Below are 117,605 nucleotides of genomic sequence, written 5' to 3' on the forward strand. Positions count from 1 at the left end.
GATTGCGTGAGCTACTTGCATCACAGCAGCCCCCACAGTAGATTTGCCCACTCCAAATTGATTCCCAACTGACCGGTAGCTGTCTGGCGTTGCAAGCTTCCACAGGGCTATCGCCACTCGCTTCTCAACTGTGAGGGCTGCTTTCCCTCAGGGCAGGGGAAAGCAAGTCACAAAGTTCCATGAAAGTGCCCCTACGCATGCGAAAGTTTCGCAGCCACTGGGAATCGTCCCAGACCTGCAACACTATGCGGTCCCACCAGTCTGTGCTTCTTTCCCGAGCCCAGAATCGGCGTTCCACAGCATGAACCTGCCCCATTAGCACCATGATGCATGCATTGGCAGGGCCCATGCTTTCAGAGAAATCTGTGTCCATGTCCTGATCACTCACGGGACCGCGCTGACGTCGCCTCCTCGCCCGGTATCGCGTTGCCATGTTCTGGTGCTGCATATACTGCTGGATAATGCGTGTGGTGGTTGATGTGCTCCTAATTGCCAAAATGAGCTCAGCGGCCTCCATGCTTGCCTTGGTATGGCGTCCGCACAGAAAAAAGGCGCGGAACGATTGTCTGCCGTTGCTCTGACGGAGGGAGGGGCGACTGATGACACGGCTTACAGGGTTGGCTTCAGGGAGCTAAAATCAACAAAGGGTGTGCCTGTACATCAAGGAGTATTTCAGGCAGGACTGCACGGAGGGTTCCAGTAAGAAATGGTGCACCAAAGTTATCGTTGTTATTGGAACAAGGAGGTTAGCCTGGCCTCTGATTGATACATGGCTAGATTAACCTCACTGCGCCTTCTCTGTGACTGACTGCAGTGTGATCTAGACAGGGGAGGAGGAAAATGAGTACAAAACAAATCTGGTCTATTTCTTGTTCTGACCCACTCCATCTATCCTTTACATCTTTGGCTGGCAGCAGACGGTGCAGAAGGACTGCATGCCATCCACATCTCATGGCTGCTTGGCAGAAGATGGTACAGTACGACTGCTAGCCATCTTCATCTCTTGCCTGCCTGGCATAAGATGGTACAATACGACTGCTAGCAATCCTCATCTCTTGCCTGCCTGGCAGAAGATGGTACAGTACAACTGCTAGCAGTCCGTATCGCCTGCCCGCTCACCATAAGACGGTTCAATAGGACTGCAGGACTAAAGAGAATGACCTGGTCAAGTCACTCCAAATTTAGTCCCTGCGCCCATGTCTGCCCAGGCGCTCCCAGCCGACGTGGCCAGGAGCACCTCGGACACGACGAGGACGACTACCAATCGTATTGCACCGTCTGCTGCCAGAAGGCAATGGGTTGCTGCTACTGTGCAGCAAAGCCGTACCGCGTCTGCCAGCATCCAGGAGACATAGGGTGACGGTTACCTGAGCGGGCTCCATGCTTGCCGTGGTATGGCGTCTGCACAGGTAACTCAGGAAAAAAGGCGCGAAATGATTGTCTGCCCTTGCTTTCACGGGGGGAGGGAGGGTGGGAACGGGGGCCTGACGATATGTACCCAGAACCACCCGCGACAATGTTTTAGCCCCATCAGGCATTGGGATATCAACCCAGAATTCCAATGGGCAGCGGAGACTGCGGGAACTGTGGGATAGCTACCCACAGTGCAACGCTCCGGAAGTCGACGCTTGCCTCGGTACTGTGGAAGCGCTCCGCCGAGTTAATGCACTTAATGCACTTAGAGCATTTTCTGTGGGGACACACACACTCGAATATATAAAACCGATTTCAAAAAAACCGACTTCTATAAATTCGACCTAATTTCGTAGTGTAGACATACCCAGGGCCCTACCAAATTCATGGTCCTTTATGGTCAATTTCATGGTCATAGTATTTTTATAATCATGAATTTCATGATTTCAGCTATTTAAATCTGAAATTTCACAGTGTTGTAATTGTAGGGGCCCTGACTCAAAAAGGGGTGGGGGGTGTTGCTGGGCAGCTGGAGAGCAGCAGTTGCTGGCCAAGAGCCCAGCTCTGAAGGCAGAGCCGCCGCCAGCAGCAGCGCAGAAGTAAGGAGGGCACGGTATGCTATTGCCACCCTTACTTCTGTGCTGCTGCCTGCAGAGCTAGGCCCTCAGTCAGCAGCTGCCACTCTCTGGCCACCCAGCTCTGAAGGCAGCAGTGCAGAAGTAAGGGTGACTTGGTCTGGCATTGCCACCCTTACTTCTGTGCTACTGCTGGAGGGGTCCTGCCTTCAGAGCTGGGTGCCCGGCTAACAGCCGCTGCTCTTCAGCCACCCAATTCTGAAGGCAGCACAGAAGTAAGGGTGGCAATACCATGACCACCCCTAAAATAACCTTGTGATCCCCCTGCAACTTCCTTTTGGGTCAGGAATTCTAATTTGTGAAATGTTGAAATCTGTCCCGTGAAATCTGTATAGTATAGGGTAAAAGCAGACAAAAGACCAGATTTCACAGTCCTTGGCGTGTTTTTCATGGCCCTACAGATAAGTCATGTGTTATAGTTTGTGTTCTGATTCAATGAACATGCCATCACTTCTATGTCACAAATACTTTTGAGTGCGGAAATAAAATTCAATTTCTGTGAATATTCATGCAGATGACTGGAATTTATTTTTTGAACATCTGTGCAAGAACAACTTTAATGGATATGTTCCTGGAAAACAAACACAAAAGGGGCATGAACAAGGATGAATAAACTTTGTTAAGAATCTTAATTAATATTAATAGGTTTTCTTTAATTGTTGTAGGTGGCGTTGCGTGTTTGTTTTATTTTTGTTCCCATATTCACCTACCTCTGATCTGACTTAAATTAAGTTACCTGCCTTATTAAAGATAGACTTTTGAAATATTAGATTTCCAACCTGATCCCTGGCTCCACTGACTAGATGAGCACAGGACATCCCACTGATATGTGTTTTATATGGAGAACAGTCATAGATTTACCTCTAGAGTTGTGCAAAAAATCATAGCAAGCAGAGCATTTTGGGGGGTACTGTGCCTCAGACCCTTTGGCCAAATGACCCAAAATTTGCATTGCTAATTATAGCCCAGGCTCTCAACCATCATGGCAATTTTCAGTCCAATCTGACTGTGTATATGGGTTTCAAAGCACTTTGAAAAATAAGAAACAAAAACATCCACTCAACTTTAGGTAAGGAGACCACTCTATAATAATAAGCAAGAGTGAAGCAAGAAGAGAGGAGAGCGAGGAGCTTCCTCACAAATGAAGGAAATATCAAGTCTCAGACTCCCATCTCCCCTATTACCAGATATTACAACCATTTGGAGAGCACATCTTCAGTCAAAATGGAAAAACCAGCTAATTGCCTCCCGGCTGCTAACCTAAAGTAAAGCCCAGTCTACATCAGAGAACTCAACTGTACCATTACAGTTTGTACCAGTGTGCCCACAGTAGCAATCCTCTTTTGGGTTCACATATTATACCATATCCACACCGCAACACTCCTTACAGATATTACAACTCCCTGAAGTAGTTGCCATCATGTCGAAGGTATATAAAATCTTATTAGCGCCTCTTCAGATACAGTATTTGATTTGTTCCATTGCCTCCCTTGAACGGTCCTGTCATGCATGAGGATTCACGCATTGTGAGGGGCAAGTGCTATGGTCTTCTTCACTCTGTAGTGCACATTCACTATCCATACGCTTCGCAAGGTGGAGCGTCACCAGCCTACCCCTGAGCTATAATCAGACCACCTGGAGCTTGTAGGCTTGTGGGGTAGTACAGTGAGTACCACCGCCTTTGGGAGATGGCAGTCAAGGAGGTATGGATATTGTACATTATCTGACCTAACGTACCCAGGAGTATTAACATCACTTCTCACACCAGACATCTATACCTCTGCTTACCCTGTTTCTGCCCTCTGCTTGTCTTCTTCCATTATTCTATCTCCTCTCGCATCTCTTACTTAAATTTTAGTTACTTTAAGTAATACATCAAGTCACAACAATGAACATACAGAGATAATAGTGTGCAAATGACAATAAGCTATTTTATTGCCTGTGGACATGATGTTCTTAGTCATTCTAGATTAATTAAAATTTTGTTTGCTTGCAATTACCTTTGTAACTCCATCTGTATTTTTTTTACCTAAAATATAGTTTGAGAAGAAGTTCCTATGCAATTTCTTATTTTAATTAAAAGTTCACATAGCAGGATCACATTTGGAGGGGGAAAGAAGGGGAGCAAGTAAGTTGTTTTTTTACAGAAATCTCAGTATATAATTTTGAAGGTATCTTCCACAATTATGGACCAACAATATATCACACTCTACCAAAGGCTGCATAAAATTAAGAACAGCATTGCACAAGGCAATATTATACATTAAGGATGGCAGCATTTTTGAGCATGCGTACCGTTGAAGTAGAAGCATGTCACACACAACATTGAGGCTATAGTCACCCTGCCATCTAGACCAGTGGCTCTCAACCTTTCCAGACTACTGAACCCCTTTCAGGGTCTGATTTGTCTTGCATACTCCCAGGTTTCACCTCACTTAAAAATTACTTGCTTACAAAATCAGACATAAAAATACAGAAGTGTGACAGCACGCGATTACTGATAAATTGCTTGCTTTCTCATTTTTACCACATAATTATTAAATAAATCCGTTAGAATATAAATATTGTACTTACATTTCAGTGTATAGTATATAGAGCAGAATAAACAAGTCATTGTCTGTATGAAATTTTAGTTTGTACTGACTTCACTGGTGCTTTTTATGTAGCCTGTTGTAAAACTAGGCAAATAGCTAGATAAGTTGATGTACCCCCTGGAAGACCTCTTCCCCGCCCCCAGGGGTACATGTGCCCCTGGTTGAGAACCACTGATCTAGACTATACCATGACACATGCTAACTTGTGGCAATGCACATCTTAAGTGCAGACAAAACCAAATGTGACATATCTCTCACTTCACTGACATGCATGCCACATGCTACAAAATGTTTACACTCCTGTTGCATAACCTTAACATGCATGCTTGTCAAGAATAGCGTATTGCTAGGCTATAAAATTCAGTGTGTGGAAGCAACCTATCCATCTGATGTTGAAAATGATGAAGAGTCACTAGACTGCTGTATAAGCAACATCTGGAAAAGTCTCTTATAACCCCTTTGCAATCTGTTCCCTTTCCATTGTGTTTGCTTGCACATGGTGTTGTAAGGCAATTAAAACAAAAGTTTACTCATTTTGCTCATCCCATAAGTATGAAGTTTCAAAAATGTGTGCCAAACTTATTGTCTCATATACGCTGTAGCTCTGTTTACCCATGTTTTGGATTTTCAGGGAGCTGACCAAAGGAAAATGGATATCATTTTCCATTACATTCTGTGACATGCAGAGTTTTGGAGCAATATTACAACTATCATAGAATATTATATTGTGTTTTGCTGTAATCTGTTAAAGATTCTACGTCCTTCAGGGAGTGTCACAAATCCACACAATGTCCCTGAGTGCTAGATTTTTGCAGTAAATTGTATCTCTGATTGAGCTGACAGATGTGAAAAAGCACATGGAGCCAGAGAACTCCCTACTAACTACACAGCTGCAGACACTGAAGAGAGCAAGTTACCCTGGCTAAGGTCAGCATTAATTTATGCTCAGACCTTTCCTTCCAGACCTGCATTTTCTGATGATAGAATACATCTTAGTGTTATTTTGGGCTGATTCCATGCACTTTGATCAAACTTCATCCCCATTTGTGGCCTCTTCCACCACAAAGACATAAGGCATTCAGATTTCAAGCGCAGCCTTTCCTGCAGGAGCGGCACATGCTAGCAGATCTCCATGTAGGTGCAGAAGCAACAGCGAATCACTAAATGTATTAATAAAGCCAAACTTTAGGGATCCACAAAGCACATGGCTGGAAGGCAACTTTTATCTTCTGTCCCATCCTCTTAATGCCTTTCTAGGAAGAAATAACACAGTGCTCTGCTGTTCATTTGAAAAATATTCCATTTAGCTCCTGTTGTTGGCCAGATTCTGTTTTCACAAAAGCCCCAAGACCTTTCCTCTTCTTCTCCACACCATCTGTCCCTGTTCTGCTTGAAACTCTGACCAGATTTTTCTTGTCCTATGACCACAGGTTTTGCAGAGCCCAAAGACCAGCTCTGTGTAACATAAACAGATAGTGTAAAATGCACACACAGTAGTGTTGCTTGGTAGTTCCCTGGGTATGGTGTGTGCTCATTCACTATGGGGTTCCATGTCCTTGCATAATGTTTTCAACTTTTTGCAGATGCTTGAGGATCCCAGGTACAGCTGGAAGTTTAAAAAGCCATTTTTTTCCACTATACATTGACCTGATTTCATCTGAACCACTGCCTTCCTCACATCCTCCCCACTTTATAATGAAAGTCTGTATGTAACTTTAACTACTGAACAGTGTTTGTTATCCAAAAAATGCCACAAGCCCTGATCCAAAGCTCATAGTAGTCAATAAAAAGACTCATTGACTTCCATGAGCTTTGGATCAGGCCCATAAGGAAAAGCCTAATTTAGCAACAATGTAAATATCCCCCCCTCCCCTCAACACTTTTTGATGTATTGAACAGATAATAGATTCAGGTTATTTAAGCAAAGTGGTGACCTTTAGATTCAGTAGACTTCCAAGTTAATTGAGTTGTATTTAATGTTCTTGTGCCATTATTTGAGACTTCATTGTTCAAATTTTTGGAAGTTTGCTTTTAAAAATGCTTTTAAGATATTCCCTAGCTCCTGTTGAGTTTTTATAATGTGGCTTTGTTCTTTACACTAGGGTTGGAATTCCATTTTTAGAGATGTCACTGGGTACATTTTCATGGTCCCCTAAAAATCACTCTTGTTTTTTACCTACAGTATAGATATAATACCAGTCTGAAGTAATGTGCAGATCATCTCTCAGAAATGGTGAGAAAATTCCAGTAAAGTTTCAGAATGATCCATTAAATGTTTTATTCTGTGTTTAATAGTGAGTCCACTTAATAAATACTTGCCATATTTTTCCAGTTGTGGAGTCATATACCTGCTTCAAAAAAAAGAAAGCTAAAGTGGAGTCTACTGTTTCCTTGTCTAGATACAGAGTCATAACTTCAGGAATGGTACAACAAAATACTAGTACAGGGTCAGGAATAGACAATCTTGCAGCAGTGCTTTCTAGGTGCTAGAACACCATGCTTTGGTTATCTTGTATGCGGTATATAAATGTCCTGTACCTTGGATCTAATGGGCAGTATCAGGGCAAGGGCAATATCCCTGAACAAAACAATTTTCAAATCTACCCAACCACCTCTTTTTTGGGTCAGATTTTGCTTATTAGGACCCAGTGAAGTCAATGGGCCTGGACATATGACTAAAGTGAATAAAATTTGACCTTGGTTATCCTTACGGGATTAAGGGCTAGATTAGCACACAGGTAGCGGGAAGCAGTGTGGGCCGAGGGATGTGCTGGCCACTGCTGTTACCTGAATTTCCCTAGAAACCAACCCAGGGTTACACTTAGATTGTTTTATTACAATGCCACTGTTGGAGGTGGGGTCACACTCACACTCGCATACTCACGCTCCCAGGACAGGCACGGCACTGGAGATGTCAGGATTCTTCAAGGTAAGTGTTCCACAGCGCAGCGATGGATGGTGTGATGAAGGGAAGTCTTCCCGATGCACGATGGAATGCAACGCGGCGAACCACTGGCCAGGCAGTCTGGGCGAAGTGCCTTCACGGGAGGTACAAGCTTGTGAGTGCACTCCTGAGCACATGGCCCCTTCCCCTTTTAAGGACCTGCTCCTCATGGCCTAGAGATGACCTGCTCCTCATGGCCTAGAGATGACTTGGCTGCATCTGGTTGGTCACACTCCACCTCAGACAGTGTCCATGCAGTGCCCATGCACTGGGGGGCGTGAGCACTGCCTAATCAGAGAGTCATGATCTGCGACTACAGATGACTTGGCCGCATCTGGTTGGTCACACTCCACCTCGGCCAGTGTCCATGCAGGGTCCATGCATTGGGTGTCTGACTCCTGCCTAATTAGAGTCCTAGATACCTTGTCTACCTGGGAGCTCTTCTGATCTTCCAGCTGTTCAACCAGCCCATTCATCCCACAAGCATTCCAGGAGGGAGGGGGAGAGGGAAAGCCACTTCACAGGTATTCAAAGAGGGAGAGGAGACAAAAAAGAGGGGAGGAGTGTAACTGAAAATGTTACAAAACTTAAAAGGCTATGCTAACAATAACTGAAATTACAAAGTCTCCAAAAAGGTTGCAGAACTTAATGATACAAATTACAGATCTTACAATTGCATTTGAGCGCAGGCTTTACATAACAGCTGCTTCCCGCAGCCCCCATTGGCCTGGAACAGCGAACCACAGCCAGTGGGAGCTGCAATCGGCCGAACCTGCGGACGCTGCAGGTAAACAATCCGTCCCGACCTGCCAGCGGATTTCCCTGATGGGCCACGTGCCAAAGGTTGCCGATCCCTGGTCTAGATGTAAAGAGTATTGTCTAATAATCAATGGAGACAAGAAAAAAACAGGAGGAGGGGGGAATTCCTAAATTATTCATAAAGTTATTGAAGAGAGATTTTAATTCTTCTATTTCCACTTTGTTGAAAGTGTTCCAGGTTGCTCACGAGACCAACCAGGAACTGTGTTTTACCTGAGAGGACGAGAAGGCTCCCCTCTCTCTGGGTACAGCAAAGAGGAAGCAGTTCCTACTGTCAAGCTATTGACTATGGAGACCATGCATGATGTGGTGTCCGCCCCACACAGGGTTGAAAGGAGCTAAGCTGGCCTGGCAGGCCAATCAACTCCACTGGGTGCACCTGGAGGAGGAACCAGGGAGCATGGCACTAATTAGAAGTAGGCTCAGCTGGGCAGGAACCACAGGTGGGGCCTGTATAAAGCTCAGGAGCAGTGAGTAGCAAGAGGGCTGCAGGAAGGTAGGGAAGTAGGCTGCCCTGAGTAGAGGGAGTTGGGAAGGTAGATGAGTAGAAAGAAGCTCAGGGAAACTATGGCAAGGGGCCAGACTGTAAAGAGACCTTGGCTGCTTGTTATAGGGTGCCTGGATTGGAACCCAGTTTAGAGGGTGGGCCTGGGTTCCCTGCTGGGAAGTGGTAAAGGCATTGGAGATGCCAGACAGACAGTGGGTCTGGAAGGACTTTGAATTCCCCAGAAGGGGAGGATCTTAGTGACCTGGCTGGAGGGCCAAGCCACAAAAAGGAGACTGCAGATCTGAGAGTGAGCCTGGCCACAGAGCAAGACAGGATGGTGGGAGACACCACTGGAGGGAGTGTGCAAGCCTGGTGGAGCTAATTCCCAGGATGGCCAGCATGAGGCACGGCTAGCAGTGAGTGGACTCTGTGGCACCACATTCCAAAAAATTAAGCTGTATTTCTTTTGTTTTAGCCCATCCTAGAACTACAATTATAGTACTTATTGTGAAAGAAATACAGAATGGTCGTGTGAACTCAGAAAGATCCTGCAGCATACCTATTGATGACCAACCTAGTCACAAATATAATGGGAAACCCCCAAATTATTGTGTAAAAACTGTTTTTGCTTCTTTATTTAGAAGAGTATGGTTCCACGAAAAGCTTTGAAGTCCCTTCTAAATATTATTGTGGGGCTGTGCCCTACCTTTGGATAAACACCACCTGTGAACCTGGCAGGTATGATTGTTTTGAGCACTTGCATAAATTAATAATTGCTGGTGAGGATATTGCTTATAATGTGTGTTTGCAGAGTGGAAGAGATGAGGGGGGAGGATGCCAGAGCCCAGGCTCCAGCTAGAGCTACAATTTTACAACCTCCCAGCCCAAGCCCTGAGAGCCTGAGTCAGCTGACAAGGGCCAGGCACGGGTGTCTAATTACAGTGCAGACATACCCTTAGACAAATTAGATGACTTCAAGTTGGTAGGGGCTGAAAAAATTTACTTAAGGAACTGGCTGATGAGATCACTGAGCCAACAGCAATTATCTTTGAGAACTCGTGGAGAGAACTCAGAGGACTAGAAAAGGAGCAAACATAGTACCTATGTATAAAAAGGGAATAAGAACAACCCAGGGAATTATAAACCAGTCACGTTAGCTTTAGTATTCTAAAGATAACGGAGCAAATAATCAATCAGTTTGTAAGTACCTAAAAGATAAAGTGATAAGTAACAGTCATCATGGATCTGTCAAGAACAAATTGTGTTAAACCAATATAATATCCTTCTTTGACAAGCCTTGTGGATAAGGGTAGATGTGATATATCTTGACTTTAGTAAGGCTTTTGAAACTGTCTCACATAACCTTTTTATAAGCAAACTAGGGAAATCTAGCCTACGTGAACCTACTATAAGGTAAGTGCACAACTGGTTGGAAAAGTGTACTCCTAGAGTAGTTATCCATGGTTCACAGTCAAGCTGCAAGGGCATATTGAGTGGGGTCCTGAAGGGATCTGTCCTAGCTATCTTCATAAATGATTGGGATAATAGCAGAGAGAGTATACTTATAAAGTTTGCAGACAATACCAAGCTGGGAGGGGCTGCAAGCGCTTTGGAGGACAGAGTTAGAATTCAAAATTATCTTGAAAACTGGAAAAATGGTCTGAAATAAATAAGATGGAAATTAACCAGAAGTGAGGCATCATGAGTTATCCAATATGTGAACATCCAAGAAGTCTTTCAGTTGTTCCAAAATTATTTTTAAGTAGATCTCTAGTGGCATAAAACTTAGAGCCCAATTATTTAATAATAATATATTTGAGGTTCTTTTTCTTTACCTTCTGTTTTTTGAGTCTTTAGGGTATGCCTAGGTCATGTTTTCAAGCTTTGTCTTGCAACCATGAGGGCTAGAACCTTACTTTTGTAATGAAAGTTGAAGTTCTCATGTAATCCCAGGACTCCAGGAGATGGGGCTTTGAGAAAAACACTAGATATCACAAAACTCATGATAAAAATCACAAGAGCTGGCAACATCATCTAGACTGGAAGTTCAACTATTTTCAGCTTTGGTTCAGCACACCAATTACTGACATTGATAGTCATGAACAGATAAATGTCCTAGTATAGACCAGACTTATAGCGCTGGAAGGATAACAAGAAACAAACAGCTGTGGAACTCCACAAGCTTCTAAAAGGCAAGTGAAAGCTGTCAAACATTTTTGTGTCCTGTTTCTCTTGAGCATTTAAATTATTTAGATAATAAAACTGAATTTTTAACTACAATTGATTGATTTGTCAGGAAAAAATCCTTCTAAAGGAGTTTAGGGTGAATATGAACTTTTTAAAATAAAATCTAATGTTTTATCAAAATACTGTCATTTGGATTGTGGTTGTTTTTGGTATTTTCATAAATGAAAAACAGCCACAATTTTTTGTAGGTTTCTTCCAGAACATATGGGGTGAAACCCTGGCCCTTTTGAATTCAATGGGAGTTTTGCTATTGACTTGAAAGAGGCCAGTATTTCACCCATGAATTATTCCTGTTGCTTGTGCAGCAAAAGTGAACAAACATGGTGACCAGAACAATGTCAAACCATTTGCTGATGCCAATATGCGAACAAGGAAACAATGTCATTAGCTTTATTGGTAATATAAGGGAATAAACAATGTGTCAGATGAAAATAAGCAAAATTAGAAATTATTTTCAAGCTTCTTGAAGGATATTTATAGTAAAGCCCATTCATAAGAATTAGTGATAAAACACTCAATTTATAACGAATGTTGTTAAAAATATATTTAAGCGCCAATGATGTTACTGGTGCTGTACAATTCACTAACAAAAGGTCCAAACCTGCATTGAGTCTATTCATGTTAGCCAGTGCTATGTGTGGTAACGATTGGAGGATTGGACCAGAAACGGTCAATTGAAGGGTCCAGTCTTGTAATGAGATCCCTGCTGCACTGACATCAGTGGGCCCATACACTGCCTGCTCAAATCTCAGGGCCTTAGTCCTCTATGCTAGGAAAATGACCTGTCGCTGACAGTGTATTTGTATAGATGGGACAAAATTGTTTTAATAGGGCCATTTCTGATGTTAAGAGCAGGAGCGTAGACAGCCTGCCAGCTGCCAGCATTGTCTTCAGCACTGAGTCAATTACTTACCCCCAGCAGTTAGATGAAGTAGTGCTGAAAACGGTCTGAACATCTGGTGGGCTGTCTATACTAGGGTTCTAAACATTGCTAGTATCTGTTCAACTAACTGTTTTTATTTTATTCAGGAAGTTTAACTAAATCAATTATAAGAGCAGCTTTTGCTCCTGGAGCCTTGTATTCTCTGCAGCTCCAACTCATTTTAAAACCAATTTGAACGTTTTGGCTATCTTGCCCTGTGTAGACCAGGCCACAGTGTGAAAAACACATTTGCTATGTCTACTCTAGCCTCTAGCCATTGCTGCCTCAAGTGGAGCTGCATCTGCGGTAGTGCAATAGTGGAAGATTTCCTGAAGTATGCTAGTGTTGACACAGGCATGTTGCTCTGCTTGTTCTCTGTACAATACTGTCTAGTCCCTGCCCACAGAAGAGTGGAACAGTAAGCCATGTACTTACTCTGAAACTGGCCCAGATAGATCACATCCAAAAGCTAGCACTGAGCATGACTACACTGAAAACTGATATCCAGACTCTAGGGAAAACTCTGAGGATGATGGACAGCACCAGAGGATCAAATCAGCTTTAAAGAGAAACATGTAGCATTTAGCTAGCTTTCCTTTGATAACAGACACTTACAATCACTAGATCAGGAGAGTTGCTCCAAGCGGGGATAATTGTCTGTTATAAATGGCACTGCAGTACCTAGGAGACCGATGAGCTATCTTTAATGTGATTATACCCCACAAATCAAAGTTATTCCTCTGACAGAACAAACAGGTACTGCCTCTCTGATTTGCTTTTGCCAAAGATAAAAGGACACACAGCTGAAATAACATGTATTTGAGTGCTTTTCATCCTGAAGAATCCAGAAATGTATGCATGTACGTATGTATAGACTAGATAGACCAATGTATATTCAAATCCTATGGAGATATGCATAGTGTTATCCGTTTGTGAATTATTTTATTCTTTAATGAGCTGAAGATGCTATGTTTTTTGAAAGAGATCTGAAACCAATGTTTTCACCACTTTCAGTTGCCAAAGATTCCACAAGCACTTTTCATGTGAGCTTAGTGGTGTTAACCTAGCGTCTTGACCAAATTCTAGTTAGGGTAATTACATTCTACCTACTTAAATTTTCCCAGAAGTGTAGATGTCACTTTCTTTAATATTTTTATGTAATGCTCATTTTTTTTAAACATGACAATTGCATATGATGCAATGGGTGTGTATAATGCCTTGAAGTCAAATATAAAGATATGGTATTTATCAAAATTAAATGTAAAACGTATCTTATGTGACAAAAGATATTGATGAACATGACTTATGGGATGTGGTTGGGATGAAAAGAAAGGGAATACTTCTCTCTAAGGGCATTGTTTTTCCCCCTACAAAGAATAGATAGCTATTAAATACATTTTATGATTATTACAGTTTTTAAACAATTTCAGTTTCTTCTTTGTGATGCATTACAGTAGAAAGGTTACACGGAAAACTGTGTTGTGGAGGAATTTGAACAAAAGAAGGGAAGGATCAAACAACCTTCCTTACTTCATTGAAATTCCCTCTGAAACCATACTTGTTTTACAAAGCCTGTCAGGTGAATATCTTGAAGTAAGTGTACAACATCCATTTAAAAATAAAATGTGGCATCTATGCTGGGGGGACAGGGGGAGAGGAATGCAGAGAGGCTAAATGTATTGCCTACATTGGAATTTTCCTATGACTCCTGTACTCCAGCATAAAAACCATTGAGACCGTTAGTTAATCACAAGCCAGGATTTTTATTTCATTTTCCATCTAAAAGATCGCTCCTCCCTCCGACACATTGGGTCGGATTCTCTGCTCATGTAATTTGGACACCAAAGGATCTGATCGGTGGCAGGGCAAAGTTTCAAAAGTGACTCAGCAGGAAGAATCAGCAGCTGAATCATCACCATTTCCTGCAATAGCTGTGTTTTTCTTTAAGCATATCCCAGCCAAGCACTGACCAGGCCTGACCTGCTTAACTTGAGATTTGATGAGATCACAGTGTAAGATGGTATAAGCGCAGGTCATAAATCTGAGTTATGCCCCTTCAGCTGGTTGCTCTCTGACAACGGTATAGTGTATTTCATGAGTGCTGAGGTACTCTATTGCTATACTTTATCACATGTTGTCCTTTGTTTCCATACAGAATGATTAATATATGTTCATTTAGGCAATATTCTAGCTATCACAAGTGTCCTTCATGCATTACATAGTAAACTACTTCAGTCCAAACTGCTTAAGGAGGCAAATGTTTTATGTTTTTGTATTTGACGTTTTGCCATATTCAGGGATTCTTGATAGAGGTATGAAGGAAAGAAGATTTCGTAGGTGTTGATCAGCTGCGCAGCACATTCTTTCCTTCACTTCCACCAAAAGCATGATCTGCACATGTGTTTATCGTGCTCTGACCCTTCAAACTATTACAGGCAGGGCTGGTAGTGCCACCTATTATTAAGGTTGCATAACACTTCCCATTATAAGACCATTTTTCAGTTGGTTGTAACTTTGCCAGACATAAACCATTCGAGCTGAAATTTTCTAGGCAAGTTGTTTGCCTAAATCTGAACTGACTGACTTTAAATTTCAACCAGAATAGTTCAGTCATTTCTAAGGAACAAGGTTAGAAAAAAATGTTTTGCTCATGTTGAATTCTGGCAACCTTTTCTTTGATAAGCTCTTGCACCTTGCATACTTTGGCGGAGGGACTTGAAATTTGGCATGAATTGAAGAGTTGGACTGGCTGGGTGAGGAGAACAGGACTGGGCGGAGAAGATGGGGTGGGAAAAGACAGGTATGGGGCAAGAACAGGATGCAGTGAACAGGGTCAAGCTTGGGGAGAATAGGAAGAAGGGTCTATGACCACTAGAGAACAAAGCCTGGGATGGAATTCCAAGTTCCTGTGTTTCACCATTCCTTAGCTGTCAGAAAATAGCTGACAAACCCACTGGCACAATATCTCATCGCCCTCTACTGCTGGCCCACAGAGGGATGACAAACAACTGCTGTCAGTTACTCCATTAGCTCAAGTGCAGAGGTATGTTGTGATAGATCTAAAGATTCCAACCCAGCTGATGTCCCAGGGGGTATCATTGTGATGCCACATAATAGAATTTCTGTTTTTTCAGTTTGCTTTTTTAAAAAAAAAAACCTAGGAAACTATGCGGAGAAGAATTACGTTAAAAGAACATTATTAAGATTGCAAAGTCTAGCACCCAAAGTTAGGAGACAGCAGAAGTAAGATTGTCTCTGCAACCTTAATTTGGCCCTCTTATGTTTATGCAATATGATACAGCCCTTAATTATATGACCACATGCTATTTTTCCCATCTCACCCAGTGCATGGCATGGATCTGCTTTGTGGAAGAATCAGGGATAAGTAGTGAATGAGACTGTCTATAGGATCCTGCTTCATTTGTTGTGGAAGTTGGAAGGTGTGTATCTATTGTGGTTGCTGGGAGATGGTGAGCCTAAGCCTGCCCAAAGCTATAAGCCCTCCCCCTCATAAATACTGGGGACAACAAGTGAAGAAAGAGGTTAAAAATCAGGAAACTAGAAGGGAAAATCAAGCAGAGAACCCCTGATAGTGCCCACTGCTCCTCAAAGGCAAATAGAAGGAACAAAGCTACAAAAAGAAAAAGGAGTACTTGTGGCACCTTAGAGACTAACCAATTTATTTGAGCATAAGCTTTTGTGAGCTACAGCTCACTTCATCAGATGTTTTATGCATCCGATGAAGTGAGCTGTAGCTCACGAAAGCTTATGCTCAAATAAATTGGTTAGTCTCTAAGGTGCCACAAGTACTCCTTTTTCTTTTTGCAAATAGATTAAAACGGCTGCTACTCTGAAAGCTACAAAAGTTGCATCAACATGCCACTCTTCAATTCCCCAGAGAGCTTCAGCATGGACAGACTGAAAACAATATTTTGCAAGATTGTGCATTGCTACCAAGTTGCACAAAGAAATTGGAGATACTGCTATCATCTTTAATTTATGCTATGGGGAAGCAGGCAGAGCATATCTTTAAATCCTTTGACTTTCCTTAAGACGCTCACAAAGCTGACTATGAAAGGGTTCTGGCTATGTTTGATACATACTTTATACCTCAGTGAAATATGATTTATGAGAATATGTTTCCACCAGACAATTCAAGAACTAGGGGGAAATGTTGAATGTTTTATAAGAGCTCTACAAACATTGCCTGAAAACTGATTTTGGGAATGTAAAACATAAAAATATCAGACAGGCTAGTTATTGGATTAACAGATAAAAACCTTTCACAGCAGCTACAATTGAAGAGAGATTGAACCCCTGCCACAGGTATATAGATAGCAAAATAGTCAGAATTAATCAAAAAGAATAAAAGGCAGGAGCAACTTGAAAAACCTGAAATTAGCTTTGAAGCTATGAACAGACACTTGAGTAAGACTTCATTATCATAAAACCCCTGAGGCAAGGAGAGTGAACTACCAGGCTGAGAGGGACAAATTCCAGCCTGCATGCACAATATGTGGGAAAAGTGATATTCCAGGAGATTGTGTCCAGCTAGAAGTACCCAGTGTAATAAATGCATGAAATATGGACATTTTGCAACTGTTTTCTGCTCCAAAGCAGTCAGGGTGTTGACTCATATGACAGATAATCAAGATAGATTGCTTCTGGGATCTATTACATGTGATGACATAGAGCCTGTCTAGCGAATGAAATTGAATATTCATGGAGTGACTATTGACTTTACAATTGACTCAGGAGCTGATGTCACAGTCCATCTCAGAAGGAACTGACAATCACCTTCAACACTTCCCAGAGCTGAAGTCACCCGGCAAAGCTCTAATTAGCCCCAGAAGTGCTCTGAACTGCATGGGCCAGTTCACCACAAAAACAACTTACAGAGAAAGAGACAAAAGCTATGTATCCAGAGTGTTTGTGGTCAAAGGACCACAGACCAACAACCTTCTCAAATGCAGCATAGCAGCCATGATGGGCCAAGTGAGAAAGGTGGAAGAATTTGATGGACCATTTGGTGATAGTGGAATTGTGAAGGGAGATGCAGTACAAATAACCGTAAGAGATCATGCTGACCCATATAGTGTACCTGTACCTTGCAGGATTCCTATCCCATTACTTCATAAAGTGGAAACTGAGTTAAAGAGAATGGAATAGATTGGCATAATGCAGAAAAATCTCTGAGCCATCAGCACGGTGTGCCCCCTTGGTACCAGTTAAAAAGAAAACATGGAAAAATAAAAATCTGTGTGGATCTTAAAAGACTTAATGCAGCAGTTGTGAGATAAAAATATATCCTCTCATCACTGGATAACTTCCTCCCCAAAGTGAAAGAAGCTTCAACATTCACAAAGCAGGATGCCTCAAGCAGATTCTGGCAAATTCCTTTACCCACAGAAAGTGCTAAACTGACTACATTTATCACATCTTTTGGGAGACTTTGCTTTTGAAGATTAATTTTTGGAATTACCAGTGCACCTGAAATTTTCCAAAGAAAGATGTCAGAACTCTTAAAAGAAAAGGAGTACTTGTGGCACCTTACAGACTAGGTTAGTCTCTAAGGTGCCACAAGTCCTCCTTTTCTTTTTGCGAATACAGACTAACATGGCTGTTACTCTGAGAACTGTTAAACCAACACAAATGGAGTTGTCATTTTCCTGGGCAGTATTCTGATACATGGCTCTTTGATGGACAAACACAACAAAACGCTAAACCTAATCAGTCAGTTCAGAAAAAAGCTAAACAAGGAAAAATGTGTGGGTTTTTTTTTTTCACCACCTCACATCAAGTTTTTGGGACAGACAATAAACAAAGATGGAATTAGTCCTAGTCCTGAGAAGGTAAAAGCAATTTGAGAATTGAATGCACCAACTAATGTACCAGAACTGAGACACATACTGGGGATGGTAAATTACTTTGGTTGATACCCACAAGACCTTTCTATAATAACTGAACCTCTGAAGGAACTATCAATGTCCAACACATCTTGGCTACGGAGGCCAAATCAAAAAAGTGCCTTCAAAAAATGGTAAAAGACATTATCTCAACAGTTCCAGTTTTCAAGTACTAGGATGTGAACAAACCCATAATGGTCAGTGTGGATACAAGCAGATATGGCATAGGTAGTATACTGTTGCAACAACATGGCTCTGAGTGGAAGCCAGTTGAATTTTGCTCTCTCACCCTCACAGAAACAGAACCTATATGGATAAATTGAAAAGGAGTATCTGGCAAGTATATGGGAATGTGAGGACTTTTACAAATATCTGTATGGAGTGGATTCACTTACACGGATAACAGACCATAAATCGCTTGTAACTCTCATCAACAGAAAAGACCTGGATCAAGTACTGCTGAGATGCCAATATCTATTGCTAAGGTTAATTTGATTTAATCCAATTGCTAAATATGTTCTGGGAAAAATCTGGTAGCAGCAAACACTGTCACAGAGCCCAGCATTGCACTCAACTACCCATGAGCATGAAGATGTAAAGGCAGTGGTGAGCTGGAGCCAGTTCGCACCGGTTCACTGGAACCGGTTGTTAAATTTAGAAGACCTTTTTAGAACCGGTTGTCCCATGAGGGACAACCGGTTCTAAAAGGGCTTCTAAACTTAACTGGCCAAAAGTAGCACCTTAGGCGCCGACTCCATGGGTGCTCCAGGGCTGGAGCACCCACAGGGAAAATTTGGTGGGTGCAGAGCACTTACAGGCAGCTCCTCACCCAGCCCCAGCTCACCTCACCTCCACCCCACCTCCGCCCCTGAACACACTGCCCTGCTCTGCTTTTCCACCCCCTGGCTTCCTGCGAATCAGCTGTTCACACAGGAAGCCTGGGAGGGTTGAAGCAGGTGGCGGCTTCACGCTCAAGTCCTTGGAGGCAGAGCAGAGGTGAGCTGGGGTGGTGGGTGCGCTAGGAGGGCTGCCCCCGCCATAGCAGGTAACCCGGGTGGGGGGAGGGGCGCGCAGGGGAACCACTCCCCACCCCAGCTCACCTCCACCTCCCAGGGCCTGAGCGTGAAGCTGCCGCCTGCTTCTCAGCCCTCCCAGGCTTCCTGTGTGAACAGCTGATTCGCGGGAAGCCAGGGTGGGGGGCGGAGAAGCAGAGTGGGGCAGCACATTCAGGGGAGGAGGCAGAGGCTGAGCAGAGGTGAGCTGGGGCTGGGTGTGGGGCGGGGAGCTGCCAGTGGGGGCTTTGCAGCCACCAAATTTTCCCTGTGGGTGCTCCATTCCCGGAGCACCCAGGGAGTTGGTGCCTAAGGCGTCACTTTTGATGGGATCGGTGTGGGGAGCAGGCGCTCCCCCTGCTCCCCCCCCAGCTATGCTACCCCACCTCTAGGAGCCAGAGGGACTGGCCGGATGCTTCCTGGGAGCTGTCCCAAGTAAGCACTGCCAGGACTCCTCACCTCGCCCCCCCAGCAGGGCCCTCTGGCTCTTAGGGGCGGGGCATGGTGGGCACCCAGTACGGTGGCCCACGAGACCCTCCTGCCCGGTTCTGGGGGCAGTCAGGGGACAGGGGTGGATGGGGCAGGGGTCCCGGGGGGGTGTCAAGGCACACGGGGGGGTTGGATGGGGCAGGGGTCCTGGGTGGCGGGAGCAGTCCATGACACCCTCGTGGGGTGAGGAGGGAACCGGTTGTTACAATTTTGGCAGCTCATCACTGTGTAAAGGCATATGTGGATGCTGTGGACACATACAGATCAGTGTCCGAAAAGAGACTACACAAGCTAGAAAAAGCAACCTCAACAGACTCAACTTCAGGAAGTTCTAAATTACATTAGGGCTGGCTGGCCTAAATGCCTAAAGGATCCTAAGGAAGTGACAAGAGACTACTTTGTGATGTGTGGATGATAACTAAGCAAGTCCAGTGGACTCATGAATAAAGGTGACTGAATTGCCATTCCAAACTAAATGAAAGGATTCAGAGGAACAGCCGTGTTAGTCTGTATTCGCAAAAAGAAAAGGAGTACTTGTGGCACCTTAGAGACTAACCAATTTATTTGAGCATGAGCTTTCGTGAGCTACAGCTCAGCTCATGCTCAAATAAATTGGTTAGTCTCTAAGGTGCCACAAGTACTCCTTTTCTTTAAATGAAAGGAGAAATCCTAAACCTCATCCATGAAGGACATCAAGGATTAACTAAATGCCATGAATGGGCCAACAAGCCGGTGGGGTGGCCAGCCGTCAGCAAAAACATAAAGAATAAAGTATCGGCGTGTGAACATTGCAGAACTAACAGACCAACATAACACAAAGAACCTTCAATAACACCTCTACCAGACAGACCTTGGAAGAGACCAGCTGCAGATTTATGTGAATTCATAGAACATCATTACCTGATCATTGTGGACTATTTTTCCAGGTATTTAGAAATAATGTAGTTGAAAGCCATAACATGTCAGTGGTGTTGAGAAAATGAAGTGCACTTTTGCTCACTTCAGTATTCCAGAACAACTAGTGAAGGACAACGGACCATAATTCACTGCAGCAGAATTCAAAACCTTTCAAACAAAATATGATTTTGATCCTATTGCTAGCAGCCCACATTCAATGACCGTTGCAGAAGCAAATTGAGCGGCTAAGAGCTGTACAGACAGCCAAGAAAATCCTACAGCAGGAAAATCCATTCCTTGCTTTCCTGAGTTACAGATCAACACCAATAGCAACTACTGGATGTAATCCAGGACAACTCCTGATGGGAAGACAAATCAAACTACTGTTCCAGCTTTGGAAAAGAATCTATCTCTAAAGTGGCCAGAAATGAAGAGTAGCCAACTCAGATAAAAAGGCTAAAAGAGCCTATGAACCCTTTTACAACAGACATCACTCAGAGAACTGCCAGGTATAGAAAGTGGTGTCCGTGTTCACGTCAAATTGGATGGAGAAAAAAGATGGACAACTCCAGCAATTATAAGGAAAAATAATTCAGCTCTCAGATCACATGTGATTGAGACCAACAGTGGAGAGTTCAAGAGAAACGGTCTTCATCTATAGCTTGTTCTTTCTGAGGAACAAGCTATCAACAGAACAAACGCGACAGATGGCAGATGCAGAATAAGAAGACTCAAGGATTCCAAACAAACTACAGCCAAGCATTGCAACTAATGGACAGCCAGATGACCAAGTTGTAACAAATTGGGGTTGTGTAATTAGAAAACCAGTACAATTCAGAGATGCATAACGGACTGATCCATACTGAACTTCAAAGATAGCGTGATAGTTAGGGTGACCAGATAGCAACTGTGGGGAAAAAACAGGGCAGGGGGTGGGGAGTAATAGGCACCTATATAAGGAAAAAGTCCCCAAAAATGGAACTGTCCCTTTAAAAATGGGACATCTGGTCACCTTAGTGATGGTCTTAGGAATGTAGAAGGTAAAGGGGGAGATGTAGTAGAATGCTAAACTGTATTGTTCAGCCACTAGGTGGCACCATGTATAAAATACCTTTTTTAAATCAACTTTTACCAGACCTGGCAGAGCATTAAAGTATCTTATGATGGACACATCTGGTTTCTAAGCAAGCTCTGTAGGCCCCTGGGCGGGACAGGGAAATATACAGTAAGGGGATAGGGAAGGGGCCTAGAGAGGAACAAAGAGTGAAGGTGGGACTGGGTTGGGAAGTCAAGTACCAGTGAGGTGGGGAGGGGCTCTGGGGTGGAGCAGGTACCAAACAGCAATAGGAGCAGGGAGCTCTGGGCAGGACAGATAACAAGAGATGAGGTGGGCTGGGCAGGGCAGGGAAGGCAGGTAACAAAGGGAAGGAGGTGGGGAGGGAGCAATGAACTACAAGGAGAGAGAGAGAGCATACACGGGCGGGGAGCAAACTGCAAGCAGAAGAGGACCACACAAGATGTGGGGAGCAGTGAACTACAAGGGAGGAGGACCACGGGAGACAGTGGGGAGGGTGGGATACTGTGAGGGGGAGGAGCTGATGGGCAGGCATGGGGAAGAGAAGGCCCACCAGCCCAATGCAAACTGTGGGGAAGGGAAATTTCAAGGGGGGCATGTGATCATAGTCTCTGCTGCACAAGTCCCAGGGTGGGTAAGTGGAGGCAGGCAGGTCAGCAGATGGTCGTCAGCAGCAGGAGTGACAAGGGAAGGCTCCATGCTATTCCCCCCTCCCCAGCAGGCAGCAAAGCAGGGGTAGTGCAGCAGCAGCCACTTCTTCCAGCAGCAGCGACAGCAATAGCAAGTCCTGCCCACAGAGCCACAGATGCACTGGGAATGAGGCCGCGGATTATAGGATGAGGAAGGATGGTCTCACAGTTAAGCAGCTGAATGCTGCCTTGGGGAATTGAATTCTATCCCTGCCTCTGCCACAGAGTTCCTGTGTGATGCTAGATAAGTCGCTTCCCCCATACTTTCTGTAGGTGGTCACTAATTGTGTGTTCCCTCATTTTCTGGGTACCTGACTTGAGACCCTGGAGTCTGATTTGCAGAAGTGCTACATTCTCAGCTGCAACTGAAATGAATGGGAGCTGACCTCTGAACACTTAAGAACAGCATTATGTATCTCTTTTAAGTGTCTCAGATTGGGCTCCCAAAATTTGTGGAAACTTTGGACCATAATCTATCTGTGCCCCAGCTCCCCAACTGTAAAATGGGGATAATAGCATCTCGCCCCCTCACTGGGGTTTTGCAAAGATAAATTAATCAATGTTTATGAAACCACTCAGATACTACAGTGATGAGTGCCATAGAAAACCTATGAAGAAATTAATAATTCTGTTTTCAGAGCAGGGTTTGAATAGCATGTAATAAATAAGGATGAGGGCCACACATTGAACAAGAAGAAAGCAAAATATTGAATAGCTGCTCATTATTTGAGTTCTATCCGTCCTGTGCACTGCCTGAGGCAAGGGTCCTGTGGAAAATATAGTATGTAATCATGTCATTAAAGATTGTATTATAGTGCATATATGCAAGGGCTCCCCAATTAAGGCTACTCTAGCATTTTTTTAACTGTTGAGTGGTTGACCTTGTAACCTTAATAAAGTTATTTAATCATAGTTGCGTTTTTGTGTGTGTGTATAATAGTACATAATGTATAGATGAGATTTTGTATTTAGTATTACTCTACTTGCCTGGCAACAGTTTGGCTATTTTATCTCAGAGGGGAAAAAAAACTTGAGTGGAAGAGGCATGGAGTTTGAAATTAGTTTTATTCTTTTAGGGCTTTCCTTCTACAACAGGTTAGACAAATATGTGTGAGGGACAGTTTAGATAATACTTAGGCTATGTCTACACTACCACTTATATCAGCAAAACTTATGTCTCTCAGTGATGTGAATATTCCACCCCCCTGAAAGACATAAATTATGCCGGCATAAGCACTAGTGTGCATAGCACTATGTTGGCGGAGAGCACGGGTGTTTTTTTTTTATATGCCATTAGGAGCTCTCTCTCGCAGCGCTGTAAGTGTGGACATACCCTTAGTCCTGCCTCAGTGCAGGGGACTGGACTAGATGACCTACTGAGGTTCCTTTCAGTCCTACATTTCTATGATTCCTGTTATATGTACATGTTTTCAACAACTTGTATAATCATGTGTTACAGCCAGGATGTTTGAGACCTGCAACATAATTTGTGCCAGGAAGTGCAAATGGAAAATGATATATATACATTTGTTTCAAGACCATCTCTTGTCAAGTACTAGACAAGAACACATTGCCCCAGGCCATCAAGGTAGGCAGCCCAACTTTTTACACTCCTGTGTGGATACAAAACTTGTATCTGCATCCAATCCGCAAAAATTGTTTTGCATGGCTCTGCAGATTTTACCTGCTGTTTAAGGTTTGGCTGCCTACATGTTTTAAGTACAGAGCCAAGAAGCCTTCTATAATTGGTGAACACAGTATAGAGTTTCAGAGTAGCAGCCGTGTTAGTCTGTATCCGCAAAAAGAAAAGGAGGACTTGTGGCACCTTAGAGACTAACAAATTTACAGATCACTTCATCACAATAATGAGTGGACATGCTATTTGCATTGGCATAAAGCTGTTCTATGTCCATTAGGCACAATTTATCTTTGAAAAACTTAGGATTCCTGGCAAAGCACTCATAATTATGTACATCCAGTTGGGCCATGAACAACAGAAGCACAATGTCTTTCCTGGTCTCTTGCCCTACAAGAGAGAAATGTCCCATTTGTTGCTTTTTTTCTATGTAGTACCCTATGCCTGGAGCAGCCTCCTTTATCCAATGCTCAGAATAATTTTACTAATCTCCACATTCCACTTTAGAACTCTTTCAGTTAGCCTTCCACTACTAAACATGTAATTCTGCTCTTATGCCTGATGTGTAAATATAATTCATACATACATTCCAAAATGAAAAAATCTTTTGCTTAGAAAACCAATAACCACTGCATGGTGAGTAATATTAATAGTAATAAATACTAACACCTAGCTCTTACACAGTGCTCTTCATCAGTTGACAAATAGGTTAATTATATTAGTGAAGATATAAATAAACTGTATAAGGAAAGAGATATATTAATATGGGATATATTGGGAGCCATTTCTATACCTGTCAGCTGGTGGACTTAACTGTGTTGCCAAACAGTAAAGAGCTAGGTTTGAAAATGTCAAATCACTGTTGATTTTTTTTCTGATAAAGAAAATAAGCTCTAATTTTGTATTTGACACCTGTGTACATACATTTTAATATACTGCTCTGTAGTTTTTTAATGAGATTTAAATTGGCCAGGGACTGTAAAAACTTGAAAATGGTAATTAAGATGGAGTGAAGTTTAATCCTAGTGGTGTCTTCTAAGAAACCAATAATAGGCTGAGGTTATTCCAGTTATGTAAATCTTTTAAGTTAAGTGGCTAAAGGGAGATCATTTAATTTAAAAAGGTCCAAAGAATTTTTGGCTACATGGACTCCAATATCCCTAATTAAAGTGGTGCACAAGACAAAGTTAAATTATCTTCAAAGGCCTCTCAATGGCTCTGGGCAAAGTCTAGAGGGAGAGGCTCTGATTTATTGTAATTCATTTTGAATCTAGAAAGTTCTCCAAAAATGTTACATTGCTTCAATATATTGTCTAGGGGCACTATAGGGTTACTGGCAAAAATTATTGTATCCTCAACATATGTAATGCAATCTGCTGTTCAATATTGCTTATTCCTACTCCAAAAATATCGTTGCTGGAATGAATTCTTTGTATTAGAGATTCCATAATAAATGTAAACAGTAAGAGAGATAAGGCTGAGCTCTGTGTAGTACTATGTTTCAGCTGCAGGCTTTTGGAATCATAACCATTAATAAGGATCTTGGCTGCTGTAATTGGGTACATTAATCTTATCCAAGTAATGAATTTTGGTCCAAATCCCATCAGTAGAAAAGAAGAATGATTATGCAACCTGATCAAAGACCTCTTCGTCATCTTCAGATAGATTTGATACAGAAGTATTATTTAATATAACAGAGAAATGTGTTTAATAATCTTATAAAGTTATCAGTTCAATGTTTATTCTGTATAAATCTTAATCATGGTGGGCTAATTCAAGAAGAAATTGTATGTTAAGAAATTAAATGGACTTCTTTAGGGTCCTTGTCTTTTTTTGTGTATGGTAGCAAATATGGCAACAAAGATAGGTCCCTATTATGCAATCGGATCCGTGCAGATAGACTTCCATACTATGATCAAAAGTTTTCTGGTGGAAGTTGGTCAGTCTTAGGACCATATATGGTCCTTACTTTCAAGGCTCTTCATAGTTTAGCTCCACCTTTCTTAACCAGTCTCTTCTGGCCTTTAGCTCTCCCAGTTATGGTAGCATCTTACAAGCTGTCAAGGTTCCTTCCCCACTCTGAACTCTAGGGTACAGATGTGGGAACCTGTATGAAAACCCCCCTAAGTTTATTTTTACCAGCTTAGGTTAAAATTTCCCCAAGGTACAAACTATTTTACCTTTTTGTCCCTGGACTTTATTGCTGCCACCACCAAGCATCTAACAAATATAACAGTGAAAGAGCCCACTTGGAAATGTCTTTTCCCCCTAGAATCCCCCCAAGCCCTACACCCTCTTTCCTGGGGAAGTCTTGATAAAAATCCTCACCAATTTGCATAGGTGAACACAGACCCAAACTCTTGGATCTTAAGAACAATGAAAAAGCAATCAGGTTCTTAAAAGAAGAATTTTAATTGAAGAAAAAGTAAAAGAATCACCTCTGTAAAATCAGCATGGTAAATACCTTACAAGGTAATTAGATTCAAAACACAGAGAATCCCTCTAGGCAAAACTTTAAGTTATAAAAAGACACAAAAACAGGAATATACATCTCATTCAGCACAACTTATTTTATCAGCCATTTAAACAAAACAGAAGCTAACGCATCTCTAACTAGATTGCTAACTGACTTTTTACAGGAGTTCTGACCTGCATTCCTGCTCTGGTCCTGGCAAAAGCAACACACACACAGATAGAGAGAACCCTTTGTTGCCTGCCCCCCCCCCCAGCTTTGAAAGGTAAAAAGTTGCACTTTGATCAATATTGAACAACACTTCATGAAAATACTGGCTTTATTGGATTATTGGCTGAATCCGCCTGGCAAAAATTTGGTGAACATAACATGAAGCAAAACTAGGGAGTTCAGCACAGCATTGTCACCAACAGAAGCCATTATCTGTAACAGAAGCCCAGGGAACAAGCCAAATGAAACTTCTGCTGCCAGGCTGATTTTAACTAGAAATCATCTGTCATAATCTGCATGTAAATTCTGATCTCACATCTCAGAGTAAGAATCCCACAGACTGAGAGCAATTACCCTGTTCAGAGAGTGGCATTTCTTTAGGTATTTGTTACATTCGTTATTTTGTGTATTAAATAAGACAAGATAACACTGAATCATAATACTGGTGTGGATGTTTTTAATTTGAATGGTAAAGAAGAAACAATTAAGTAAATTCTGCCTACATAAATTCTCATTTTGCATCTGTCTCCCACCCTCATTCTCTGCCTTCTTGCATGCAGCCTCTTTGGGCTAGATTTTCAAAGTTATTTAGGTGCCTAAAGATGCAGATGGGCACCTAGTGGGATTTTCAAAAGCACCAAAGAAATTAAAATCACTTTTGAAAATCCCACTGGATACCTATCTGTCTTTACCTTTAAAAATCTGGCCCTATGCCATATGACTGACTTTTCCCATGCCTCTACACACTCCTCCTCCAATTAATTACCTCTTTACAACACACTTTTTAGGGATAGGTAGCCTATAAAACCTAGACCACGGGTGGCCAACCTGTGGCTCCAGAGCCACATGCGGCTCTTCAGAAGTTAATATGCGGCTCCTTGTATAGGCACCGACTTCGGGGCTGGAGCTACAGGTGCCAACTTTCCAATCATAGAATCATAGAATATCAGGGTTGGAAGGGACCTCAGGAGGTCATCTAGTCCAACCCCCTGCTCAAAAGCAGGACCAATCCCCAATTAAATCATCCCAGCCAGGGCTTTGTCAAGCCTGACCTTAAAAACTTCTAAGGAAGGAGATTCCACCACCTCCCTAGGCAACGCATTCCAGTGTTTCACCATCCTCCTAGTGAAAAAGTTTTTCCTAATATCCAACCTAAACCTCCCCCACTGCAACTTGAGACCATTACTCCTTGTCCTGTCCTCTTCTACCACTGAGAATAGTCTAGAACCATCCTCTCTGGAACCACCTCTCAGGTAGTTGAAAGCAGCTATCAAATCCCCCCTCATTCTTCTCTTCCGCAGACTAAACAATCCCAGTTCCCTCAGCCTCTCCTCATAAGTCATGTGTTCCAGACCCCTTATCATTTTTGTTGCCCTTCACTGGACTCTTTCCAATTTATTCACATCCTTCTTGCAGTGTGGGGCCCAAAACTGGACACAGTACTCCAGATGAGGCCTCACCAATGTCGAATAGAGGGGGACGATCATGTCCCTCAATCTGCTCGCTATGCCCCTACTTATCCATCCCAAAATGCCATTGGCCTTCTTGGCAACAAGGGCACACTGCTGACTCATATCCAGCTTCTCGTCCACTGTCACCCCTAGGTCCTTTTCCGCAGAACTGCTGCCTGGCCATTTGGTCCCTAGTCTGTAGCTGTGCATTGGGTTCTTCCGTCCTAAGTGCAGGACTCTGCACTTATCCTTATTGAACCTCATCAGATTTCTTTTGGCCCAATCCTCCAATTTGTCTAGGTCCCTCTGTATCCTATCCCTGCCCTCCAGCGTATCTACCGTATCAATGTGCCGGGGGTGCTCACTTCTCAACCTCTTGCTCTGCCCCAGGCCCTGCCCCCACTCCACCCGTTCCCGCCCCCTCCCCTGAGCCTGCCATGCCCTCGCTCCTCCCCCCCCCCCCCAAGCCTCCTGCATGCCACAAAACAGCTGATCGAGGTGCAGGGAGGGATGGAGAGGCGCTGATTGGCGGGGCTGCTGGTGAGCAGAAGGCACTGGGAGCTGGGGCGATGGGAGGGGGGCCGAGCTAGGGGGAGGAGGGGCTGCTGACGTATTACTGTGGCTCTTTGGCAATGTACATTGGTAAATTCTGGCTCCTTCTGAGGATCAGGTTGGCCACCCCGACCTAGACCTTCCCTATCCCTCAAAGAAGTGTTAACTAAATAATAGAAAGCACTATAACGCCTTTGCATCACACCACACGCCTCCCCCTCACAAAAAACAAACAAACCCCAAGCTTCCCCCTCACAAAATAGCAAAAATTGTGGTTTTAACAAGACACCTGACAAACTGCGCTGCTTAGTCCCTAATTAGCTTCTTGTCACATCTCCTTTGGGTCCAGTCCTACAGTGAGGACTGTATGGGCAGATTCTTCTGCCCATTGGGGCCCACTGAAATCAGTGGGACAACACCTGGGTTCAAGGATCTGGTCATGGTGTTCTTAGATTGTTAAACCTTTGAGGTAGGGACTATCTTATCACTGTGCGTATATGCCTAGCACAATAGGGTCCTGACCCCTGTCTGGTTCTATAGGTTTTACCACAATGCAAATAATATAGAGTAATTAGCTTATCCTTTTTCTGCACTTCTCTATTCATAAATGTTTTCATTACACTGAAAAATAATTTGAAACATTTTATTTTGTTTGGATGTAAGCATTTCACAGTAGTATTTTCAACTCATACATTGCAGCATTCTGCTGATGCATGAAGACCAGAAAGGGAAACCTGAGGGGTTTAATTTAATTGTCCAAATTGAATAAAGTATAAAAAGTAAACACAGCATAAATGGGTCAGAGTAAACTGGATTATTAGAATCCATTCATCTTTAATAATAGAAGGTGCAAGTGGTAACAGGTGTAGGGACTTGTTTATTTAAAATACAAAATTTAATCCAAGATGATCCCTTTTTTTAAAAGGAAGGTCCTGGCCGCTTTGTGTGGACCTTAAAGAACCCATGATACTTTTCTTGCATTGCGGGGAGGGGCACCCCAATGTCCTTTACCAAAGTTCCCACGTCTGCCAATGTTGTGTTTATTACACTGGTTGTATGTCTGTTTACCAGACAGGTAACTGAATTTCCATTATTAATCTGTATGGGAGTAAAGGTGATCTTGTGGCAGAGGCCTGAGAGCCAGACAATTTAGGTTCTACTCCCACAGGTTTCTTTTGTCATCTTGGGCAAGTCATTTAGGTGAGGTTCCTGCAGATACTGAAGCTTGGTCTCAAAATTTAGGTTGACATAGCTACAGCACTCAGAGGTGTGAAAAATCTACATACACCTGACCATTGGTAGCAATGCTGACATAATTCCTGGTGTAGAAGGATGTAAGAATGTTTCTGTCAACCTAACTACTCTTGCTCAGGGAGGTGGTGTTCCTACAGTGAAGGAAAAATCCCTTCCCTTGCTGTAGGCTGTGTCTATACTGTGGGCTTACAGTAGTGTAGCTATGGCACTTTAGCGCCCAAAATGTAGACATGGCCTGACGCCCATGAGTAACTTTATATGTGTGAGTAATCCAGGACTACTACTCACATGTGTAAAATTACTCCTGTGCAAAAGTGTTAGCAGCATCAGGGCCTTGTAACCTCTCTGTGTTTCAATTTCTTTGTCTTTTAAAATTAGGTTAATATAATACTTAGATCATAGAATATCAGGGTTGAAAGGGACCTCAGGAGGTCATCTAGTCCAACCCCCTGCTCAAAGAGGACCAATCCCCAACTAAATCATCCCAGACAGGGCTTTGTCAAGCCTGACCTTAAAAACTTCTAAGGAAGGAGATTCCACCACCTCCCTAGGTAATGCATTCCAGTGTTTCACCACCCTCCTAGTGAAAAAGTTTTTCTTAATATCCAACCTAAACCTCCCCCACTGCAACTTGAGACCATTACTCCTTGTTCTGTCATCTACTACCACTGAAAACAGTCTAGATCCATCCTCTTTGGAACCTCCTTTCAGGTAGTTGAAAGCAGCTATCAAATCCCCCCTCATTCTTCTCTTCTGCAGACTAAATAATCCCAGTTCCCTCAGCCTCTCCTCATAAGTCATGTGTTCCAGTCCCCTAATCATTTTTGTTGCCCTCCGCTGGACGTTTTCCAATTTTTCCACGTCCTTCTTGTAGTGTGGTTCCCAAAACTGGACACAGTACGCCAGATGAGGCCTCACCAATGTCGAATAGAGGGGAACAATCACGTCCCTCGATCTGCTGGCAATGCCCCTACTTATACATCCCAAAATGCCATTGGCCTTCTTGGCAACAACAGCACACTGTTGACTCATATCTAGCTTCTCGTCCACTGTAACCCCTAGGTCCTTTTCTGCAGAACTGCTGCCGAGCCATTCGGTCCTTAGTCTGTAGCGGTGCATGGGATTCTTCCATCCTAAGTGCAGGACTCTGCACTTGTCCTTGTTGAACCTCATCAGATTTCTTTTGGCCCAATCTTCTAATTTGTCTAGGGCCCTCTGTATCCTATCCCTACCCTCCAGCGTATCTACCTCTCCTCCCTGTTTAGTGTCATCTGCAAACTTGCTGAGGGTGCAATCCCACACTAACCTCCAGATCATTAATGAAGATATTGAACAAAACCGGCCCAGGACCGACCCTTTGGGCACTCCACTTGATACCGGCTGCCAACTAGACATGGAGCCATTGATCACTATCCATTGAGCCCAACAATCTAGCCAACTTTCTATCCACCTTATCATCCATTCATCCAGCCCATACTTCTTAAACTTGCTGGCAAGAATACTGTGGGAGACCGTGTCAAAAGCTTTGCTAACGTCAAGGAACACCACGTCCACTGCTTTCCCCTCATCCACAGAGCCAGTTATCGCCTCATAGAAGGCAATTAGATTAGTCAGGCATGACTTGCCCTTGGTGAATCCATGCTGACTGTTCCTGATCACTTTCCTCTCCTCTAAGTGCTTCAGAATTGATTCCTTGAGGACCCGCTCCATAATTTTTCCAGGGACTGAGGTGAGGCTGACTGGCCTGTAGTTCCCAGGATCCTCCTCCTTCCCTTTTTTAAAGATGGGCACTACATTAGCCTTTTTCCAGTTGTCCGGGACTTCCCCCGATCGCCATGAGTTTTCAAAGATAATGGCCAATGGCTCTGCAATCACACCCACCAACTCCTTTAGCACTCTCGGATGCAGCGCATCCAGCCCCATGGACTTGTGCTCGTCCAGCTTTTCTAAATAGTCCCGAACCACTTCTTTCTTCACAGAGGGCTGGTCACCTCCTCCCCATGCTGTGCTGCCCATGGAGAAATTTACTGGCTTTACCGTAGCAATATAATTATACAGGTTAAGTTATGCCAGGCAATTTCACTGTATAGACAAGCTCTCAGTCTCCTTCCTCGCCAACTTTGTTCTGCGCCCAGCACGAGCTCCGTGGTGGTGAATCTCTGCCCAGGCATGGACTACACTGCAGAATCAGGGCCACAACTCCTGGAAACACGAGATTGTTGTGAGAATATCAGATGCAATAATAATTAATTTTATTAAAGCTATACATTTTTACTAGCCCTCATGTTTGCAGGGACACATTTGAAAACGTGAGGCAAGTGTACCCTATAGACTGCGAAACCAGATGGAAAATAAAAAGTAGCCCAAATATATTCCTGGGTTTTTTTTTAAACCGTGCTTTTTAAGTCACTTTCGTGATTTTTGAACGCTGGAGGCTGGCGCTAACAAACCAAACCAAGCCGGCAATGCAAGGGGAGCACGACCCAGTACTTTGTAGAGGGGCCCCAAGGCAGCTGCAGCTGCTGGCGGGGGTGGGAATTTGGAGAGGATCCCTCGCCGGCCTGGTGTGTGTGTTATATTGGCAGTGGGGTAAGTGGAGGCTGGGCGGCTCCGACTGCCTGACGCCAGTGAGACCAGATCAATCCAGGCGCAGAGGCAGAGCGAGTGCGGGGCTGCCTGGCGGCTGGAGCCGCAACAGCAGCAGCCAGGGGAGGACGGAGGCAGCCAGCGAGCGGCCGCGGCGTTCGGTGCCTCCTCTGCCCGCTTCGCCGCCCAGCAGCCGGTAACAACTTTGCGCTTCTTTGCCCTCTCCCCAGCCGCCTCCTGTGCCTGGCCCGGGGCCCTCCAAGCTCCCACCCCCCGCGTGCTGGGGCTTGCTGGCTGGCCGGGGCCGGGCAGGGCTTGCTGCCGCCGGGGAAGTGGTTTGAATGGTGGCTGCGCTTTGCCTTGTTGCTCCCCCTTCCCCCGGTTATTTCCAACCTCGGGCTCGGGTCCGGGCTTCTTCTTTTCACCACCGTTTGGGGTAGGGAGGGACGGATTTTTTTTATTTTTTTGGAGGGGGACAGGGTTTTTCTCCAGCATGATGGCGTCTCTGCGGGTGCCCGGAGAGAAACCTGTGACTTCTGTGCTTTCAGCGTTGCTGCCTTCTTTGGTTTAAAGTTTCTGGGCAGATTTCTTTGTTGGGCTGGAGGAATTAAAAATAGAGCCGCCAAGAGCGCTCTCCTTCCCTCTTCCTTTCTCCCTTTCCCCCTTTCTCAGGAGAAAACCCTATTCCTGGGGCTTCTGCTGCCTCAGACTCTTGTCCTGGCCCCATTGTGTTCACAGCCAAGTGGGAGAAACTTGCAACGGTTCCTGTAAAGCTCTGGCTAGCACAAGGCAAATGCCCTTTTGTTTTTATTTGGGAAAAGCATTTCTCTAATGACTTGGCTACTCCAAATCTTTGTCCCTCCGAATGGATTTGCTTTTTGCAACAAGATTTGTTTAGAGGTCAAGGAAAGTTCACTTAAAATCTTCTGATTATTAGGAGGTTTGGATGCACGTGATTTTCCTTCTCTCAATGTGATTTTCAATTTACTTCTGCTGTACAGAATGAGATTATCCAGCTTGAGATGTACCTTTAAATTTTATTAAGATATGTCCATGCGCAAGTGTTCAATCATGCTTTCTAAAGTAGCTGGGCCAGACCCTATCATTTTTAATGAAGCCAGTGGGAGCTTTGATGGAGTAAGAAGCAAAATATTTATCCCTTTGTTAGCAGTTTATAAAATTACAGAAGATGTACAGGCCGGTTTTGCAGTTTGCTTGTAGAGCATATGCTTATTTGTAGTTTAGTTTTTGGAAGATATATTTAGGGAAAAAGAACTGATGTTCATTGCATCTAAGAATGGGCACAACCCTTCTCTTGGGTGGAATATTGGATTGTCAGAAACATCAAATTCTTTTTTTTCATTGGTGTACATTTCATATAGAAGCAAATATATGCCCATCCTTAGTTTATGGCAGACATAGTAGGATATTGTGTTTCTAGAAATTAGCATTTTAGGTAAAAGGTTATGTTTCAGACCGCTCTATACATAAAAACCGGTTTCAGAGCAGCAACCATGTTACTCTGGATCTGCAAAAAGAAAATGAGTACTTGTGGCACCTTAGAGACTAAGTGAAGTGAGCTGTAGCTCATGAAAGCTTGTGCTCAAATAAATTCGTTAGTCTCCAAGGTGCCACAAGTACTCGTTTTCTTTTTACATAAAAACTGTCAACTCTTGCCTCTTCTGACTTCTCCTTCCCTGTAAGACTTAGCTTGTTTGTGATTTTGTACATTACACAACATGAAGCTCAAAACTGAGGCTAAGAACCCACAGAGATTATTTTTCTTTATAAGCAGACACCTAAAATTCTGCTAGTCTTCATGTGGTCACGTGCCCACACCTCAGTGTGTCAAACAGTGAATGAATCCTGTAAAGGAACTTGCTGTGTTAAAACTGATTTTAATCTTGTCTCTAAGTACTACATTAAATTTATTGGCGACTTGCTTCCAGTTGCAACTCACAAGGTAAAATATATCAGTCTGGACAGGAGTTCTGTGCAGGGCAGTTGGTAGAAGATTCTCATTGCTCCTTGTTTAAATATTAAATACTTCATTTTTGTGACTCCTTTACAGTGGCTGTCTTTAGGGTTTTTTAATGTTAAGATGAATAACACTTAACCCATATATTTGATAATTCTGTGCTGTTGTTCAGACTCTCCTCTTGTAATTCATTTCACACTGTAACTTGGAGCTTGACAAAGAATTTGCTGGAGTTGGGTGATCCAGGACCCTTACACGGTCTCCAGAAAGGATCAGTTCAAGGCAAGATCAGGTTACCCTAAAGGTAGGGATTTGTCCTTGCTTTAGTTTTGACCCTTCCATTCCCTTGGTATGTAATCAAATACACTTTTTTCCTTATGCTATCCTGTCTACTTTTCATTTTGTGTACTCTTTGATCCAGTACAGTGTAGGAAAAAGACTAGATAAACAGCTTGAGATCCTTCAGTTTCTGTATAAGCAGTGTCTACCAATTCAAGTGTTTGGAAGTTGATAAATATAGTTTTGAGTTCAAACTAGTACCTAAAGGGATGAAATGTAAAGAAAAGTGATACAGTGGTTAATAACATTGCTATGCCTTTTTTGTGTATACTGGAGTGATTTTTACAGACCCTCCTTAAATTCTGAACCACTTTATGGGTGCAAGTTAGACTGAAGCCATGTTTGTTTTTGTTTTTTGTTTTTTTTTTAAAAAAAATAGGAAATAATAAGTTTGAATGTTACCATATTTAAAATACAATAGTGTGCACTACCCAGTCCAAGTTGTGTGTATACAAAAGCCTTCATTTCTGTAGTCTTATAAGGCTAATGGAGGCATCTCCTCAGCTTTATAAATAATGTAAGTTGTGTATAATGTGGAGTCCCCAGAGACTGCAGAGAAAGCATCATTACCAGCCTTTTCAGCCTGCTGGAGATCTTAAATTGATTTACAGCACTGAACTGGTGCAAAATGATACATCAGAATGACATGGGGTCAACCTGTAAAAGTCTGTGATATGAGCCTATTAGTTCAGTCATCATAATTAAACCACATTATGGGGGCACCAAAGCAAGCATGTGTGGCATGGCCTGTTATGCTTCAAAAATGGGGATGCAGAGAGCACCATGTGTATAACTTAAAACATTTTATATAAAGAGAATTTGAAATTATGAAGAGCAATATGTGAGCAGAGGTACCCTGACTATTAACTTCCTTCTCCCAGTCATTAACAATTGAAATAGAGAATGACCATATCTCTCTTATTGGGTGGGGGAAAAGCTGAATTTTATACAGTTCCCGAGGTTCAAAAATGATCAGGCTTTACTAGCTGACTACTCAATCCAACAGCGAAGTGGTGAAAGCGGGCAAATGGTTTAACACTCTGTCCAGTCTACTAGTGATCTTTATCCTACTAGAAGTAGGTTTCAGAGTAGCAGCCATATTAGTCTGTATTCGCAGAAAGAAAAAGAGTACTAGTGGCATCTTAGAGACTAACCAATTTATTTGAGCCTAAGCTTTCGTGAGCTACAGTTCACTTCATCGGATGCATCCAATGAAGTGAGTTGTAGCTCACGAAAGCTTAGGCTCAAATAAATTGGTTAGTCTCTAAGATGCCACTAGTACTCCTTTTCTTTCTACAGTGACTCTGAATGTATCTCTGTTGAAATGCTTCTGTAGAACTGAGTGGTATATGTTGAATTATATGACCAAACCTATTTTAAAACTAATTGATTTTAAATCCTGCTTGTCAATAGCTCACTACTTTCCTTAGTTAAGGCAACTGTGATTTTTAAACTATTTACAGGAAAAAAATCTGTTTTATCTGTGGCATACTAGTTTCTAATGGCATAAACTAACTGTTTTGTATGTTAAGCATCTTAAATCTTCTTGCTATTTGTACTGATAGTAAAAGCTTCACAATGCACACATGGCAAATCCTGCTTGTGGCTCTTATCTGTGTCCTTTGGTTTGGTATTTTCGTGGTGGTAGACTTAAATGCTGTCTGGTTTGACTTGTGTGAACATCATTGAATCATATATGATCTCTAATTGGGAGAAACTAGGTATTTTTGCATCTATCTATATTTATCTGTGATAACTACAGATTAAAATGGATTCGTGAGAGGCTACAGAAAGCACTAGAAAATCAATAGAATATTACGGGAAGATTGAAGAGACTAGACTACAGGTTCAGTCCGATCAAAACAAGATGCCCTTTTAGGTGAGCTACTTTCTGAGCTGGAAGTAAAGCATTGAAGCCCATTTTTCAGAGAAATATTTGTAAAATGTGGATAAGGAGCTCTCTTGTGCTGTGGTGAAACAGACTAATGAAATAACCTTATTGAAAGGAGAACTGTAAAACCTGTGAAAATGGACATGAGGTCACAAAGACTGCCTTGTGGTTAATGAAGTGACTCTTCTAATGTTCTTTTTATTTGTGGTTTATTTTTTTATGACTAACTTGCCCAGTTATACTGTCTTTTTCCATTCCAGTTCCTGAAGAACTATTCTTAATATTAATATTCAGATAGCCCTTTTACTTTCTGTGTGTGTGTGTGTGTAAGGATATCTGAAATAATTGGAACCACCCAGTTCTTTGTAAAGATTTTCTGATTCCTGTTCTTGAGTTTCTAAATGTGTTGGGCTTTTTTTTTTAAAGCCAAACAAAAGTACATTTTAAAACAAAAACTTTGTTGATTTGTTAAGATGTCCGTGTCTTAGAGCTCATCTACACACAAGTTGCAACCACTCTAGTTAAAGCAGTGTAACCTCCCTGGTGTGGACACAGTTATGACAGTATATGGGAAGGGGCATAAGCTACATGGGTATAAGGCCCCTTTGTATTGATATAACTTACCTACATAAAGGGTTGTATTGTTATAAATACCTTGGTAAAAAAAATTACATCCCAAACTGAAATAGTTATACCAGCACAAGAACAGTGTGTAGAACAGGCCTCTGGTTTTAAAGATAATACTCCCATGGAGGGGGAAGAGGGACAGAATTTTACTGGTTTAGTCTCTAAGGTGCCACAAGTATTCCTTTTCTTTTTGAGAATTTTACTGGTAATGGCTGACTACAGAGAGATACAATCTCAGTGACAGGTTTCAGAGTAAGAGCCGTGTTAGTCTGTATTCGCAAAAAGAAAAGGAGTACTTGTGGCACCTTAGAGACTAACCCATTTGTTTGAGCATGAGCTTTCGTGAGCTACAGCTCCGATGAAGTGAGTCTCAAGGAGTACTTGTGGCACCTTATTCTTTTTACAATCTCAATGGAGAACAAATGTTCATTTGCATAAAGGAAGCTGTCTTTTAGGGAAGAAAAGCCAAACACTTCATAAAATAAACAGTCCAATTCCAAGGAATGCAAAAGAGCCCAGATTAACAGATTTTAAGGGTACGTCTACACAGCATCTGGGAATGAGCCTCACAGACTGGATCCACAGACATGTGGTACTGGGGCTTGTGCTAGCACGCTAACAATAGCTGTGTAGACAGATGTTGCTTTGATGTAGTCGCTCAGGCAGTGGTCCCAACTCCAGGCTTGAGAACCTGAGCTCCAGCCCCAGCTGCAATTTTTAATTTGCTAGTGTGAGCCTTACTAGCACAAGTCTGTGGAGCTGGGCTGGGAGATGCACTCCCAGATGCAGTGTAGACTTCAGGTTTTTGCACATTTCTGTTTGCTCTAAAATGTGCCGCGTAGTTGAATTGGATCGAAGGCAGATGATGAAGTGTGGTTCTCATAACTAGTCTTTGGGGGGAACAAAGGATTAGAAGGGACTGCAATGGTCGTCTAGTCCCAGGGTTCTCGACCTTTTTCTTTCTGAGGTCTCCCAGACATGCTCTAAAAACGTCACAGCCCAGCTGTGCCACCATAACTGGTTTTCTGCATATAAAAGCCATGGCTTGCATTAAGGGGTAGCAAGCAGGACAATTGCCAGGGGCTCCACGCCACGGGGCACCGCAAACCGAAGTTGCTCAGGCTTCTGTTTCCACCTCAGGTGTTGCAGCTCAAGGCCCTGGGCTTCAGCCCCCTGCAGTGGGGCTGTGGCTTTCTGCCCTGGGTTCCAGCGAGTCTAAAGCTGGTCCTGCTTGGCGGACCCCGTAAAACCTGCTTGGAGTGCCCCAGTTGAGAACCACTGGTCTAGTCTAACCCCCTGCCAAGATGTAGGATTTGTTTTGTCTAAACCATCCAAGACAGATCCAGTCTCCTTTTGAAAACCTCCAGTGAAGAAGCTTCCACAATCTCCCTAGGCAGTCTGCTCCATTGTCCTACTGTTCTTACAGTTAGGAAGTTTCTTCTGAGATTTAATCTAAATCTGCTATGCTGTAGTTTGAACCCATTGCCTCTTGTCCTGTCCTTTGTGGCAAAAGAGAACGACTTTTCTCCATTTTTTTTTTAATGGCAGCCTTTCAAGATGGATATCATCCCCCCCCATCTCCTCTTTTCCAAACTAAACATTACCACTTCCTTTAGCCTTTGCTCATAGTACAGAGCATTGAACTACATACTTAGTTGCACAGCCATGCCTTTTGTGCCTGGGATCTTTTAATATTAACAATGTGGCCACTGGTGCACCACCTCTGTACTTGTCTTCCATTGAAATGACAGTTTAACATTGTGGTGATATGACTCCCGGGCTGCCTAGTGTAGCAATATTGTGCATGAAATAACTAACATGGTAAACAGTTGCAAGATAATTAAGATTCTAGATCAGTGGTAGGAAAGTGTTTATTTGTTCAGTTAAATTTCTTTTGTAGATTTATGGGAAAATTGACTGGCATTTATTCTAGAATAGCTATTCTTATTTAAAGGAGTACTTGTGGCACAAATTTGTTAGTCTCTAAGGTGCCACGAGTACTCCTTTTCTTTTTGCGAATACAGACTAACACGGCTGCTACTCTGAAACCTATTCTTATTTAGCTATTCCAGAATGATCCCTGTCCGCCATGTGGATGCTCTGTTCTGAAATAAAAGTGACTTTATTGTGGAATAACTTCTCCATCTTGGAAGTGAAGTTACTATTACAGAATAAAATTGCTTTTATTCAGGAATCGAGTGTCCACATGGGGAGTTATTCCAGAACCCCTAAATTATACTGGAGCTGTTCTGGTCCATTTCCTCATGTAGACATGGCCTTGTCTGGCATACAAGGAGAAAAGAAAATTATTTTTAAACATGCCTTTATAAAATTATATTTAGGTACTGTTCAGAGCAGTATTATCCAAAGGCAAGTGTTACTGCTGACTTGGCATATGAGTAAATCATTAATGTGGTTCACCAGTAATTTCTAAAGCATTATTTCATATTTTTATGCTTAGAAGAGGGACTTTTTTCGTACATGGCAACAGATGTGATTATCTAAATATGTTAATGCAGACAGTCTTAATTAGAACTGTCTAACACAGTCTAAAGTATAAATTAAAATATTTATTTAACTTGCAAGTTTTGTCATTGAAATTATTAAAAATGTTACACCAAAGTGATCAGAATAGTATTGCATAATTTAGAAATGGGTATGCGTTTAAAAACATTTATCTTGATAATTTGATAGTGCCTCATTTGTTTTCCCGCTCCTCACTCAATAATGTGGTTGAATAGGGGAGTGATTGTGAACAGCTTCAAGCTGACAGACCTTACCTCTGGGTACAAAACGTTTGTGATAAGGAAAGTCCAAATGCAGTATTTGATGTGTTTTATTTTTTTAACAGATAAAAGTATAAATTGAGTTTCAGAATTTATAGCCAACTTTTGTAATGCATTGTCTAATCCTATAAATTGAACCAATTTAACTAAAATCTGTTTAGAAACTTATTTAGTTAAACCAGTGCAAGCCCTGCATAGGCATACTTTTCAACTGGGTTATATCAGGTTAGCTTACACTAATATATGGGCTTTGCACTGATTTAGCTGAATTGGGTTTTTTTAACTCATTAAAGCAATGCAATTTCTGTGTGTGGATGAGGCCACAGTGTATTGTTAGGACTACTGTGGCCATTTTAATTATAGGAAAAAATATAGATAAATTGGGGAGGGACAAATAGAGCTGGTACTAGCTACCGTTATGTGATTATAGTCTTATTTATGGACACAAAATTAGGCACATTGAAGAATCAAATACTAATGTCATTTCAAACTTGTATAATATGAATATTTTAAACATTTTATATAAGACATTAAATAAGCAGTATTTGCAGTACATTGCATATGTAGCATATTCTACAGAAGAGGCTTATTTTAAATTCACTACGTTAGGTTATAGTAAATCTTTGAGTTTCTTGTCCTTCTTAAATATGCCATCTTAGTGTGCATGTACATGAATTGTCTGCTTAAAATCTGCAGTGTTCAATGTTAAACCTGCTGCAATTAATTGGGTCAAATAGAAAGGTGACTCAATGAAATTATTTAGGTAGAGAGTCATTCTAGATAAATGAATCAAAGTAAACTAACTGTAGTACCTAGCCATTTTTTTTTTTTAAGCAGAAAAGTTCGCTTAGATGTGAAATGTCTGAAGAATCCTGTTGTGGTTTCCACATGTAAACGTGTTTGGGGGAGGAGGAGAAACATTTGCTGTTTGTTCACATTCATGTGTTAATGAACTGCATATTTATCTTTATTCTACCAATACATTGCACTCTTTATGTAATTAGGTTTCAATGTGGCTTGAGGTGGAAAGTAGTTAAAATTGAAAGCTTCCTACCTTGCATGCACCCATGGCTAAAGACTCTCATGTAAAGCAGCTTTGATTAATGGATAAAAAAATATACAGGTCACAACTTGCTTATTTCCTAGATACAGTGGAAAGGAGGCTCTCATATTTGTTTCCAAAGCATAGGTGAGCAAGAAGTGAATCTAGGACTGGCTGAAACTGTTAAATCTCTTGCTGTTCTTTTTTTTTTTAATAATTTTCTCTAAACTTGGGGGCAAGACTGAGTTCCTATCAGTCTCTCTAGGTATGACACACAAAGATAGTGAAGAGTTAAAGGCTTTTTCTCACTCCCCTTTCCACTGGCCATCCCCAGCCAGCGGCATATTAATGCCTAGGCCGACAAATTTATAATAGCAGCCAGAGGCTGCTTCCCCTGGTGCTGGTTCATGGCTCCCGGCCCCGCCCCAACTCCACCCCTTCCCCAAATCCCTGCCCTGGCCCCGCCTCCTCTCCTGAGCATGCCGCGTTACCCCTTCTTCCCCCATCCGTCACGAAGCTGTTTCGCACACAAGCACTGGCAGGGAGTGGGGAGAAGCAGGACCTGGCGGCGTGCTCAGGGGAGGAGGCGGAGCAGAGGTGAGTTGGGGTGGGAGGATGCAATTATTTCAGGGCCTAGGGGCGGCAAAACCTTTAATCCGCCACTGTCCCCCGCATACCAGAGAATCACAAAACACATTTGCATTCATGTTTCTTTACAAAGAAAAATGGCTTGCAAAACAATTTTTTTGCTTATTCTTTGCTCAATTGTGCTTTTAAAGATGCTGAGCAGTTTTGTGAGAGACAAGAAAGGTGTTAGCTAGTCTTCTGCTAGACCATTATCTTAAATTAAGGAAGATTCTGGTCCCATTCCTACTATTATGGGGTGTGTGGAGTTGTACACCAAAGCAGATAAGACAAATGCATAAACAGTGTTTTTTTTTTCTCTTTTGAGACTAAAGACTTCATTTTTTGTTGCAAAGTTTGTATACATTGTTTGTCACTTCTGTAGCTTTTTTTTTTTTTTTTGAATGGGAATGTAGTCTTGTGTGGAGAGCTGGTAGATTTTTTTTTTAATACTTTCTCTTTCTAAGATAGTACAATTACAGGTACGGTGTAATAGTCTCTCTCTTCTTATCTGTCCTTCAGTCACTCACCAAAGCGGTAGGACAGTTAGAAAATGAGGGTTTCCTCACAGGGATGTATATGATGCAAGGAGGGAAAATGATGGCAAATGACAGCTTTGTTCCCTTAAGCACGGACATCTCAGAGAAACGTCAAGAACATAAGGAGTGGAGAGATGGGATGAGCAAGCCCATTCAACTTTTACAGCCTTAAGAAGTTTTGGTTATTTTTTGTGCTCCTCCTCATTTTTGGCAAGAAGCCGAGTAAGGTGAAGGGCCATTTTAATGATATTTTTTGACTTGATCAAAACTAGGAAACAGAGAGAACCTGTTCTTGTAAAGCAGTTTGAATTCTTAAATGATTAACAGTACAAAATCTCTGTGAACTATGGGGTTTGTCTCACTTGTGAAAACACCATATTCTTCTAAGGTCTTTGGGTCTTACTGTTTTTGATATACAATGAGCCTGAAGTCCTTGTATTTCTTTGGTTTTCTGTATTGTGCTTCTGTTGTCCTAGATGGAAAGACAGGCCCTAGGCATTGTCTATGCTGGAGAAACTTTCTCACTGGATTCAAGACCAACAGTTTAGCTAAATTAACTTTAAAATCAGAGTTGTATAACCAGCTCTTCAGCTTGCATAGATGAATGCCATTGAAGTTGATGTCGATTTACATTGGATGAGGGTTTCCTGATTTGCGGTCTCCTTCTCTGATCTCTAGACATCTAACTCCATTAGCTTTGTGCTAGTGAGGATGGGACCTACGTTGGTTCATAGAGGATATTACTATATCAGTGACCTGTTTAGTAGAACTACGTAGAATGAAGACTTGGTGAATACAATGAAGAACTGTACTTTTTTCTAAAAGATGTAAATTTTGACTTTATTGAATACCTCAGGAAATCCTAGTTATATGTAGATTACTGTATCCGTGATTACAGCTTGTTGTTTTGAATTTTGCCCATTGCTGGTTTTGCAGCATAGCATCCTTAATAGGCCCTTTATTATTCCTGTTGGTGTTGGTGTGTTCAGTGCTTCCATATGGGATGCAGGAGGCAGAGGAAAAGTCTTTTGTCTGTATTACCTGAAACATGTAAGTTATAGTTTGTGTAACTTCTAGCATTAGACTTAATCTAGAGAAGTCTCTTTTGAAACATTTAAAACCGATATTAGTTTCAAGCCTTGAAGCATGCTTTCTGGACAGATAGGTGAGAGATTACTTACAAAAACAAAAGTTTAACCTTTAGTAACCCAGAGCAAAAAACAATAGTAGCTTAGGAGGGCTGAAGTGTTTGCTAAACTGTTTGCTAAACATGCATCCCATGAAGTGAGCTGTAGCTCACGAAAGCTTATATTCAAATAAATTTGTTAGTCTCTAAGGTGCCACAAGTACTCCTTTTCGTTTTGCGAATACAGACTAACACGGCTGCTACTCTGAAACCAAACATAACACAAGCATCTTGGAGGAAGAGCTTTTTTCCATGCAGCCTCCCTCTTCAGTACAGCTCACTTTCTGAGGCCTGGCCTACACGGGGAGGGGAATCAATCAATCGTACTTAGATCTATTTACTGTGGTGTCTTCACTGCGGTAAGTTGACAGCTGACGCTCCCCCGTGTACTCCACCTGTGCCTCTCGCTTCGGTGGAGTTCCGGAGTCGACGGGAGAGTGCGTAGCAGTCGATTTATCACGATAAATTGACCCCCGCTGGATTGATCACTGCCTGTGATCCGGCTGGTAATGTAGACAAGCCCTAAGCTTCCTGTCTGAGCTGCTACTTTTGTTTTATGGAGTAGCAGACTTCGTTCTCGATCCCCGAATGCACTGTACTTTTATATCTTTTTCATGACTTAGTTCTCATGCCTTTCCTGGTGTTCTTAAAGAATTGCAGAAAAGCTTTTACTATTGAGCCCCAGTTTCCTTGTATTTTTCGTAAATGTTGCAAGAAAAATGTTGTTACTTTAAGGCTTCTTATTTTTTTTATATAAACACCTCCTATCATTGGTGTGGTCTTTACAGTCCAAAAGGATCTATTGTTTCCTGGACCTTTACATGTCATACATAATTTATTTTTGTGCATGTTAATTAGAAATAAATTACTACAATGCCCTGATATAATTCTAAATAGAACCACTTTGTTCTTCCTCTCAGGGCCTTTGATTATGTCAACATTGTCAAATGTAGGACATACTTCTCGGAATTTATCCCTTTTTGTTTAATTTGCCCACAGTTTTTGCCATTCCTTCCTTAGCTCATTTTTGATTAGATGTTTAAATTCTAGTTTGCTAAGGGGATTACTAGGTCAACTTGTTCATGATTAATGTTACTTTTTGCCTTTGTCCGCCAATTTGTTGCCTGCTATCTATATGCAGCAGCATCCCTACTATTACAGTAGCTATAGCCAATTGCACAAGTTCTGTGGCTAGCCGTAATATTTTTGTTAAGAATATCATTTCTGCGGACAGATTTAACGCTGTAGAAAGCTCCCCCTTGCTGCCTCTTCCTTCTACCTATATCCTCCTGATTTCATCATGAGCCCAGTAATTACCACCCAGGTGCTCTCATTCCTGCAGTAGAAAGTATTTAATTGTTCATAGCTGAGCCTGCAGCCTACTTCATGCTGCAGCACCATCAGGGTGATCAGGGTGCTGCTGCTATCACTCTGTCATATTTGGATATCACTTAAGTTACTGACCCAAGACAGCTACGGGAATTATCTAGTCAGAGATGAATATTTCAGTCAGGAGTACTGCAGCTCCTTAAAACATCTACTGAGGCCAGGTCAATACTGCAGACTTCTGCTGGCATAGCTACGTCGATCCGAGATATGACAAGGTATAGGGCTATATCTATACTACGCACCTTACAATGGTGCAGCTGTGCTCTCCCGGCGACAAAATAAGACCACCCTGAATGAGAGGCGGTAGCTTCGTCACCGGGAGAGTGTCTCCCGCCCACAAAGCGCTGTCCACACCGGTGCTTTTTGTGTCAACTTTTGTTGTTCGGGGGTGGTGGGTGGTTTTTTCAAACCCTTGAGCAACAAAACGTATAGTGATGAAAGCGCAGTGTAGACATAGCCTAAATGGAACTGATATAACTGTACTGGTAAAAGTGTGGTTTTGCTACAAGAAGCTTCCATGTGTGGACCTAGACTAAAGTAGAACATATTTACTCTTTTCAAAATAATACTGTTACATTTATTTGATGACTTGTGATTGGTAGAAAAGCTTTTCTCTTGCTACTTAAAAGAAAGGGCAAATTAATTTTAAAGTTGCTGGCAGAACTTTTAAGAATCCATTTCAGAGTCCTCTTAGAAACAAAGGCTGGCTTTACTACAAACATCTGCTAATGAAGGAAAGAGGGAGGAATAAGACGTTTGATGATGATATACCACTGTAAGCTAATGACTATCAAGTACTGCAGAGTCCAGGGAATTGATAAATCACCTCCTGCCTTTTTCAAGGCCTTTTAGATTTTTCTCATAAGGAAATTTAGGAAGCAATCACTCTTGCTTTTTAGGCCACCTTTAAAGTAACACTTTTATGCCACTTGTTATATGTGAAAATGGCCTCAAATTTATTTAAATATATTTTCTGCTTCCTTGAAATTTTTGTCTAATAATTTGCAATTGTAAACTCTTTAGGCCAGGTGTAGTGTCATCCCGTGTATTTGCACCTCTCCTAACACAGGATCCTGATCCTGATTGGGGCATTTGAATGAACCACCGGTTTAAAAAGAATACTTTTTATACCTCTATTTGCTGGAAGGGAGATCTTTGTTACAGTCCCGAATATGCCAGAGTTTCTAGCTAAGAGAGAGAGAAGGGAGAACCTGAGATTAGATATTAAAATAAATAAAAACACAAAACAAACAAAAAAAACCCCCAGAAAGGTGTGAAAAACCCCCCATTTTTCTGTATACACAGTGAAGCCATCTTTATATGTCAGAGGGACTAGTAGTGGCAAACCCTGTATCATTTCAGAGAAATCATGTTCGCCTATAATTATTATTAAAATATGGATGTGGACCATGTATTTTGATGGCTGAAACATTTTTGTATATAAATACACAATTGTATTGCAGTGCTGTCTTATTGTAATAGTCATTCTACAAGTGCTTGCCATTTAAGTGTTGCAAAAGGTAATTGTGTCAGTGATTAGGAAAAACGTCTACTTGTATTTTAAACTGGCTATGTGTGTTTTGTTTGGATGTAGTTTTAGGGTAACCAGTACAGTTACTATCCTGATAAATTGAATTGTTGGACTAGACAGTCTTAGAAGCATCACAGAACTTCTCTAGTCCCCTATCAGTTCGGTTTCAGACCTATTGACTTGTTTGTTTGAGGGGAATAACTTGTTCAAGATAGTTTTGAGAAAAACAGTTGAATTAACTGCTTTTGTTCACAAGTAGCTGTAAAATGGCTGAACCACTTTTTTTCATATTGAATTCTTTGTAAGAAGGTAATAATATGGCTGAATCCACACACAGCTATTTTCCATGTAACAGTCAGTTGAGCTGACTGGAAAATATGTCCTTTATTTCCAATGGAAAAAGTATTGACTTTTGAAAATTTTCAGTTTTTTTTCCTTCCAATCCGTTCTTATTGTTAACAGATGGTTCATAAGTATGTCCCTGGCTTATATATCCTGCTGTGTATATAGAACTGCATAAAGCCCTGTCAGATGTAATTGGGTACGTGACATAGTTGGACACACCATCATTAACATTTGTAGCGCACCTAGAACCTAGCCTTGATGTAACTGTCCTAAAGCCTCAGACAAATCTGCCAGTGTATTTCCCATAGCTTACTGGCTGAGAGTCCCTTCCTGACCATTCACCTACTTCCACTTCTTCCCATTCTCCCAACCAGAAATGCTACCGATTTGTGTCCTCATCTGGCAGATGACCTGTGGCATGTGGACTGAGAGCAGAGTAGTGGGGGAAGGTGAAGGGAGGAGCACCTAAGCCCCTCATAATGTTCTCCACCAGCATTCCCCCTTCTCAATCTCCTGGCTAACTGTCAGGTGGGAATACTGGGGTCTCTGCCTTTTTTTGGGTGGCAGGATGTAGTTCAATTAGTGCTTGCCCTCTTTAATAGAACAGAGCTGTAGCAGGGAGAGTGGGCACCTTCCTGAGGCTGGGAGTCAGTAATGGGGCAAGAGACAGTGGAGCCATCTTGGACTGAGATCTCCTAGAATTGACCTTTATCATCATGCTAGTGCTCTCACCAGCTGGCAAACCAGTAGTAGTCAATAGGCAGACTGGGGGCCAAATCCAGACTGCCACTTGTTTTTGAATGGACCCCAAAATCTTTTTATTTACTTATTTATTATTTTTGTTGTTGTTTTATTGTTTTTCTCTGGAGTCTGGACCTTGACTATACCTTGATCAAGAGATCTTGGACATTGACAAAAAAAATAGACTACCCCGGCTTAGTAACTACAGGTCACAATTTGATCAACCCCAAGTGAACCGTCAGAATGGGGCTTGCAGTCACCAAACCACAGGTGGCTGAACAGCTGTGAACACGAGTTTGGGGGTTGGAGGAAAAGGTGAAGAGACCTATGTTTATCCCTAAAAATCAAGGCCTGTTTGGAACATCCCTTAGAGCCAGTGGTGAGCTGGAGCCAGTTCACTGGAACTGATTGTTAAATTTAGACGCCCCTTTAGAACCAGCCAAAAGTGGTGCCTTAGGCACTGACTCTGTGGGTGCTCTGGGGTTGGAGCACCAACGGGGAAAATTTGGAGGGTGCAGAGCACCCATCGGCAGCTCCCTGCCCTGGCCCCAGCTCACCTTTGCCCCTGAGTTACGCTCTGCCCCACTCTGCTTCTCCATGCCCGCCCTCCCCCGGCCCCCCCAGCTTCCTGCGAATCAGGTGTTCGCGTGGGAAGCCGGGGAGGGCTGAGAAGCAGGCAGCGGCTTTGCGCTCAGGCCCAGGAGGCGGAGGTGAGCTGGGGCGGGGGGGGGGGGGGGCACGAGGAGGGCCACCTACACCACAGCAGGTGGGTGGGGGGGAGGGCGGAAGGCGCGCAGGGGAACCGCTCCCTGCCCCAGCTCACCTCTGCCTCCCTGGGCCTGAGTGTGAAGCCACCACCACCAGCTTCTCAGCCCTCCCAGGCTTCCCTCACAAACAAATGATTCGTGGGAAGCTGGGGGTGGGGGGCAGAGAAGCAGAGTGGGGAGGAGGTGGAGGCGGAGGCAGAGTGGAGGTGAGCTGGGGCCGGGCATGGGGCGGGGAGCTGCCGGTGGGTGCTCTGCAACCACCAAACTTTTCCCGTGGGTGTTCCAGTCCCCGAGCCCGCACGGAGTCTGCGCCTAAGGCTCCGCTTTTGATGTGATCAGTGGGGGGAGTGGCCGCTACGCTATCCCACCCCTAGAAGCCAAAGGGACCTGCCAGATGCTTCCCAGGAGCCCCAGGAAAGCACCACCGGGACTCCCCACCTCTCTTGGGGCGGGGTAACATAGGGGCCCATGAGACCCTCCTGCCCGGTTCCAGGAGCAGTCAGGGAACAGGGGAGGGGGTTGGATGAGGCGGGCTGGGGGCGGGCCACGACCCCCTTGTGGGGTGAGGAGGGAACCGGTTGTTAAGATTTTGGCAGCTCATCACTGCTTAGAGCCCCGATTATTGCAGGAAGAAGCACTTTGTATGAATGTGAAGTGCATTTATTTCAAGTGATTGAGGGGGAACAAACTAGTTATCTAATGTAGACCAAACCTTTGATTTATTATCTAAAGCCATCTTTGTGCATATGAGGACTGAACTGTTGGGTGAGGGAGTTATTTGTTTTGTGTAAATGAAAGCTTAGGTGGCTCTTCGAGTATTTAGGTGCCCAAAGATTGTTTTTTTTACTAGATGTTACTGTCAGCACCATGAATGTGACCTGTGCCGCCTCATGCTCCTGTACAAGGGGATAAAGGGTAGAGCAGCCTCGACCCTATGGCAGTTCCCCCTTACTGCCCATGGCAGCAAGATGGAACCTGGTGACTGTTTGACCTGCTACCCTTCTTTTACTTCAGACTCCTCTTGTATGCATAGTTTGAAGAAATACTTATTCACCCTTATCTCTGATTAACTGTATTGTTTGGAAATGTCTGACAAAAAACAAAGAACAAAACAAACAAAAACCACCCAAAAAACAGGAGGATTTTTCCCATTCCCTCCAGTACAACTGGGTGACGTGTTTTGAGCCAACTGCCATGTTGGACTCTCAGCTTTCAAAGATTGAAGCCCTTTCTTACCGGCTATGGACTCATATCCCATGTCAATGGGCATAGCCTATGCCAGTGGTTCTCTACCAACTGCTGCTATCTCAACCCCAAAACTGTTACTATTCTGACATCAGTGCCAATAACTCAGCACTGGCCTTGGCCTCTGCACTGGCTCCTCAGTCAACAGCACGGTTACTGTTGGACCTTGCACTGGTGCCTCAACACAAAGGTAAGGCTGAAAAGAAGGGCCAAGTGGAGCCAGACACAGCTCCCAGCATAGAGAGGCACTGCCCAGAGAAAGGAGAAAATAAATCACTCTTCCAAGGACAGGATGCCTAAATCTGTGCTTGGAGGGTGGCACCGATGAAATATTTACTGTGGTGATAATTATGGGACCAAGGTCCACCCCCCCCAAGAGTCCTCAAGATCCCGTATGGGGGCATCATTGGCACCTTAACAGCACTGGGCTCTGAAGCAGAGAAATTGCCCCTCAGCCCCAGTGTTTAAAGAATACTCCTCCCCACCACCACCACCACACTATACCTTCCTCCCAGCATCAAGCAGGGATACTTCCTCGCTATCCTTTGAGTTACCCTAGAGCTTGCCAGAGATCCCTCTCTTCTTGGAGCAAGTGCCGCAGGATGCTGGGGAGGAGTTTAAAGGAGATCATTAGAGAAAGCCAGATGCTTGCCAGAACAGCCTTACAGGCAGCCATCGATGCTGCTGATGTGGTGGTCAGACTGATGGCACTGGCTATACCCATGAGGCGGGTCTCCTGGCTTTTAGCATCAGGAATATTAGAAAAGATCCAGGACACCATACAAGACCTCCCATTTGAGGGAGGTGGAGATCTTTAATAAAAGAACTGATGATTGCTCCACTCCTTAAAGGATGCTAGGACCACTCTGAGATTGTGGGGGAACCAAACTCATTACCTGTACAAGATACTGTCATTCAAGCTCTCCACAGCACCAAGAATCTTCACAAAATGCCTACTGGTGATAGTGGCCCACCTGAGAAGGCCCACTTTTACCCCTATCCGAATGACCAGCTGCTCAGAGGGGGATCACAGCAGGAGACTACAGCGAGTTTGGAATGCACTATATGTCTGTTCACTCAGTTGGGCCTACTAGTGAATAACGAAAATCATCTCTTACTCCCTCATAGGAGCCATGATGAACTCCAGATCTGAAAATGCATATCTGCCTTAGGAGGACAGGTTCCAGACATTACAGCCATTCAATCTTCAGCTGACATTAAAACAGACTACAACAGCATGGACTTGTCTCGCAATGTTAGCCACATGTCAGCATGCACGTACATGACACCACGGCTTACTGGACTTCATCTGTGGCCCCTCCAGGTCAGTCTGTTCCCCAGCAAGATATTAGACAGGATGGTTTCAGTGCTCCCAGCATGTCATTGCAGAGCTGGCTTGGCGGGTGGACCCAACAAACATACTAAGAGAAGTATCCTTTTCAGTCGCCTCCCTGACAAAGATCCTGATCACAGAGGTGTTGGGGCAGGCTGGGGAGCTCATTGGACCATCTACAAATTCAAAGGACCTGATCCGTAGACTTTTCTGGAGACAGATGACTGTCCTGGAGCACAGAGCTATCAGGCTGGCCTGTGTGGAGCTCCAGCATGTCTTCTGGAATTTGGTAGTGCAGATCTTCATGGACAACACAGATATGCACTGCATACAAAAAAAGGGCACCTTCTTCTCACCCCTGTGGTCTGGGAGGCCATCTAGTTTCGGACTTGATGTCACCAGAACAAGGTGATACCAATGGCCCTTCACCTCCTGAGAGTCAACAACAACCTAGTGGATGTCCTGAGCAGTTAATCTGTGACCAAACATGAATGGTCCTTGCACAGATTGATAGTGGAGCTGATATTCTGTCTTTGAGGATTTTCCTGATAGACTTGTTTGCCAGCAAGTACGATGTCATATATTAGAAATTTTGTTCCATAGGTGGAATAAGCCCATTCCTACAGTGGGATGGAGGTTTGCTCCACGCCTTTCTACCTGTTCACCTAATTCCCAGGGTGATCTCCAACATCAGCAGAGATAAGGTCATAGTCATTCTGATTGCCTCTCTACTGGCCAAGACAATTTTGGCTGACAGATCTCTTAAAATATCCATTCAGTCACCAAGCCAGCTTCTGGGCCATCTGGACCTGATCTCACAGCACCACTGCCTGATACTGTATCCAGACCCGGGGTCACTGCATCTGACAGTACAGCTGTTGGTTGTCTGAGTACCACAGGTACTGTCTGCTCCCTCCAGGTCCAGAAAATTGTTGTTCAGAATAGGGAAATATTTATCAGATGGACGTAGTCATGGAAGAGATTCTCCATACAGGTGGCCAAGCATGGTCTGGACCCTGCTCAGAACTTAGTACCTAAGACCCATGACTACCTCTTATGCTTGAAACAGGCTGCGCTTCCACTCAGCTCTATTTGGGCTACCTCACGGCAATTTCACCTTGCCACTGGTCTGTATAGTTGTTTGGTTGTGTCTCACTCCATGGTATTAAAGTTTATCAAGGAACTTTTACATCACCAGTCAGAGAACCTGGGACTTCAGTGTGGTCCTTCTCAGAATGTTCCACACACGACCTCACTCTGAAGCTTGGTTTTATTGGTGGGCTCTGACTTCAGCCGAGTGAGTGAGTGAGCGAGCTTCAAATGCTTATGGCTAAATCTCAATTACAACTCTCCACAGGAACAAGGTAGTGCCGAGACCTCACCTGAAGTTCTTTCTTAAAGTGTTCTCAGTTTTTATCTAAACTGTCGATCAAGCTTCCTGTTCTCTTGCTGAAACCACCACCAGAAGAAGAAACTACTACACGTGCTTCAGGAGGTTGCTTTCTTGTGTAGATAGGACCAGACTATCGCCACACTTGTTTATTTTGCAGTTCTTAACTACCCTGAGAGATTGTTGCAACTGCCCCGTCCTTTATGCCCTTGTATGATAGAGGAGAATGAGGGGGCATTGCATGGCCTCAACAGAGACTGCTGGTCACAAGTCTGTGATCTTGCGCACGCGGGGTGTATGTACACCTACAGTGGGACGCGCACAGAGTACATCCTATTGAACACCACCTGTTACTATAAAAGTGTTTTTGTTTTGTTCATTTATTTATTTTTAAGCACAAGTTGTCAGCATGTGTGGTGGTGGTGGCGCAGAAAAGATATTGGCATGACCAATTACCAAAAACTCATGCAGTTCAGTTCTTGTCCTTAGCTTTATATGGTCTATCTGCAAAGGAGAGAGGACCTGATTTGGCATGTGACTATTCCTAGCTAATTTAGAAAATGTCAGTAACTAATTACATGTTAGTGGAGCTCACTGAAGTTCTGCAGTTACCCTGAGAGCAGATAATCAGTTCTCCAGGATATGTCTACACTACGAAATTAGGTCGAATTTATAGAAGTCGGTTTTTTTGAAATCAGTTTTATATATTCGAGTGTGTGTGTCCCCACAGAAAATGCTCTAAGTGCATTAAGTGCATTAACTCGGCGGAGCGCTTCCACAGTACCGAGGCAAGCGTCGACTTCCGGAGCGTTGCACTGTGGGTAGCTATCCCACAGTTCCCGCAGTCTCCGCTGCCCATTGGAATTCTGGGTTGATATCCCAATGCCTGATGGGGCTAAAACATTGTCGCGGGTGGTTCTGGGTACATATCGTCAGGCCCCCGTTCCCACCCTCCCTCCCCCCGTGAAAGCAAGGGCAGACAATCATTTCGCGCCTTTTTTGTCTGCTGCCAGCCAAAGATGTAACGGATAGATGGAGTGGGTCAGAACAAGAAATAGACCAGATTTGTTTTGTACTCATTTTCCTCCTCCCCTGTCTAGATCACACTGCAGTCCGTCACAGAGAAGGCGCAGCGAGGTTAATCTAGCCATGTATCAATCAGAGGCCAGGCTAACCTCCTTGTTCCAATAACAACGATAACTTTGGTGCACCATTTCTTATTGGAACCCTCCGTGCAGTCCTGCCTGAAATACTCCTTGATGTACAGGCACACCCTTTGTTGATTTTAGCTCCCTGAAGCCAACCCTGTAAGCCGTGTCGTCAGTCGCCCCTCCCTCCGTCAGAGCAACGGCAGACAATCGTTCCGCGCCTTTTTTCTGTGCGGATGCCATACCAAGGCAAGCATGGAGGCCGCTGAGCTCATTTTGGCAATTAGGAGCACATCAACCACCACACGCATTATCCAGCAGTATATGCAGCACCAGAACATGGCAACGCGATACCGGGCGAGGAGGCGACGTCAGCGCGGTCCCGTGAGTGATCAGGACATGGACACAGATTTCTCTGAAAGCATGGGCCCTGCCAATGCATGCATCATGGTGCTAATGGGGCAGGTTCATGCTGTGGAACGCCGATTCTGGGCTCGGGAAAGAAGCACAGACTGGTGGGACCGCATAGTGTTGCAGGTCTGGGACGATTCCCAGTGGCTGCGAAACTTTCGCATGCGTAGGGGCACTTTCATGGAACTTTGTGACTTGCTTTCCCCTGCCCTGAGGGAAAGCAGCCCTCACAGTTGAGAAGCGAGTGGCGATAGCCCTGTGGAAGCTTGCAACGCCAGACAGCTACCGGTCAGTTGGGAATCAATTTGGAGTGGGCAAATCTACTGTGGGGGCTGCTGTGATGCAAGTAGCTCACGCAATCAAAGATCTGCTGATATCAAGGGTAGTGACCCTGGGAAATGTGCAGGTCATAGTGGATGGCTTTGCTGCAATGGGATTCCCTAACTGTGGTGGGGCTATAGACAGAACCCATATCCCTATCTTGGCACCGGAGCACCAAGCCGCCGAGTACATAAACCGCAAGGGGTACTTTTCGATAATGCTGCAAGCTCTGGTGGATCACAAGGGACGTTTCACCAACATCAACGTGGGATGGCCGGGAAAGGTACATGACGCTCACATCTTCAGGAACTCTGGTCTGTTTCAAAAGCTGCAGGAAGGGACTTTCTTCCCAGACCAGAAAATAACTGTTGGGGATGTTGAAATGCCTATATGTATCCTTGGGGACCCAGCCTACCCCTTAATGCCATGGCTCATGAAGCCGTACACAGGCAGCCTGGACAGTGGTCAGGAGCTGTTCAACTACAGGCTGAGCAAGTGCAGAATGGTGGTAGAATGTGCATTTGGACGTTTAAAGGCGCGCTGGCGCAGTTTACTGACTCGCTTAGACCTCAGCGAAACCAATATTCCCACTGTTATTACTGCTTGCTGTGTGCTCCACAATATCTGTGAGAGTAAGGGGGAGACGTTTATGGCGGGGTGGGAGGCTGAGGCAAATCGCCTAGCTGCTGGTTACGCGCAGCCAGACACCAGGGCGGTTAGAAGAGCTCAGGAGGGCGCGGTACGCATCAGAGAAGCTTTGAAAACCAGTTTCATGACTGGCCAGGCTACGCTGTGAAAGTTCTGTTTGTTTCTCCTTGATGAAACCCCCCGCCCCTTGGTTCACTCTACTTCCCTGTAAGCTAACCACCCTCCCCTCCTCCCTTTAATCACCGCTTGCAGAGGCAATAAAGTCATTGCTGCTTCACAGTCATGCATTCGTTATTCATTCATCACACAAATAGGGAGATGACTACCAAGGTATCCCAGGAGGGGTGGTGGAGGAGGGAAGGAAAATGCCGCACAGCACTTTAAAAGTTTACAACTTTAAAATTTATTGAATGACAGCCTTCTTTTTTTTGGGCAATCCTCTGTTGTGGAGTGGCTGGTTGGCCGGAGGCCCCCCCACCGCGTTCTTGGGCGTCTGGGTGTGGAGGCTATGGAACTTGGGGAGGAAGGCGGTTGGTTACAGAGGGGCAGCAGTGGCAGTCTGTGCTCCAGCTGCCTTTGCTGCAGCTCAACCAAGCACTGGAGCATTCTGGTTTGGTCCTGCAGCAGCCTCAGCATTGAATCCTGCCTCCTCTCATCACGCTGCCGCCACATTTGAGCTTCAGCCCTCTCTTCAGCCCGCCACTTACTCTCTTCAGCCCGCCACTTACTCTCTTCAGCCCGCCACCTCTCCTCCCGGTCATTTTGTGCTTTCCTGCACTCTGACATTATTTGCCTCCACGCATTCGTCTGTGCTCTGTCAGGGTGGGAGGACAGCATGAGCTCGGAGAACATTTCATCGCGAGTGCGTTTTTTTTTCTTTCTAAGCTTCACTAGCCTCTGGGAAGGAGAAGATCCTGTGATCATTGAAACACATGCAGCTGGTGGAGAAAAAAAAAGGGACAGCGGTATTTAAAAAGACACATTTTATAAAACAGTCGCTACACTCTTTCAGGGTAAACCTTGCTGTTAACATTACATACATAGCACATGTGCTTTCGTTACAAGGTCGCATTTTGCCTCCTCCCACCACGTGACTACCCCCTCAACCTTCCCCCCTCCCTGTGGCTAACAGCGGGGAACATTTCTGTTCAGCCACAGGCAAACAGCCCAGCAGGAATGGGCTATACTGAGTGTCCCTGAAGAAAAGCACCCTATTTCAACCAGGTGACCATGAATTATATCTCACTCTCCTGAGGATAACACAGAGAGAGAGAGAACGGATTTTGGTTGAATGCCAGCAAACATACACTGCAATGCTTTGTTCTACAGTGATTCCCGAGTATGTGTTACTGGCCTGGAGTGGTAAAGTGTCCTACCATGAAGGACGAAATAAGGCTGCCCTCCCCAGAAACCTTTTGCAAAGGCTTTAGGACTACATCTAGGAGAACCGCAAATGCCAGGGCAAAGTAATCCTTTCACATGCTTGCTTTTAAACCATGTATAGCATTTTCAAAGGTACACTCACCAGAGGTCCCTTCTCCGCCTGCTGGGTCCAGGAGGCAGCCTTGGGTGGGTTCGGGGGGTACTGGCTCCAGGTCTAGGGTGAGAAACAGTTCCTGGCTGTCGGGAAAACCGGTTTCTCCGCTTGCTTGCTGTGAGCTATCTACAACCTCCTCCTCATCATCATCTTCTTCGTCCCCAAAACCTGCTTCCGTATTGCCTCCATCTCCATTGAAGGAGTCAAACAACACGGCTGGGGTAGTGGTGGCTGAACCCCCTAAAATGGCATGCAGCTCATCATAGAAGCGGCATGTTTGGGGCTCTGACCCAGAGCGGCTGTTCGCCTCTCTGGTTTTCTGGTAGGCTTGCCTCAGCTCCTTCAGTTTCACGCGGCACTGCTTCGGGTCCCTGTTATGGCCTCTGTCCTTCATGCCCTGGGAGATTTTGACAAAGGTTTTGGCATTTCAAAAACTGGAACGGAGTTCTGATAGCACGGATTCCTCTCCCCATACAGCAATCAGATCCCGTACCTCCCGTTCGGTCCATGCTGGAGCTCTTTTGCGATTCTGGGACTCCATCATGGTCCCCTCTGCTGATGAGCTCTGCATGGTCACCTGCAGCTTGCCACGCTGGCCAAACAGGAAATGAGATTCAAAAGTTCGCGGTTCTTTTCCTGTCTACCTGGCCAGTGCATCTGAGTTGAGAGCGCTGTCCAGAGCGGTCAGAATGGAGCACTCTGGGATAGCTCCCGGAGGCCAATACCATCGAATTGTGTCCACAGTACCCCAAATTCGAGCTGGGAACGTCGATTTAAGCGCTAATCCACTTGTCAGGGGTGGAGTAAGGAAATCGATTTTAAGAGCCCTTTAAGTCGAAATAAAGGGCTTCACTGTGTGGACGGGTGCAGGTTTAAATCGATTTAACGTTGCTAAATTCGACCTAAAGTCCTAGTGTAGACCAGGGCTCAGTCAATTAATGTGAAAAAGGTGCAAATGCACCCAGCACCCCAAGTAATATTTCTTGGTTTAGAATAATGTAGGGCACATTAATAATGGAGAAGCTCAGATAAGAAAATGATACCTAGTGACTTTTACTTGTCTTGATTTCTGTTCCTAGGGCATAAACAAAATAACCCACAGAAGCAACAAGAAGACGAGGAGAATATACTGTAACAGTTTCCTCTTATTGTAAAACTTCTGTATTTCCTGTAAACATAGTAGGGTCATGTTTTTTCACTTCCTTTAAAATTATCCTGTTGTAGTGTGCTGTGTGATCTGTTCGCTACTGTCTGTATTTCAGTGCCTCCAACCCTTGGAGCAAAATCCTCCAAGGCCTTAATGTTCGGGACAGAAGAAAACAGTAGGCATGCAATTGTGTATAAATACCTTGATTTCAAGGTGTGCTAGCTATTTTTGCTTCATTCATCAATTTTCTAGCTTTATTTTATTCCTCAAATTTAGGCCCATGTCTTTCTTTTTGTGATTTTTAAAAAGGAGGCGCACATCCAAGGTTCCTGGATCCTTGCTGTATCATTCCTTGGAGGCAGTGATTACGAAGTCTCCATTTGTCGTAGGACTCGTTGAGATCAGTGAGAGTAGTATGGGCTTGTGCTGCAGGTTTCAGCCTGAGAGTGCTTGCCCTTGGGCCCTGCAGCAAGAGCAGCATGAGTCTTGTCCATGCCAAATTGCCTATAGCTGTGTTGCCACTCCCCTGCATGGTGTGGGACAGTTGGTTGGGGCAATAGTAAGGGTTTTGCTGGTGTAATTTTACTTGTATAGCTCTACTGATAGAAGCCTCTAGTGTGGATGCAATTATAGCAGTATGCAAGTGTTTATGCAGGGATAGCTTATGCCATTTCAGGGCACCAGCATAAGGTATAATAATATCTAGCTTTTGTATATAACGTGCTATGAGATCTACTGATGAAAAACGCTAAAGTATCACTATCGCTATTTTAAAGGTGGGTAAACTGAGGCACGGGTGAAATAATTTGCCGAAGGTCACCCAGCAGGTCTGTGGCAGAGCTGGGAATAGAACCCAGGTCTTCCAAGTTCTTAGCCACTGGGTAACACTGCCTCTATCACTGCATCTAGTCTAGGGCTTTTACTGGCATAACTATGTAAATGTAAAAAAATTGTTTTCCTAACCTGCATAACTATGCTAGTAAAACAGTTAAGTATAGACCAGACCTGAGAGTTAAGGCATTAAACTTATGTGGAGGGACCACCTCAAGGAATGAGACTGTCTTGATTTTTCCCACCTATTCAGTCTTTGTCCTTGCTATCAACAAGGGTACCAGTCTCAAATGGTGTCTTTGTGTCCAGGGGTCATTTGCCAGTTTGGGGATAAACTGATAACAGTGGTCTATACTTCAGTTTAACCAGTATAACTGTTTTGGTTCAGGTTGTGTGTGTGTGAAACCAGTATTTATACTGGTAAAAGCCCTAGTGTTTCTGCATTTATACTGGTATAAAGGTGGCTTATATTGAGTATAATTATTTCCCCTTCCACATGGTGTAAGGCACTTTTATACTGACAAACAACATCTATATTAGGGGGATTATGCTGGTAGAGTTAAAACGATATAACTTTCTAGTATAGACAAGCCCAACGTGTTTGTTCTCACATCACACAACATGAGTTTTGGTCACTACCACCTGGGATCGAGTAGGCTGGTTTGTTTGGTTTTGTGATTATTAGTTTTTTTTTTTGTTTTTTTGAGATTTTGTTTGTTTATAAACAATCTGAATATGAATAGCTAAGCTTTCTGATCTGGTCTTCCCTGAGTCTACCAACCACTGTAGGATGCATGGATATGCTCTTTCTCCTGTAAATCTCCAATTAAAAAAAAAATCTTCAGTTTATGAGCTATAAAGAAATTTCAGACTTTCCCATCTTTGCCTCTTTTGCTTGTTAAGAGTATGGCATACTCAGGTGGGTTGACAAATATTGAATAAAAGAGAGCGCCAAAGAGCACTTCCTGCAATTTGAAAGTGTAGCTGCTGGTCACTGATTATTCTGTAAGCCCAGACTGAGCTGGTCTAATGTAATGTGGAGGTCCAGTCCTGGTTTTCAAGAGACCACTAATGGCATGCAGTGGTTAAACAGACTTTTCATTGGAGGGTGGAAATCTGGCAGATCTTGATGTTTATTTCAGTGATTGTATAAACTTGGCTTTTGAAGCTATATTGTCTTTAAACACTTTCTTTGTTCAGAATGCTACATTTGTGGGTCAGATGGGTTCTTATTACAACACTTAAAGGGACTGCTGGACAATTTTAACCGAAGAATTTAATAAAACTCAGATCTTTCTTTAAAATGAAGTAGCTGAGGAGATAGAGTAATGATTGGTCTATATTGTATTTAATATAAAGGTGATTTAAAGTTTTATAAAATTGATTCTATAAATTGAAAAAAAAATTAGAGAATTTTCTTGCCAAGAAATGCTTTGGAGGTAAATGTTATGCATGTAGCTGTGGAAAGTTGTGGGTTTTTTTTGTTTTTTTTTAGTAGTAAAATGAAAGGGAAGGAGCTATTTCAAGAGTTTGTAAAGATAATTATTAAAAGCAGATATTTTAAATGATTATTTAAAATAATATTGGCTTGGTTTTGAGGAGCCAGTTTCTGTGTTGCTGAGCTTTGATTAAAACATATCTTACTGTATAAATTTTATTTTTTTCCTTCAGATTTTGTCTTGTGTACTTTGGTAAAGCATTGTCTATCCACATTTTAGAGATGAGGAGGCTGAGATGCAGAGATAAATGACTTAATCTCAGATGCATGAGATCAGGATCAGACTTTAGTTCTAGGGCTTTTCTACACTCTCTCTTTGTTTTTGCTACCTGCATAGAGGATTGAGTGCAAACCCTTCGTGAAGATACTTGTGTCATTGTAGCTTCACTGGGTTTGCATTTGATATAGCTATTCTGATGCAAAATACCTCATTGTAGGCAAATCCTAAAATAGACCAGCAGACTATGGTTCTATTCTATCTCCCAGTCCCATGTCATATGCACTGGACTGTGCTGCCTTCCGGAATAAAAGACAAAATAAATTGTGTGTCTTACAAACTTGATTTTAACATATGATCTAGCTTCTCAAATTTTCCTTTGCATTTTAAATGTGCATTTTAACCATTAAAAAATAAAAATTCCTGAAAGAGACAAATCAACAGCTCACCTGTGAAGGAAACCCCTCCTGCCCTACTGTGCAGAATTAGAGGGAAGTGATTTTTTTCAACTGATCAAAAGAAATAAAATTCCATGCTCTTCCCAAAGGAGGAATTCAACAATTGGGAGAATGGCGTGGGACCATGCGTTGGTTTGTAAAAGGATATAGTTGTAAAGATGTTTCCTTTGATGCCTGTGATGAATATGGATGTATTTCCGCAGTAGAGGGTCCTGATTAAATTATGCAATTACAGCTGACCAGACAGATCTAAATATAGGAAGAGGTTTCAGCTATCCTGCCTTTGTGTCTATTAACACACCCCACACAGGTGTGTGTGTGTGTGGTGGTGGTGTTTGTTGTAAACAACACCTGTTTTTTAAAGACAGTTCATACTGTCAGGAAAGGGAATTCTCTGTGTTTACTTAAAAAAATCACATCGGGGCTTTATGATAAAAAGGAAAGACACATTTCCCCCTTTTTACCTCTTGATTTTTTTTATTTTTTTAGTACTGAATTTGGCATCTAAAATGCTTATCTTGTGATTTACAAGCTTGTTACAAGCTGACTTTTTTTTTTAAATTATAAAATGGTCATAAATGGAGTTTATCTGAACTATGTAAAAATGGTAGGCTGTAGTCCAAATTATTTGGTTTAGAGGCTTTTCTGTTCTTTCAGGACTTAGCTTGTGTTTGCTATTAATTTGAGCCCATTGGATGGTACTTCACTCCCTGAGTAATCTCAGTGACTTCACCAGGAGCACTTGTGAAGTTGCTCTTTAGTGTAAGTAAAGTTATCAGAATCTGTAGCTCAGAAGGGTAAGCTGGTGTTACCAACAATAAAATCTCTTGTTGCCCACTTTGAGGACTTCTCTCAGCTCCCACTGAAAGAAGATTGGATATGCATAGTTGGTCACACTTAAAGGTGTGAAAATTGGTCTGTTTTCTATAAGGTTCCAAACAAAAATTAATATACAAATTGGTAAAACTTATTGAGAGAAATTCTGTGGTCCATTGCAGTGCAATACTCTGATCCGTGGTACTTGTAATAATAGTTCATACCCCATCTATACTACAGTTATAATTGAATCAGTGACATTCAATTCGCCCATGACCTAGTTCCAGCATGAAAAAACAAATCTTTTCACTGGTTGCTGCAAGAATGGGGGGCAAAAGAAAAATTCTTTTGTTGATCTAGCCAGGTCTACATTACCTGGGGTTTGGTCTACTTAACTACAGCACTTAGCATGGTGTATGAATTTTTCACCCCCTTGAGTGCTGTGACTAGGTCGCTCTAAATTTTAAAAGTAGACCAGGGCATAGTCTTGTGTGGGAAAATATTTTTGCAGGGAGCAAAGTGGGAACCAAAAGCAGGGAGGAGCCACTCTGATTTCTGTTGTAAGCGCTAAATATTGTATTGAAAGAAATGAATTGCTGTGAAGATGTGAGCTTCTTTCAGAGAAGTGAATCAAATGACTATTTTCTAAGAAGCAAATTAAAATCCCTTGTCCTATTATTTCTTTATGCCATTAATAACTAATGAAGATTGAGAAAAGAACCATGGAACTAAGTGTGGAAAAATGAATGGGAAAAAAACCTCTCTTAGGAGTTGTATGGATTCTCTTGATTTCCATTCCCCCTTGGCACTCTCACAATTTTTATGCCTGAATATTTTTTTATTTTTTTTATTGAGTTGTACACATTTTGAAACCTTTTTACTGGAATTCTTTATTTTGTCTGCCCCACTGAGCATTAAAGTAAACACTAAAGTCAGTACAAGAGTCAAAGCTACCTCCTTGTTTGTTTGAACCTGGGGCTAGGAGTTGGTTCCCTTCCTCCATCAGTGGTGGTAATTTGATTGTCCTGACCCCTCTTCCCACCTGCCAAAAAACAACTTCTTATCCAAATGAGGATAGATTCCTACAGACTGTCTTGTGGGCATTTGAAGGCAGTAAAATATTCACCATCAGACTAGCCACTCAGTGTTGCTGACAGATTCTTAGTTATAACTGTCTCTTCATTGGAGGCTAGAAAGAAAAATAATCTCACTGTTCGGGAAGCTGCCTAGCTGAGTTTTGTTTAAATACAAAGCAAGTAACACAGCTTTTTGTGGCAGTTTTGTTTTAAACTGTTTGTTTAAGTATTTCTGTAAGGTCCAAAGACTGAACACTAAAGCTAGCTAAAGTGAAGAAAAAAAATACAAAGAGGTAGTTGCATTTGAAATAAGTTTGATTTCAGCTTCAGAATACACAATAAAGGTATGTGTGGTTTGACATAAGGAGTGGTTGCTAACTGGCCAGCAACTAGATTTCCTTTAAACCAGGGTCAAGATCACATGGAGATCATCTTATTTTTCTGATTGTACAATACCTTGTGGATAAACATATTTATCTTCAAGGACTAGTAGTGACTTAGCTATTAGGAGCGCATACCTTTTTTTTTTTTCCCCCCAGAAGGGCATGTGTATTTTCTGCGGAAGAGAGGAGAAAATCTGTCATCTGCTGACTCATGTGTTAATCTTTATTTTGCACTTTAAACTGATAAGACCACTTTGTGTAAAAGCAATACAGGAAATGATGCATTGCAAAAACCAAAAGTGGCAGAAAGGAAAACGGAATGTACTGGCAAAAGCTCAGAACTATGGATACACTTTATAATTCTTGGAAATGAAAAAACTCCACCTACGCTATCTTTTTTTTAGTTTAATACTGTCTTGACATTGGAATTCTGCGTTAGAGCAGTTCATAGCAGACTTTGGTGTATAGCAGTTTCAACACAATTAATTTAGAAATGTGTGTTCTTTGTCCCATTTATTTTGAATAGATTATCCAGCATAGCAAAATGTAAGTAACTTAAAAAAAGCAATACTAAAGCCAACTATGGTGCATGTCCATAGAGAGCTGGCTAGTCATATGATGCTGGCATTTCCAGCTGCTAAATTTCATGCACTTCAATGATGGCTAAAAATACAGGCTTTTCTAATATTTTTCTGTGCAGTTGCCACAGGGACGTAAAGGAATTTTGAAGGGGTAGAAATGTGGTTCATAAAACCCTGCCCTAGACTGTGCTGTTATGCAATGTAGCATAGATGGGTGAAATATAAATGTGGGATTTTCAAGAGTTCTTAGCACTAACCTATTTCTGCGCATGGTGCTGGGCTAGGCCACATCTGGATGTTTTTGAAAGTCCTGTTGAGTCTTGTAGAACTAGTGTATAAGTCCTTGTTTCTATAGAGTATTTGTCTTTAGCCACAACTAAATGTACAGAATACCTTGATATGACACTTACCTTTTAAAACCATGATGGAGTTATTTTTGAAAACAGGAAAAAATTGCAAATCTTGTTCACCTTCCACATTAAAGGTGGCTAGATTGTGGCTAGATTGTCGGGCTCAACGGGTAGTGATCAATGGCTCCATGTCTAGTTGGCAGCCGGTATCAAGTGGAGTGCCCCAAGGGTCGGTCCTGGGGCCGGTTTTATTCAATATCTTCATAAATGATCTGGAGGATGGTGTGGATTGCACTCTCAGCAAATTTGCGGATGATACTAAACTGGGAGGAGTGGTAGATACGCTGGAGGGGAGGGATAGGATACAGAAGGACCTAGACCAATTGGAAGATCGGGCCAAAAGGAATCTGATGAGGTTCAATAAGGATAAGTGCAGGGTCCTGCACTTAGGACGGAAGAACCCAATGCACAGCTACAGACTAGGGACCGAATGGCTAGGCAGCAGTTCTGCGGAAAAGGACCTAGGGGTGACAGTGGACGAGAAGCTGGATATGAGTCAGCAGTGTGCCCTTGTTGCCAAGAAGGCCAATGGCATTTTGGGATGGATAAGTAGGGGCATAGCGAGCAGATCGAGGGACGTGATCGTTCCCCTCTATTCGACATTGGTGAGGCCTCATCTGGAGTACTGTGTCCAGTTTTGGGCCCCACACTTCAAGAAGGATGTGGATAAATTGGAGAGAGTCCAGCGAAGGGCAACAAAAATGATTAGGGGACTGGAACACATGAGTTGTGAGGAGAGGCTGAGGGAGCTGGGATTGTTTAGCCTGCAGAAGAGAAGAATGAGGGGGGATTTGATAGCGGCTTTCAACTACCTGAAAGGGGGTTCCAAAGAGGATGGCTCTAGACTGTTCTCAATGGTAGCAGATGACAGAACGAGGAGTAATGGTCTCAAGTTGCAGTGGGGGAGGTTTCGATTGGATATTAGGAAAAACTTTTTCACTAAGAGGGTGGTGAAACACTGGAATGAGTTACCTAGGGAGGTGGTAGAATCTCCTTCCTTAGAGGTTTTTAAGGTCAGGCTTGACAAAGCCCTGGCTGGGATGATTTAACTGGGAATTGGTCCTGCGTTGAGCAGGGGGTTGGACTAGATGACCTTCTGGGGTCCCTTCCAACCCTGATATTCTATGATTCTATGATTAGTCCCATTAGAATCAATGAGACTACTAGTTTGTGAAAGGCAAGCAGGATTTGACCTATTGTGTTAAAGCAGTTCAATAACAATAAATGAAGCCCAAATGAAAAGATACCCACAGCTAGTTAATGTTCAGCAACTGACATTAAAAGGACACCATTATGTATGTAAGGGTACTATTGTCCCCTTACTAACATTCAGTGGGGGTGTTTTAGTTGCTAGCTCCCAGTACTAAAAAGGGGGAAGGGTCGATGGGGAATCAGGATGCTGAGACTGACAGTCCCCAGGAACAATGGGGAGAGGCCAATGCTCCAGGTCAGCCTGAATGACAGGGCGGGCAGGTTAATCAGGGAGTCAGGAGGCCAGGGAGGTCCCGTCCTCCGTGTGGGCTGGATTTGCCTGGGTCAGACAGAGTGGGGCTTAACTAAGGAGAAAGCAGGGGCCCAGGCTAAGCTGGGGAGCAGAGCTGTGCCAGATCCAGAGAGAGCAGACCCTGTCCTGGGAGCAGAGCTGCAGCCCCAAAGCCAGAGGCACAGCCCAGAGAGAGCAGACTTGCCCTGGGAGCAGATCTGCAGCAACCAGAGCCAGAGGGGCCGAAGAAGCAGCCCAGGGAGCTGAAGGCAGAGCAGCAGCAGCAGTGCTGAGACAGAGTGGTGGAGCTGGGCCTGGAGCAGTCCGGAGATGGGTGCAGTGAGCAGCTGGGGAGAACAAGGGGGACCCTGGGCAGCAGGCCCAGCACAGGGAGACACCTCAGCCAAGAGGCTCTGCAGGTCAGGCTTGGATCATAACCCTGACAGGGTGGGGGTGACACTGGGAAGAAGAGTCCTACCACTTAGAGCCTGAGAGCGTGTGGCCACCATCAGAGCACAACAGCATCCCTACAGCACAGCCAGGGCCTGAGAAGGCGGCCTGGGACTTACAAGGAACAGACTGTGAACTGCCCTGACATTCCAGAGACACTATTTGTGATGTTCCCTGCCACAGAGCGGGTTGATGTGTTTCCTTTAACCTTTCCCATTTTTCCTTATTCTTTTTAAAATTAATTGTTGATTAAATAACTTGCATTTGCTTTAACTTGTATGTAATGGTCAGTGGGTCAGAGAATTGCCCAGTGCAGAGAGAGTACCCCGGAGCGGGGACACCCTAGTCCCTGTCCTAGGTGACCCCAGCAGAGTTGGGGGTTGAGCCCTCCAGGAATCCTGGACCCAGCCTTGTTGGGGTTATGAGGACTCTGCCAGACAGGAGAGTGGACGGGGAGTCCTCAATGGCAGGGAGGCCACTGGGTAAACAAAGGATCTGAGTCCTCGCTCCCAATTCCACTAGCCCACTTCACCGGGGTAGTGCAGAAGACAGGATAGTGCAGAAGCCCACAATAGCAGACTATTCCCCCGCTTACATGTAGGCCCAAGATTTAGGGCTTGTAAAAATAAAATTGTATAGCTTAAAATCTTTCCATTCTAATGGAAACAGTTACCTAAATAAAAACAATTTCTTTTATTTTTATTTATTTAGCCATTTGAAACTTGTAGTATTGTGCTAGTGGATGTGACTCTGAAAGCAGACTATAAATAAAAGTGAAACTATGTGTTTTCATTGTCCAATCTGGAAGGATTGACACAAAGAGTGGAATATTAACTTTTAAAATTATTTCATGAGGAATAAACTAAGCTTGTAGTAACATGGAGAAGGCTTTTTTTAAATTGAAACTTTTAACCTGTTACGTTTCTTTTTTTAAGGAAAGCTTTAGTCTGTGGAGTTTTGGAAATCTGATCAGAGCAATATAACACTTATTTTTACATATTGGAGAGTATTCTGAGAGTCAAGACTGACTTCCATGACTTGCCCATTATACTCTAACCACACGTGGCGCTCTACTGATAAGGTTCTTAACTCACCACAGCACTTGATGGAGCACTTCACAGTACACATAAGGATAAATCATATCCAGAGCGCATTCAGTGGTGGTAATTGAGTTTGAGTTCATGAAATAATACAGCAAATGTCCAGGTAACTGAATATCTTCTTAAATTTGCTCCAGGCTCATGAAAATCTTCTATTTCATTGACAATATTGTACAAAATTTGATTACTTGAATTCTTAAAGTTTTCTTAAGAGTGGGATAAACTAGCACCAAGTATAAACAGACATGGATTAGTTATAAACGGTGTTGACATTTATTTTTCCATTTTTTTGTATTTCAGATAACTTCAAGAGCAACATTGTTATCTGATAACATTTTCATGACAAAATACTTTACGGTGTTTCATTTTAATTGAAAGTACTCCAGGTATGTTGGTTGATATGGCAAAGCCACTGAATAAACTGGTGACAAATCCTCATTCTGGCAGAGTCCAGAAAATAAATGTAAAAATATATCTTGTAACACATCGCTTCTGTCACTTTAAAGATATCTCTTGTTAGATAATACAAATTAATGTTGAAGACTCGGTGTATGATTCTGTTCCAAACTGCATGTGATTACATCTTGTTGCTTTTAATTTTTTTTTTTTCTGGATCACAACAGTTTACCCTAGTTATCTAAAATTGTCTTTTCATCATAACTTTTCTGCTGAACTTCATGATTTAAAATAAGAACCTGAAACTGTCCTGTGGCCCCTGGGAGGGGGTCCATATGAAGTCATGATGGCTACTTCCTATAGCCTGCGTGTGTGGCTTGAATTTTTTTTTTTTAATGTGACATGGGTATTGACAAAGAGATCCTTGGTTTTAAATCTTTTGTTAAGTTTTTAGTCAGTTTTTTAAACGAAAAATAACTTATTGAGATGAACAAGCTGACCTAATTTATTTCAGGTCACAGTATTCACAAACTCTAGTTGCAATGGTTTTCAAACTGGTCCCTGTATTGCTGGTGGTCTGCAGAATGCTGGATGGTCATGTGCTACTGACTCTCCTTGTTATCAGCTGCTAAACTGAAGACCGCTAAAAATACTTTTTCCACCTAACCATTTGCTATAAATTCCATAGGGCTGTTAAATTTGTGAATGGAAGGCAGGCTGGGTTGATTTAAATCATTTTAATCATGATGTAAATCAGCAAGAAGGAAACCTTGATTTAAATAATGTATTGTAGTTGTGTTTTGCATTTTCACTTTTTTTGTTTTATAAAGAAAGGTTGATTCTCATTGGCTGGTAACATTAAAACATTGATTTGCAACTAAACATAGCCTTTACACTAAATTTGGTACTTTTTTGCTAACCAGGAAGAGATACTGTATCTATACACATTTATTTAAGCAGTTATATAGTTTAACAGATTTATTCAGGTTCTTATCGTTTATATTTTTACTATGTTAGAAAATGGTGAATGATTAATTTACTAGATTAATTTTTTACTTGTGATTTGATTTGCAACAAGCTGTTTGGGTGGAAATAGGAATTCTTTTAAAATGCACTAAAATGCAACATTTTTTATTTTTTGTATTCAGTAAAATCACTTTAAATATGCTGGATACACAAAAGGGGGCAAAAGCTAATCAAAACGTTTTTTTATTTAAAACTGATTTTAATAAACGGAGGAGATATTATCTGGAGGTAGTGAATTGAACTGATTGTTTCTGGTTACTATGTCCTTCAAGATTTTTTAGAACTAGTAAATCTCATCAGTGCACACCAGGTTGTTTTTTTTTTTCCTTCGACATAAGAAGAAGAAAAACTTTCCTGCTTTCTCCAACTCCCATGTGATTTTCTTAATTTTTGAATGAAGTAGTCATTGAACTGAACTAGTTGAATAAACTAAAATGAAGAAAATAATCTTTTGGACCTGCAAAACAGGTGGCTGCTGCTATTATTAATAATAATGATTTTTAAGCTGGTTTAGAACTTCAACAAACTCTGGGTCCTAGTGCTTATCCAGTGACTCCTACTGGTTCAGTGATTTGACTTTCTAAAAAACGTCAGCAGCACACATGTACAGTGCAGTATCAAATTTAATGTAACTGATAATCATAGTGAGTTTAGGCCTTAACACAAGTTGTCATAATTTCAGATTTAATTTTATTTAGATTTATTTTAAAAAGGGAAACGTGTGCAATTGTAAATGGTAAGAGAAGTGGTCTGTGAAACTCACTCCTTGTCAAGATGTGGTTCACGCTGAAGTATTTGAGAACCCCTCTTCCAGCATCATGTGCACAAATCGATGGATCTATGTTCTGTAATAATTTGGATGCTGCCAGTTTAGTCAGATTCTGAAGGCTGTCAGCACTTAGATATGTGGGGTTTTTTGTTTGTTTTATCATTCCACTTTCACATCTAGACATGTTTATTTGTTGTCACTTACTAAAAACAAATTGTTTCTCTTCTCTTCCCCTCCTTCCCCCTCTTCCCCTCCCTCTAGGTGCTGGACTTCAGTTTGGAACACAAAGATCACTTCTGTCGAGCTGGAATGTTAGTTTCAGTTTCTCAAGACTTCAGAATCAGAAAGCCAAAGGGAACAGTATAAATTAGGCAAACCTTTGGTGTCCATTTACATACAGGATCTGCTGTGTCCATTTTTTAGGGGGCAATCTTTTCTGTTTCTTCAGTATCCAGTGTGACTGAGTTGATCACCATGAATGTGACAAGCTTATTCTCCTTCACAAGCCCAGCAGTTAAGAGGCTGCTGGGATGGAAGCAGGGAGATGAAGAAGAAAAATGGGCAGAGAAAGCTGTTGATGCATTAGTCAAAAAATTAAAGAAGAAAAAAGGTGCTATGGAGGAACTGGAAAAAGCATTAAGCTGTCCAGGTCAGCCCAGCAACTGTGTTACAATTCCTCGTTCCCTGGATGGCAGGCTTCAGGTTTCGCACCGGAAAGGGCTACCACATGTAATTTACTGTAGAGTGTGGCGCTGGCCAGACCTCCAAAGCCATCATGAACTGAAACCACTGGAATGCTGTGAGTTTCCCTTTGGTTCAAAACAGAAGGAGGTTTGCATCAATCCCTACCACTACAAACGAGTGGAGAGTCCTGGTAAGTTCCCTCTCTCAAACCTTATCTAGACAGTAACATACAAGTCTAGTAATTAAAGTGATCAGATGGCTGGTATCCTCTTAAACTTAAGCAAATATGAATGTCACATCTCAGACTCCTCATAATTTCAAAGAGAAGTGATGATACAGTAGCTTGCTCTTTCACATGCTGGGGACTAAAATGTGTGTAAATGTGTTCTATGGCTATAGGGAAGGGTGGTCTGAATACAGGACCAGGAGTCAGGAGGTCTGGCTTCTCCTAGCTTGGCCACTGAGTGTAATATTAGGTAAGTCATTCACCCTCTCCATACAAGTTTTATACAGACTTGCAGATTAATGAATCATAAAGTGCTCTGAAAGTCAAAATTATAGTCAGGTAACTCTTTTTTGTAAATATGGTTGGATGTGCAGACTTGTAATTCTCACAAAAAAATTAAAATATAGGCAACCATTTGGCCAAGTCAGAATTTTCATTCTCAAAGAGATCCTTTCATCTTTATATCCTTGAGGTTTAGAAGTGGGATAACCAATTAGGAGGATGGTATGTGGCTATTACTATGTGATTCCACAAAATAATCATATTTATCAGTGGAATAGCACTTTAGGGCAGCAAAGTGTCTTTTTGTACAGTGTAGTGCTGTGGGAAGATGTGGCATATACGTGTACAAACTTCACAGCAGTGATTTGGACCTTCCGGATCAGAGTTGAATTCTAGGTACTGGCACAGACTTTACTATAGTTCTGTAGTTGCATTTCTGTATTCTTTCTAGAAGGGTTCACAATTTGGTTTATAATGCTTTAGTGACCAATAGTCTGTTACTTTCTAAATACACATACAGAATTTTAAAATCCATTTCATGTACTTTACAGATGTTGGTTTTTTCCCTCGTTTTTCCACTCTTAAAATGTAAAATCCTTGTTTGGCACCACCTCCTTCTCTTCTTGCCTTCTTGAGGCACTAATCCTGCGAACACTTCTTATGCACAGGCTTTATTTGCTTGTGTGAGTAGTTCAATTCAGTTCACTGGAAATATTCACATGAATTCAGTTATGCATATACTTCATTATTTGGGGCTTGTCTACACAGGAGGCTTTAGTCACCACCGGTGTAGCTGTACAGATGTAGTTGCACCAGTGACAATCCCTAGTGTGGCTGCCATGCACTAGTTCATCATGGCTTATATTTGTGCAGTGCATCTATACTAGGGATTTGTAACGGAGCAATTATACTTGCATAGCTACATAGATAGCTAAAAACTACACTGTAGACAAGGCCTTATAGTTCACGGTTTTTTGCAGCTCTGTTTTGTAATGTGCAATGCATATTTATGGTGCTATATAATATTTCCTTTCATCTTTTAAGTATTAATTTGGAAACAATCCAAACAGCTAAACTAATACCACAACATGCACATTTTATGCAGCAGAAGCTTAAAGGAATGTCCTCTTAACAGTTTTCTGTTCTTTAGATGTGAGACATTAAAATGAGCACTTGTCTCTATGTCCTTTATGCATAGACAGCTGGATCAGGTGTATCCCAATGTGCTGAAGGCTTGGATTCCTTTAAAAACAAAAAAAAACAAACCTTAAGTCATTGAGCAACAATAAGACATTTGCTATTAGAACATGCTACTCAATGTTATGCTAACTCTCTTCTTGATTTAATCTTGGCAGCAGCTTACTGGTTTGGTGTTTGAGAATGTTCTCATCTTGTTGCACGGTATTTAAAAAAAAAAAACTACAAAAACTTCATGATGCTGCAGCAAGATAGGCAAATACATTGGATGGCTTACTGTATATTTTAACATCTAAAATATGTCATCATGCTTGTATCTGGTAGCTCGCAAACCATCCATTTACTTATCTTCCTGGATTTAGTGTCATTGTCACTTTTATTCAGTTTTGTTGTTTTAAATAGTGTCTTAAGGAAATAAAGCTAATATTACACATTCTGACTCCTGGATACTCATTTAAAGAAAAGCTATCCAGGTACAATTAAATATTTGAATGCAAAGATTTTAGTTGAGCAGTTAAAAGGAGAAAGAAAGGAAAAAGCCCCATTTTACTTTTCTAGAGTTCTCATCCTGAGGAAAAACTACACTCTTAGTGAATCCCCTGGTAGGCTCCAGTTTTTTAGGACATTTTCACAGCTAAAGGGAGGACAGAATATATCCAAATACTGAGGAGGCCTTGGAAATGTTCAAAAGTTCACAGAAGTCTAGTGCAGTCCTCTCAATCAAAATATTCTGGAAATAACTGCTGAACAGAGTGTAGTTTTGACTTGAACTTGTGCTTAAATGTTTTGCTGAGTCGGGGCTTTAGGGCCTGATCTAAAGGCCACCGAAGTCAACTAGGGCAGTGGTTCTCAAACAAGGGTATACGTACCCCTGGGGGTACATCAATGCATCTAGATATTTTTGCCTAGTTTTACAACACGCTACATAAAAAGCACTAGCCAAGTCAGTACAAACTAAAATTTCATACAGACAATGACTTGTTTATACTGCTCTGTATACTATACACTGAAATGTAAGTACAATATTTATATTCCAGTCTATTTATTTTATAATTGATATGGTAAAAATAAGAAAGTTAAGCAATTTTTCAGTAATAGTTTGCTGACACACTTGTATTTTAAATGTCTGGTTTTTGTAAGCAGTTAGTTTTTAAGTGAGGTGATACTTGCATGTACACAAGACAAATCAGACTCCTGAAAAGTGTATAGTACTCTGGAAAGGTTGAGAGCCACTGAATTAGCATATGTCTACGTAGCAATTACACACCCGTGGCAGGCCTGGGTCAGCTGACTTTGGTTTGCGGGGCTTGGGCTGAAGTCTGAGCCCAAACATCTACCCTTCAATTTTACAGACCTACAGCCCGAGCCCCGCAAGCCCGAGTCAGCTGACCTGGGCCAGCTGCGGCTGTTTAATCATTGTGTAGATATATCCTTAGTCTTTGGTGGAATTTGGATCAGGCCCTTCTTTTCCCTGAGCTTCAGTTTCCCATCTGTAAAATGGGCAGATGTCCCTTCCACTCTTCCCCAGTTATAAAAGGAAATAAAATTATGATGGAGACAAGGAAACTAAGCGTTTTATTATCATTGTCGTCAGTAGTAGTCATATTACAGTAGCACCGAGGACTCCTACTTATGGACCAAGACCCCTTTGAGCTCAGCTCTGTACCAACACAGTAGAACAAAAATACAGTCCTTGCCCCAAAGAGCTTACAATCCAAGTAAAAGACAAGAGACAACAGATGGATACAGAGAGATGGGAGAGTACAATGAAACAACGAGACAATGTTGTCTAAACATTCAAGACGGCCATGGGGTGGGGGAAGGTGTAAAACACACTAGCTGAGTGAGCAATGTAATGGTGATAAATGGTATGTTAGTTCCACTGTTTTTGGGGGTGGAGTACTTAGGAGGGGATCAGTTAAATGGAAAGCCAAGGGAAGTGGGAGTGAGGGGAGCAGTGCAGGGGAGGAGAGGGTAAGGACAGACAGGAATGGAGTTAAGCAGAGGTGAAGAGAATGGGAGTGGGAGAACTGGCAGTTTATAATTAAAATAGAGCACTGTTCTGAGACCTGTGCAATGTCTAGACATGCTAGTATAAAAACTCTAGCACTGGGGTGTCAGGAGGCAGAGGGACAGATTTCATGTTTTATTACAGTTGGTGGGCTGGGATATAAACTCAGGACTTTGCACTCTCCTCAATCCACAGTCGATGTCCCACTAATGTTTGTGGGATGTTTGCACAGAGATCTAAGGGAGAATGCAGCTTTTCTGTATCAATTGAAGTTGTATTTTATTCAGTATCTTATTGGCACATTCAGTACCCTCAGTGGTTTGGTTGTTTTTTGTCTGATCCTTTGTTTCCTTTCCTCTTTCTATTTCTGTCCTCTTCTGTCTGTAAGGTTTCCTCAGTTGTTCCCTCTTCATTTTCTTCCCTGTAGCTATCTTCAGTTCCTACTCCTTTAAAGTTTTCACTCTCATTTTCCCTGTTTCATCTGCTAAAATTCTCAGGAATTAATATGATGAAATGTAAGCTGGACCAAAATTTCACTACCTCTTTTGAGCTGATCTGGCCCAGGGGTCATATGTTTTGCTACCCTTCCTCTAAAATGACTGTGGAGGCTTTTACTCATATGGACAAGATGCAAAGTGGGTATATATGTTTTGTTACATTTTCCATTTCGCTATTCTGTTTGGGGTTTTTTGAAAAGCTGGTTCATAATAAAAAAAAAAATCTACCCTTGATATTCTAAAATCACACAGCACTCTACACTGGGGAATGAAGGCCACGCTTTTTTTTTTTCTTTTTGGACACGTCTGCTTTTTAAAACTTGTGGTGCTAAAGTGATACTCATCTCTTGTACACAAGATGAACGCAGAGATTTTAGAAAATCTCAATAGTAATTCCAGATCTAATTTTTTTACTTTTTAAAATTAAATCACATTCAAATTTTATTTATTAGCAATACACAGGAGGCTGAAAACATACATTAGCTGTAATGAGATGCTGGGGGAAGGGCAGGAGAGGAGGCTCCTGGGAATTTCAAGCCTGGAGAATCTAGACTTTGTTGAAAGCATGCTGCTTCATAAACTGCTGAATACATATGGTGGTATATAGAAGAAAATGCTGAGGGAAGCTTTGTCATCTGGCAAACAGATATAGTCGGAAAGAAGTACCTTCTACAAGCATGTTGGAATAGCTCAACTGTTTTATGCAGAGTCATTTGTATGCTGCACATTTGCTAGTGAAGACAATGGTCTAGTTAATGGCTGTATCAAATCTGACTGGCTGCTTTTGGCAGGGCAAGGCAAAGCTTTTAAAACTTGCACAGAACTTTTAAGAACTTTTTGAAAAAATCTGACTGGCATATTTAGTATGACTCAGTCTGTTTGCCTCTTTTAACTTAATCAAGGAGTGAAATTTAAAGGTGATCCAAAGGCTGTTCTAAATACTGGGATTATGCATGGTTTTTTGTGTGGCAGGAAGGGGAGAGAGAAGGTCATGGGTTTATTTTTTCCTTCCCTTGGAAATATCAGGAATGACATCTAAAGTTTTGCTTGGGGAACTTGTTTGTGGGATCTTGGAGCCTGTTGTCAACTCTCTTGCCTTAACTGAAGGAAGAGGGGTGTAATGAATCTTTAACCAAAGCTTCATTTTTCCCAATTGTTACTTAGTCTTCTGAGTTATATGGGGTTTTAAAACTTTTTGGTTTTTTAAACTGGAAACAGTTGGACCGAAAATCACTTTTACTATCTTGTCTCTTGCATTTTCATTTCACTAGTTTTCTGGTCATTATAGTCATCCAAGCTAGACAGGACCTGAATTTCTAATGTATTTTAAAAACAAGCAGAAAGAATGGTTTAAAAAAACAAACTTTAGGTTGTCTTTATACATCATTCTGAAATTTTTAAAAACTGTAGTCATGTCTCATGGTTATTCTATACCATGAGTATAACTAGAATGTCTAATTACGTGAATGGGAACAGGAATGGAAAGTAAAACAGATAAATGAGTTTGAGAATCCAAGCTAATTAATTTGCTAACAGAAATTTCTAATCCATAATTTTACATTTTAACTTTTTTCTGATATTTACTCATGTGAAGTAGGGTGGTAATTTACAATACATGGTTTTCCTTTTTGGCAATCCCTTGCACATCAGGCTTTCTCCAAACCTGAGGTGACCATCAAATTCTAAGGACTGTTGAGAATTTAGCATGCAGTCAGGCTAGGAAAAAACGTATTGTCCAGTAATCCAAGTAAACTCAGTTCCTGCTCTGAATGATGTGGTAGTTGGTGGCGGTGATATTTTATTGCAGTAGTTTGCAAAAGCCGTAGATGCCCTGTTGAATTAGGCACTGTTGATGCACACATAGTGAAAGGGTGGTATAAAATATAATTACTCGCAATTAGTTGCACAAATTGCTGATCTGAACTTCAAAAATCCTATAGGCATTGACTGGCTCACTGTTGCATCCAATCTGAGGCTGAAAATAACTGGTCTGCTCCTGCTCCAGTTTCCTTGTAATTACCAATAACAAGTGGACGGAGTTGTGCAGCCAGTTGTGGCCTATGCCTTACGCTGAGGAGAGCTGATATGACTAGTCGTGCACGTACTGTGCCCAAATTGCCATATGAAGCACAGCTGCCATTCAGTGGCATTTACTGGGAGACTGAAGTAAGAGGCCAGTTTTTATTTTCAGTCTGAAGACTGATGTTCCAGTCAGTTAGCACGCCTGGGATTCAAAGTGCAGGTCAGTTGAGAGTAGGAAGTAACACACTAAATGTATAGGAGGCTTCTTGCTGCCTAAGCAGCAGAGGTCTGACTCTGAGAAACAGTAGCCATGTCATGCTGTCTTCATCCCCAGCATGGACTCCTCTCATGCCCTCAGCATGGTTTTTCAGATTTGGCTTGATCACTTCCTTGAGTAACTTGCTGTCTAAATCGAGCCTGTATAATCAGACACAGATGCGGGGTGTGTTGTTTTAGAGTGAAAAAGTATATTTTTCTGATCACAAAGGCAACCCTGCGATTCACCAGAGGAGAAAACCCTTAAGTGATAACAGTCTTGGCCAAGCTACTTTGAGATCCATGCTGTCCTAAGATAAATCCCCTTTAAAATGTGTCCCTAGCTTGCATTTCGTATCATGTTTCATTAAAAACTTGTTTATGTATGTGTTAAAAAGAATGAAAGAAACTTGTGTTGTGCCTCTGAAATTTGTACCCAAACTGGATTACGTTTTTTTCCCCATCCACCTTATGGGGATTTGAAATGTTTTCTTTCTGGTCCTTTGGACCAGTATTTAGAAAACTTTACTGGTCCTGAAACTGTTTCTGGCCCTTTAAATATCATTCCATTCTTACCTATCATCTTGCTTTTTTCACAGCACTTCAATTCTGATACAGTTTTAGCCAAACTTAAATTAGATCACTAAAATTAGTGCTTTATCATTTGAACCTTGGGTTCCATACTTGATAGGCAGTTTTTGTTAGTGTGGTTTTTCTAGTGGTTCTCAAGGTAACAGCTGCTAAATCGTTTCAGAATTGAATTTGGGACTAAGACAGGAGTTATAATAATTGGCAAACTTATTCTTAAACACTACTATCTTGTGACCTATCTGGCTAGTGTAAGGATTCCAGGACTGATCAGTAACTCCCTCCTCCATCCAACACCTGGGAGAACTCTGATCAGCGCTCAGTTCTCTGGTCTGTTTCCGGCCAGATGGGAAAGCTTTGATCAGGAAGACTAGAGGGAGCAGAGTGGAACAGCTGTGTGCAATACTCCCATACTGCCAGCACTTTTTGAGGGGAACATTAGACAGTAATAGAATTAGAGGAGGGGGAGGAAAGCAATGGGGAGAGACTATAAAAGAACAAGGGCAAAGGAGAAGCTGTTGCTGCTCCAGTCTTGAGAATGGAGAGGAAAAAAAATGAAGTGTCCTTTTCAAAGACAGCGAAGATAAATTGAGTGGAAATCATCCAAGAGGAGACAAGAAAATGGAGACTGGATGAATTAGAGGTGGAAGAAGAAAGGGATGGGAAGGGGGGTTGGAGACAGGGAGTTAGTCACTCGCTGACTTAAACAAGGAAAGGAAAAAACTGTCTGAATTGTGTAAGTGAAATTCTTGTTTCTAGACTGTTTTTCTATTAGGCATCCTATAGCTCTGCAAGTTCAGGGATGGGAGACTGCAGAGTGTCACTGGTGAGAGGATTTGTCATATTGCTTCATAATGTTACTGTTGGGCGTAGCTTTAAAAATAGCATGCTACAACAGGTGTGTACAATTCTAGGATGTTTCCCCAAAATAGCAGACAACTGTCAGTTTGTTTGGCAAGTGATATTGAACTTTCTTCATCTAATTTTTGCCAATTTCAGTGCACCACTAAAATGCACCACTGAAAACAATTGGAAGGGAGCACAATTTGGGGGAATATTTTTGCCCTTTTCCAATGTGAACCGGAGAAGGGGATCCCATTATTGATGGATTTGTCAATGAGACTAAATCCTTTTAAAAATTAACCAAATTCCTGTCAAATGTCACTCCAGACTTGAAGTTGCAAATCTTTTCTCCTATATGGCAACATGGTAGTGCTGCTTACAAGTGTAATGAGAAGTTTGATCACTTCAAATGTCCTCAAGTTAAAATGCACTGTCAAACTATTAGCTATCCTCTGCAGAACTGTCAATTACTTTTGCCATAAACTAGTAAGTGTTGCTTTAATTGTAGGCATGTAATTAGTGCTGAATTCTGGAGGCACTTGGAACAAATGTCAATTTCATGAATCAGTGGGCATCCAAGTAAAGCTTCTAATGTTAGCTGAGCATTATAATGCAGGAAACTTACTAATATTACTTGCCAAATGTGTTATGCCAGATGTCTGATTTTAAAATTACAGTAAATGAAGCAACAAATGTTTTAAAATAAAGTCTTCAGTAGCAAATATGCAAAATACAAATCAAGCTGTGAGGTCTACTGAAATTGAGAAATAAAGTTAAGAAAACCACACTCTCAGCTGTCTCTTGAATGAATAGCCTGGAATGTTTGCCTGTCTGATCATAGTCACCCAAAACAGACTGCTGGATGGCTATTATTGAGCCTTTCCATTTACAGTTACTGTAACTTAAGTCCTATTGAAGCAAACAGCTAAAATCTTGGCACTTCTGCTTCTGAGAAACAGTAAAGCAAAGTTTCACCACCACATGGCATAGAAAAACCTTGTTTGAACCAAGTGGTGGTAGAACAGCATAATGTAGCTAGGTCCTCTGAGACCAGCTTTGGACATAACAATATTAGTTATTGTTAAGAGCAACTTAATCCACGGTGTAGAAATGTAAGTGTCTTTGTATTTGGGAACATGTCCTGTGGTTAAAGACTACTTATGCTTGCCAAGGAGAGTCTTGTTCTCTTGCACTATCTGAAACATAAGTGCATCAGAACTTTCTTTCCACTCAGTGTTTAACCTTTGCAAGGAGAAGAGGGTTCCTGGCAAAGGTTCCAACCAGTACACTCACATCAACTGTTTAACACTACAGTTGCCAAAGAGAGTCAAGCAAATTCAACTTGAGTCCTCAACTTAAAATGCACTAAACCCGTCTCTATTTAAACTGGGGGGCTGCTAGCCAGTATATCACAGCTGATTTCAACTGCTGAGGAATCAAATAGGAGGGAGATGGGGGGGGGGGTTAATCTAAGACCTAAACCCTTTTAGAGTTTTATAGGCTAAAACTGTTACCATATGGATTTCCTTCTCATTCCAAATCATTCTTTTGCCACTTCATCCATATAAGATTTTCCATCTTGAATTCTGAACGCAAGCCCCACATTTCTGTTTTCCCTTATCTATTGGTATTTCTCTTTGTTTGGAACAAAACCTACAGTTTAATTTTTAATTGAACCTTTCAAATATAACAGCAAGTGACTGTGGGTAAATGCTCTTGAAAGCGTGTATGTATGTTTTTATATATATATAAAAAATATGGTACTACCCAGAGACCCTGATTTGGGATGGGGGCCCCAATGTGGCAGGAATTGCACAAATGCTCCTTTGTAGTATGCGTCTGTCAAATCCTGGTACAGTCAATCTTAATAGTTACTCCTGGGGAAATTCTGTGCCACTGTGAGTGTGCATAATTAATGAGCTGTGCATATTTTTAATTTCTTGAGCAGAAAAAGCTTCTGTTGAAGAAAAGGCACTGCAATTCTACCTCTTGCCCACCAGAGGACACTGTGGCAATAGAACAAAGCAGCCACTCCCAGCCAGCTAGGGAAGAGAGAGCCTGCAGAGCTGCCTTCACAGCACCTTTAGGGCCAGGTCAGGAGACAGGGGCTATGGGGAGACGGACAGTGTGGGGCTGCTGGCTGGTCAGACAGGCTTATAAGGGCTAGTGGGCAAGGACAGAATGGGAGTGGAGACACAGAGCCACGTAGAGATGGGGGAGTGGCCGAGTGGGGGCACAGAGACACATGGACAGGGAGAGGTGCAGGGCCACATGGGGATGGGGGGGAGTGTGTGTCTGAGTAGGGATGGAGAAACATATGTGCCTGACTGAATGGGAGAGGCTGGGGTCAGCCAGGGTCTGCATGGGGGAAGCTCCCTTACAGTCCCTCCCCACCCCCCAAAAAACCTGTTCCATACTTTTCCCATCCATACCCAACAACCTTCCAAGTTCACACCCAGGCTCCTTCCCAGCAATTATTTCCCTCTCCCTCAGCTCCTCCATTACCTGACTTCCCCCCAGCCTTTGCACTGTTTCTGGGGGATGAGTGAAATATGGTTCTCTGTTGTAGTTTAAATGAATTATTACTCAGAGCTCTGTATTAACATGCCTGGTAAGGAATCTTTGTCTAAAAATATTTACTGAATCTTTTTTATTTGTCTGTATTGTTACAGACATACTTGCTGACAGGTATTTTGAAATAAATTACCCAAAACAATTGAAACGGGTGTGATTATATTGTGTTGTTTTGACAAAAGTATACAGATTTTGCAGAATTTGAAAGTGTAGTGCGCAGAATTTAATTTTTTGGCACAGAATTCCACCCGGAGTCAATAGTGAAAATGCAACAGCAGTTCATCTTATTCATAATTTTTATGGAAAAATTAGAATTTGCATATGTACCCGGATTTCAAGAAGTAGTTTAACATCCTGCAGGATGGATGATGGAAGTATCTCTCCTTCCTCTTCCACTTCTCCCTTTCTCCCGTCTCCTCCACTCAGTTCTTCCTGGCTTCTGAGATTCTGTCTCAAACAGAAGAGAAGTTTACTAAACTTTAGTTTCTAGCAGGTGGAGATAAATACAAAACTACGGGTGGCAAGGGAACTAAACCCTTTAATCTGTGCTCATGTAGGATGATGGCGAAACCAAATGAGGGAGAAAACATGCCCTAACTTGAAAATGTTACAAGTCCTTCAATTGGATTAATTTTTACACTTCTAAACATGAAGATTTTAAAAGGAGAATTCAGATTTTTTGCTTACTCCACCCATTTTGTTCTGCTTTGTGTTTCAGAAATAAAGTTGAAACTGATTAGAATTGCATACATATATCACTCTCCTCTGGGTGTTAGTAGCATGCGCTGCTTCCAGATTATTCCACTGCTATTGGTTGGACAACAGAATCAAGTAATGGGGAGACTTAACATACAGAAAAACAGAGCACAAAGAATAGGGACTGATAGGTTTCCCCTAAACTACTTCCACAAAGATTACCATTACTAATGAAGTAAAAAATACTACTGTAATTAGAAATTTCATCTGGCCATTTATGGCATCTTGTTTGTTAGATTTTGTGTGTTGGTGCTGTAGGCTCTTTGATGAAATGGCCCTGTCGCTGTACTTTGTACAGCACCAAGCTCACGCTTGCAACTGAATGTGGTCATAACACTTATTTACTATGAATACCGTCTCTGTAAATCTATATGTAAATATCAGTGTCTGACTCCAGATGCAAATTTACCATTTACGAATAAGATGTTTTTCTAGCTGCAGCTCTGCAAACTTTAACTGAAATCTGAAAGTCAAGTCAGTCCCCCTTCTAACTCCTTTTTTTATGCATTGAGTGGTAATAATTTGGCCTGTAGAACCTTTATTTTATGCCCTTAATTAGACATGTACAATCCCCAGACTCCAGAAACTGTCCGCAGTCTTCAGTGGGGTTGCGTAGATTAACTAAGGACCAAATTTTAGACCTGGAGTTAAAAAAAAAAAAAATCTGGTGTTTGAGAAGGTATAGAATCTAGCTTTTGTTTTGTTGCTTTGTTGAGCTATTGCTCTAATTGATAGTTAAAACCCTTACTTTAATGAAGCAGATAGATGTGACTCTCAGATCTGTTGAATTTAGATGGTACCTTTTTTTAGTCATTTTTCTGAAAAGCACTTAATGAATACATATTTCCCTCATTAAATAGTGATATTTGTATTAAAAAGAGACAAGTTAAAATTGTCTCAGGTAAAATTAATATTATTGCTTCTCACCGTATCTGTTCTTCACTGAGAAAGGAAAAGGGAGACATTTCTTCCACAAGCTATCACCTAGAGCAGTGTCCTTCAGGATTCTCCACAGCAAAGATGTGCCCTACTTGATTATTTTATAGCAACATTTGTGCTGGCTTAACACTGAATAACACTCTCTCACATGCTTTCTCCCCTTCAATTACTTCTTTCGGGGGGCTAGCCGCTGCTACAGAGATCAACCTCCTCTTCTGCTGCACTGAGCCTCGGTAATTTGTTGTTCCGTATGGTTCAGGTCTTCAGCGTGACCAGAAGCTCACAGACTTAAACTGGGGAGTAAGAATAGTTTGTGTTCACAGTAACATTTTGAACTGTTACCCATTCCTCCATACTTCTGAACAATCTCTGGCCATGTCTTCCCTGCACAGTTAACTTGAGTGCAGATAACTGGAGTTAACTCCTCTCTTGAGTTGGCAGCTCTCACTGTGAAATAACACTCCAACTGTATAGTGTGTGTTAGGAGCTGCTAGGTTGTGCTAACTCAAGCTGTAGCCTGATGGGCCAGCCAACTCCCATTAAAAGCACCACTTGACTTAAGGGATTTTGGGGTGAAGGGTATGGGGCGGGGGGACTGGAATTAGGGATAACACTGAGTTATAACTCTAACTTTGCAGTTAGATGGGCCTGCTTTGCTTTTGTCTACCCTTTAGACTGAATTTTTAAAACATTCTGAAGAAATAATTGGCCTTTATGTTGTTGTAATGGAGCCTTTGGTAGACAGGCGGCCTAGTGGCTAGATCATTGGTTGGAGGGGGAGCTGGATGCTCCCCAGAGCCCTGTATAGTTTGATCCCTAAACTGGGGTTGATGGGTCTGCCTCTCTGCCAGGGTGGCTTTCAAGACCTGTTTCCCTGGGTAACTTCTTATTTAAGTCTCTTTAATCTGGGGAAGGGCCCTTCTAGTTCAATTACCCCACAGTTTGGGGCTTAGCTGCAGGCTCCCCTTGGCAGGGGAAGGCTTGCCAAACAGAGAGCTCCAGCCTCTTCGCCAGTCAGCCCCTAACTGAACCAGGCTCCCTTCTTTTCTTCCCCCTTCAGGCCTGGCATTGGCTGCAGGTATAGAGGGGCAGGGCTAGCTGAGCCCACAGGTTTTCTTTAACCCTTGCTGTGCCGGGCGGCACATACTCTGCTCCTTCACACATCCCTTCCCCCTTAGGACACCATTTGGGCTCTGCCTCCCCTCCCTCAACTACTCCTCACTATCCTATGAGAAGAAGTTGGTATTCAGATGGGCTCTTCCAGCTTGGTGCTGAATGCAGAAGGAGAAGGGCTGGAGGGAGAGGTACCAGCTCATAATTTGGGGGTTTGTATCCTTCATGGCATGTGACCAGCGGAGAGGGATATGGTCAGTGACTAGTCTGAAGGGTGCACCCCGAAGGTAATAAGAGTGAATCCACAGCCCACTTTACTGCTAAGACTTCTTTCTCAATTAGAGAGTGGGGCTCCTCCTTCGGGACCAACTTCCGGCTAATGTATAAGATGCGGATAAAACAGCCCCATGGCTCCTGTAACAAAACTCCTTGGTGAAGTTGGGGCTATAAAAGACTGGTTCTCAACAAAGCTGGGCTTTCAGGGTTTGAAAAGTCTCTTCACAGAACTCTGGTCCACTGGATCCTTTTTGGGGCTCTCATTCTTGAGTAGATCAGAAAGAGGGGCTGTGGTGGATGAGAACCCTGGAATAAAGCGGTGGTAGTATCGGGTCAGACCTAGAAACTGGCGTACTTGCTTCTTCTAGGAAAGTGGGGAGTATATCTGGAGGGCCTGGACCTTGCTAATCAAGGGTCAGTTTGTGCCCTTTCCCAAGGTGTACCCGAGATAAGTGGTCTCATCCTTACCGAGGTGACATTTAGTGGGGCTTGCTGTCAGGCTGGCCTCGAGAGACTGTCTACCAGTAGTGACTATAGATCACCACATCATCTAGGTATGCAGCTGCATACCGGCTATGGGGGCGAAGGACTGGGTCCATGAGTTGCTGAAATGTGCCTGGGACCCCGTGCAATCTCAAGGGCATGGTCTGGAATTGAAAGAGCCGGAAGGGGATGGAGAAAGCTGTCTTTTCCCTGGACTCAGGTGTGAGGGGGATCTGCCAATATTCCTGTAAGTCCAGAGTGGCTCGTCCATGTGGCATCAGGTATGTGTAGAATTTTGATACTGCGTTGACCTTGCAGAAGTCGATGCAAAATTGAGTGGTCCCATTGGATTTAGGTACCAGTACCACAGGGCTTCTCCAGTCACTGAAAGACTCTTCGATCACCCCCAGCGCTAGCATCGAGTGGAATTCCTGTTTCACGATCGCCCTTAACTTCTTGGGCTGGGACCGAGGGTTTTCCCTGACCTTAGCTCCCGGTTCCATCTGAACCTGATGAGTTATCAGGTGAGTCCGCCCTGGTCAAGTAGAGAACACGGAAGAGAAGGCAGTGATCAGTTGTTATGCCTGGTCTCTCTGCTCAGGGGTAAGGTTGTCCCCAATCTTGACCACACTTGACATTGAGACTTCTGCAGCCCAAGGGCCTAGTTCAGGCTCTGGTGGGTAGGGAGTTTATTAATAAGCTTTCTTGGGCTTTCCACGTTTTAAAAGTTCACATGGTAGATTTGTTGTACCTTATGCTTGTCAGGTTGTCTGATTTCTTAGTTCACCTGTCCCACGTATCGGATCACCTCATAGAGCTCCCTGCCAGCAGGCTAGGAGCTTCGACTCCAAGCTGGGCAATAACAACAGTACCCAATCAACAGGCTGAAACTCCCGGAGGCATGCTAGTTTATTGTACGCAGCTTCCTGGGTGTCTTGGGCATGTAAGGGCAGGTCTACACTACAGCCAGGATTGACACTCTGAGATCGCTCCAGCGAGTCTAATAAAGACCTGCCAGATCGACTGCAGATCAGTCTGCAGTCGACCCCTGTGATCTACCCTGCAAAAACAGTGGCTACAGAGCTTATGAGTATTTTTGCTTGAGTCAGGGTGTCCTGGCAGATCTTGACAGACCAAGAAACAAATTTTATGTCTCATACGACGGAACAACGCTGCCATTTACTAAAAATCAAGAAGAGTAAGTAAGTCAACAGGAGATTTTTCTCTCGTCGACCCCTGCAGTAACTCGACCTAAGGTACGTCAACTCCAGCTACATTATTCATGTAATGTAGACATAACCTAAGAGGTTCTCTCTGGCAAATGAACCTAAAGCCTCAAGTTTCTCTCACAGGCTTAAGACATACCAAACTATGTTGTTGGCTCAAGATGGCTGCTTTTCCCACATTTCCCGAACTAGGTCTAAAATTCCTTGGGGATGCTTTCCATAGAAAAGCTTGAATAGCAAGAAGCCAGTGGAAGACTGGGGAACTTCTCGGACCGTGAATAGAAGAGGAGGGTGTAGTTGGTCCCAATGTCAGACATCCACCAGGACAAATCTTTGGGACATTGTTTTTAGGGTTCTGTGACAGCACTCCACCAGGCCGTCTGTTTCTGGGTGGTATATGGATGTTTGTAGAGTCTTGATTTTTAGTAAATGGCAGCGTTGTTCCGTCGTTTGAGACATAAAATTTGTTTCTTGCATTCATGGAGCGTAATGGCACAGCTTCCAGGTACCGGGTTGCATAGTTTACTACAACAAGAATAAACCGGTGTCCAGAGGGCTGACTATGTTGACTCCAGTTCAGTCAAAAGGCACACTTATGAGTGGGAGGGAGATGAGTGATGCTTTCTCAGCTGGCTGAGGTGTAGTAAGCTGGCACTCTGGGCAGGAGACACAGAAATCCACCATGTTTCTGTAGACCCCTGCCAAAAGAACCGGGCCAGAACCTGGGTTAGCATCTTTTCCCTTCCCAGGTGCCCAGCAGCAGATATGGCATGGGTGAGTCGCATAACCTCCTTCAGCTAAGGGCAGGGCACCGAGAGCTGATGTCAAACCTCTTTGGTCTGCTGATCTTTCTCTAAGCAGCGTAGACAGTTACCCTGAATCTCAAAGTGGGGAAACTGTCCTGCTTGATGGGGCTTAACGGTTTCCCCATTTATTGCTACCACCTGGGCATATGCTTGGCTCAGTGTGTCGTCAGCCCGTTGCCTTTCCACAAAGTCAGAGAGGTGCGTCAGAATCTCAGACTTGGGTAGTGGGGACAGTTCCTTAGCTGGCTGGGAGTGGGGCTAGTCTGGTTTAGGGGTATAAAATGTTGACTGTTAACTGGTAAGCATTAGTCTTACTGGTTAACCCGCCTTAACTATTAGCCTCCAGGCCGGCCTGCCCTGCCCTGCACCAGCTGACCCTTTAATTGGTTAACCGCTTAAACAAAATTTTTTTATTGTTTAAATGGTTAACTGTTTAAATGGTATTTACATCCCTAGTCTGGCTAGGTTGGTACTGAAGACTGAGATATCCCCTCACCAGGGTCTGCAGCCTCCTCCGTGCCCACAAGGGTTGCGGCTTCAGGCCAGCCTGTGGTCAGAGGAAGGGCGTTCTGTCCATCAGAAGTGGGTCTTATCAGCTCTGTTAACAACTCCCCAGAATAGCTCCGATCTCTGCCTAGAATCAGTGGGTAGGTGAGTGTCGGGGCCAGACCGACCATCATGGACTTCTCCTGTCTCCCCACTGTCAATGTTACTTCCGTGTGGGGGGCCCTCCTGTCCCCATGAACACACTGTAGCATGATGGTGCCCTGAGTTAGTAACCACCGTGCTTCGGTACAAGGGTCTGGGCACACCCCGAATCCACCAGCCCCACTACTTCTCTCCCATTTACCCGCACCGGGATGGTCAGTTTAGTTGGGTTGCCTTGACGTGCTTGGGTCTGTGGGGTCCAGATCTTCTGAAAGCTGCATTCCATATAAGGACAATCTCTGGACCAATGCCCAGAACAGCCATATGTGAAATACTGATCTGGATCTTGGGTGGTGCGAGTGGCTCCCTGTCTGGGTATCTGGGTGGTCTCTTCCCAATGGGCCTCCCTGAGTTCTGGACCACCTTCTGAACCTCCAGGGGGCCAGTGGTTCCTTGACTTTGGGTGTGAGCAAATGGTTCTGGGGCTCTTGTTTGGGGAACCTCTGGGCATTTTGGTCCTTGGGCCCCCTGGAGCTCTGGAAAGAGGGGGAGCATGTCTATGCCGCTCAAGGGACCGGAGTCCATGGAAGGTTCCATCCTTTGGTAGTATGGGGCTCTTGGTCCCGGCCAGTCCCTGGGGGGATGTCGTCATGGGGGACTTGGCAGCTAGGTAATTCTCAGTGAGCTGGATGGCATCTGTCATAGTCTCCAGATGGTACCGCAACATCCACTCTCTTCCCCCAAGGGGCAGGATCTGGACAAACTGCTCTAACAGGACCAGTTCAACGACCTGCGTTCCCGACTTTGCCTCGGGCTTGAGCCATCTCAAGCATGTGTTCCGCGGCTTCTGGGTGACCAGATGGGGTCAGGTTCCCTGTGGATACTGCTCCCCCTGGAAGCACTGACAGAATGTCCCCTCCGACATGTCTAGGGCATCGAGTATCGCTACCTTAACCCGGGCATGTTCCTTGGCGGCTGCAGGGTCTAAAGCATGCTATGTGGTCTGTGCTACCCTGATTAAGTATGGGACCAGCACTGCAGCCAGTTGGTCTCAGGGCTACTGTGGCTACCCTCTCAAAAGTTTCTAAGAAAGCTTAGGATCATCATCAGGCCCCAACTTGGTAAGCCTGATGGAGGCACGTTAATCAATTCTGCTGGAGCACTGGGTGGCAGTATGGAGGCCACCTGCTGGACCAGCTGCTGCTGCTGCTGGGCTGCCAATTCATGGATTTGCTGCTGCATGGCTGTCTGCTGCAGGAGTTGCTGCTGTTGATGGTGGGTGTTTTGCTCAGCCATCAATTTCAGCATCTGTTCTATCTCCATTCAAGAGCTTTCTTTTTGTTTTGGGTTTTGTTTTGTTTTTAAATTCCCTTCAGCAGGGACTAGGTCATTGCCTGCATTCTCTACCACTTGTGATAGAGCCTTCGGTGGCCAGGTGGCCTACTGGCTAGATTGTTGGTCAGAGGGGTTGGAGGGGGACCCAGACCCTCCCCAGGGCCTGGTGTAGTTTGACCCCTAAACAGGGATTGATGGGTCTGCCTGTCTGCTGGGGTGGCTTTCAAGACCTGTTTCCCTGGGCTACTTCCTATTAAAGTCTCTCTAATATGTGGCAGGGCCCTTCTAGTTCAGTTATCCCACAGTTGGGGCTGAGTTGCAGGCTCCCCTTGGCAGGGCAAGGCTGATTTGTCTCCCGTAGCTGCGAAAACTCCTGCCAGTCAGCCCCCAACTGAGCCTGGCTCCCTTCTTTCCGTGCCCTTCTTGGCCTGGCATTGGCTGCAGATATAGCAGGGTGGGGCTAGCTGAGCCCACAGGTTTTCTTTAACCCGTGTGTGCCAGGCGTCAGTTTCTTTGCTGCTTCACAGTAATGTTTTACATCTTCCAAACTCTTTTACAATTTAGAAAAACGCTTAAATTATGGTGTAATATAATTTTTTTTGCGAGATCTTTTCTCTTCTCCACCCGCCAAAGCCATATTATGTACCTGGGAATGGTTTGGGTGCAAGAGAAGGGGAAGACATGTAGGGAGAAATGTAGAATTTACATCCATACATATTCCCGGTTTTTTTATGAAGGGCTCAGTTCCAACTGGCGATAGTGTGTGCACTCCTTGGGAAAATCTGATACTGCTTTTTTTAATTGCTAAAACCATATTGAAAATATCCTGTTCCTCCAGCTATTTTAAAAAATGCTATAAATCACATGGCTTCCTGTGATGTCATGTATGTCATTGTAGGGGTGGGAAAGGTAGATGATGTACTTTGTTTTTCAGAAATTAGCTTAGAAAAGTTTGACCTTCATCTGCAGGAAATAGAGATACAGGGAAGCAGTGTTTTAATGCCCAGAAAAGTAAGGAAGAATTATAAAGACAGGAAAGGGAAAAATATCTTTAAACATAAGCTCTTATTGTTACCCTTTTCACTTCTTATTTATTAGGCCAACGCATGTTTGCTATGGCAAGTAATACACTATTTGAACTTTATTGAATAAGAAGTGCTCAAAAACCCAAAAGTTTTTCAGAGCAAATCTTAATGAAAAGAGGAATCCTGATATTCAGAGGAATTGGAATTTGACGTGTGCTGTATTGCAACTGGTAAGATTTGAAGTATTGAGTGAATGTTGGGGTAAATCTAAATGACTTTCTCCAGTTAATTATTGAAATAGTTCCTTAGAAGCAAGGAATATGCATGATAGAATGAACATGTTTCTCCTACTCATTTGCCTGGTGATGTATTAGGCCAAAGAGCAAGAACTTCCAGCATGTGGAAGATGAAGATACCTCATTTCATAGCATACATTCATCCTCTAGTGTGACATTCCACTCATAAAATGAACACAGTTAACTATGAAGCAGTCCATTTAAATAATGACACCCTGGCTTAAGGATTGTAAATATAATGAAAACTCTGCTCAAGCTGCTGTCGGTGAAATTGGATGTATATGTAAAATTGGTACTGATTTGACTTGCAGCTTGACCTTAAAGTCCAAGGGTCTGATCCTGCAACCCTTTCTCGAAGTATAAATTCCCCAGGTTGTCAGGACTGCTTGAGTGAGTGAAGATTTGCAGGTTTAGGCTAGCTTCTCTAAATAAAACCTCTCCTGGATATATCAAAGTCAAGAAACACTGCTAACACTCTTGTGGCATCTCCTGCAGTTGAGGTAAACAGCTGAGCTGCTTTCATCACAGAGAGAGAGTTCTAAACACAGGAATGAGAAGGCCTTTGTTCAAAGTGCCACATACATAATTTGCATCTGACGGTTCCTCACATGGCCAAACTGAGTTGAGAGGCAGCAAATAAGCCTCTGGGGTAAGACGCTGTAGTTTCTTTCCTTCCCTCCCACCATTCTTCTCCTTTCTCAGCAGGCTCCAAAAGGGATTTTTTTTTCCAGTTTTCCTTATCCAGGGAGTGAAGTGGGGTGGAACAAAAGGAATCATGTTCCATGTGTCTCCCACTGTTGTGTGTGCCTTCCCCCCACGATTCTCTTCCTTTCACCCCTTCCCAAAATAAAAACCTACAGCTGTGCTTTTAAAAGAGCTGGGTGATAATCTGAGCGGTTCAGCCTCTGCTATAAGGAGTTTGGAGGCAAAGATGCTGGGCTGAAAGAGCTGACTAAGATTATTATACTTTACCACATCTGGTGTCCTGTTCATTTCCTCTGTAAAAAGGAATTAAAAAGAAATTTGTTTCCCTGGAGTGTATGGATCTTGGGAGTGTGATCTAGCAAGTTCTGACCTGTATCTCGCTTGTCCCATAACAACACAGGGTAGGATTTTAGTTTGCCAGATTGCTCTGTTTTAATTGTATTATATAACCCTATCTAAACTAGGCATTTGATGGTAAATTGGCATAGAGGGAGTAACCTTTTTTTAATTAACCCTTAAGCACGTTGCATAGGCTAAAAATAAAATTACAGCTGTTGGAACCAGGATTAGTTCAAGGCCCGTGTAGTATTAACATTGTGTTAAAAAAAAAAATCTGTCCTTATTAGCAGGGTTTTGGGTTACAGACCATTAAACGATTAGCATGGGAACCAAGTGCACTGACATGAACTACATGTCAGCATTAAGTTGTGAAATGCTGTTACATTGCATCTCTGTGATAATTTATTTAATTAAAAAAGAAAAGGTTGTTATAGCTTGTCCCTTTATCCCTTTATTCTTCTACGCTGGCCCTCCATAAAAACAAGCTTATGGCGAGGGATCCAGACAACTAGTGTGATCATTGTGAATTTAAATTATGCAGTAACAGGATACAAGGAAAGGGTTCTTGCCTAGACATATGTTCCTAGAATGTGACTACCTCATTTCTGACACACCTCTATATGGCATAAGGGACTCTGAAGAACTCTCTTCACTTCATCTAAGTATAAATGTCTCTGCATAATGTAACCCTTAGAGATCAGATCTTCAATGTTGTTTTTCTTTTTTTCCCCCTTCTAGTTCTTCCACCAGTGCTGGTTCCAAGACACAGTGAATACAACCCTCAGCACAGTCTCTTGGCTCAATTCCGCAACTTAGGACAAAATGAGCCTCACATGCCACATAATGCCACTTTCCCGGACTCTTTCCAGCAACCCAACAGTCATCCATTCCCCCATTCCCCCAACAGTAGTTATCCCAACTCTCCTGGAAGCAGCAGTAGCACCTATCCACACTCTCCTGCTAGCTCAGACCCAGGAAGTCCTTTCCAGATGCCAGGTAAGTTCACCTTCTGTAAGAGTTAAGGATAGTATAGCTAGATATTGCAAGTATCGTTAAGCAAAAGCATCATCAGCCAGCACTTAAGTGTATTCACTAGCCAGTTGAAGAGATGTTCGGTAACGTGGTGACTAAATCAGGCTGCCTAGCAATAATGTTCAATTTTTAGTCCAGTATTCTTTCTAATGCAGGTAAAATGCTTTGTTTTTGTTTTACAAATCAGCTGCATTTCAAGGGGTGGGGGAAATAGTGTATTATTGGAGCATTGAGTCCTGGTATAGTGTGGGGGCAGAGGGGCGTTATGCACAGCTAATGTTGTGACAAACAAATATTGCTACAGAATGTCCTTGTTCAGGAAAGAGACCTACTCTTAAATTCAGCATTAGGTTATGGTTCTATAAAAGATGTTTCCCAAGGGGATCACACTACCACCACTTGATTAAATTCATTCAAATGGTGATGTAATCCCAAGAAACAAATGCTTCAGCTGCAAAACAGTCTCTCAGCAGAGGCCCTGGAAAGAAACCTTCAGCATGTCTGTCTTAAAGACAGTGGAACAATTGCCTTTTATTTCCGTTTTGGTGGTTGGCTATAAGGTTTTTACAGAAATGTCATCTTTTTGCCTGGTTTGTCCATGACTAAGTATCGTGAAGAAAGCAGCCTCTGAAAGATGTTTTTGATTTAACTTTCTGCTGCTGGGAGAAGAAGCCTGGGCAAATGGCATGCTGCCTTCCTTCCTTTGGGGCTGGAGGAGGGAAGGGGGAGAGAGATTTGCAAAAATATACATGTAATTTCTTGTGTCAAGAGGGTGTTCACTGAAGTTAGCTACTGATAGCTGTCTGTCTTCAAAAATTTCCCTTGGTGGGTAAAGACGACTGAACTGTATGCGCTGCGTGCATGTGTTTTGTAATTTCTTCTGAGAAATCCGTAAATGTTATGGTCGTGTCCCCGTTCTCGCCCCTCCCCCTCCACATTTTATTTAAGAAACTATAGAATAAAAGCTTGAGAGACTGCTGATTATGATTTTAGGCTCTGGGACTCCCTGTCCCAGTGGATACAGATCAGGTCACAGAGGTCCTATGCTTGGTCTGTAATGGGAAAGGTCTCCTACAGTATCCCCATGCCAGATGTTTTATGGTAGGTCATTGGATTTGGTTTCTGAGGAGTCCTATTTTTGCCTGCATTCCTGGCTAGAGGTAAAGCAGAGTCAGCAGCTGCAGTGGAGAAACTGAATTAGAGGGCGTTGTGGTGGAAAAGATGAAAAGGCATCCATCTTGAGGCCCTCTTAGCCCTGACTCAGTGTTCTGAGTCATTGCCTTAAGATAGGTCTCTTGGCAGACACCCATTTTGAGTTAGTAGGGCAGAAGGAGACCCAGTTGTGAAAATATAAAGGGGAGCAGTACTATATCTAGAAATGTGAAAATTTTACGTTTGCTGGCCTTCCCACAGTACTTTCTCATATGCATGACAGTAGCATAACAATTTCAATTACACATCTCTCATAGCTCATTAGAGGCCTAATAAGGAATCAAAATTTTGATCCTCACCCCACAAACTTATTCCATGGTGCATGCCTGCCCACCCTTCATAAAGTGGACTGTTTGTAAGGTCAAGTGGAAAAGGATAGTGACAACTGGAAAAACATAGCTGTAGTATTACTGTAATGCTTTAGTTGAGAGCTTTGTATTGCTAATTTTAACTAGCTTGAGATTTTGAAGACCAGAAAGTTGCATGAAAGAAATGGTGTAGTTATTGGCCTGTTTGCCTTTTGGTTACTTGTCATAATAGTTGATGACTCACTTATTGATGGAGATAACAGTGATACATAGGCTGCCTACTTGTTCTCTTTTTTGGTGTAGAATGGTAGTAATCAAATCTCGTGCACCAAGGCAAAAAGTCTGTGGGGGTCAGGAAGACTTTTTTTTAAGCACTCCTAAGAGCCTAAATCCCTTTAGACCATGATGAGACTTATGCTGTTAAATCATTTTGAGCACTGCAACACTGAGCACAGCAATGCCTAAATACCTTTTAAAAATCTGGGCCTAAATCTCTGTCCTTCAGTTCCCCATTTATAAACTGGTGGTGATATTTCACCGGGATATTGAGGAGAAATTCATTAACACTTGCGGTACGTTCAGATACTACACTGATGGAGGGCCACATTGGAAACAACATCAATGCGATTAGAACCTCTAGACTCCAAATCCTGTGCTCATAGTCTGTTCATGTTCTATATGAATGTAGGGCTGATGGTGCTGAGCATGGAGACATTAATGTATATCCAGTGCCTTGAACTTGTGAAGCACTGTTGACAGAAATGCAGTCAAGCTTTCACTTGTGGATTGATAGTTATAACTAGAATAAAAATTACTACTATTTCATACACAGAAATCCTCTGCTTCCCTGAATCAAGGTCCATGATTGCTTTCTCAGATATTCTGATGAGTGGGTGGAAGTTATGGCTGAGTCAGGCTGAAAGTATTTCCAAGTTAATGCTGAACTGTTTATGTGGATATATATGTACATTTTAAAGAGAGGGAGGAATTGTATCTCTGCCTTCTCTATATTTAGCTGATACTCCCCCTCCTGCTTACCTGCCTCCGGAAGATCAGATGACACAGGATGGCTCACAGCCAATGGACACCAACATGATGGCACCCTCAATTCCCCCAGAAATAAACAGAGGAGGTAAAAGGATTCTATATGCGTTTTTTTTTTTCTGCTTGGTTTCTAAAGTGCAAAGAGTCTCATAATTTTTTTTAAGCTGAATATTGATCTGGATTCATATTATTTAACGGAAATATGTAACTGTAGACAATAAGAAAAACTACAGGGAACGTGGTTTCCTTTTCCCCCACCCCCGCTGGGGGTGAAATTATACACTCTTATGAGCCTCTAGGTCTAAAAAAAGTCTAAGTGACCGTACATGATTAAATTAAGGCATCGCCATGTTTTAAATGTTGACTTCCAGCCGGAAGAATCCAAAAGCATATTACAAACTCTCATCTGTAACAATCACTGAAGTTAAACCATTCTTATGGTAAAGCATAGTAATTATGTGTAATGGCACAAGCACACCTGTTAACAGGCAGTGAAAGGTATCTATTATGATTATAGTGACTATTGAGACAGTGCTTGATGTTGTATGGTTGATATCCAGTTGGTGGGTGGGTGAATTGAGAGCAGGGAATATAGCTGCCCAAACTGAGATTTTGTCAGGACACTGGCACTAACATCTTTGCACTTGTGAAAAGTACTATGGATACTGTAATAAAAATGGTCAGGGTCTCAGTATGCTTTGTCTTCTGAAACACAACACACCCAACCGAAGTGCCTCCTAACCACCATGGTATTGCACTGGCTTAGCTCTGATGTCTAGAGAAGAGCATGACACTGAATTGCCAACACTCCTTCCTGCAGCACCTTGGGTTTTTCCTGGGAGCTTGGAGTAGGAATGTTTCCTTTCCCATGTAAGTAGTGACCTGGCATGACCCTCCTTAGCTCGTGAGATTGCAGCGTGAGGTGGTATTGTTGCAGGGAAGATGTGTTAAATTCTTTTCATTTTGTTTTACATCGTATGGCACAGACAACTTTTTACACGCGGCTTTTTAAACACATTGCAAATATAAACTGCTGAGTAAAGGATTTAGTGCATTCAGCACATGGTGAGAAATAGCCCCCTCTGAGAACACTTAGCTCACAGTGCCGTGCATCCAGCCAGGAGAGAGAGTAGCAAGTTGAACGCTGTGCCAGAATGATTATAAAGATTACAAGCATATGAACACTTCAGCTATTGTTTAATTTCATTTGAGTTTTGTTGTTAAGCTTAAAATGTCTGGGCTCACAAATATATCTGCTCTTCTAATATAATTTATATCGGTGCCGTGTTCGCTTATTTTCCTCCTTCAGAGTGAGCTTGCATTTGATCAGCACCATCTTTGGCATTGTCCATTGTTTTGCTGATCTATACACGACTGCGTACTGGCCTCTGCAGCTGATGAAGGCCCAAAGTGCATTTATCAGTGTTTATACCTAACTCTGCAGACTTCTGCACATTTTTTCCCCTTGTAAATATGCTCTATCTGTGCTGGGGGATTTTTGCATCACATCTGAGACCCATAACAACCAGAGGGAATGGCTTGCGTTTTTCTTTTCATCTTAAAAGAGCTTTCTACTTTGTTTTTTTAAATCTTTTTTTCTTGCTAGTAAGTTGAATAGTCTCTTTTAATTCACTGTTTCTTGAGTGAGGGAAAAAGACATTTATTTCTTTGCTTATGCTTATATCGTCTGCTCATTCTTTGAGCCCCTGTCTGTTTGCTGTGCCTATCCAGTGTCTAATTGCCCTCCTAAAAGGTCTGCTGTGGTTGTATAAAAACAGTTGTTTCAATAAACTTTTATGTTAAACATTTTAGTTGCAAATGTTTAGAAGCATGTTCTTTATGGAGATTTGTTAGTCTTAAGAGATTTGACTTAACAAGCTGCATCCTGTCACTGAAGCTGGGTAATTTCCATTGTTGGCCCATGCTGGGAATGGAGAGACAAAACGCACCTGCTCTGCATGACTTAAAGCAAACGTAAGGAAGTTAGTATGAAATCTGTGTGAGAGAGATATGATTCATTCTGTAAGAATGGCCAGCTGGCAAGATTTCTTCCTGAGTTTGAGAACTGGGGCAAAGCGGTAGCTTTGGTAGTTACTGGCAACTTAATTTGAAAGCAAAGTGTAGTAACCCCTTACTAATAATTAAAGGCTTCTTTTATTTACAATGATTTGAAAAGGCTTAACAATACTGTGGCTTTACAAAAGTTAAACCCCTTTTCATGAGCATTTCCCAGCATATTCTTGGTCAGCAATGGACATCACACTCGAAAAACCCTGCACCAAGATTTTTGTCTCACACCGTTTTCGTCGCTGACGTTGCGTAGGCTACATACTTTCCTACTATTTATGTCAGCTAGATAATCACGTTTTAAATTTTTTAAATTCTGCTCATGTCCCTTTTAATCAGAAAAAAAATCAGTGTATGAGAAACATTTTCCTAAGCAAAGGAAAGTATAGAATGTTGGTCCTAAAGTTAATGTTGGCATTGAGAATGCGCTGAAAGGAGAAACAAATTCCTGCAACGTCATTGTCATTTTTGCACTTCGACTTGCATTTAGAGCTGTGATCTGCAGAGCAGCTATCTCAGATTCCTAAACTGTGTACTAAGCACAGAAATAGTCATCCTCTTCACTTTAAAACCCTCACACATAAAACAGCCACATCCTATCTCCTCTTCAACCTCTTTTATTCCTATAAACCTCCTATATTCCGCTTCCTGTGTATAATGTAATCTCATAGCCTTGTAAATTCCCGATTCCATATTATTTTTAAATTGTTGCATAATTATGGTCCAAAATCTAAGCTTTCATTTATTTTTTCTTTTTAGAAAAGCCTCCTAGCCTTCTGATTGTGGGGGGGAAAAAATCTTCAGAATCTAAACTGAAGCAGTACTGTCTGCTTGAGTTTGCAAAGAGTATGAAACAAATGCTCTGAGATGTGAAATTTGTTTATGCATCTCATTAGGGTGTTAACCCTGAAATCTAGCTACTACATGCACGTTGACTATTTCATTGCTGATCACTTTAATAGAACCGTCAACTGTAATGTACATATTTTTTGTTGTTGGATGTAGTGGCTGATACTGGGGAAGGTCGCTGTGAACCAACCCTATGGTCTGTAGGGCAGGGAAATGAAGAATTCAAACATCCCCTTCCCAAATTTTAAAGTAATTTCTGCACTTGCCCAGTAGGTGAGTGGGGGGGGGGGGGGAGGAGATGCATTGCCTTCCCAGATACAAAAGATTAATCTGCCATCTGGATACCAAAAACCCAAGCCATGTGTCACTCCTGCCTGCATGGCCAAAATCCCAGCTGTCTCCTAGGCAGTTGTGAAAACCTCCAGTTGTTCTGACCATTTCTGCTATGTGATTTCTCATCGTTAATAAAGAATTTTGTAACGTATAATATTTTAAAAGTTGGTAGTTCTGTACAATAAACTGAGGGAGTACTTCACTGATTTGTCAACACTCAAGGTAGTGCTGATCTAGGTCATATGTTGCAAAGAATGCAGGGGTGCTTGATAGGTGTGGTAGTTGAGCCCATAACATGTTCTCTTACTTAAGTACCTGTTGCCAGCTCTGATATTTTTCCCTATGTCTGAAGTTTTGCGAGTAATTTTATCTTAACTTGTATTTGTACAGATTCTTTCTTTGGCTCTGAAAAGTGTGTTTTTGTTTTTGTTTTTTTTAATAATTAAATGATAAATGAACTCCATAGAAGATGGCACTTAATTAGCAGTTATTTATCCAGAATTTCTCTCTGTGATCTTAAGCCAAAGCCTACAGGTTGCAGATCTTTAAAGTTCAGAAACATATTAGTTGCAGTGCCATTGATTGTAACCTTTTCTTTGTTTCTTTCCAGATGTTCAGGCAGTTGCTTATGAAGAGCCAAAACACTGGTGTTCTATTGTCTACTATGAGCTGAACAATCGTGTTGGGGAAGCATTTCATGCCTCCTCCACCAGCGTATTGGTAGATGGTTTTACTGATCCTTCAAACAACAAGAACAGATTTTGCCTTGGGCTGCTCTCTAATGTTAACCGGAATTCCACCATTGAGAACACCAGGCGGCATATTGGCAAAGGTGCATTTAGTTTTTCTCTTGTTTTGCTTTCTAGCTAAACGCGGCAATCTGGGCTTCTTGCTTCAAGGACAGACTATCATATACGTATTAAAGTCATGTTCTAATGAACACTGGCAAATACATAATTTCTTTGTCAAGTCCTGTACTCTTGTAAGTTCTCACCTGTTGTATAATTGCAGGAAGCTTTCTATCTTCTTATCAGTTTTTTTGATTGTCTGCAGACTCTCATCAATTTTAATTTTAATTAGCACAACAGTTTAAGGCAGTTGCTTTCTCACACACAGCCCGGCTGTTGATGATTCTGGAAAGCTGAACTATATAACTGCAGACAGCTCTCTGAACAAAATCTTTTTTTTTTTCTTGATTAAAGATATCTAAATTGTCTGGCCCTTAAACTCCCTTAAAGGAGTATAGGCCTGCTAAAGTAATATTCCAAATACAGTTTAAAGGAGGGATTTTCAGAAGTCCAAAGGACAGTTCATGGTATTCCTGTTTCCGTGCCTTTGACAGTCTTCTCCCAAAAGAATTGATCTTTGTTTTTAATTTAGCTTCATAATAGTCCATTTTGAGGGGAATGTTGTCATGTAAATTAAATCCAGACTAACTTTATTTTAATTTTTGTGGTAGCAAATGTTGTGTTTGTACAACACCTAGCAGTGGTATTGTAAAAGTACTTTGTTCATCTTTAGGCAGGGAAAAAATTCTGAAGATTTTTTTTTTTTTCCGGAGAGAGGTCCTTGGAGCTTTGTAACCAAAAAATTGTATTTCAGGGGAAGGGTTATATTGCCTTTTTTATATTGAGGCCCTATGAAATGGGTTTAGAGGGAAAGCTGTCTTTGAATATCTTCCTATTCTTTTTTTTTTATGCTTGGAGATCAGTTTCTTACAGTGATGTTGTTCTGGATCTCACAGGAAACAGTTTTGAAACTGAGCTTGTGCCTCAGGGAGATTAGTTTTCATACAGTTTATTATTCTGAAAAGCAACCTTTAGCTAAGAAAAGCTTTTTCCATGCTAGTACCTGTGCTGCTCCCAGGTTCATACTCAGAGGTTGTGCCACTAAGTCTTGTTCCTTCTCTTTTTTTTCTCCACTCCAGAAAGTATCTATGTACTTTATATAACACTTTGTTCATTTTCCATTTAAACCTATAAAAGTAAACTTTTAAAAGCAGCCTCGTTGCAAGCAAAGTTCTACTGAAACATTAACTGTACAGATACCAGAGGTACTAACATTAACTGTACCAGATACCAGTCCTTCAAAAATTGGAAGTCAGATCCTAGTGAGGATAATAAGAAGGTGCACAAACTCTTTTACAACTTAAGTGTAAAAGTATAATAAGGCAGGCTAGGAAAGTTTTTGTCTCTTTAACAAGTTCTGACAGTAAGATATTTACATCAGAAACAGGAAGTCTGCCAAACAGGTGCCACTAAACAACTAAGGTGTTAAAGGAGCATGCAAGGAAGACGAGGCCATTGCACAGAAGCTAAGTGAATTATTTGCATTGGTCTTCACTGCACAGGATGTGGGTGAGATCTCACATCAGAATTATCCTTTTTGGGTGACACATCTGAAGTACTGTCCCACATCGATGTGTCCATAGAGAATGTTTTAGAACAAACTGATAAATTGAACTGTAATAAGTTACCAGGAGCAGATGGTATTCACCCATAGTTCTGAAGGAACTCAAATGAAATTGCAGAACTACTAACTGCAGTATGTAACCTATTGCTGGAAATAAGCCTCTCAACCAGATGACTGGAAGGTAGCGAGTGTAACACCTGTTTTTAAAAAAGGGCTCTGGAGGTGATTCTAGCAATTGCAGGCTAGTAAACCTAACTTTAGTACTGCGCAAATTGGTAGTTCAGTTATTTACTATAGTGTTATATATATATATATATATATATATATACACACAGACACAGAGATTCATAGATATTTAGGTCAGAAGGGACCATTATGATCATCTAGTCTGACCTCCTGTACAATGCAGGCCACAGAATTTCACCCACCACTCCTGCAAAAAACCTCTCACCTATTTCTGTGCTATTGAAGTCCTCAAATTGTGGTTTAAAGACTTCAAGGCGCAGAGAATCCTCCAGCAAGTGACCCGTGCCCCATGCTACAGAGGAAGGCGAAAAACCTCCAGGGCCTCTTCCAATCTGCCCTGGAGGAAAGTTCCTTCCCGACCCCAAATATGGCGATCAGCTAAACCCTGAGCATATTGGCAAGATTCATCAGCCAGATACTACAGAAAATTCTTTCCTGGGTAACTCAGATCCCACCGCATCTAATATCCCATCACAGGCCATTGGGCCTATTTACCGTGAATATTTAATTACCAAAACCATGTTGTCCCATCATACCATCTCCTCCATAAACTTATCAAGAGATAAACATGATTTGTTGGGAAAAGTCAACATGGCTTTTGTAAAGAGAAGTTATGCCTCACCAGTCTACTAGAATTCTTTGAGTGTGTCAGCAAGCATGTGGGTAAGGGTGATCAAGTTGATATAGTGTACTTGGATTTTCAGAAAGCCTTTGACAAGATCCCTCACCAAAGGCTCCTAAGAAAACTAAGTAGTTATGGCCTAACAGGAAAGGGCCTCTCATGCTGATTGAAATATGGGAAACAAAGAGTAGGAATAAAAAGTCAGTTTTACGAATGAAGAGGTAAACAGCAGGGTCCCCCAAGGATCTGTACTAGAACCTGTGCTGTTCAGCATATTCATTAATGACCTGGAAAAGGGAGAGAACAGTGATGTGGCAAAGTTTGCAAATGATGAAAAATTATTCAAGATAGTTAAATCCAAAGCTGACTGTGAAGAGTTGCAAAGGGATATCACAATACTGGGTAACTGAACAACATAATGGCACGTGACATTCTAGGTTGAGAAGTACAAAGTAATGAATGCTGGGGAGAAAAATCCCACCTACACATATACAAGGATGGGTTCTAAATTAGCTGTTGCCACTCAATAAAGAGATCTTGGAGTCACCGTGGATAATTATCTGAAAATTTCAGCTCACTGCACAGCAGCAGTCAAAAAGGCTAATGGAATGTTAGGAACTATTTAGGAAGGGATAGAAAATAAGATCGAAAATATAAGTCCACTATATAAATCCCTGGGGTGCCCATACCTTGAATATTGTGTCCAATTATAGTCACCCATCTCAAAAAGGATATAGTGGAACTGGAAAGATTCAGAAAAGGGCAACTAAGATAAGAGTATGGAATGGCTTCCCTGCGAGGAGGGACTAAAAAGATTAGGGCTGTTGAGTTTTAGAAGCGATATGACGAAGGGAGGCTATGATAGAGCTCTATAAAAACATGAATGCTGTGGAAAAAGTGAATAGAGAAGCATTTAACCTTTCCCACAATGCAAAAATCAGGGTCACCCAATGAAGTTAATAGGGAGCAGGTTTAATACAAACAAGATGAAGTACTTTTTCACACAAAGCACAATTAACCTGTGGAACTCATTGCCATGGAATGTTGTAATGGCAAAAGTATAGCTGGGTTAAAAAAAAGAGTTAAATAAGTTCACTGAGGATAGGTCTGTTGATGGCTATTAGCCAAGATGGTCAAGGATGCAACCCCAGGCTCAGGGTGACCCTAAACCTCTGATTGCCAGAAGCCAGGAGGGGGAACACAGGGAAGGATCACTCCAACTGCCCTGTTTAAGACCGTTCCCCTGAAGCTCTGTATTAGCCACTGTTGGAGACAGGATGCTGGGTGAGACTGACCATTGATCTGACCCAGTATGGCCATTCTTCTGTTTTCATGTTCTTATATAGAAACGCTATTTAAATCTCCCCCTTTGTAAGAAGAACAGATTCACAGCTTGAAGACGTGGCCACAGATTGTTTTGTTGTTAAGATGATATGGGAGTTATGTCCTCAGCAAAATTTTACATCGACCATACTATTAAATGCCATCAAGATTTTCTTTCTCGGAATTTGATTTACTTTAATTCCTTCTGTGTGTTTTTTCTGGTTTTGCTATTTCACATTGATTGTTCCAACAGTGGAGAACTTGAACCCCAAAGTTCGTAAAGTTTAAAAGCCTGTGTATAGGGTTCTGGGGGGAGAGATCTCTGGAGATTCCCCACCCCCCACCTATAGGGGGTTTGCTGTCCCCTATAGAAAATGTCGAAGGCATGGGCTCAGATCTTGAGTGGTCCATGAGAAACCATTGGATTCATGCGGCGTTAAGCTGTTCCTCTGGACGCTGCACTGTGCTCCGGCTCCCTGGAAGTGCACCTCTGTTGAAGCTATCCTAACCGAGACTCATCCTAGCTAGTACGTGCTGGAGGAGAATCCATCTTGGAGCTGTATTACTATTTTCCAAGGATTCTTTGTGCCGCTGGAAGGGGAACAATGTCTGTTCTCCCTACCCTGGGCCCAGTCAATCTTCTGTCTCCGAAATGTGAACCCATGGGATCTGAGCAGATGTTCTGGCCCTGTAAATCTGTCATCTTGCACTGTTACAATAGTTTCCTTCTGTGCAGTTTACAAGAAGTAAAACTTTAATGAACAGTTGATTTGAAAAACAAACTTCCGTGGAACCTGGAGGGACAGGTACAACAAAGCTTTACGAGAGTCCTACTAGTGAGTGAAATTTAACATTTCTCTTTAAACTGGAGAAGCACAAAAGCATCTCCGCAAAGATGTGTGCTAGACTGTGCATGTGATACGAATTAATTTGACCTCTCCATAACAAATACTTTTTCCTCTTAGGAGTTCACCTCTATTATGTTGGGGGAGAAGTGTATGCCGAATGCCTTAGTGACAGCAGTATTTTTGTTCAAAGTCGAAACTGCAACTACCACCATGGGTTCCATCCAACCACAGTTTGTAAAATTCCCAGCGGCTGCAGTTTGAAAATTTTCAACAACCAAGAGTTTGCGCAGCTTCTGGCTCAATCGGTGAACCATGGCTTTGAAACAGTGTACGAGCTTACTAAGATGTGCACTATCCGTATGAGTTTTGTAAAGGTAGGTAAGAGTTCAGTTGGGCTTGTGTTTTGTAAGCAAAAGAATATTCCCTTTTGAATCTCGTTAAATAATTCTAGTGCGAACAGTTCCATTTCATGCCTTTATATTGGAAAAGTTCCCCTATCAACAATGACATTGATTGTAAATGTGTGTTATATTTTATAAACACTTTCTCTATAAAACAAAAGCTGTATGCATGTCCTTAAACATACAAAGCTATCCGTTTGGACAAACATCGTTTTGTTGGTGTACAGAATTTTAAAATCAAAGGTACATTCCGTAGGTTCTTGGTTTCAGATTTCTCCCCATTACATTTTTTTGTAGGTTTGATAATGGCACAGTTAAGTAGTTTCCATCATGCCTAGCAACTATTCTTACTGTCTCAGTAGAATGTTACATTAGAAGAGGGGTGGGCAAACTTTTTGGCCTGAGGGCCACATCTGGACGGGGAAATTGCACGCAGGGCCATGAATGTAGGGCTAGGGCAGGGGGTTGGGGTGTGGGAGGGGGTGCAGTATGCAGGAAGGGGCTCAGGACAAGGGGTTGGGGCACAGGAGGGGTGTGGGGTGTAAAAGGGGGCTCAGGGTAGGGGATTGGGGTGCAGGAGGGATTCTGGGTTTGGGATTTGGGGTGCGGGCTCCGGCCTGGTGCCACTTACCTTGAGTGGCTCCAGGGTGGCAGCAGCATGCAGCAGGGCTAAGGCAGTCTCCCTGCCTGCCCTGGTCCCGCGCCGCTCCCAGAAGTGGCCAGCTTGTCCGGCAGTGGTTCCTGGGGGTGAGGCGAGACAGGCGGTTCCTCCCTGCCCTTGCCTGTGGGTACCACACCCAAAGCTCCCATTGGCCATGGTTCCCTGTTCCCGGCCAATGGGAGCTGTGCGGGGCGGCGCCTGCAGGCAAGGGCAGTGCACAGAACCCTCTGCCTCCCCCGCTGCCTCCTCCAGGGCCCGCAGGGACATGGTGCCAGCCGCTTCCGGGAGCGGCGCGGGGCCAGGGCAGGCAGGGAGCCTGCCTTAGCCCCGCAGCGCCACAGGGGTGGCAATCCCGTGGGCCGGATCCAAAGCCCTGATGGGCCGGATCCAGCCCATGGGCCGCAGTTTGCCCACCCCTGCATTAGAATCATAGAAATGTAGGGGTGAGAAGGGACCCTGAGAGGTCATCACTTCAACCCCCTGCACTGAGGCAGGACCAACTAAACCTAAATGTCTGTGACAGGTTCTTAAGAAACAGATTCCTCTGACTTCTTAAAAACCTCCCAAGGATGCGGATTCCACAGCTTCCCTTGGAGGACTATTCCAGTGCTTAACTACCCTTATGGTTAGAAAGTTTTTCCTAATGTCTAACCTAAATCTCCTTTGCAGCAGATTAAGCCCCTTGCTATTTGTCCTACTGTCAGGGGATGTGGAGAACAATTGATCTGTCATCTAACAGCCTTTAACATATTTGAAAATAGTTATCAGGTCCCCCTCAGTTGTCTTTACACAACACTAAACATGCACAGTTTTTTAATCTTTTCTCATTGGTCAGGTTTTCTGAATTTTTAGCATTTTTGTGGCGCTCCTCTCCATTTACCCAGTGTTTAATCCACTTCTCCAAGAGTGTTTATGAACAGAGTTGATGCACAGTGGGTCAAGTTAAAGTTTGGTAATTAACAAGCAACTTTTCCAGGCTTTGTCTTTTCCATGCCCTTCAAATAACCACATTGTATTCAGTAACAATCTCCTACTGTCTGAAGGATCAGAATTGTGAAGTGGTGGGCATTTCTTGGTCAGAATAGCTGGGACTGTCATGTAAGTGATTGGAAGATGGGTAGCTTTGTTCCCTGGGGTCTGTCTGGTGATTAGAAATTCTATAAACAAAGTGCATACCGTTCTGTTCTCAGGGTACATGTAAGGATTGTAGCAATGATGTGAGGGACAGAAGTGTGGAATCGGGGTAAAGGGATCAGTGGCGTGAGGGACAGAAATGTGGATCAGTCAAATATTTCAAGACTGCCAAATTAATTGCGCAGTATCCTAAAATGGTGGCTTAAAGGGATAAGGTGACTTCTTTGTGCACATGCCTTACGGGTTAATCTGAGGTTAATACAAAATATTTTCTTTTTACTCTTGATTCCTGTGGTCCATCCACAGCCCTTCCCAAAAAAGATAATTTACTTTATCAAACTACACAATGAACTTTGTTAGATTTCTTTCCAGATAATTAGTAAATCTTATAACTGACTCGGTTTTAGCTAAAAGAGAACCCATCGGTGCTCGACCTGTTAATTTAGGAAATATCATCAGCCCATCTAGGATATGACCAGTGCCACCTTTCTCCCCCAAAATTGTCCAGTTTAACAACACCACCTTCTTCTTGTGTACACTACTTTCTTCCATTGGCTGTTTTTATAGCTACAAGAGTGCCTGAGATGTTTTGGGAATCTTTATCTGTTTCAGTACTCCCATCCTTCCTGTGAAGAAACCTTGGCCCTAGCTGCATGGAGTAGAGTTCCCACCTTAATGTTGATCCATGATGCCTTGTTTTTATGCCTGTTAATTTGTTTGGCAGTGTATCTTCCCATCTCACTCTTTTTAGTCTTAGTACATGAGGATTCTTCAGTCTTTTTCTAGAGGCCTTATGGGATTCCAGTAGCCCTTATCTTCAATCCTTTTACCTGTACCTCTCGAGAAGTGCAAAGATACACAAACATGGTAGCCTCAATCCTGTTTGTATTTCATTGTTTTTAATCAGTTATACTTCCCTCTCCTCCAAGAGAATACTGCATCCTGCCTCCCTCCATGTCCTCTGGAAGAGGAGAGACTTGCGGGGAATCTTCAGTAGGACTAGGACTACCATGGGCAACACAAGAGCCATGGGTTTGGGAGTCAAAGAGCTTCCTTGCATTTTAATGTTAGTTCTGCAAAATGCATTGCTATATGAATCTGCTTTAGGACTCCCCTTTGAGTCAGTATAAACAGGTGTGAAAATGAATGTCACCTTGTGAAAAAATCAAAATCAATATTTGCTTTGGGATTCATAATGGGACACATGGAGCCTTTCCTCTTCTAGGTTACTATTTCCTATTCAGCCCAGGTCAGTACTGAGTGAAAGCTGAAGATGATGTTCACTGGCTGATGGACCTGAGTTTGTGGGCTTAATCCAGTTTCTAGTGCACAGATGTCCATTATTTAAAAAAAAAAAAAATATCCAGCCTCAGACTTTGCACTAATTACACCCTTGTGGCAGTCACACTAGAGAAGGCAAGGACCAAAAAGGCATGGGGGCTGAGCTGTCCACACACCCTGTTTGTTTGCCCTAGGAAAATAACCTCAGGTTGGTAACTTGGTCAACAAACCCCCCAAAGGGCCCCTAGCTCTTCCATAGGTGTTGAAAACAGTTTGACTACTAGTATATGTTGAGCCAAACTGTTTTTAATGCTATAGTATTCTAACATTCTATTATGAAAGTAGTGCACACTTTCTGCCATGGTATTAAAAATGGTTTGGCCCCACATACTCTAATAGTCAGATTGTCTGCCTGTAAGGCCAAACCATTTTTAACACCCATGTCAGAAGGTGTGCACCACTTTCATTACAGAACGCTTTCTGCCATGGTGTTCTAAAATGTTCTGGTCCCCACATGCAGTGGTACCTGAACTGTTCAGTACCAAGGTCATTGGCGAGGGGGTGGAGAGATATTGTTCATAGGTCGCTTCCCTAGTGTAGATGGAATCCAGAAGAGTGGTGTCTCAAGGGCAACATAGGGGCATACTGGCTGGGTGATATGGGGAAGCATGCATTACCATTGCCAAATTTGAAGTGAGACTTCAGTTTTCAAGTATCTGTCTGTCACCTTACCCAGATTCTCTTAAATCTGCTTTAGATTCACATGGGGAAATGTGGTAACATAACTCATGCAAAAATGGTTCCTCAACCTTGGTAACCTCCACCTGTGAGGCTAGGTTATATCTGTTGCCTTTGTACTATATAAAATGAGAGAGAAGCATTTTCCACTTCCTTGACATGGTAAAAGAAGGTAAAAGTAATAACTTTTCTATGTGATTTTTGTTTGTAGGGTTGGGGAGCCGAATATCATCGCCAAGATGTAACGAGCACTCCATGCTGGATTGAGATACACCTGCATGGTCCCCTTCAGTGGCTGGATAAAGTTCTTACTCAGATGGGCTCACCTCATAATCCTATTTCCTCTGTGTCTTAAAGGGTCCCAAGCTTCTGCAGTTTGGAAACTATTGAGCCTTGCATGTACTTGAAGGATGTATGAGTCAGACACATTTATGAACTGGCAGCAGCTGAATAAGAGCCTTGATAATACTTGACCTCTGTGACCAACTTTTGGATTCAGGGAAAAAGCGCAAAAAAAAAAAAGCCTTTAACACACTGTTGGTGTCAAAAATTTCAGTTTACATTGTACCTGTCTCTTGTAGAATTGATACATGCAAATTGTTTAGCAGGACTTTGTGTAATAGTTAGGGATGACCAAGCTAATAATCTTTTAGACAGTGTTCCCAAGGAATCTTCCTTGGCACTCTGAGGTTACCTTTCTTTTATATGTTCAGCATTCATTATGTTCTCTGGGGTTGATAGCCCATATTGATGAAGTCTGCTTTCCACAGGCTTTCTACAAAATATTTTAAAACCATTTGTCTAGTAATAGTTTGCTGTTCTCTTGAAAGAAAGAAATAATGGGGTGGGAGGTTTAATCATGGTCATGTGTAATAATCTTTATGAAATTGTGTACTGACCATACTGCTGTAAGAATAATGTTAGGTATGCTCTTTGCTAAATGTATGTACAGTGTATTTGAAAGTTTAGAATTAATTCGCTTGGACTAGAGGATTTAGGAATATTTGAGTGGGGAAAAGGGGAGGGGGAAATGGCAATTGACATGCAGAATATACTGTAAACGTAGCTTGTTAGTTTAAAGAAATGAAACAGAGGTCTGAACTTTGCTGTGCATTTCATTAATTTTTTTTATAGTGGCTTTATCTTGTTAACTCTGATTATTTTTGCCTCTTCCCTCCCCCCAAAAACAGTTTATGTAGCTGGTTAATTCATATAGTTGAGAAGAAGGCAAAATTAATCATTCCTGCGGTCCTGAGACTGCAGCTCTGTATATTTCAAGACAAATTGTACAGTCTGTTCTTGAATTATTGAGCGATTTTAGGCAGTTTACATAAAAGAAGTAAACTTTTAATTGTGTAAAAGAATTTTGTTTTGCCAAACCTAGTAACTGTTAAATGTTTGGAGGATTTAAAAACCCTGTTTGGATCTATTTCAAACTTTTTTTAAAAAAATATTTTTAATTTTTTTACTGGTTTTTGTTTTTGTTTTCTGCTAATCTTTTATATTCATTTACTCTGTAGTACTTTAAGTACTTTTATTCCAAAACTAGTGGGTCTTCTTTACTGGAAGTTTTAAATAAAACCATTGTTATTGCTTACTTTGATTAATGCCTTGTCTTGTCTATTTCTTGGCAGCTTTATAACAACCCAGAAAAAAAGATTCTCTTGGATAATACTGCTTCAAATGGAAAAAAAATTTACTCTGCGTTTTAACTTCTGATGCCGCTTGGTAGCAATGTTAAGTCAGTACTGGTGATGAGAGATTTTTGTGGGGGAGATGGATTTCTTCATTAGGTGAGAATAGAATAGATTCAGTAGAACTAATGTGCCCATATAACTTAATAGACTTCCACTGATTTCCCTTTGCCCCCCGCCCCCCTTCCCCAAGTATGGAATATCTGCAGAAACTTTATTTACCTCCAGTGAGGATGGATCAGAGATTTGGGTCTAAACTGCCACTTTTCCACCCTTTACTGGAGATGCATCCGATGAAGTGAGCTGTAGCTCACGAAAGCTTAGGCTCAAATAAATTGGTTAGTCTCTAAGGTGCCACAAGTACTCCTTTTCTTATTGGAATTAAAGTGTACCCACAGCAGCTTCTTATGCCATTCTCTGGCACAGTGGACAGCATCTGTCTTTTCTTTTTCCATTGGTTGTGAAATGCTTTAATTTTTCTTGTTTGTCCCCCAGTTGTCATTTCCCCCATACATGCTGTCACCCAAAGTCTACAAGATGCTCCAGGTGGGGGAATCACTGATAGCATCAGGCTGCCCCTGAGCTGAGTGGGAATAGAGAAGGGAAACTTGGATCAGTGGGTTGCTGCCAGAGCCTGATGTACGTTTTACTGTTCTGCTCCCTACAGTGAGCCAGAAGAAGCGGTGGGAGGAGAAATAGCTTTCCAAGATCCATATGCTTCTTTATCCACAGTAGTGGGAGCACTGGAAAGTGAAGAGCTGGATGGATCTGAGGTTATGCAGTGACCTCCTCTTGATTTCTTGTCTTTGATTCTGTTCCTGCCTTAGACTAGTCTGGTAGCCTCCTTCCCCAGGTAGACAATTGCTTTGAACTGCAAAGCCTAGGTGGCAGGATTCTGGAAAAAATGTCTGAACTAGTGGTAAATCTCCCCGGGGCAGGGAAGAAAGACACAAACCCTAGCAATCCTTGTGATCAGTTGAAGAAAAATGCACCATTGATCAGGGAGAGGAGAGCAAATAAGATGTTAAACTGTAATTAACCCTGGGGTTAGAGAATAATATTGTCAGCACTTGTATTCAGTCTCTCATCTCAATTCAAATGTGACAGCAAAGATCCAAAAAAGGGCACTGTAAAAATCTTTGGCGGCATTTGTGGGAGGGAAGTTTTCATACTAGCAGAGACAAGGGAAATACACTGATCTAGTTTTTGAAGGAGGTAGGATCTGGTGTGTGGTGAGGGGTTAATATAGTTGGGGTAGGTAGCACTGCCTATTAAGGTTGCCAAACACTTTCCATTATAAGACCCTTCTGTCAGTTGCTTATAACTTTGCCAAACTTAAACTCTTTGGACTTAAACTTTCCATTTCAGGTGTCTGCCTCATGCTAAACCTTTTTGGAAGGTCTGGCATTTTTGAGAATGAGGCTATGGAAAAATAGTTTGTTTTGCCCATGATAAAGTCTTGAGAGCTTTTCTTTGAAATGCTCTAGTGTCCCCATGCTTTGGAGCAAGGACTCAGAATTTGGCAAGGGCCTTGCTTTTGTGTCCAAGATGTTTCTTTTTGCCATCCCGGTGAAAATGTCCAAATGTTGGCCTAGTTATAAGCCTTTGAAAAATCCACAATTTGTGCATTTTCCATAGGAACTTTTTCCCCCCCTTTTTTTTTAATAAAGCAGCTAAAATTTCCAAAGTTTGTCCTCACTGACCTTGCACCATCCCCCTCACAGTTCCTGGTGCCAACTTTGTATGTGCCGTTCCTACAGAGCAGCTCCAGCCCAGGGCTATGGAACTCAGAAGGACTTTTCCTGAAATTGCTGCTCTGGGCCACGGTGGGACTGGGCACCAGAACTGAGCAGGGAGGAGCCTATCTCTCCTGTGCTTTCAGTTGCTCCACTCCCAGCTGGCAGTATGGAGGAGAAAGTGCCTGATATAAATTCAGAGGCAACAACAACAAAAAACTTGGATGGGAGAAGGAAAGGAGTAGGTGGTGAAGCTGGGACTATGGGAGAAAGAAATAATGATTCGTAGTTGGAGCAAGGGAGGCTGACTTGAAGTAGGAACCAGTGTGGGAAGGGCGGGGGAGGGGGTGAGAGCTCTGACAAGGAGTTGAGATATTGGGGCAGAACTGGGACTAGCTGGACAAAGACACTGGATAAAGAAGTTTGGGGTGGGAGAGACATTGAGATTGGGTGAGGAGCCTGGAGAAAAGGAAATTGGGACAGGGAGCACAGCAATCTTAATTCTGGCATTTCCTAACTTGAATGCTTGACTTTGTAACCTTAATTCTCTTTTACTACAGTTTTTTGTGTGTAATATATAAGAACAAAAAACAAATTGTGTAGCCTAGAGGAGGCCAGTTGGATATTTTCTTTCAGCCCCCTAAAAAAAGCAGGCCCTAGGTGTAAACCATGTCTAAATTTTTGTTTTTACTAAACTTCCTCATATCGGAGTGCTGCTATAATGAAGCTTTAACGTGTTATAAACCCAGAGCCTGATTCTCCACTCAGGTATGCCACTGTAATTCCGTTGACTAAATAGAGTTACGCTGGCATAAAACTGGTATAATAGGGTGGGGAAGAGTGAGGCCTGGATCTTACTTGTGTAAATAAGACCGAGCTGTGTTGCAAAGGCTGGGGCACAATCATTACATGGAGCTTCATAAGAGTAAGACATTGTGTAGATGGGGCCTAAAAGGTAATTCAGTTAGAATGGATACAAAATATTATTTTGCCTCTTTTTCGTTTCCTTTTTGTAGCATGTAAAAAAAGCCTGTAAGGTGGTGTGCTGAATTGTTAAAGGTGTGTGTTCTACTTGTTTTTTACATTAGAAATTAATTTCCTGTCTAGCCTGGAATCCACTGATGACTAGAGAACTAGTGAAATGATGTGGTGAGATCACAAGAATGAGAGTGAAAGCTGAGCATTGAAGACTTGAATGCGTGTTTAGTCAGATGGTTTGAAATTTTCTTTTTCACTGTGAATGCTTAACTTAAGTGAATTACTGTTTTAGAGGTTATTGAATCAATCCTTACTGGTTTAATAAAGGTTTGCAAACTAATGGTCTATATAGTCTAAGATGTCCAGAAGGTCTTCCAGGTATTTTATTTTAGGGAGATGAGAATTTGATTTTCCTGATGTTTCAGAAATTTTAAAATAAAAACAAAAAAAAACAGACTTTTGTTTTTTCCAAAAACAATTCAGGCACTTTTTATATATATAATATAAAAAATAAATAAACAATAATGGACGTAAACCTAATTCTTAAATCTGGACGCACAATTTCTGGACACATTTAAAAGGGAGTGAATGATACTGCTGAATAAGTGTGATCTTTTCACTCTTTCCAGCCCTCCAATCTCTGTGCTGAGATGTTCCCAACAGCTGCATTTGTTGAGAGGTATATTCAGTATTGCACTTGATGGTGGCCTTTGTAAGGAGAGTAATATTACAATAAGTGATGCACAGCTTGAGGACAAGGTTTTTTCCATTTGGATCAATCCAAACAAGTTTTGGAGAACTCTACAATGATCTTGGACCAAAGGGTGGTTTCACTGGGAATTCTTGACTACATTGCACCATGTAACCTTTCTAATAATCAAAAAGATACCTTTGCTAGTATTTTAATAATAATTTTACAAAATGTATAACATTTTTTCCAAATAGTTTGGGATGTCTGAGGCAGTGGGAGTGAGATTTGTCTGATGTACAATTTGATGAAGATATAAGTAACTTGGAAGGATTTTGAAACCTCCTTTGGAAAGCCTTCCTTTTGAAAATTTAAAACAGTGTTAGTGTTCCCTTATATATTTGAAACCTGTCTTCCTTCCTTCCATATTGAAGTACTGTATCAGGGTTCTTAGTCTCCTGATGTCACTGCTGTTCTATAAATTGCATTTTGAGGCCCCATCTCTTTGACTATATTGCAGTAATTCTCCAGCATGGCTATTCCTAAACTTGAATTCAGAAATGCATAAAATGTTTTCTGTTTGGAGTACAGTCTCATTCAAAGATTTTGACTGGAGCTGTTTTTGTAGGTCACAATCTTTGTGACATCGCCTTCAACTACACCTTCTCTTAGCGATTTCTGCTGCTATTTATTTGTAATTGTAGTGTATGGCAAAAACACATTGTCAAGGTTCCTCCCCCACTCTGAACTCTAGGGTACAGATGTGGGGACCTGCATGAAAAATCTCCTAAGCTTATCTTTACCAGCTTAGGTCAAAACTTCCCCAAGGTTCAAAATATTCCACCCTTTGTCCTTGGATTGGCCGCTACCACCACCAAACAAATACTGGTTACTGGGGAAGAGCTGTTTGGACGCGTCTTTCCCCCCAAAATACTTCCCAAAACCTTGCACCCCACTTCCTGGACAAGGTTTGGTAAAAAGCCTCACCAATTTGCCTAGGTGACTACAGACCCAGACCCTTGGATCTTAAGAACAATGAACAATCCTCCCAACACTTGCACCCCCCCCTTTCCTGGGAAATGTTGGATAAAAAGCCTCACCAATTTGCATAGGTGACCACAGACCCAAACCCTTGGATCTGAGAACAATGAAAAAAACATTCAGTTTTCTTACAAGAAGACTTCTAATAGAAATAGAAGTAAAGAAATCACCTCTGTAAAATCAGGATAGTAGATACCTTACAGGGTAATTAGATTCAAAACATAGAGAACCCCTCTAGGCAAAACCTTAAGTTACAAAAAAGATACACAGACAGAAATAGTTATTCTATTCAGCACAATTCTTTTCTCAGCCATTTAAAGAAATCATAATCTAACACATACCTAGCTAGATTACTTACTAAAAGTTCTAAGACTCCATTCCTGGTCTATCCCCGGCAAAGACAGCATAAAGACAGACACACAGACCCTTTGTTTCTCTCCCTCCTCCCAGCTTTTGAAAGTATCTTGTCTCCTCATTGGTCATTTTGATCAGGTGCCAGCGAGGTTACCTTTAGCTTCTTAACCCTTTACAGGTGAGAGGAGTTTTCCCCTGGCCATGAGGGATTTCAAAGGGGTTTACCCTTCCCTTTATATTTATGACACACATACAATACAGAAGGCCACTAATCTGTTTTTAGTCTGGCCTTGGTATCCTGTTTGCCAGGGCACTAAAATCAATCCTCCTTCTCCTCCTACCATGGTCATGCTTTCACAACTTCCGTTGTCTTTCTAACTGGAATGAATGTAAATCGTTTTATTCTCTATGGCTATTTCTTTTCCCATTACAGAACCGTTTATACATTTCTTCAGCTTTCCAAAGGCTTTGGACATCTCAATGTTGTGACCTTTTGTGTTATGAACCTTTCATGGTATGCATCATTCGTTTTGGTGGGGGGTTTTTTGTATTGTCATATTCCAAATCCCTGTTCACTCCTTTGCGAGTTACTAGTGTTTTCACAGTCTGATTTATTAATTACTTTCTGGTTCCTTCTGTTCAGCACACTAGCCTCTTGTTCAGCTTCTTGAGATTCATGATTCAGAACTGTGTGAACTGGCAGTCACCCTACTTTGGGTGTGTGCCTAAATATACAGTGTAACTCTTACCATCACCAGTCATGGTATAGCAATATATCTTTCACATGCATCTCACAATTCATTTTGCACACGGCTATATTGCATGTGGGGAGAGAGAAATAAGCGGGCGCTTAAGTTCAGACTCTCCCTTGCTGTGCCTTGTGCTCTACAAATCACTCAAGGCAGACTTTCTACCACATCATTCTGGGGTCACTGTCATTTTACCCTGTCTACCTCTGAACCACCTTTTCTCTACTTCATGGCTAATCCATTCCCTTGTTTTGTCCAACTCCTTCCGCACAACTCTGTTTGCCAAATGGTTTTCTCATAAGTGCTGGATAGCATATGTTCCAGTCAGACAACAAGGCTTTAAAGTGCAGTTGCCAAAAGGCAGATGACGAATTACAGATTTCCATTGGTTCTGGAAACCAACCAGATAAAGATGCAAATTTCATAGGCACCACATTTGTTGCTGCTTTACCCCGTCCAATGAAGGAGGAGGATCCCTGAAATTTTATCTTCGTTTTGCTCTGGGTTATGTACCAGCTCTCATTTTAAAGGTCATTTTCATTTTAAAGCCCTTTTTCCAGTAGTCATCATTTTATTTTCATCCAACTGAAACCACGTGAGTTGTCCGCCCATATGCACAATTTTTGTTTGTGTTCAGTGGTTTGATTCCCTGCCTGCTGCCTCCAGTTTTACAAATAAACTCTGTAGTTCCTGTGTCTTGTCTTAGACAGGTGACTTGATTGCATTTTTCCCCCCAAGTTTTTTTTTTTAATGACTGAATTAATCACTTTGAAAAGCAGCTACTACACATGTCATAGTCTCACTAGTTGCAAACAATGTTAATAATTCACTGAGAGAATACCCTTGCAGCTCCATTTGTATTACACTGAGTTTGAAGGGGCCACAGTCCTGTACAGTACTGTTCCAGTGAATGGAAAGGGGAGTGGTGTTTTCACTAAGATTTTAGTCTTGCATTTCCATCTATAGCTATTATGTTGATGAAAACACTATGGTAATATCAATAGATATTTTAACTTGTTTTTCCTATGCTGCTGGTTTTAACAAATGTTATAATTTTAATTGGGTAACTTAAATGGGCACAAGCAGAGAATTCAGATTTATGATAGCCAGTCCATCCTTTAAACTTGTGTTTATTTAAAAAGGAAAAAAGTGTGTTCTCTTTTTAAAGATAGTGTCTTGAAGGCCATCTAGAAGTTTATTTTAGAAACGGACACTTCCTATATACCAATCAGTTTCCCCTTATATGTAACCATCAAGACAGAGTTCAGGATTCTGTGTTCTCCTTACCATGGCTGTAAACCCTACCACATCTAAAGCTGTATCTACACTATAAAATTTGGTTGACTGAAGTCTTGGTGGCTTACAGCTGCCAACTTTTTATGTTGCTTGAGTACATGCACACTTGGCTGCCTGTGTCATGTTGTGTTCTCACCACGAGTGATGGCATCGACAGAGGATGTGGTGTCTCTCAGGTACAGTGTACCTTGCATTGCTGTCTGGAGCAATGCCTTGTGGGACATTTTTGCTGTTCTTTTGGGGATACCAGCAATTCACTCAAGGATTTCTGTGAACCTAGGAGTCAGTTTCCCACAGGATCATTTTCTCCATCCCATAACATTTATTCCATCACATAATTTTTTAAATTCTCACAGTTCCACATGCCACTCTTCGGTGGTTGCCATCTCTGCGGCAGAAGCATGGACACTGTATAGCTCAGCACAATGCTCATGTCTTTTGCAAATATAGGATGCCACAATTCTCCTTTATCTGCAGAACAACAATTAACACTACCAGTGGTGCAGTAATGAAGATGAGATGCCTGAGGATGATGTATGGATGAAGGAGACAGCAAATAAAAATAGGTTGTTGCAGGCATTCATGGAGAGGCATGATGGACAGGTACTTCTGGTCCTGAAAAATTAGCACTGAGTGGTGGGTTCATGTTGCAATGCAGATTTGGGATGAGGGGCCGTGGCTGCAGAACTTTGAGATGCAATAGGCCCCATTCCTGGATCTGAGTGCCAGGCTTGCCCGAACCCTCCAGCATTGGGACAACAGAATGAGAGCTGCACTGACAGTGGAAAAGTGAGGGGTAATCATGGTCTGGAAGCTTGCAATACTAGATTGCTATCAGTCAGTGGGCCATCTGTAGATTTTTTCCATTGTCCTCTACCTACGCAAGGCCATTCTGTCTGCTGTACAGAACTGTGGCTCTTGGCAATGTACAGAAAATAGCAGATGGATTTGAAGCACTGTAGTTCCTGAACTGTGGTGGGATATACAGGACACGCCCTATTCTGGCAGCACCCACCTTGCCAGTGAGTAATAAATTGAAAGGGGTGCTTCTCCCTGGTTATGCAAGTGCTAGTAGGTCACTAAGGATGCTTCACTGACACCAATGTGGGATGGTCATAGAAGGTGAGGGATGCTGTCATCTTTAAGAATGCAGGACTTTTCCAAAAGCTGCAAGCAGGGACATTCTTGCCTGACTGGCTTACTAACATTGGTGAAGTTGACATGCCAGTAATGATTTGGGGGGACATTTGCTCACCTGGCTTATGAAATCATACACTGGCCACCTTGAGAGAACCAAGGAATGACTGAACTATTGGCTGAGCAGGTGCAGGATGACTGTTGAATGTGCTTTGGAAGACTTAAAGCTTGCTGGTGATGTTTAATGCTAGATTGGATCTCAGTGAGGCAAATGTTCCTATTGTTGCTGCATGTTGAGTATTACATAATGTTTGACAAGCAAAAGGGGAAAGGCTACCAGCAGGATGGAAGGGTGAAGCGTGCCAACTGCTGCTTTTGCCCAGACACAAAGGCTATGTGGCTGAGGGAGGCCTTAAAATAACATTTGAACAGTCAGCCATAGTAGTGTTGTGTGTTTACACTAACTCTGGGTAGGATATTGACTCCCATTATTATTTTTGCGTAGGGGTAGACTATGTGACATGTCTACTCTGTGCAAACTAATCAATACATATACTCCGGTTTTCAAAAACTAAGTTTATTGTGCATAACTGAACAAGCAACAAACTTGAAGTGCAAATAAACAAGATGAAAATATTTTAGAGCACTGTCTTAGGGTAACCCATACTTATAAAGCACCAGTAAAACAAACATTTGTTTACATATTAAAATCTTCATTCATGGTAAAAACAAACAGTGCCGTGTGTTTGCTGGTGGAGCCTGCGGTAATCACAGGCCAGTATAGGTGTAGTCATGGTTCTCCTTGTGCTCCCCAGATGTGAAGTGGTAGAGGTAAAGATTTATGCCATGCTGCCATGTGTTGTTCTGGGTGATGTTGGGAGCAATGTGTGGAGTTTCCCATGGAAGGAGAGGCTGCTGTGTACAGGGTCTTTAGGCATTTAGCTCATTAATGTAGTGCAACATCTGCATTTGCAGCCTGAACAAAGCCATAATGTCCTAGTGCATTTCTCAATGAAACTTTTGGTCCCTTTGCCTCTTCTCCAGCTGGAAGTCAGTTAGTGGACACAGGTAATGCAATGTCTACACTAGCACTACATTGATGGAAATAGGTCAGCTTTAGCCCCAAGTTGTTCAGGGGAAGGTGATGCTATTTGGGGGACTCTAACCTGGGAAGCAGTGACTCTGAAAAATATTTGGGATGGGGTGTGTGTGTGTGGATAATCAACTAAACATGAGCTCTAGAGTGACTCTGGCCAAAAGGGATCCTTGGATGCATAAACCGGAATCTTGTATAGAATTAGAGAGGTTGTTACCTCTGCATTTGGTACTGGTGCATCCATTGCTGGAATACTGTGTCCAGTTCTGGTATCCACAATTCAAGAATACATTGGAGAGGGTTCAGAGAAGAGCCACAAGAATGATTAAAGGATTAGAAAATATGCCCTATTATGATAGACTGTTTAGCTTAACAAGGAACATTAAGGGGTGACTTGATTATTTAGAAA

The 117,605-nt window shown here is 42.4% G+C and overlaps 1 protein-coding gene across 3 annotated transcripts; it reads left to right on the top strand.

The window, feature by feature from the left end:
- The first annotated feature begins 32,341 nt into the window (after positions 1 to 32,341).
- On the top strand, positions 32,342 to 107,968 carry SMAD1 (SMAD family member 1). 3 transcript variants are annotated; one of them, XM_073341274.1, is made up of 9 exons: positions 32,342 to 32,527; positions 66,435 to 66,705; positions 66,900 to 66,985; positions 69,052 to 69,664; positions 90,655 to 90,912; positions 93,484 to 93,600; positions 97,372 to 97,593; positions 102,330 to 102,586; positions 106,639 to 107,968. In XM_073341274.1, the coding sequence occupies exons 4-9, from the start codon at positions 69,265 to 69,267 to the stop codon at positions 106,780 to 106,782; spliced, it is 1,398 nt and encodes a 465-aa protein (XP_073197375.1). In that variant the 5' UTR covers positions 32,342 to 32,527; positions 66,435 to 66,705; positions 66,900 to 66,985; positions 69,052 to 69,264; the 3' UTR covers positions 106,783 to 107,968. The 3 variants fall into 3 exon arrangements, with proteins under 3 accessions (XP_073197375.1, XP_073197374.1, XP_073197376.1); XM_073341273.1 differs by lacking the exon at positions 66,435 to 66,705; XM_073341275.1 differs by lacking the exons at positions 32,342 to 32,527; positions 66,435 to 66,705 and adding an exon at positions 50,588 to 50,685.
- The last annotated feature ends 9,637 nt before the right edge of the window (positions 107,969 to 117,605 follow it).

Source organism: Lepidochelys kempii, chromosome 4, assembly GCF_965140265.1.
Source record: "Lepidochelys kempii isolate rLepKem1 chromosome 4, rLepKem1.hap2, whole genome shotgun sequence".
Classification (NCBI taxonomy): Eukaryota; Metazoa; Chordata; order Testudines; family Cheloniidae; genus Lepidochelys; species Lepidochelys kempii.

Bases quoted from the DNA above. Each gene is read 5' to 3' on its own strand.
- SMAD1 (XM_073341274.1), top strand. From the start codon at position 69,265: ATGAATGTGACAAGCTTATTCTCCTTCACAAGCCCAGCAGTTAAGAGG. The intron at 69,665-90,654 runs GTAAGTTCCCTC...TCCCCCTTCTAG, and splicing joins CAAACGAGTGGAGAGTCCTG to TTCTTCCACCAGTGCTGGTT. The intron at 97,594-102,329 runs GTGCATTTAGTT...TTTTCCTCTTAG, and splicing joins CAGGCGGCATATTGGCAAAG to GAGTTCACCTCTATTATGTT.